Source organism: Tamandua tetradactyla, chromosome 8, assembly GCF_023851605.1.
Source record: "Tamandua tetradactyla isolate mTamTet1 chromosome 8, mTamTet1.pri, whole genome shotgun sequence".
In the NCBI taxonomy this organism is placed as follows: Eukaryota; Metazoa; Chordata; class Mammalia; order Pilosa; family Myrmecophagidae; genus Tamandua; species Tamandua tetradactyla.
In genome coordinates, this window is record NC_135334.1 from 11,940,920 (window position 1) to 12,060,758 (window position 119,839).

A 119,839-nucleotide genomic window follows, 5' to 3' on the forward strand; every position below is an offset into this window, starting at 1 on the left:
TTTATTAAATTGAAGTAATCCAAATTCTCAAATAATGTGGAAGAAAATAAAAAATTATCAGACTTGGAAAAAAAAATTCAGAAAGATCCTATAAAATACAAAGCTCATTGATTAAAAGGGATCATAATGACCCCATAATTGCTAATGAGTAGATCAAAACAGAACAAAACAGAGAACTTCAAAATAAACAAGTATAGTATGTAAGAATTTTTTGAATGGGAAAAGTGGTATTTCAAATCAATTGGTTTGATAGACAGTCTTAGTTGCCTAGCCATCAGCCTTCTACTTTTCTTGCTGATAAGCACGCCACTTTTGTTTTGATGTTGTGTTGACCTTCTTTGGCCTTGTGCTGTACAATAGGGTGCTTCCCTAGTTCCAGAGAGGGTGACTGTTGATTAGGCATAAGTCAGTCATGGGAATTACTTTATCCATGACCATTTAATGACGGTCTGTCTGAGACAAATGAGAAGTTTGAAGAGCTTTGGGGAAATTTTTTGTTGCTCTAAAAAAAAATGGATATAAGATAGGGTTTTGCCCCCTTTCTGCTTCACAGTGAAGTTGTGTGATATAGATGTTTGAAGCAGCAGCCATCTAATGACCACAAAAGGACAAGCATGAAGATGAAAGCCATTACATGGAAGATAGCAGGGTGCACAGATATTAAGTGCCTTATTGTACTGCTGAATGAAAGAAGCCTGGAATTGTTACTTTTGGACTTTTTGTCATATGAGGTAGTAAATTCCTTATATTAAAAAAATATTAAAAAAAAAGATTGGCATATATGAAGGAGAGTTTGGTATGAATTAGTGACAAACACACACACAAAAAAATACAGACATGAAAAAGCAAAGCAATCAACTAAAAATTTGGGCAGGAAAGGAAAAATAGTAACAGAGCACTACATGGCCTAGTTGTGAATAATCATAAGGTAGAAAACGTAATACTGTGCTAACCTACATTGTGATATAACCACAATAGAATTTTAGGAAAACAGTAAGAACATGAGTGTCCAAAAGAGTAGAAGACAGTGAAAGAGCTAAATCCTCAAGTTCCACTCCAGAAAGTCAAGAGATGATGTTTAAAATTGAAAAACCAGGAAATAGCAAAATAAAGCACAATATTTAATGATATGGAAGTAAATAATGTGAAAATTAGCAGAGCTGAAAGTCGATGACTGGTTGCTTTTTAGATTTGATTTTTTTACACAGTGCATTATAACAATGAAAATGAAGAGCAACTTTTCTAAGAAAGATAGTAACAAAATCATAGTAGCACTATAGTGACAAGTTAAAGGATTATCCTATTTATACTACAGAGAAAACGTTATTAAATCCTTAACCGACATGACTCATATTTGTAAATAAAACCCAAAGGAACTTTTCCCACTGGGAATTCTACATATAAATCAAATACTGTATTAACATATAGTAGATCAAATCTTTTATCAAATCTTGATCTCAGCCACAGTTGAAGCACTTGGTATGTAAATTAATTTGAAAGACCATGGTACACTGGGTATGCAGAATACCTGAGACTGCAAAAGCATCATTTTTACTTTTATCTAAAAGACATGTAATTCCTGTCTTCTTATACATTTTCTTAATGACTTAGGATTTATATGCATCAGTGATATAGATATTATGTTGTAAAATACACAGAATGTGCTCCTGTAGTAATGAACATAAGGCTCGTTGTCCTAGCATTCTTGGGAACACTGTGCTTTGAATTAAATTGTTTTATATTTTCTCTTTTCCTTTCTTGCAGTCAGGCTGGTACCACTGTCTAGATACCAGAAATAGCAATCCTTCCCCCTTCTAATTTGCAGCCTACTTGGCAAGGGCTTCAAAACCAAATAATTGAGCTTGTTAAGTGGAATACAATAACAACAAATAATCTGAGATTGAGGGAGAAAGCAGCTCACCATTGAATAATCACAAGACTTTAGTGCACACTCATGGATAAGTGAGAGTACTGAAAAGAGAGTGCTGAAAAGCTGAATGTCAAACAAATGCGTATGATTACATTTAAGCTGATTAAAAAGCATCTACTGACCACCAAGCTCTACACTTGAAGAAGTTTATTCCTCTCTATTATAACTGTAAACAGATTTTACTGTTCACTTTGTCTTCCAAACTGCTGATTCAGTCACACTTGATTTATTCCTAAACATCCCCTGAGAACAACAACAAAAAGACTAGTTCCAGAGAGTATTTAAGAGATCAGGCCCGGCTAGCCACTTTCTATCCCCTGTAAAGTCAAAGAGCCTCTAAAGAGACATTGAGCACAGACATGATGGCAACAAACTGCCTTTCCTGACAAGAAATGGTACTCCCTTGGTCTTAAAAACATTTATTCATTCCACAAAAGTTTACTAACCACCCATTATTGTGCAAGGCATTGTGCTAGATGCTGCAATGCAGAAAGGCTGAAAATAATTGTAGATGCAGGATCTGAGCTAGTACTCAATAGTTTTTATGATTTAAGAGAGAAAGCTCATTTAGGGAGCCGAGAGCAGTGGGTGAAATCTGCTATCTGTCCTTCTCTATCAGCAGAGCATAAACTTCTGCCTTCAATATCATAAGTCAAAACAAATAAGGCACATTAAAAAAAAATGACCCCCTTTAATTGAACAAAGTAAAGCAACAACATTTCATTTGGTAACCTGTTCAGAATTATAAAAATCATTCCATTTGGCCCAGCCCCTACTGCCCAGGGCAAAACTTCCAGATAATTCAAATCCCATCATGCTCTGTTTTTATAAACTGCATATAAAAAAATGTCTTCAGCATCCTAAACAGGATGTGCTCAGTGCGAAGCCTATCAGAGCTGGTGGTAATATTTATGTCCTTGACAAGCCTCGATTATCCAAGTCCTTTACCTGCAACAACAAAAAAAGATGTCAGTTTAATATTTGTATCAATTTTAGGGAGATTTCCTACTAAGTGGGGTTCACCCAGAGGATAAGAGATTATGTTGAATTCTGCTGCCTGGTTTAGCACTGGTTAAAGTCTAGCTACTCTCTGCTTAGCCTTTTGGAGCATCTCTGTGAGGAGCACAGAGATAAAAGATCTCCCCTCCAAAGAGACCAAGGGTTCTCAATCTTTACTTATGTAAAAGATATAACACATTCCTATGTGACTCTCTATAGCATACATTCTTCAATGGGAGAGAAGAAAATGTAGTTTGAAAACAGAAACAAACTTTTTCTTTTCCCCCAAGCCTGATAATCACTGAAACAGACCAAGTCAAGCCCTAATTGAAAAAATATCACAGCAATCATTAAAATGATAGCAGTGCTGTCATTGCTTTATTTTAGTAAATTTAAAATATATATATTTTTACTAAAATAAAATAATGAAATTCTGAATGAGCTGCAAGCTACTTTCCAGGCATAGGTGTCTTTAGCAGTGTCCCCATTGATGAAATATATGGCCCATTCATTAAGCACTAGAACCAATCTACAAATACGACAGCTGCTTTCTTAGACAATGTAGCATCTGCTCACCTTGTATATCCTAACCAGCCAATGTTCTGTGGTATATGCTTCCTCCAGGACATCAAGTTCAAAGTCTTTATTCCCAATCTCAGCATTCCGAACACGGTCAAAGCCTGGGGGACGCTCTAGAAGGGCACAAAAGAGAAGAGACAATTCTTTATAGAGGACTGATTTCTTAAGATGGTAAAACAATTCAGTACAACATCTACTAATTAGATTGTTATTCCTCAGTCAGCAGTTTGGTTAGAGAGAGTAAGACATGGAGAAAAGGATTCAAGTAATAAGGACAAATCAAGTTCTATTCTAACTCATTTTCTCCAAGAGGCTTGGCAGGGTCCACGGAGTGTATCTCTTCTAAGAGTCCCTCTATTCCAGAGGACTGTCATCCAGAGGCTTGTGATATACAAGCAACCCTTTCACGGGTCAGAGAAGAACCTACCAGATAGCAGACGCCAAAGGCCTGCATCCACTTGAGAAATGCTTCAAGTGCAAAACCAAGTCAGAAGAAAAGACTTAACCTGATTAAATTTACTCTTAAGATACTTCTGTGAGGAAATGAAAGGCCCTTTGTCTCATTCCATTTTCCTCCTTCATTCCTTCATCCATTACAATGCCCTTTACTGAGAGGCAACAGAAAGTAGCAGTTAAGAGCACAGAACCTGGAGCCAGACCACCTGAGTTTGAATCCTGACTTTGCCACTAGTTATGTGGCTTTAGGCAGTTACCTAACCTATTTCTACCTCAATTTCCTCACATATAAATTGGGAATAATACTATTATCTACCTTTTGGGTTGTTGTGTGATTAAATGAGCTAATAGATTTAAAGCACTTAGAGCAATGCCTGGCAAATGGAAACATTATTATTCAAGTGTTAGCTATCACTATTATTACTATCATTATTAATGCTATTAGGAGTCACTCACTGGCTTCTGTGTAGACCTGGCCAAAGCGGTAATAACACATCTTGTACATGAGGCAATTGAGCAGCACTGGAGAACCCTCACGGTCCACACGGAACTCTCCAGTTGGAGTGTAGTAGTCGTGCTCTTTGATATGTTTGCCTGTGTCTGTGCTCCCTCCAATCCGGACCATCCACAGAAACTTGTTGATATCTAGGAAGAAGAAAAATGGAACTTCTGCATCACAAAAGCTGCCGGAGCTAAACACCTAATAAAAAGATCACTAGTTCTACAGAAATTCTCCCAAATATATTTTGGATGCGGAATGTACCATTTAACTATAACTTGTAAAAATAGGAAAGAAAAGATATTATACCTCCAGTCCCTAAAATATAAAACATTTCTATTAGATTATTATAATCCTGAAATCTATGCTTCTGGTCCAGACTTAAACTATAACTGAAATTAATCCTAAGTATTGGCTGGAGATGAGCTGTCAATATATATTGTGGCTACTGAACACATGAAATGGGGCTAGTCCAATTTAAGATATGCTATAAGTATAAAATACACACTGGATTTTTAAAATTTCATCTAAAAAAATAGAAAAAGTGGGCAAAATGTCAATAATATTTTAAAATATTGCTTACATGTTAAATAATGGTTTTAGATATATTCAGTTAAATAAAATGATTTAAAAGTTGCTTCTAATGAATCACAGGCTTTGGAGAAATCAGTTGCTACGCATTTCACTGGACAGTTAATATAAAACGTATTGCTGGCCACACAAAAAGATTCCAACTTCAAATGGTTCCAGAAGATATTCCAATGGTTAAGAACACAGAATCTGGATACAAACTGCCTGCGTTTGTATCATGGCACTGCCAATTCTAGCTGGGTGACCTGGGCAAGGTACTTAAGCTCTCAGTGCTTCACTTTCATCATATGTCAAATTAGAAAAATAAAGAGAATCTACAACAATAGAGTTGCTATGGCATTATATGAGTAAGATCATGTAAAGCATGTAATATATTGACTATCACACAGTTATTTTTTACATTTTACGTTCAATAAATATTACTATCCTCATGTAGTGACAGCATTCTTACATTCATCTTACAGATGGAAAAACTGAGGCACAGATTAAGTAACGTGTCCAATTCACACAGCCAGAAACAGAACCAAAACCAAACCCCCAGAGCATCAACTCAGCTATCATATAGCATTGGTATTTAGCTTCCTGGCACATCTGCCTGACACAAAAACCTGGCAAGTTTAAGAATGGGAGAATGAAAAGTAACAAACTGTGCAAAGAACAGTCCACTGCTCAAAAATGATTCTGTCTGAAAAAAAAGGAGAAGTCAAAGAAGGGCAGTATTTTATCAGACTCTCATCTAAAAGAATCTGGACAGTGAACAGATTTAAATATTTAATTGTTGATTTGAGTAAACATTAATCAGAAAATGAATACCATAAAATAAACATAGCTTGTAAAGGGATAAAATCTTGTTCATGACATTAACATCCAAAGGAAGTTTAAATTAAGACCATTCAAGAAACATAATAAGATCTGACCATGAAGTAATGAGACTCCTTAAAAACACAATAGGATTTTTATACCCAAATGTTCATATAACCCACTTAGAAAATACAATATTTGAAGCCTGTATCACTTAGCCTAAAAATGCTCAAAACTTTTTTAGAATTCCTGATTTGGAACTGCCTTCAGAACCCAAGTCATATACTCCCAGGAGTGTAAACTTCCCTGGCAACGTGGGACAGAAATCCTGGGATGAGCTGGAATTCAGCATCAAGAGATTGAGAAAAACTCTCAACCAAAAGGGGGAAGAGAGAAATGAGACAAAATAAAATGTCAGTGGCTGAAAGATTTCAAACAAAGTCGAGAGGTTATCCTGGAAGTTATTCTTATGCATTATATAGATATCACCTTTTTAGTTTATGGTGTATAAGAGTGGCTAGAGGGAAGTATCTGAAACTGTAGAGCTGTGTTCCAATAGCCATGTTTCTTGAAGATGACTGTATAATGATATAGCTTTTACAATGTGACTTGTGATTGTGAAAACTTTGTGTCTGATGCTCCTTTTATCTAGGGTATGGATAGATGAGTAAAAAATATGGATAAAAAATAAACAAATAATAGGAAGAACAAAGATTAAAAGAAACTGAGTAGACTGAAATACTAGTGGTCAATGAGAGGGAAGGGTAAGGGATATGGTATATATGAGTTTTTTCTTTTTTCTTTATTTCTTTTGCTGAAGAGATGAAATGTTAAAAAAATGATCATGGTGATGAATACACAATGATTGTACAGCATGTATAGAATGTTTATATGTCAGGAATGTTTGTATATTAAGGTTTACAATTAAAAAGAACCCAAGTCATATGTTTTTTTAACAGACTTAGGAAAGATACATCGTTATTCTTTAAAACAGATTTAAATATTTTAAATAGCCCGAAGTTATCTATAGTCAATAATAATGACTGGGAAGAATTAGAGGGAGAGAGGAGGAGCAATCAAGGCACTATATAAAATGGTGCAGCCACTGTAGAAATTAGTGTAGAAATTTGGTGGTTCCTCAGAAAGTTGAACATAGAATTACCAATTGACATGGCAATTCCACTTCTTGATATATACCTAAAGAAATGAAGCAGGGACTCAAACAGACACTACACCAATGTTCACAGCATCATTATTCATAACAGTCAAAATGTAGAAGCAATCCAAGTGTCCATCAATAAATGAATGAATAAACAAAATGTGGCAGTACACATAATGGAATATTATTTAGCCATAAAAGGGAATGAAGTTCTAATACCTGCTACAACATTACAACATGGATAAAACCCTGAAGACATCACATTGAGTTAGACTGGCCAGAAACAAAAAGCAAAACACTGTAGGATCTTGGAAATCTATTTGTAACAAATACTAAAGCTGAACACATGCATTCCCTTTAACTTAGCAATTCCACTCCTAGGTATAAATGCTCACCAAAACACATGTACAAGACAACTGCACAGTATGTAACTATATCTCAGTAAAATCACTTTAAAAAAAAACAGAAAAAATCTAACACCAGTTTACAAAAGAAAAACAAACAAAAGAAGCCACATGCACAAAAGTGTTCATAACAGAGATATTCATAACAGTCTCAAACTGGAAACAAGTCAAATATTCACCAACACTAAAATGGTTATTTGTGATTATGAACAAATTACAACTATACATAGCATGAATGAATCTCACAAATATAATATTGACCAAAAAGCTAAAAATGAGAGTTCATACTGTACTACTCCATTTATATAAAGTTCAAAAACAAGTAAAACTTCATAGTGTATACATGTCAAAACTTATCAAAATATACAAGTTAAAAATGTGCAGTGTACTGTATGTCAATTATGTTTCAATTGATCTGTTTTAAAACACAAATGGCCTTAGAGACTAAAATAGCAGTCACCCTTGAGAGACCAAAGTAGATGCTACATGAGATGTGAGGAGGATATTACTGAAGTTCTGTTTATTGATCTGGGTGCCGGTTACATGGATGTGTTCCTTTTGTGAAAATTCATCAAGCTTTGCACGTATAATATCTGCATTTTTTATGTTATACTTCAATACGAGTTTACTTTTAAAATCCATATAATCAAGACCTCTTGACCTTAGCACTATTTCTTTTCATGCTAAGTTACTATGTCAAGTCCTTCTCATGGTGATTTCCTTAATTTCACAAAAAATTATATGTTCCAAATAATGACATTCATTTTTATGCCAACATTAAACATATATTTCTATTCACCACAACAAACTATAAAAGACTGATTACCAAGAGTAGTTAGTTAACAGTCATTTGTTCTAAGATTTCAGGGAACTGTCTCTACCATATATATATGTATACATTAATATATTTAAAAATATGTACATACAAATATGTATATATACATATATATTCACATATACACACACATATACAAACATACAAATACACTTCTGCAGTATTTTAGATATATTATTATTTTAGAGAAAACCTATAAATAAGTACACACACCCAAATAGTACTGGTGCAACTGATTGTGAAGTTCGAGTATGTTGACACATGTCCCTGCTATAATCATTCTTCCTCTGCTTGTACAAGAAACACATGAAAACCAGTCTTATTATGTTATGCTTACACTTTAAATACACTATCTGGACAGACTTGTCAAGGTTGTTGTGGTAGTTAGGGTCAGGTGTCAACTTGGCCAGGTGAAGGTGCCTAGTTCTATTGCTATGGACATAAGCCAATGGCATATGAACCTCATCTGTTCCTGATTACATCTGCAGTGGGCTAGGAGGCGTGCCTGCTGCAATGAATGTTTGATTTAATTGGCTGGTGCTTAAATGAGAGCTCAATGTAGCACAGCCCAAGCAGCTCAGCATACTTCATCTCAGCACTAGCAGCTTAGCCCAGGCCTTTGGAAATGCAGAAAGGAATCACCCACGGAAAAGTGTTGAAACCCAGAGGCCTGGAGAGAAGGTCAGTAGAGATCGCCCTCTGCCTTCCCACATAAGAAAGAACCTCGGTTGAAAGCTAGCTGCCTTTCCTTTGAAAAAATATATGTTAAATCAATAAATCCCCCTTTACTGAAAGCCAATCCATCTCTGGTGTGTTGCATTCTGGTAGCTAGCAAACTAGAACAGTTGTCTATATCAGAAATCAGAGATAATCTAAAATATTATATCTTTAATAAGCAGCCGTATTTCCAAAGAAAAATAAAATGGAATTATTAGTAATCAGTAATTGCAGGAACACAAAATTACTCAAGATAAGAAATGTAACAATGGTGTACTGGTTGGCCCAGCAGAACAATATTTACACAAGCAGGATTTTGAAAACTTTATCTAGATTTAGCCAAAAATTGTAAAAAATTAGTCAAAAATCTACACTGAGTAAGAGAACTGATAGAGGGAAAGGGGAGAGTTATATAAAGAACTAAATTCCTCATCTACTGTTACAAGAACTTGATAGAATATCTAAAACTGAGCAATCAACAAAAAGTAGAATGCATGTATTATTCAGAAGTATGAACATACATACTAGAAGAAAGAGCTGAAGGACCACTTGCCTTGGGGACTAATGCTAAGAGGACTAAGGGTTAACATTATGGACCTACTACTTTTTATTAAAAACCTTCAGAAGTATTTAACTTCTTGAAGTATAAACAGGTATTACTTGGATTTTTAAAGGTTCTTTTAAGGCAGAAAACTATATTTGGATGATTCCTCTAAAAATATCTTTTTGCCAACAATCATTGGGAACATGGTATCATGTGTGCACACATGTACACTTTATGCTGGTAGATGATTGTACGGCTTAGGTCCATTAACAAAATGCTAATTTTTAAGTTCATTTTCACTAACCTTATGTTTTTTGTTTGTTTTACTTGTTTTGGAACTACTCCTAGTTCTTTAGATAGTTATAGCATGCCCTACCTACCTGCAAAGAATTTATATTTACTTTCTAGGATAAAAAAAAAAAGCACCAAACCTTGAAAGTAATGAGCTTCAAGTTGTTAATACTTAGGAACAGCCCAACTAAGAAATTATCTCGATAAAATGTTAGGTAAAAGGCAAGAAAAAAACTCATCTAGTTTTCTTGGAATCCATGCCCTCTAGCAAGAAATATAATCAGGTACTTTACCATCAGAAGAATACCCGGTGAGGCCTCCAAAAATGACCAGCACATAGCTTACATCAAGCTCTCTCATGATCTCATAGGCTTTTTCTTCTGTGGATGCCATTGCCTAGAGAAATAAATGCAAGTCTCTCAGAGCAAAATCCCAGGACATATGATCCCCCCTCATGGAACAATGTTCCCATTAGACTTTATGCACCAAACATTTAAAGAATCCTCCACCTTACCTGCCCAACTCGAGAAATATGGGTATTATTCCATGTGTTATTGTCCACTAAAATTGTCCGATTTGCCATAGCTGTAATCTGATAGCCATAATCCCACCACGACATGACCTTTGCATCCTGAAAGAATGGAAACAGAAATAGTAGGCTTCTCACTGTCTCCAAAAAGCAAATGCCAGAGGAAAGGAAGGGCATCTTTGATTTTTTTCAAAAAATGAGACATGGCCAAGGGTCAGTTTCTTCACAGAATAATGCATACCTAATTGAAAGATAAATCTTGGCACCAGGTCCTGCAGGAAATCTCAGCACAAATACACAATCCAACGTTCCTAATAGTTTCATCTAAACTCAACTCTTATAGGAAGTTGGCTATAGGATTTTTAAAGCTCTTTCAACACCAGGGTCCTAGACATCTAGGACAAATTAGTCCGGACTAATTTGTCCAAACTTTCCAACCATCTTAAAGCATAGGATTCATTATAACACCAAACGTCTCATCCTTCCCTCCCTCACTCAACCCCCTCTTCCCCAGTATTCACCTCTGGAGTATTGTGACGAAGCCAATAGTATGCTTCTCGGAAGTCATCAAAAATGATCCTACTCCCATCCCCACCCCGGGCAGACAGCACAATGGAGGGAGAAGAGTAGGCTTCACTGGTGACCCAGGTTGAATGAAAAGTGTAGGTGATCAGAAAGAAAGCCATAACTAAGATCATACCACTTGCCACCTAAAAGAGAAAGAATTGTGTAATAAACCACTAGTTTCATACAACCCAGGACAGTCAACAATGCACATGAGATGAATCAAATTAAGTCATGGACTATAAGAGTCAATTCTGACTATTTATGACAGCTCGCAACTTTACTCCCTCCCTTCCCGCTCCTCAAAATATACACACACAAAGTCTCACAAGTCTGATTTTTAGCATTGCTTAATTCTCACTTCATTCTTAATAGGGTAGGTAGAATCCTGTTGCTTCTTGTTCTTCTTGTCAGGACGACTTATGTCTAGATTCTTCATATATGTGGATAGCACCTGGGAGACACCAATGCCAGAAAGAATGCACATAACAGGTGCCAACACTAACATGAGACGCACCTGAAAGAGATACGAAGCCAATCACATTCTAATCCATGTTTTACAAATTATAGATTTCAACCTATTAGAACATGTTATCAATGCAAGGCTCTTCAACCATCATGATTTTTCATTGAAAAATAAAAAAGTAGGAGGGAAAATACTTGATTTGTTTTAGTTACATCTATGTATATAATATGTGTGTCCAGAATAATAGTATGATATAAAATTTATTTTTTTAACTATGATGTGAGATCAAAAAGTTTGAGAAACACTGTCTTATTGGGATTATATAAAATCCCTCCTCTCTTAAAATAATCGCATATTAGGTAATCCTCCTAGACTTTCAAGAAAAAAAATCTTTTCCTTTTTTAAGACACCCAGAAAAACAGAGGAAATACAGAATGACATTCAATAAGTACAGCTGTGTCTCTCTAAATAGGATACAAATCCAAGAAATTTGGACCCCACCACAAGAATGTATGTGTGCTTCAGACAGTCCTGGGAAGGACCAACAACAGCTGATAGCTTTGGAAATCAGCCCCTCAAATGCTCAGAGGGAAGCACCTGCATGATGGTCAGTACTTTCTGAATCCTGCAAGATAGGAAAGAAAGGTACCACAAAATTAAGAGTAATGAGGTTTGTGTGGACTGGAAGTATTCCTCACCATTACAGCTGAAAAGTACATGCTGGTCACACCATACATGATGATGAAAATCCGGGCATCAGACAGGTTGCTAAAGCAGTAATAGAGGCCAACTACAAAAGAGGGAAGGAAAAGTAAGAGCTGAGCCCTGTAGGTAGAAACCTACAAGGGAAAGTATCTTCATTTTATGACTGGATGATTCCACACATTTACCCCAGCATTTCCACTGCCAGGAATTTACTCTGAAAAAACAATCATATATATGTGCAAAGATTTAGATACCAAGATGTTTATCACAGCAAAATAGAAAAAAATTAAAAGCAATTTAAATGTCCAAACAAGAAGCCAATTATATTTATGTAATATTTATAAAATTATATTATATTTATAGTGTATAAATATAGTTATAGTACATTTTAAAAATGCAATAGAATACATCAACTGAAATACTGTTGTATAAGATTATGGGCCACTTGTCTTCTTTATACTTCTCTGTTCTTAAAACTGTCAAATAACATATCATAAATACTATTACTATAAGATAATAGTAAACAGAGAAATTATGATGATTCTTTATGAAGGAATAAAATCAGAGAAATAAACTTTACGACCTGGTTTTATTCAATAAATAACTGGATGAGTAGACATCAAAATGTTAATAGTAGGGCGGGCCACGGTGGCTCAGCGCCAAGAATGCTTGCCTGCCATGCCAGAGGACCCGGGTTCGCTTCCCGGTGCCTGCTCATGTAAAAAAATTTAAAAACAATAAAAATATTAAAAAAAAAAATGTTAATAGTAGCTGAAGATAGGTAGTGAGAACTATTGCAATTTTTACCTTTTTCTTTATCTATCTTTTTTTATAACACACAAATTACTGTCATAACAAGAAAAAAAAAGCTTTAAAAGCTATTTTGTAAAAGAAAAAGACCACTGCCATTGGTAAATTCTAAAATATACCTGGATTGGCTACAAGATAACTTATATGAAGAAGCTTTACAATCAGCTATGCCTATCCCTCAACTTCAAGTGTGTCAAGAGGAAAAATGAAGGAAAGAGGACAGAACTCTAGAAATATGAATAACTCTAGAAATACGAATATGAATAAAAATTAGAGGCGAATTTTACCTTATAACACAAATATAACAGAAAACTGAAAACATAATAAAACTATGAGGATCTGAACTTGCCAGTAACTGTAACCACTCAACTTCTGAGCTCTACATTGCTTCAATTATCAAAAAAGTGGACTCACTCCCCACTACATGGGATATGACTCCCAGGGGTATAAATGTCCCTGGCAAAGTAAGACAGAATTCCCAGGATTTCTCGGGACCCGGCACCATAAGAATGCCTTCTTGTCCAAAATGGAGAAGAACAGAAATCAAACCAAATAAAGTTTCAGTGGCTGAGAGATTTCAAACAGAGTTGAGCAGTTATCCTGGAGGTTATTCTTATGCATTATATAGATACGCCTTTTTATTTTGTGGTGTATTGGAGTGGCTGGAGGAAAGTCCCTGAAACTCTTGAGCTGTGTTCCAGTAGCCTTGATTCTTGAAGCTATATCATGATATAATTTTTACAATGTGACTGTGAAAATCATCTTGTGTCTAATGTTCCTTTTATCCAAGGTTATGGACAAATGAGTAAAAAAAAAAGGATAAAAAATAAATAAATAATAAAGGGGATAAGGAGTAAAAAGTAAATTGGGTAGACTCAAATACTACTGCTCAATGAGAGGAAGGGATAAGAAGTATGGAATGTATGTTTTTTCTTTTTTCTTTTTATTTTTTTCTTGGAGTGTTGCAAATGTTCTAGAACTGATGATGGTGATGAATACAAGACTATGTGATGATACTGTGAGGCAATGATTGTACACCTTGTATGGACTTTATGTATGTGAAGATTTGTCAATAAAAATATTTAAAAAAAAATAAAATAAAGGTGAAATTAAAAAAAAAAGTGGGCTTAGCCATCCTTTGCACTGCATAGAGTAAACCGGCAAAAACAAACTATGGATGAAGGTAGTTTACATATTTTGAATCCCATCATGATTATTACAAAGGAAGCCACCTCAGAACACAGGCTGACAGACCTGGAAACATGAAGACGAGGAGCTGTAGGTCAAAATAATATGAGGACCAGGTTGTGGGCTGATGCTCAGACACGGAGGCAATGATAGGGATGTTGTTCTTCGCATAAGAAGGATCCAGCAATGAGTAGAAACGCCCCGTCCAGGGGGATATTTTTCCTATCAACAAAGGGGCAACAAATGTTTCACAAACACACCTAAAGCAAGATAATATCCAATACTAATTAAATATAACTTTACATTTTAATAAGATTCTCAGAGCTAAGATTTTTGTTAAATGCCACCAATATTTTGTAAAGGTCACTCCTCCCTTTCTTTCAAACTTGAGAGTACTTCTGTCAACAGAGCCAGCAGAATAAAGTCTGTATGTAAAACTGAGAGAGAGGATGGAAGGCAAAAATTGAGTCAATCCTAGCCCAACTCTAGAAACTCAGTCAACTATGTCTTCCAGTGCTGCAATGAATTAGTGAACACACAGACTTGATAAAATCAAATTTAGCCTCAGAGAAGCAGAACTGGAGAAAGTATAAAAATATGACATGCCAATCAAACTAAACAGCCAAGTTTTAGTCCATAAAGGATTAGATGAGTGCTACACTGGAAGGGAGGGTAAGCAATATTAATATTTCTCCCATTCTACCAATAGGAAAGAAAAAAAAAAAGAGGAGAAAGATTATCAGTGGGAGATGAGGTCCTTTCACCAAGTGTGATACTTGGAGACCGACAGCAGCTCTGCCCAGACAGTCTCTGAAATGTTGAAGCCTAACACTGGGCTGACAGTGGACTGAATGTGAAGAGTTGGAGTGTGTATGCTTGAAATGAAAAGAGAAATGGGAAGAAAAGCAAGGATATTTCTGTGGTCAGGAAATACTCCAGTCTTTTAGGAGTTTCTTCTAAGTCTGTACCAACTTTGCACTTGATACTAAAAGCTGTAGGACTTTCCTACCTGTTAACATGAGGAGAGCGCCCACGGTGAGAAGGACAAAGCCCACCAGGGAGATGACGCTCCGGAAAAGGACTTCAAATTGCTGTGGATTCAACTTGCTGCGCAGGTAATCCACAAAGGCATGGATCTGGCAAAGACCAAAGACCCCAAAGGCTGCCATGTGCTCTGATGAAAGAACAGGCTGTAGATGAAAACATATATATGGGAATAAGGTTGAAAAAAATGCATGGGTCCAGCCCCAGGCCTGAATTATCACGACCAAGTTCAGACCAAAAGGTCAAATGAGTTCTGACCCTTTGGCCTACCATGGAAACAAGAGGAGGGTCTAATTCACCTGCTACATTTTCCAAAGAATACTACTTGTAGTTCCCCAAAGCATACTATACACACTATCATTATCACCTCTCCAGCCTTGCTCAGGCCATTTCCTTAGCGTGGATTGCAATTTTCTTCTCATTTTCCCAAAATTTCCACTTACTGAAATTCTTGATCCCCAAGGTCCAATGCAAATACCATCTCCTTTTAATCTGCCACACTGGACTGATCACAACCTATGTTCCACAGAACTTTATATCTCTTCTAGCACTTAAACATTCTTTGCCTTATACCAATAATTGTTAAACTCTGGTGGGCATCACAAGCACCCGAGAGGTTGGTGGGGAGTCTGGTAAAACACAGGTGCTGGGCTTTACCCTCAAAGTTTCTGATTCAGCAGATCTGTGGTTAGGCTCAAGCCTCGGTGGGCCATTTTAGACTCTAAAATGTTCCCAGATGCTGATGATACTGCTCATCCAGGAACCACAATTGCAGAATCAGGATACTATAGACTATATACAATAGTTGGCTGCATGTATTTCTTTCCCCCCAACTAAACTATAATTTCCTTAAGGGCCAGAACCATATTTTTACTGTTTTGACAATTCCCAGTTATTAGCAAAGTATATGCAGTAGGTAATCAGTAAAGAAAAACTTGCCGACCTCTGATAAAGGGTTATACTTTCATGAGAATTTTAAATGACAAATCAAACACAGCATATCATCCTCTGCTATAATAGATGTCTGTTAACCCCATGGGATAATTTTTTTAAAAGCATGGTGCTTTGCTTCCTAAAAGACGTATACTTTGGCTTCATTAAGACTTTTAAGAGTCACTACTATTAAATGGGGTTATTAGCATTAGTGGAAATAATTTTGATAATTCACATCACATCAACTTAGATGAACCTATATATCACTCCTCTTTCTCCAAACCTAAGCTAAAGTAAACAAAACTACATGGAGCAAATATCAACACATTCCTGGGAGCACACAAACAGTCCAAGATCAGAGCTGAGAGTAAGTTTTACTCTCTTCATTCAGAAGCTAAGAAAGATCAATCACACTGGAACTGTCTAGGGAAAGTGGAAGAAGCTAGAAACTGGACTCAGTCTAGGGCTCACCTGGAAACCCACAAAGGAGATCTGCATGGAGAGAATGGTGCCCAGGCAGTACACAGTACAGTAGGCCACATAGATCCGGTGGGAGAACCGTCCTGTGAGCATCAGCACAAGCACGTGTAGTGGGATCAAGTTGATCAGGAAAACATACCCTCCCCATGAAGAAACCTGACAGGATAGAAAAGAACAGTTCCTGGAGCACTACCCCCCTCATAAAGAGCATATCTTTACACTTCAATTATTCCGACTGGTTTACAGAGCTTCACTGACTTTTTTTGCAGGAAAATCAAATTCACACTTACACTGCTGTAAGTCAATCCCTACTCCTGGGGCTGCTGATGTCAGAATCAAACAATAAGGAGTCCCAGCCCTCAGAGTTACTCTAGTCACAGTCTAGTCCAAGATCAAATAGAGGATTTGGGGACAACAGGAAAGGTGAGCAAGTGGAAGCAGTTAGGGGAGGAAGTATGGGTATAGGCATAAGAGTGAGCAGGAAAAATATATTAGAAAAGGGAAAGTTAAAGGGGAGTATACCTGAAAAGAAAGTTGGTCAATTTACATGGGCCCACAGGAAATACAGTATTTGGAGAACTTTAAAAATTAAAAACACTGCCTCTATCGTACTATTATATAATGGATATCCATGAATTTCTGACAGTAGACTTTATATGGAGACAAGAGACAGTAAAGACTTCTAGTCTCCAGTCCATGAACTCAAAGTCTAAGTGCTACTTTCAGTTTATATCAGTTGATCCCAACAGGCACTGAAGCCTAGAGAGACTCCTGGAAGAACAGAGTGAAAAGTTACCATGTAGAAATAAGCAAGAGCACACTTGGCCGCCCAATAGATGGAACCAGTCTTTACTGCTTTGATCCACATGTAATAGGTGAGCAGCATGCAAAAGATGGCAATCCCTGCAGAAAGAACATACCAATAATTTAAGGAAAGGCCATGCTACATAATGGTTAAGAACACTGCTCTGAAACCAAAATGCCTGGATTCGATCTCAGAACTATTACCTTCTAACTGTGTTATTTTAGACGAATACTTTAAATCTCATTCTCTCTGTTTCCTGTTATGAAGATAAATTTAATTACTACACATAAAGCACTTAGAACAGGGCCCAGCACAGAATAACTTAGTAAGATTTGGTCATTATTATTGTTCTTTCCTCCCTAATAATAAATTCCTCCATAGCATAATTCCAAAGATATCCCATACTACCATGCACAATCCTGACTCCATGTCTTAATACAGATTGGTCCTTATAACCTTCTCCTTAATGTGCCTAATTAAGTCCCAAGTTCAGGGTCCAGTTCAACCTCAACTACTCCTAAAAAGTCTTTTCTGATCCCCAAATCTGAATGAATCCCTCCTTTTCCTACATTTCCAAAGTATTCTGTTCATGTTTCTATTATGGCACATACTACTATCAAAGTTATTTTTATAGGTACATATTTCTCTTAATAGATTATGAGTCAATAAAACCTTCTTCATTATCTATCTCTGTAATACCTTAAAAGATGGAACCAAAATAATTGTATTCATTACCTAAACCTATATACTTAACACTATGTTTCCAAATAACATTCAATGAATATGTTGACTAAAAAATAAGGCAATAAAGTTATTACAGTTTCAAGGATAAATATTCTCCTTATCTAGGAAAATAAAGCAAGTGTTTATAATGTTAAAATATAGTGCCATTCCAAAATTTATATTTTGACTAGTGCAGTTCCTAATATAACTTATGTGGACAGCTTAATTGAACACCATAAGTACATGGAACCTTGAGTAGGGCATAAAATTTTGTAGGTGTGTCCAGAGTGATGCCCCAATAAATCCCAGAGTGATTTGAACAGTGAGTAAAAAAGTATCTGCAAAGTCCCCTTGAGGGAATGGTGAGAAAGGAGGAAAATTCAACTTTCCCAAGTGGAGAATTCTTGATATTCTCAAAATCAGTGGGGACAACCAAAGCAATAGGCTGAGTCCCCAATATTAGGGTTTGTTCATATGAAACTTAACCCCACAAAGGATAGGTAAAGCCTACTTAAAATTAAGCCTAAGAGTCACCCCCAACGGAACCTCTTTTCTTGCTCAGATGTGGCCTCTCTCTCCAGCCAACACAACAAGCAAACTCACTGCCCTCTCCCTCTCTACGTGGGACACAAGTCCCAGGGATGTGGACCTTCCTGGCAACGTGGAACAGAAATCCTAGAATAAACTGGAACTCAGCATCAAGGGATTGAGAAAACCTTTTCGACCAAAAGGGGGAAGAGCGAAATCAGACAAAATAGAGAGTTAATGGCTGAGAGATTCCAAACAGAGTTGAGAGGTCCTTATTCTTACATATTAAATAGATATCACCTTTTTAGTCAAGATGTAATGGAGAGGCTGGAGGGAACTACCTGAAAATGTAGAGCTATGTTTCAGTAGCCATGTTTTTTGAAGATGATTGTATAATGATAGAGCTCTCACAATGTAACTGTGTGATTGTGAAAATCTTGTGTCTGATGCTCCTTTTATCTACCTTATCAACAGACAAGTAAAACATATGGAATATAAATAAATAATAGAGGAACAAATGTTAAAATAAGTTTAGATTGAAATGCTAGTGATCAATGAAAGTGAGGGATAAGGGGCATGGTATGTATGAATTTTTTTCTGTTGTCTTTTTATTTCTTTTTCTGAATTGATGCAAATATTCTAAGAAATGATCATGATGATGAATATGCAACTATATGATGATATTGTGAACTACTGACTATATATGTAGAATGGAATGATCCTATGTCAAGAATTTTGTGTTTGTTGTTACATATTTTTTAAAAATTTTAAAAATTAATTAAAAAAATATATATATATATAGTGCCACTCAGCACTAAAAATTAACTCAGCTTTTATGAGTCCATAGATGAGCTAAAGGTCTATATGCCAAATAACCACTTTTCTAGAGAGGATGACAAGGAAAGAATATAAATTTTTCTGAGGTCCCTTCCTGCCCATTTCTAATCTCCTCATCCAGATACTATTTTTAGTATTTGTTATTGGTGAGTAACAAATTTGAATCCAGATTCTACTGTACTTCGCAAAACTCTGTTGGATAGTGAGGTGAACAGACCCCTATTTGCATTTTAAAAGGCTTACCTTCATTGTCATAGGAGCCAGCCACAGACCGGGAAATGTACCCAGGAACTACAGCAATCATGGCGGCAGCAAGAAGCCCAGCCCCTGCATCCTGAAAGGAAAGAGGGGTGGGGGTGGGGGTGCAGGAAGTTAGCACCAATAAACTATGAGAGGGGAGAGTAGACGATCCACTAGTCCATTCCATTTATACTGGGCCCAGAGAGAAGACCAACAACTTCCAGGGTAGATGTGAGATGACTGGGAATGCTCACAGCACAAGAAAACTCAAAATCTCACCACCTATTTCCATGATGATATCAAGTCTGAAACTGAGTACACATACGCTGAGGACAATCAAATCAACTGAGCTGTCAAACATAAGACAATGCTCCAAAATGGGCTGTTTGGCTGTCAGTCCCCAGGTACATCAGTCCCTATCCTTGATGATATCTGCACGTCACAGGAACACAGTCATACCTCTAAAAGCCATGCAAGGAAAATCAAAAACAGAGAATTGTTATTATTTAAACTACAAAGCTAACAAAGGCAGGTGAAAATCTACCTAAACTGGAGATACCGGGATCTAAGAATAAAGTTGAAATATCGCCAGGCAATTTGTGAGCTCAGGAGAGAGGAGCAACAAAATATAACTCACATTCCAAAAGGAGGGACTTGTCTGTTGATAAGAGCCAAGCTTGGAACAAGGGCAACAAGGAGAAGGATAAAAAAGGCTTCCGAATTAAATTCAGGTTTCCCAAGGCCTCTTACTACTTTGTTACCTCTCAGGTATCTCCCTGAGAGCCCCCCCACCACGATACCACAGCCACATGGTATCACAAACTAAGAAAGCAGCCAGGGAACCAGGACCAGCAATGCTGAAACCTGGGAAAAGAAAGACAGTATCATGGAAGCCACTATAGAAGCCAATTGGCTTAAGAATTTAAAAATAAGTGCTAAAAATATATATATATATATTATATATATATATATATATAATATATATATATATACAAATCTCTAATTGCTTACTTCTGATGAGAACTAAACCAACTTTGGAAAACTTCTATAGATTTTTTTTTCCCTTCACCTAGATTCTGAGGACTTCAAAATCTAAACATCAAGTTATGCATTTTAAGCATTTTTTTCTGTACGTAATAATTTACATTTGGCCTTCAAATGTTCTCTCATAAGGACAAATAGTTGCTGATGGTAAGAAACCACATATTCTGAGGGGTGGGAGAGAATCCAATAATTCAGCCCAACCAAAGCTATCTTTAGCCTCTGGTTTCCTGCCCTTCTTGAGGCTCCCCACCCCCACCCTTCAGCAGCTATGAGAGAGGTTCAACAACATTCATCCCCAAGCCTCCTGTGACCCCAAATCCTTCACCTTGAGCTCTTTGGTAAGGTGGTACGTGACGATGGTGGTGAAGGAAGAGAAGAGAGGGGCCAGGAACACACAGACATTCCGAATGTCGATGGTGATGTGGAAAAAATGGAGTACATGGTAGATTGCAGCAGAGGTGATCATTAAGCCTGTAACAGGAAAAGAAACTCCATTAGGTTGTCCTAATAAGGTGAAGAACTTAAGAAAGAGAGAAAGGGTGAATTCGAGTATCAATCGAGTGACTACACAGATCTTGACAAAGAACCAGAAATAATAACACAGCAAATGAAGTAGGCCTACAAATTTCTCTCCTGAGGAATCAATCAGATGTCGAGAATGTAGGAAAAAATCATCCATGTCCATTTTCTCATATGTATTCTATACCAATTGCATATCTACATAAGATTCACCTTTAGAAATCTGTAATCAGGATAAAACTACAAGTGCTGCAAATGAAGCTATTAGAAATAAAAGAAACTGTTACACAATATACAATAACTTATTTCTGTTTTTAAAATATACATCCAGTTTCCCTCACCTGGGTAAATTGTTCCTCCAATGATTCGTCCTAAAGGGTACCAGGCCCGGTCATCAAACCAGTTATGGAATTTATAAAACCCCTCCTCAGCAAGGAAACGGGTAGTCCGATAATTAAAGTACCTATAGCAAGAAAGAAAAAAACTGTATCTCCCCCTCTTCATACTCAAATACTTGTACCAATTTAGTGAATTTTGCTCTTCAGGTTACATCACTAAGAGACTTATTTTCCATACGACCAACTTAAATCATTACTCCACTAAAAATGAGTTTAAAAATTATGCCAGTCATGAAAACCATTTTATATTACCATGAGTCTCCACATTTCTAGTTTCAAGTTTGTCTCAATTGAAGCAATGCTTCCCTCATTAGTAAATGAAACAGGATACTTAATGTTACAACAATGCAATCAAGCGGGATACTTCACCAGAATGGCATGTGGTAGGTATTAGAACCAGACAAAGAATTCAAGCACCCAAGACAAGGCAGCTGAGGTGTGTGCACCAATAAATTTTGACCCTTTTCAAGTGACAGACACACACAGAAACACAATTCTACACCATGTGTGAGACACGTAGCTAACTTCAAGTGATGAGCATCTCTAAAGGTGTTGGTCTAACACCACACCCAGGATGAAAAATGTTTTCTTCATGAAAACATAACTTCTTCATGAGTGCTTAAACTCATGAGGTCCACTCACGTTGTTATTTTAAATACTTCTGAACCACCACCACAAATCAGGTAGATAAAAAAATATTTAATAAAATGCTTAGAGCTATTCATGGCAAAAAACAGTTCTTTAGGTCCAAGCTATGTAACCCCTTCTCTTAAATTTCTCATTTAAAAAGTAAAAAAAGGAAGGGAGGGAAGATGGTGGATGGAAGGAAGGCAGGCAAATAATTAAAAAGCAAAGGGTCTCTAAGAATAATTTAATTACTAGAGATAATCATGACTAACCATCCTTCCTGCCTGCCCCCCAACCTTATTTCTTCCTTGATCAGTCAAGTTTTAGCAACTGAAATAAGTAGAAGTAGCAGATGGCAGAAATCTCTGTCCTATTTGTCACTGATGAATGTAAATATTGGTTACTGTTAGAGACAGAAGGGATGAAGGTAGCAGGCAGTCAACATCAGAACTGTGTCCTTCATCTAACAGTAAGAGAAACAGAGTGAGACAAAGAAAGTATAAGTTAGAGAAAATAGGTCTGGAATGGGGTCAAGAAACAGGAAAGCTAGTCCCAGATGTCACCAAATCTTGAGCAACTCATTAACACCCTGGGTCTCAGTTTCTTTCTCTGCAAGATGATATATATACTTTTTTTTTCTTTTTTTTGCAAGGGCAGGCACTGGGAATGCAAGATGATATTTTAAATATATCAATAATACTTCTAGAACCTATAATTCTGGCTCTTCCAAAGTTTCATTAAGTCTTAACTTTAGGAGTCAGACAAACCTTTATTCAAACTTTCACTCTTTCACTTCCTAAATGTATAACCTCAGACAAGTTAATACAGGCCTCAGACTCATCACATGCAAAAAGGGGATAACTGTGCCCTGATAAGGTTATTGTGAGGATTGAAAAGTAATCTATAGAATAGTGCTGGGAACAAAATGAATGCTCAGTAAATGTTAGCTATTAACACTACTGAAGGCTTTCACCTCTATTTTATCTAACAAATGAAATCCTTAAGCGAGCTATGGGTCTTAAATTTCCCTCAATACCTTACAATTTAACGGAAGAGCCCAATTCCTTTCATATAAATCAACACAAATTTTTAAAAAAATAAATAAACGTCATAGATCTCAAGTTCATGACTTGTAATTTTTTTCTGATCCTTGAATCAACACCAGGCCCCTTTCTTTCACTCTGCATCAACTCCTTTTTTTCCACTTTTTATTGTAGTAACAAATATACAACTCAAAACTTCCCATATTAATCACTTTCAAGTGTACAAATCAATGATGTTAATTACATTCACAATATTGTGCTGTCACAAATATCCATTATTCAAACTTTTCCATTATAGAAGCTCTTTACTCATTAAGCAATTACTTGCCATACTCTTTACCCCCTGACCCCTGGTAACCTGTAACCATCTGTATTTATGAATTTACTTATTCTAGGTATTTCATATGAGTAAGACCTTATATCTTTTTGTGTATGGCTCATTACACACAAGATGATATCTTCAAGTTCATCCATGTTGTTGCAGATATCAGAACTTTTATTGTTGAATAATATTCCATTGTATGTATATTTCACATTTTCTTTATCCATTCGTTAATAGATACTTATATTGCTTTCACCTTTGGCTATTGTGAATAATACTACTACAAACACTAGCACACAAATATCTGTTCAAGCCCTGCTTTCAATTCTTTAGGGTATATGCCAAGAAGTATGTTCAACTTTCTAAAAAAAACACCAAATTTATTTTAACAATGGTTGCATCAATTCACACTGCCACCAACAATATCTAAGGATTCCAACTTCTCTGCATCCTCATTAACACTTGTCATTTTCTGTTTTTTTTTAATAACAAACATCCCAGTAGGTGTAAAGTGGTATCTCATCATGTTTTTCATCTGCATTTTCCTGATAACCAAGATGTTGAGCATCTTTTCATGTGCTTATTGACCATTTGTGTATCCTCTTTGGAGAAATTTATATTCTACTCCTTTGCCCATTTTTTAACTGGGTTGTATGTCTTTCTGTTGCTGTGTTGTAGCAGTCCTTTACATCTCCTGGACTGCATCATTAACTCTTGACCAAGCTAAGAAGCAAGCCTTCCCTTACTATACTCACTCACTTTTGAGTGGCAGGCAGGCATACTAGCAAAGGCTCTCACAATTTTTATGACTTTGAGAGCCTCAGTCAACTCCAACAGAAACATTTCAAAAGGAGACAACTATCTCCGTTGGAAAATTTGAGGTTTTTCTCCCCTAAATGTGTTAAAAACACACATCCCATCACTGAAAGGTGACTGGAATTTGAATCTGAAACCCATGAATCTGAATGATTTCCAAAGGAAATAATACCAAGCCAAACAAAGGTACTCACGGGTCAAACTCATGGATAACGCTTTCAAATCGTAGGACAGCAAAGAGACGAGTGGAGAAAGCTGCAAAAAACAGAGAATTAATATTTTAATTGTTATATGCCATAAAAAAGCAATTGTAGAGAGATAATATTACTATGCATAAGGAGGTCACAGGGAATATAAAATGATTTCTGAGTAAAGTATTTATACATCCCTTCACATGCACTTCCCCCAACAATGATATTTACATTTTCTACTTTTACTACTAACACAAGGCCAATAACATTGCATTCATCTACTAACTGTACTCAATCTATACGGTCATCTTTAATAAATGTTTACTCCTCTCCTCCCCACTCCCAAATAACCTTGTCTTGGAACAAACTAATAGGTTAGCAAACAAGGCTATACTTATGACTTATGAAGAGCCAGGAAGTCTAAAAAACAGAATAAGTTCTCAAGAAACTTTCAAAAATACTAAAGCAGGCACCTAAGTTGGAGACAATTGTCCTTTTAAAATTCAGCATCCAAATGTCCCCAGTGCCTCTTTCAGCCTATGAGAAAATAAAATTAGCATAACACGCTTCCCATTCTTTCCCAGATGATCACTAACCCTGACCTTTATATTCCTTATGCTCTTTTCATTTGTTTTCATAAAATTATATAAATGGAGAGCAAGGGGGAAAAAAACTCAATACTCTCCTGAAAATAATAGGGCAAATACAGAAAGATACTCTTGTCAAATTCAAGATCTTCTCCTTTCCATCCCCAAAGAAAGAGAGGTTCAGGTACACACTCACATAACACAGCAGCCATTGACAGAATGAGGAGCTTCAGAAGTGTGTCCTGCTTCTCATAGGACAACCGCAAAAATCCCAGCTTAGTCATCTTGACATCAATATGTGGCAACAGATGACCCTCAAATAGCTAAAAAGGAAAAAGAAAAGTCAAAACCGTAGGATATTGAACAACTTCTAATTTGCCTAATTAGTTTTCAAATTTTACGGTGGAAATAATCAGAAAGGAGACATGAGCTCGCCTGCAGACCAGAGAGGATCTGGACTAATAGTAATCCCCAAGTCCTTTCATAAGTATGACCCACTGGCAAAGAAGAAGGCACTAGTCAGGTTCATGTGTCTAGTCTAAAAAGAAGTGCTCTAAAAATAACACCCATAATTCTCTCCACTCTCAAAGCTATGAGGTATATAAGCATATGGTATAAAAGGAGTAAAGAGAAAGCAGGAATAGAATAAAAGAGGTGGGGGAAGAGATGCAAATAGGAAAAATTAGAAGTAGAGAAAAAATATTGAAATAGAATATTAGGAAAAGGCAGGAATGCATACTAAATTTAATAGTGAATGTAGAAAGGAAACAGAAATCATGATTGAATCAGCACAATTTCTAACCCTAAACTTAAGGTTCAACTGACTGGCTAAAAGCTTCTTTTTTGTTCCAAATCTTAACGGGGTTGCAAGATCAACTAAAGAGCATAACCATTCACTGATGCAGTTAAAATCATGCACTCAAGAAGAAGGAGAGATTCACATACACAGATCACTGTACTTTTAATCCCAAATATCATAACTATAACTACCGTTCACATCTATAACCTCCTCCAATCGGCTGTCGGAAAGCATCTAGGTAACTGACACTGTCGATTTAAGCAACTGATTCCATGACACAGAGACAGCTCATGGTTCCAATAGAAAACGTGAGGGGGGTGGGGAGAAAGGGAGAAAACTAGAATAAAATAAAACGTTCAGGGAAGCAGCCTGTAGTTCTTTCAGTAAGGTAATCACTTGCTCGACTAGAATGATTTATTGTCAGAGGTTAGCTATTTCTGTACAAAAATAGTACTGCCTTTTTAATAAGCTGGTCAAGGGCTGTTAAACAATAAAGAGTAGAACAAAGAAAATGTAGAATTGTTCACGACTGTGCAGAAAAAAATAGGAACGTGTATCCCTCTTGATTCTTACCCCACCTTTTCTGGAGGAAAGGAGAGGAAAAATGGCTTTAGACTAAGTGGAAGGCGTGAAGAACCATATTCACATCTCCAATTCTAAAAAATCAAACATCTTTTCTATAATTAACTGTTCCAGAACAGTAGTTTTACATATGTCTTTTATTATAATCCTTAGAGTAAACCTTATCTTGCAATAAAGAATATACACCTAACTCCAGGAAGTCCATAACCCAGCTAATAATATCCCTCAGGTTTGTAGCTGTTTTTTGGAATGCCTAAAATAGAAAGAAACTTAACAACACTGAGCTGGTATGAGGCACACACCTAGAAAAGTAAGCAGTGGAAAAGAGATCTCTGTGGCCTCTACCTGAAAACTGATAGAGGAGCTGGTAACTTAAGGCAGGACCTCAAGCCAATTTCCACAGCATCCTTTCTGGTAATTTCACACACCCACAAACCAATAATGGCAAAGATACTTTTTGGAGACACTCAACAACCACTCTTCTCCTCAACTGTGCCCTGCAAGCTGTGGCAACCTTTTCCCTCCCTCGTTCTAGCGCCAAGATTGCAATTTCCCCACCCCCATTTTTCGACACGCTTTTCCACGCCCTCTCACGCTTTACTCCCCTTACCCCTTACTTGTGCTTTCTCTTGCAGGTCTCACCTCTTTCTCCCTCCCACTCGCAAGGATCTGACATTTCTGACACCACTGCGGAACACCTTACCATCCCAAGCTCCTTACCTTCTAAGACTATTCGCAGGATCCGATCTTGCCCACACCCTCCGGGCCAACGCGACGCCCCCGACCCATCACCCACCTATCCCACCCTCCCGCTCCAAACCTTTCCATCCTTCCATGCTGGGATGTCTCCACACCACGCCCCACGCCCCTTCCCCTGCAAGGCCCCAAGCTCTGCTCCCTCCCTTCCAAGCCGCCAACTCCTGAACTTCACTCAGTCCCATGAACACTAGGGACTGCACCCACCGCCAATTCTTAAGTTACAGCCTACCGACTCCTCACCTGGCCCGTGTTCCTCGCTAATCCGCTCAACTACCTCTGCCATCCGTTCAGCAACGCAACCAACCCTGACAGCGGCTGTGTCAGTCCCAGGAGACGCTCCCCATTGGTGGGCTCAGCGCCAACACTATACTTCAGGAAAACGATAGGGTGATATGCCTGTCTGTCAGATCCAGAGGCGTGAACAAAGCCGCGCCTCCACTTCTTAACTGGACAATAAAGAAATCACTTAGAGGTGTGGAGGCGGAACCGTGTGCTCCCTGAGGGCTGTCATAAGCCCGCGAGTGAGAGCCGACAGCGCGGAAACGTGCTCCAAGCAGTTTGGTTGAGAGCCGAGGAATGACGTGTCGGTCTGCGGACCGGGAAAGAGTCGCAGTGGAAGGTGGGGGACCGCTGACGGGTCATGTGACCAGTACCGGAATTACCCTGGAGAGTCGCCCGAAACTGCAAGTCCTTGAGAACTGGGCTGCGACGACTTACCTTCCGGTTTTTCAGGTGCTTTTGTTGTTAAGTTAGAAATTTGCCGTTATCTACTGTAAAATTAAAGGAGAGGAGGAAAAAATTTCATACCTGTTCTCAATGAAAACGCTCCTTGATCCAGACAGTTACATCTGGTATAGGACTTGTCTGCTGATTACCTCAAGAGCTGTCTGTTTTGACAGTGCTCCGCTGAACTGCGATGGGCACAGACGCCCTCGCTGATTTCACGGAGCATTTTCCTTTCTTAAATCCTTGACTTTGTGAATGAGCATTGCTAGGCCTAAAGGGATTGTCGGTGTTAAGCTGGAAGAATCTCCACTGCCCGGCAAACAGACAGCCACTACCGCAGAGCAAACGTCCTCCTAAACAGTAGCTAACTTCTTTCGGGAGAACCAGGAGGCATCCCTTCCTAAGATACCTACCAAGAGACAGCTACCTTCCTCACCCCTACTTGCCTCTCCACTCTGCCCTCGCCCCATAGTGTTGTTGACGGGAGAGTTGCGGACAAAATGTCAATGGCCAATTACATCACCTCTCAGACACACACAGATACACCCACACACTCAAGCACTCTCACTTCCTAACACTGCAGTGAGCAAAGACTATGCCAGGGAAAATGGGAGCACCTGGCAAGGTTTAAATTTGGTCCCAGTGCCACTAGTTTCCCACTTACTCTCCCATCCATGCAACAGACTAGATTTATGGAAAGCACATTATTTAAAGTAGAGCTTCAAAATCACATGCATTTTTCCGAAATTCACATGACCAGCCTCACCCCTGCACGCGATGGGTCAATATATCTACTTTTCTGCTTTTTGTTTAAAAATAAGTATACAACCTGGCTGTTCCCTGAAACTTCAATTATTTATGTGACACCTGAGACTCTAAGTTTGAGGACTGAAGCTATGAAAGTCAGCATTACTCCATATAGCAACTGTTTAAAAAGTTGAAAAAGTGATCAGACTTCAGCTAGAGATAGGAATGAAGTGGATTTAGATAGGACTAAGGTAAATCAGAATACAAGGTAAAGGATGATGCATGTTTTAAAACTTCAACTTCTGTGTGAGACCAAAGAAAGGGATGTTTAATTCATGTAAAAGCTTTATTTTGGGTAGTGCATTATCTAATTTAACTTGTATAGTCAGTTTAACACCATAATTACATGGAATCTTGAATAAGACGTAGAATCCTAACGGTTTATACAGGCTGATGTGATACCATAATATATCTCGGAAAAAATTTGGGCAGAGAATAAAAAAATATTTGCAAAGTCCCCTTGAGGGACTGGGGAGAAAGAAGGAAGTACTCAACTTCCCCATCTGGGGGATTCCTGATAATCTCGCAAGCAATGGGGACAACCAGTTCAATAGGCTGAGCCCTAGATCTTGGGGTTTGCCCCTATGAAACTTATTCCTGCAAAGAAGAAACTAAGTCTACTTATAATTATACCTAAAAGTCACCCCCAGAAAACCTCCTATGTTGCTCAGATGTGGCCTCTCTCTCCAAGCCAACTCCGCAGGTGAACTGAATTGTCATTCCCCTTACATGGGATGTGACTCCCAGGGGTTTAAATCTCCTTGGCATCATGGGAAAGGACTCCTGAGATGAGCTGGGACATGGTATCATGGGATTGAGAAAACCTTCTTGACCAAAAGGGGAAAGAGAGAAATGAGACAAAATAAAGTTTCAGTGGCTGAGAGATTTCAAACAGAGCCAAGAGGTTATCCTGGAGGTTGTTCTTATGCATTATATAGATATCCCTTTGTAGTTTATGGTGTATTGGAGTGGCTGGAGGGAAGTACCTGCAAGTGCTGAACTGTGTTTCAGTAACCTTGATTCTTGAAGACGATTATATAACTATATAGCTTTTACAATGTGACTGTGTGCTTGTGAAAACCTTGTATCTGGTGCTCCTTTTATCCAGGGTGTGGACAGATGAGTAAAAGAATAAGGATAAAAAATAAATAATAGGGGGGAAAAATGTTTAAAAATTGGGTAGATTGAAATACTAGTGGTCAGTAAGTGGCAGGGGTATGGGATATGGGATGTATGAGTTTTCTCTTTTTATATATTTTTCTGGAGTGATGCAAATGTTCTAAAAATGATCGTGGTGATGAATACATTACTATGTGATGACATTGTGAGTCATTGATTGTATACCATGTGTGGACTGTATGTGTGTGTGATGATTTCTCAATAAAATAGTTTTTAAAAAAGTAAGTATACAATGTAATTTTCCCTTACTTTAACAGAAGAAAAGTGAAGTCAAGTGAACAGAATTGCTGAACTTCAAGTAAATACCTCTTCAAAGAGAAGTTAATTTTTTGAGATCTAAAATTCTAACGATGTCTTTAAAGTTCAAAAAGCAAGAAAAGAGCACTGTTTTAAGAGAATTAAGAATCCCTTTTTTAAAAAATTACTAAGCATGTTTTTAAAGGAATTGTGTCTAAGTTTCTGGGTCCTAAAATTGTCTACTCAGAAGTAAAAAGTATACAACTAAAGAACAAAATTTAAAATCTAAGCCAGTATTTAGGATGTTTCTTTAATACCAACTAATAAAGAAAGACGTGTCTATAAACAAAATGTTACTTCCAGAAAAACAAGGTCATAGAAAGCACTATTATAGTTATAAACCTAGAGATTGTACATGAATTTGGTAATATCAGCCTTACTCCCTCCAGACCTCTCTGATCATAGTTTTGTCTTGGTTGTTTCTGAAATCATTGTTTTTTACTCTTCCATTATTACTAAAAATAGTGTTATTTTCAAACTTTCTTTCTATGAGCCATGGCTTTCTTCTTTATGTAATTTTATTGAGATATATCCACACACCATAGAAACTATGTAAAGTATACAGTCACTGGCTCACATTATCATCACATGGTTGTGCTTATATCCCCATGAACAAATTTAGAATATTTTAATTACCCCAGAAATTAAATAAAAATAAAAATGAAAACCCAAATCCTCTGATACCCCTTATTCCCCCCTAATATTAACCCATAGTATTGGTGTGGTATGTTTGTAACTGTTGATGGAAGAGTATTAAGGTATTACTGTTTCTTATAGTCCACAGTTCACAATAGGTACATTTTTCCCATATGCCCCTCTTTTATTAACCCATAATAGTGTTGTAAATTTGTTCTAATTCATTAAAGAACTTTTTTATATTTGTATAGTTAATCACAGTCATTGTCTACCACAATGACTATCATTGTCTATCACACTCATGGTCTACCACAAAATTCACTGTGTTATACATTCCCATGTTTTAACCTCCACTTTTCCATCTGGTGACATTCATGACCCTAAACTTCCCCTTTCTACCACATTCATACAACATTTGGTGCTGTTATTAATTGAATCATGACTTTCTAGTACAACTTTTGGTCTTGCCTGGAGTTTCTATTCACCTTTCTTTTATATCAATAATCAAAGGAAATACATACCTTAAACTCATGTGTATCAAACCAGAGTAACAGAGTCTATTTTTCCTTGAAGATGTTCTCCCAAGAGCCTGAATTTCTAGATGTACTGTACTTAGAAATCTAGGATTTCTTCGCAAAATGCTTCTGGATTCCAGTGTTCCATGTTATTTGGTTGGGTTTTTTATGCAATTTTATTGAGATATACATTCACATACATATAATCATCCAAATTATACAATCAGTGGTTCACAATATCATCATGTAACTGTGCATCCATCATCACAATCATCACAATCAATTTTTAAACATTTTCATTACTCTATAAAAAGAGGAATAAAAGTAAAAAAGAATACCCAAAACATCCCACATCCCCTTTCCCCCCTATTGTTTATTTATTATCTTTTTTTCTTACTCACCTGTCCATACACTGGATAAAGGGAGGGTCAGTCAATGTTTTCACAATCACACGATCAACCTTAAAAGCTCTATAGTTATTCAATCAACTTCAAGAATCAAGGTATTGGATTATAGTTCAATGGTTTCAGGTATTCCTTCTAGCTATTCTAATACCCCCAAAACTGAAAAGGGATAGCTATATATTACATAAGAGTAACCTCCAGAATGATCTTTTGACTCTATTTGAAATCTCACAGCCACTGAAACTTTTATTAAATTAATCCATGAAGATGTGACATACCCAATCATGGTATGGCCTTTTGATTAGATTATTCCCATGGAGATTTGAAACACTTTAACTATGCATGTGGCATTTTGATTAGATGGAGATGTGACTCTGCCCATTCAAGGTGGGTCTTCATTAGTTTACTAGAATCCTACAAAAGGGGAAACATTTGGAGAAACTTCAGATATAGACGCTTGGAGAATAGTTACTTCAAAGCTGACAGAGACAAAGATGTATGGAGATACTTAGAGTGCCAACAGAGAGAGCAGACACCCAGACACAGGCAGAGCCCAGCAGATGTCACCGTGTGCCTTCCTGTGTGTGTTAGATTGCAACCTGCCAAAACACAATATACCTGAAATGGAACGGATTTTAAAAAGAGGAATTTAATAAGTTACAAGTTTACAGTTCTAAGGAAGTGAAAGTGTCCAAATTAAGGCACCAACAGGAGGTTACCTTCACTCAAGAAAGGCCAGTGGGTCAGGAACACCTCTGTCACCTGGGTAGTCATGTGGCTAGCATCTGCTAGTCCCTTGTTCCTGGTCTCCACTACTATCAGCCTCTGTTCCTGGGGGGGCTCCTCACTTTGCTTCTTCAGAGCTGGCCTTCATCTCTTGGCTTTCCTTGGCTCTCTCCAGGTCCTGGCTTACCTAACATCTCATGGCGATGTCTGCTGGCTTCCAAGCATCTCCAAACATCTTTGTCTCTGTTTTCTGAATTACCTGTTTTCCTATCATGTACATCTGCTTACTCTGTCACCTCTGAGGCTTATGTTTTTTCTGTCATTTTTGACTCTCACCAAAATGTTTCCTCTTTTAAAGGATTCCAGTAAACTAATCAAGATCCACCTGGAATGGGTAGAGTCACATCTCCGTGTAATAAAAAGGTCACACCTCCAAAATTGGGCATGCCATATCTCTGTAGATAATCTAATCAAATTTCCAACAGATATTATTGAGTCAGGATTAAATGAGATGCATGCCTACACAAGACTGAATGAGGATTAAAACATGGCTTTTCTGGGGTACATAATGTTTTCAAAGCATCACACCATGGGAAGCTAAGCAAGCCATAGTTGTGTTCCAGAGAAGCTAAGTGAAGGCCCACAGATGCATAGAGACGAAACCACTGGTGTCAGTAGCTGGAAGCAACAGAGCTGGGAACAAGGACCAGCAGATGCCAGCCACCTGCCCATGTGACAGAGATTAACATTTCTTGAATCAAGGAATCTTTTATTGGATGCCTTAGTTTAGACATTTTTCTAGCCTTAGAACTGTAAACTTGTAGCATAATAAATTCCCTTTATGAAATCCATTCCTTTTCTGGTGTGTGAGATTCCAGCAACTTTAGCAAACCAGTACACAGCACCAGACTACGGGGTTGCAGGAACATACAGCAATTTCAACCCTAGCCTGCTGTGGAGCCACTGCGCTGCCCTCCAGAGGCTTTTCCACTCTACTTCCATACCAATAGTGAATAGGTACATCTCTCCACATTTGCTCCAGCACTTGTATCGGTCTGTTCATTTTTAAACAGTTTTATTAACATATCATACAATCCAATCTAAGGACAAAAATCACTGGTTCCCATGATAATCACATAGCCATCCCTTCAGCACCACACTCTACATGAGGACATTTCCATTTTTAAAAAAATGTTTTATTAAATTCTTAACATATAATCATTCCATTTGTGGTATATAATCAATAACTCACAATATCATCACATAGCTGTATACTCATCACCATGATCATTTCTTAGAACAAAGAAGAAATAGAAAGAAAAAAATTCATAGAAACCATATCCCTTTCCCCTCCCTCTGACTACCAGTATTTCCATCTACCCAATTTATTTTAGCCTTTGTTTCCCCTATTTTTTTCTATACCCCTTACCACTCCCTTTCATTGATCACTAACATTTCAATCTACTAAATTTATATTAACATTTGTTCCCCCATTATTTATTTATTTTTAATACATATGCTTTACTCATCTGTCCATACTGTAGATAAAAAGAGCATCAGACACAAGGTTTCCACAATCACACAGTCCCATTGCAAAAGCTGTATCATTATACAATCGTCTTTAAGAAACATGGCTACTGGAACACAGCTCTATATTTTTAGGCACTTCCCTCATCCATTATACCTTAACTAAAAAGGTGATATCTATCTAATGCGTAAGAATAACCTCCAGGATAACCTCTTGACTGTTTGGAATCTCTCAGCCATTGACATTTTATTTTGTCTCATTTCTCTCTTCCCCCTTTTGGTTGAGAAGGTTTTCTCAATCCTTTGATGCTGAGTCCCAGCTCATTTTAGGATTTCTGTCCTACGTTGCCAGGAAGGTTTACACCCCTGGGAGTCATGTCTGGTGTAGAGAGGGGGAGGAGAGTGAGTTTGCTTGTCATGTTGGCTGAGAGAGAGAGGCCACATCTGAGCAACAAAAGAAGTTCTCTTGGAGGTCACTCTTAGGCCTGATTTTAAGTAGGCTTAGCCTATCTTTTGCGGGGATAAGTTTCATTTGAACAACCCCAAGACTGAGGGCTTGGCCTATTGCTTTGGTTGTCCCCACTGCTTGTGAGAATATCAGGAATTCTCCTCATATGGGAATGCTGAATTTTCCCCCTTTGTCGCCATTCCCCCAAGGGACTTAGAAATACTTTTTTATTCACTGTTCAAATCACTCTGGGATTTATCAGGGCATCACTCTGGACGAACCTACAAAATCTGATGGCGTACTCAAGGTTCCATGTACATATGGTGTTCAGTTAAACTGTCCACATAAGTTATATAAGGAAGTGCTCTAGTCAAAATGTAAATTTTGTCCTAAATCAACATTTTTTACTTTATTCTCACACATAAGTTAATTTGAAATATGAATTACCACCTATTTTCAACACCCTGCAATACTGACATTACTTTGTTCTTTCTAATGCAAAAACATTTTTTAATTTGTACATTTAGCCACTATCATTGTACACTCTAGGCATTCCTAGATTATACCATCTCAGTCTTTATCATCTATCTTTCCTTCTGATTGTGCCCCCAGCCCTCCTCCCTCTATCATTCAGCCTCATTCAGTGTTCTAACTATTGTATTACAGTTAGGTAGCACTGTGCTATCCATTTATGAATTTTTACAATTGATCCTATTGCACAATCTGTATCCCTTCAATCCAATTACCCAATATCTACCCTATTTCTATCTCCTCATGGTCTCTGTTCTTAACTAAAATTCTCCAAAATTCTTTCACTAATGTTAATTTATATCAATGAGTCCATGCAGTATTTATCCTTTTGTTTCTGGCTAATCTCACTCAGCATAATATTCTCAAGGTCCATCCATGTTCTTACATAATTCATAACTTTATTCTGTCTTACAGCTGCATAATATTCCATCATATATATATATATATACCACAGCTTGTTTAACCACTCATCTGTTGATGGACATTTTGGCTGTTTCCATCTCTTGGCAATTGTAAATAATGCTGCTATAAACATTGGTGTGCAATGTTCATTTGTGTCCTTGCCCTCAGGACATTTCCATTTCTTCCACAAAAAATGGCGTATCCCTCTCCCATATTCCCAACTTACTGATATTAACCTTTGGCACGTTGTCTTTGTTACATTCAGTGGAAGCATATTACACTGTTACTGTTAACTATAGACCCTAATTTGCACTTACTGTATTTTTTTTTTACTCCTATACCATCCCATTCTCTTTTTTTTTGTTTGTTATTGTAAAATATAACAAAAAATCAAAAAAGCAGTAAAATTCAAAGCACACCACAATGATTATTTATTGAACAGATTTCAGAGTTTGGTATGGGTTACTGTTCCTCTATTTTAGGTTTTTCCTTCTGGTTGCTCCAAGACACTGGAGACTAAAAGAAATATCAATATAATGATTCAGCAGTCATTGTCATTTGTTAAATCCTTTCTTCTCTGTTATAACTCCTCCTTCTCCTTTGATCTTTCTCCTAATCTTTAGGGGTATTTGGGCTATGCCCATTCTAACTTTTTCAGTCAAAGGAACAAACCAACAATTCAAATGATATACAGGAGGTGAAACAATTAATTCAGAATGTTCAAACAGACATAGAAAACCTCATCAAAAATCAAATCAGTGAATTGAGGAAGGATATAAACAAGACAAGGAATGAACAAAAAGAAGAAATCAAAAGTCTGAAAAACAAATCACAGAACTGATGGGAATGAAAGGCATGTAGAAGAGATGAAAAAAACAATGGACACCTACAATATCAGATTTTAAGAGGCAGAAGATAGGATTAGTGAACTGGAGGATGGGACATCTAAAATCTGGCAAGAAAAAGAAAATATAGGGAAAAGAATGGAGAAATGTGAGCAGGGACCCAGGGAATTGAATGACAACATGAAGTGCATGAATATACATGCCGTGGGTCTCCCAGAAGGAGAAGAGAAAGGAAAAGGAAGGGAAAAACTAATGGAGGAAGTTATCACTGAAAATTTCCCAACTCCTATAAAAGACTTAAAATTACAGATCCAAGAAGTACAGCAGACCCCAAACAGAATAGATAAAATACTCCAAGACACTTGCTAATCAGAATGTCAGATGTCAAACAGAAAGAGAGAATCTTGAAAGCAACAAGAGAAAAGCAATCCATCACATACAAGGGAAGCTCACTAAGACTATGCATAGATTTCTCAGCAGAAACCATGGAGGCAAGAAGACAGTGGGATGATATATTTAAGTTACTAAAAGAGAAAAACTGCCAACCAAGAATTCTATATCCAGCAAAATTGTCCTTCAAAAATGAGGGGTGTTAATATAACTTATGTAGATAGTTTGACTGAACACCATAAGTACTTGGAGTCTCAGGTAGGACATGAGATTTTGTTGGTTTGTCCAAAGTGATGCCTCAATGAATCCCAGAGTGATTTGATCAATGAGTGGAAAAGTATTTGCAAAGCCCCCTTTGGGGAATGGTGAGAATGGGGAGAAATTCAACTTCCCCAAGCTGAATTCTTGATATTCTTACAAGCAGTGTAGACAACCAAAGCTATAGACTGGGCGCCCAGTCTTAGAGTTTGTTAATATGAAGCTTAATGCCACAAAGGATAGGTCAAGTCCACTTAAAATTTAGGCCTAAGAGTCACCCCAAAGAAAGCCTCTTTTATTGCTCAGATGTGGCCTCTCTTTCCAGCCAATACAACAACCAATCTCACCACCCTCCCCCTGTCTACGTGGAACATGACTCCCAGGAGTATGGAATTTCCTGGCAATGTGGGACAGAAATCCTAGAATGAGCTGAGGCTCAGCATCAAGGGATTGAGAAAAAACCTGGAATGAGCTGAGACTTAGCATCAAGGAATTGAGAAAACCTTCTCGACCAAAAGGGGGAAGAGTGAAATGAGACAAAATAAAATGTCAATAGCTGAGAGATTCCAAACAATCAAGAGGTTATCCTGGAGGTTATTCTTATGCATTAAGTAGATATCACCTTGTTATTCAAGATGTACTGGAGAGGCTGGAGGGAACTGCCTGAAAATGTAGAGCTGTGCTCCAGTAGCCATATTTCTTGAGGATGATTGAATAATGATATAGCTTTCACAATGTGACTGTGTGATTGTGAAAACCTTGTGTCTGATGCTCCTTTTATCTACCTTGTTAACAAACGAGTAGAACATATGGAATAAAAATAAATAATAGGGGGAACAAATGTTAAAATAAATTTAGTTTGAAATGCTAGTGATCAATGAAAGCGAGGGGTAAGGGGTATGGTAGGTATTTTTTTTCTGTTTTCATTTTATTTCTTTTTCTATTGTCTTTTTATTTCTTTTTCTGAATTGATGCAAATGTTCTAAGAAATGATGAATATGCAACTAAGTGATTAGATTGTGAATTACTGATTCATATGTCAATGTTTTATTTGGTTAATTTTTTTTTTTTGATTTATAAATATTTTTTTTTTTAATGAGGGGTGTATTAGTTAGGGTTCTCTAGAGAAACAGAATCAACAGGGAACACTCACAAATATAAAATTTATAAAAGTGTCTTACATGACAATGGGAATGCAGAGTCCAAAATCCCCAGGGCAGGCTGTGAAGCTGACGATTCCGTTGGAGGGTCTGGATGAACTCCACAGGAGAGGCCTGCCCCTGAAGCAGGAAGAGAGCCTGTCTCTTCTGAATCCTCCTTAAAAAAGACTTCCAATGATTAGATTACCCCTGAGGTAGAACAGTGAAAGTATATTGCTGACCTTGCCAGTTGAAAGCAAACTGTTTTTGGTGGTCCTTACTAATAGCTATTGAGAAAAAAGCATTTGCCAGATCAATAGCTGCATACCAGGTACCAGGGGACGTACTGATTTGTTCAAGCAATGATACCACATCTGGAACAGCAGCTGCAATTGTAGTTACAGCCTGGTTGAGCTTATGATAACACTGTCATCCTCCAAGACCCATCTGTTTTCTGAACAGGCCAAATAGGAGAGTTGACTATGGTGTGGTGGGAATCTTCACCCCTGCATCCTTCAAGTCTTTAAGAGTGGTAGTTATCTCTGCAATTCCTCCAGGACTCCAGTATTGCTTCTGATTTACTATATTTCTAGGTAGGGGCAGTTCTAGTGGCTTCCATTTGGCCTTTCCCACCATACTAGCCCTCACTATACAAGTTAGAGAGCCAATGTGGGGATTCTGCCAGTTACTCAGTATGTCTATTCCAATCATACATTCTGGAACTGGGGAAATAACTACAGAATGGGTCTGGGTTCCCACTGGACCCACTGTGAAATGGGCCTGAGCTAAAACTCCATTGATCACCAGGCCTCCATAAGTCCCCACTCTGACTGGTGGGCCAGAGTCACGTTTTGGGTCCCCTGGAATTAATGTCACTTCTGAACCAGTATCTAATAATCCCTGAAATATCTGATCATTTCCTTTTCCCCAATGCACAATTACCCTGGTAAAAGGCCATCGATCTCCTTGGGGAAGGCTTGGAGGAAGATTAACAGTATAAATTTGCAGCAGTGTAACAGAGTTCACCCCCAAAGGAACCTGGACTCCCATTCATTCAAAGGGTTCTGGGTCTGTAAACTGTCTCAAGTCTTGAAATTGATTAAGGGGCTGTGATTCTGTGTTTTTGTAATTCAGGTTAGACTTCCACTCACTTGACCTAGAATGCTTTTTTTTATACAGCTCCAACAAGAATTTAGTAGACTGCCCTTCTATTGTATTTCTACATACAATAGAATGTATTTACTAGCCAATGCCAAAAATCTCTGTGAGTCATATAATTTTGATGCCTACTTTGAGTTTGTTGTCTATTATAATAGCCATGTCTACCCTGTCTTTGGTGATTAAGTGCTGCCACCTGGCTTCTGCCAACTCAGGATCCCATCATCCCCATTGTGTTTAAGGATTCCAGCTCAGTGACAGCAGTCCCTACAGTAATATCTGACCTACAGAGTAGTGCAACCACAGAGCTCTGGAGGGATGATGGTGCTAGTCTCACAAATTTATTTCTCACTGTTCTGGTAAAAGGTGCATCTTCTGGACATTCCTGGGGTGTAAGAGCAGGCTTTGCATGATAAATTCACTCTAACATGCCAATCTCTCTAAGCCTCTGGATCCCCTCATCTACATTATTCCAGGGCAGTTCTGGCATTTCAACCTCAGGTAATGTTGGCCACCTTTTGATCCATGTTTCAACCAACCATTCAAACAAACTGTTAATATCTTTTCTAACCCCTCGAGCTGTAACATTGAATGCAGCATCTCTGCTTAGTGGGCCCATATCAGTAAATTCAGCCTGATCCAGCCTTATATTCCTCCCACCATTATCCCACACTCTTAAAATCCATTGCCACACATATTCCCCTGAATTCTGTCTATATAAATTGGAAAACTCACAGAGTTCTTTTGGAGTATAACATACCTCCTCATGTATGATACTTTGTACCTCACCTTTAGGGGCCTGTTGGGACTTTAGTCTAGTTATAGGTCTGGAAGAAATGAGGGGTGGTGGGGTGGGTCATGAAAAGAATTGGAAATATCTTCCAAGCCATTTGCTTCAGGGCATTCATTTGCAGTTTCATCTGGTGAAACAGGATTAATTATTCTAGGGCTAATCCCTTCAGGAGGAGGTTGGGTGGCCAACTCCTCAAGGCAGGTGGGAGGTGGGGTGGCTATTCCTCAGGGCAGACTATTACAGGGTTATCTAGAGAACAATCAGAATGACCTAGGGTTTCAACCTCACCCAACATCATTATCAATCCATATGTCACTATCCCATTTTTCAGGGTCCCACTCCTTTCCAATCAATGCCCTCACTTTAATGGCAGACACCATGCAACACTGAGATTTCAGTTTATGTTGTAAAACTGCTACCCTGCCAATAAGATTCTGAGTCTGATTTTCAGAGATCTCAAGTCTACAGCTACTGGAAATAAGATTTTCCTTCAGGATACTCATAGAAATTTCTACATCTGTCAGACAGTGCTTAAGTTTCTCGTTTGAAGCCTTAAGCCCATCCCTTTCACTCCTTAATGTATCCAGTGTATCTAATAACAACCAGCCAACATCTCTATACCTCTTATTTCCACAAAACACCATAAAGGTGTCAAAAACATTATCACCCAGAGCCTGGCTTTGTATAAGCAAAGCATTAGGAGAATCGAATGGTGATATTTTGACTATCTCTTTTGCCAACTCACTCCATGGATTGGGAGTGTCATTCTTATTATGGGACTCAGAGTCCTTAGTGCCTTTGAATCCAGACAGAGTAGAAAACCATTCATAAGAACCCATTTTTAAGATTCCGTTTGTTAAGAACCACTTTTGGTACCAAGTTCTATCATTTCAGGTTCTCTAGAGAAACAAAATCAACAGGGAACACTCGTAAATATAAAATTTATAAGTGTCTCATGTGACCATGGGAACACAGAGTCCAAAATGCACAGGGGAGGCTGTGAAGCTGACAATTCCAACTGAGGGTCTGGATGAATTCCACAGGAGAGGCTCACCAGCTGAAGCAAGAAGAGAGTCTGTTTCTTCTGAATCCTCCTTAAAAGGCTTCCAGTGATAAGATTAAGCATCACTCATTGCAGAAGACACTCCCCTTGGCTGATTACAAATGGAATTGGCTGTGGATACAGTTGACATGATCATGATTTAATTCTCTGAAATGTCCTCATTGCAACAGACAGGCCAGCACTTGCCCAACCAGACAAACAGGTACACCAATTGGCCAAGTTGACACATGAACCTGACCATGACATGGAGAAATTAAAACATTTTCAGACTAAAAAATCATTACAAGAATTTGTGACCAAGAGACTGGCTCTGCAAGAAATACCAAAGAGAGCACTAGAGACAAATAGGAAAAGACAGGAGAGAGGTGCAGAGAAGAGTGTAGAAATGAAGACTGTCACTAAAGGTAAAAAGAAGTAAAATTAGATATGACATATAAAATCCAAAAGGAAAAATGGTAGAGGAAAGCACTGCCTGTACAGTAATAACATTAAATGTTAATGGATTAAACTCCCCAATCAAAAGACATAGACTGGCAGAATGGATTAAAAAACAGGACCCAACTAAATGCAGTCTACAGGAAATGCATCTTAGACCCAAGATAGACATAGGTTGAAAGTGAAAGATTGGGAAAAGATATTTCATGCAAATAACAACCAGAAAAGAGCAGGAGTAGCTATACTAATATCCAACAAATCAGACTTCAACTGTAAAACAGTTAAAAGAGACAAAGAAGGACATGATATATTTTAAAAAGGAACAATTCAGTAAGAAGACATAACAATCATAAATATTTATGCATCAAGCCAGAATGCTCCAAAATACATGAGGCAAACACTGAAAAGAGAAATAGATGCATCTACCATAATAGTTGGAGACTTCAATTCCACACTCTCATCAATGGACAGAACATCTAGACAGAGGATCAATAAAGAAAAAGAGAATTTGAATAATACAATAAATGAGTTAGACGTAAGAGACATTTATCAAACACTACACCCCACAACAGCAGGATGTATCTTTTTCTCAAGTGCTCATGGATCATTCTCAAGGATAGACCATATGCTGGGTCACAAAGCAAGTCCCAATAAATTTAAAAAGACTGAAATCATACACAACACTATCTCAGATCATAAAGAATGAAGTTTGAAATCAATAATAGGCAGAGTGCCAGAAAATTCACAATTATATGGAGACTCAACAACACACTCTTAAACAACCAGTGGGTCAAGGAAGAAATTACAAGAGAAATCAGTAAATATCTGAAGGCAAATGAAAATGAAAACATGACATATCAAAATTTATGGGATGCAGCAAAGGCAGTGCTAAGAGGGAAATTTATTGCCTTAAATGACTATATCAAAAAAGAAGAAAGAGCAAAAATTGAGGAATTAACTGTCCATTTGGAAGACATAGAGAAAGAACACAAACTACCACCAAAGCAAGCAAAAGGAAAGAAATAATGAAAATTAGAGCAAAAATAAATGAAATTGAGAAAATAAAAACCCATAAGTCAGTTCTATGAGAAAATCAATAAGATTGATGGGCCCTTAGTGAGATTGACAAAAAGAAGAGGACAGAGGTTGCATATAAATAAAATCAGAAATGGAAGAGGAGGCATAGCCACTGACTCTGCAGAAATAAAGAAGGTAATGAGAGGATACTATGAACAACTTTATGCTAATAAATTAGACAACGTAGAAGAAATGGACAACTTACTAGAAAGACATGAACAACCAACATTGACTCAAGAAGAAATAGACGGGGCAGGCCACGGTGGCTCAGCAGGCAAGAATGCTTGCCTGCCATGCCAGAGGACCTGGGTTCAGTTCCCGGTGCCTGCCCATGTTAAAAAAATAAAACAGATGCATCTAAAAGAAGAAATAGACAACCTCAACAAACCAATCAGTAAAGAAATTGAATCAGTCATTAAGAAGCTCCCCCAAAAGAAAAGTCCAGGACCAGATGGCTTCACATATGAATTCTATCAAACATTCCAGAAAGAATTAGTAGCAATCCTGCTCAAACTCTTCAAAGAAATTGAAGAGGAGGGAAAGCTACCTAACTCATTCTATGAAGCCAACATCACCGTCATACCAAAGCCAGACAAAGATGTTACAAGAAAAGAAAATTACAGACCAATCTCTCTTATGACTATAGATGTAAAAATCCTCAAAAAAAAAATCTTGCAAATCGAATCCAGTAACACATTAAAATAATTATACTCCATGACCAACTAGGATTCATCCCAGGTATGCAAGTGTGGTTCAACGTAAGAAATTCAATTAATGTGATACACCATATCAACAAATCAAAGCAGAAAAACCACATAATTATCTCGATTGATGCAGAAAAGGCATTTGACAAAATTCTACATCCTTTCTTGTTGAAAACACTTCAAAGGACAGGCATAGATGGGAATTTCCTCAACATGATAAAGGGAATATATGAAAAACCCACAGCTAACATCACCCTCAATGGGGAAAAACTGAAAACTTTCCCCTAAAATCAGGGACAAGACTGTTGTGGGGTGCACCAAAAGAGATACCACATAATTCAAAACTGCAAGCCAATTTGGAGTCTTTATTAGCCGGCCGGCGACTGCCTCAGAAACTTCCAAGAAGGAAGATTCAGAGAGCAGCCCCTAGAGGTTTTCAGGGTGTGCTTATAAAGGCTAAAATTATGTTGTGGTTTTGCAGTTGCTAGCAAGCAAGTGTATCATAGAAGAAGAAAAATGCCGTTAGCTGTTGCCAAAACATATCCCGTTCTCTGTTTCCTAACATTGGTTATTGTTTACCTCTTGAGGACATTCCGCCCCAATGTTGTGGGGACTTTCCCTGCTTGGGCCTGATTGATTGCTTCTGGCCCTCCACATTCCCCACTGGTTTTATGAGAGAATCAAATCATTGTTTCTTTACTTTGATTATAAATTTGCTGATATTGGGTTCCAAGGACTAATAATTTAACAGTTTGTATTTTTCTTTGCATGTATGAGGTTAGACAATTGATTATACAGGGTTCAAACATTAAACTTAATAATATGAGAATTAGGGGCCCTTCTATGGCAGACAAGAGTGTGATCTGCCATGGGGACCAGGAAAATAAGTTTTCATATCACTGGCATGGGTCCTGTCCACCGGGTCTCCAAGGTGGCTGGCTGAAGCTTCTTTATCTAGATTAGGTCTCCAGGCTGAACCTGAAATAGATCTTTTTTAGGGGCAGGATTTGTTGGTCCCAGATGGGCTGCCTTCACCAGTTCCTGAGTTTGCTGGGTGGTAGATTGCAGGGCCTATAATGATTTTAGAAGAGAATGGTTATTTAATTCAGCTATCTTTTTTTCTCCCCTATTTAGGGATTAGTGAAGGTGGTTGTTTAAACATGATTTCATATAGGGTAATTCCCTTAACATAGGGAGTACATTTAGTTTTTAGGAGGGCAAATGGAAGGAGACTCACCCAGTTTTCACCAGTCTCGAGCTTTAGTTTATTTAAAGTTTCCTTTATTGTTTTATTCATTCTTTTAACTTGCCCTGAACTCTGTGGCCTATAAATACAATGTAATTTCCATTTTATATTTAATATTTAATATTTTTCTAACAATTGAGTAACTTGGGTGATGAATGCCGGCTCATTGTCAGACCCCATTGCAGATGGGAGGCCAAATCGGGGGACAATTTCAGAAATTAGTTTTTTTTATTATTATTATTATTTGTGCTGTCTCGGTTCTGGTAGGAAATGCCTCAGTCCATCTGGAGGTGTCAGTGAAGACTAATAGGTATTTGTATCCATATGGGCCAGGTAATATTTCCATAAAGTTTATTTCCCACTGTTCCCTTTGGGCTTATCCCCTCAGCCTAGTTCCTTGGGGCATTTCTTTCCCTTGGCCAAAATTTACCTGAGCGCAGATGTGGCATCTGGACGATACCTGCCGGGCTTGTTGTTGCAATCGGGGAATGTAGTGATCTCTCTGTAAGAGGTGAGTTAGTTTCATACTGCTAAGGTGTGTACTTTGGTAACCTAGTTAACCAAAATTTTCCCCAGGTGCTCTGGTACTAGGATTCTCCCGTCCGGGAGAATTTTCCAAATGCCCGGATCTGTTTTAGTGCCTAAAGTTTTGCCCATTTTAATTTCTTCCCCAGTATATTTTGGAGGGCTTGGCAGCACTCGCCCCTGTAAAACAGGAAGTATCTGCAGCATCCCCACTGGATTTTGGGCAACCTCTTTTGCCATTTTATAAGCCAGGGCATTTCCTCTGGCAATATGAGTTTCGGCAGTCTGATGTCCTTTGCAATTATAACAGCTGCTCTTTTTGGCAAACAGATAGCCTCTAGCAAGGCAAGTATTTTTGGTATATTTTTATTTCCTTTCCTCCCAATGTCAAAATCCCCATTCCTGATATAGTGCCCCATGGACATGCACAGTTGCGAAGGTGTATTTGCTGTCCGTACACATGTTGACAACCTCCCCTTTTCCCCACCTTAGAACCTGGGTCAGAGCTATCAGTTCATCCTTTTTGACTGAGACCTGACAGCCTAACTGGGCTAGTTTCTGTAACAAGTTTTCGGTTGCCTTTTTGCAGTCTGACAGGTTATTAGCTGCCAGTAAGAGGTCATCCACATATTGCAGGAGGGTTATCTCTGGATGCTGTTGTCTAAAATGAGCCAAATCCTGGCTTAAGGCCTCATTGAACAGGGTGGGAGAATTTTTGAAACCCTGCAGCAACCAAGTCTAGGTTAGTTGTTCAGAGAACCCCCCACTCTGGGTCAGTCATTCAAAAGCAAAGATGGGTTGACTAACCATGGCCAGGGGAAGCAAAAAGAAGGCATCCTTTAAGTCCAGAACAGTGTAGACCTGCTGGCTGGGAGGTAACAGGCTCAAGAGTATATATAGGTTAGGCACAGTGGGGTGAATGGTTTCAATTCTTTTGTTCACCTCTCAGAGATCTTGAACTGGCTGGAAATCGTCGGTCCCGGGTTTTTGGACCAGGAGAAGGGGGGTGGTCCAGGCCGAATGGCAGGGGACTAGAATACCTGCCTCCAGGAGTCTTTTGATATGGACTGCAATGCCTTTTTTAGCCTTTAAGCTTATTGGGTATTGTCAGGCTTTGATTGGGTGGTGGTGCTAGTCAGCTGGACAACAATGGGGGGCTGGTGGGTGGCTAACCCTGGTAGGTTAGTTTCTGCCCATATGCCTGGTATTTTTTTTTAATTCCCACAAATATGGGCCTGGGCTGACTGCACCACTTCTGCAGTAAGTAAATACTCTTCCAATAAGGGGCAAGTGAGGAGGATTGCCGAGGGGTTTGTATTGAAGGAGAGCTTGGTCGAATCATTTTTGAAAGAGATGGTGGCTTGTAATTTCTGAGGAAGGTCTCTCCCCAAAAGGGAGTATGGATGCTCTGGCATTATAAGAAATGAGTGGATGACAGTTCCTTCCCCAAGGTTAGTGATCTTAGTCTTAGTTCATGGGTAAGACTTTGTCTTTCCCAATGCTCCCTGTATGGGGATTTTTTTCTTAGATATGGGCCCTTCTGCCTGCTGGAGGATGGAGAAAGTCGCCCCAGTATCCACAAGAAATTTTATAGGCTTGCCCCCGATTTCTAAGGTGACCCTGGGCTCCCAGGGGCTCAACAGAATGGAGCCCCAGACCCGTCAATTCACCTCTTCAACTAGAATGAGGGCCAGTTTCAGTCCTTTAAGTTCTCTTTTAGGGCATTCATTTTTCCAATGTCCATTTTTTTATTTGTTTGTTTATTTGTTTTTTGCAGTAGGCGCATTGGTTTGCACCTAGGCCCAACCTTTTTCCTTGGTTTCCCTTTCTTTTTTCAACGGTTTTCCTTTTTTTTTGTTTGTTTTGTTTGTTTTTTTTGTTTTTCCTGTTCAGCCATTGCAGATATTAAAATTTTGGCTATTTTTTGGACTGTGTGGTCCTGGGGTTATCTCTGTTATTAAAAGTCTTTTGGGCAATATCTATCAGTTTAGACAGCACTTTACCCTTAAATCCTTCTAATTTCTGTAATTTTTTTCTTATATCTGGGGCCGACTGGGTGAAAAATGCTATATTTATGGCTCGCCTATTTTCACACACCTTTGGATTTATAGGGGTGTACAAGCGGTTTGCCTCCATGAGGCACTCAAGGAAAGTGGCAGAGATTCATCCAGCTTTTGTATGGTTTTGCCTACCTGAGACAAGTTGTTGGCTTCTTGACCACCGCTTGCATTCCCTGGGGCAGAGTCTGGTGATACCGATCGAGAACCTCCTTACCTTTATCAGTGTTGGGGTCCTGTCCGGGATGGGTGGAGGGGAACACAGCCTCTAATTGGGTTGGTTCAGTAGTAGGTTGTCCATCAGGTCCAAGAATTAACTTCCTCACCTCTCTCCTGACTTGGTCTCATTCCTTGGAGGTAAAGAGGGCCTGGAGCTGTTGGCAGTCGTCCCAGGTGGGCTGGTGGGTGAAAAAGACAGTCTCTAAGAGGGAGATGAGCACTTGGGACTTTTCAGAGAAAGAGGGATTCTGGTTTTTCCAATTATATAGATTGCCAGAGGAAAAGGGGATATAGATCATGAAGGTGGGCTGTCATCCCCTGGGGCAGGGCCAACCTGCCTCAAGGGCAAAATTGGAGCTCTAGAAGAATCTGGTGATTGTGCACCAGAAGAAGGGTGTTTAGCAGAGCCACTTCTGGTATGGGGGGGACTGAAGGTCACCTCTCGGCTATCAGAGAGGCTGGTTGCGTTTTTCCCCTCTGGTCTTAGAGGTGGCAGAGGGGCTGTTGGGTATGGGGGAGGGTCCATCAAGATAGCCCTTTCTTTTTGAGAGGTGTTTATTAAGAGGGCCATTTTTGCTCTGGGGGGGTCTTTCCTTTTGGGACTCCAGGCAAGACCATAACCTCTTGGGTTTTTCTGTTAAAATTTCAATCCAAATTAGTATATAGGGGATTTGGTCAGGGTGGCCTGGATTACCAAAAATTGTTCTTTGGACTTTATAAGCCACAGATAGATCTGTGATTCCCTCAGGAGGACACCCAGGACCAAAAATTGGCCACTTCCGTGAGCAGAATTTTTTCAAATTGAAGGCATTGACAGGGGCTTCGTAGTCTCTGGCCTTCTGCTGAAATTCCTGGAAAATTTTCAAAAAACATTGAAGGGGAGTATAGACAGATAAGCTTGACTGATCCATGGCAATTATGACAAGAATGACACAGAATGTGACGAGACCAACAGATGAGAGAAGGGACAAACTAAACCAAGACACACAAAAGCATTATCCTTAATTGATTCCTAACCAGAAGCCCTGGCAAAGTCTTGCTCTGGGACCTGACCTTGGAAGTAATGCTGCATCCAGCCTTCCAGAGGTCCCTGACCTGGATCCAGTAACAGGCCTGTACTCACTAGCGAGGTTCCCAGAAACAGATGACTCCACCAGATTTTGTATAATTTTGGAGGGTCCTATAGGACCGGCTCAGTTCCTGGTCCTTGCCTGGGGTGGAAGAATGTCTCTCCGAGGCCTTCCCCTAGGCTGGACCTCAGTTCTGGGGGCGGTCCCCAGGACCTGTGGTCACCAGTGTCCCATTAGGGATGATCTCGCTGGGGCCTCCAAATGTTGTAGGATGCACTGAAAGATAGACCACATAATTCAAAACTGCGAGCCAATTTGGAGTCTTTGTTAGCTGGCCAGCGACTGCCTCAGAAACTTCCAAGAGGGAAGATTCAGAGAGCAGCCCCTAGAGATTTTCAAGGTGTGCTTATAAAGGCTAAAATTATGTTGTGGTTTTGCAGTTGCTAGCAAGCAAGTGTATCATAGAAGCAGAAAAATGCTGTTAGCTGTTGCCAAAACATATCCCGTTCTCTCAGTTTCCTAACATTGGTTATTGTTTAACTCTTGGGGATATTCTGCCCCAATGTTGTGGGGACTTTCCCTGCTTGGGCCTGATTGATTGCTCCTGCTTGGGCCTGATTGATTGTTCTGGCCCTCCACAAAGACAAGGATGTCCACTATCACATTGTTATTCAACATTGTGTTGGATGTTCTAGCCAGAGCAATTAGACAAGAAAAAGAAATAGAATGCATCAAAATTGGAAAGGAAGAAGTAAAACTCTCACTGTTTGCAGATGATATGATACTATATATTGAAAACCCCAAAATATCCACAGCGAAACTACTAGAGCCAATAAATAAGTACAGCAAAGTGGCAGGTTACAAGATGAACAATCAAAAACCTGTAGTGTTTCTATACACTAGTAATGAACAATCTGAGGGGGAAATCAAGGAATAAAATTCCATTTACAATTGCAACCAAAAGAATAAAATATTTAAGAATAAATTTAACTAAAGAGACAAAAGACCTATACAAAGAAAATATGAGAAATAGTTAAAAGAATCCCAGAAGACCTAAATAAATGGAAGGGCATTCAGTATTCATGGATTGGAAGACTAAATATAGTTAAGATGTCAGTTCTACCTAAATTGATCAACAGATTCAATGTAATACAATTAAAATCCCCCAAAAACTTACTTTTAGAAATAGAAAAACCAATAAACAAATTTATCTGGAAGGACAAGAAGCCCAGAATAGCTAAAAATATCCTGAGAATGAAAAATGAAGTCGGAGGTCTCATGCTATCTGATTTTATGATATATTACAAAGCTACAGTGGTCAAAACAGCATGGCACTGGCATAAAGATAGATATACTGACCAATAGAATCAAATAGAGTGTTCAGATATAGACCCTCTCATCTATGGACAATTGATCTTTGATAAGGCAGTCAAGCCAATTCACCTGGAACAGAATAGTCTCTTCAGTAAATGGTGCCTAGAGAACTGGATATGCACACGCAAAAGAATGAAAGAGGATCCATATCTCACACCCTATACAAAAATTAACTCAAAATGGATCAAAGACCTAAATATTAGATCTAAGACCATAAAACTTTTAGAAGAAAATGTAGGGAAATATAAATCTTATACTAGGAGGTGGTTTCCTAGACCTTACACCTAAAGCACAAGCATTGAAATAAGAAACAGATACGTGGGAACTCCTCAAAATTAAACACTTTTGTACATCAAAGAACTTCTTCAAGAAAGTAAAAGGCAACCTACACAATGGGAGAAAATATTTGGAAATGATATATCTGTTAAAGGTCAGGTATCCAGAATATATAAAGAGATTGTTCAACTGAACAACAAAAAGACAGACAACCCATTTACAAAATGGGCAAAAGACTTGAACAGACACTTCTCAGAAGGGGAAATACAAATGGTCAAAAGGCACATGAAAAGATGCTCAACTTCCCTGGCTATTAGGGAAATGCAAATCAAAACCACAATGAGATATCATCTCACACCCACCAGAATGGCCATTATCAATAAAACAGAAAATGACAAGTGCTGGAGAGGATGTGGACAAACAGGCACACTTATTCCAACCACTGTTGGTTGGAATGTCAAATGGTACAACCACTGTGGAAGGCAGTTTGGTGGGTCCTCAGGAAGCTAAGTATAGAATTGCCATACGACCCGGAAATACCATTGCTAGGTATCTACTCAGAAGACATGATGGCAAGGACACAAATGGACATTTGCACACCAATCTTTATAGCAGCTTATTTACAATTGCCAAGAGATGGAAAAGCCAAAATGTCCATCAACAGATGAGTGGCTAAACAAGCTGTGGTATTTACATATGATGGAACATTATGCAGCTCCAAGACAGAATAAAGTTATGAAGTATGAAACAACATGGATGGACCTTAAGGACATTATGCTGAGTGAGATTATCCAGAAACAAAAGGACAAATACTGTATGGTCTCACTGATATGAACTAACATTAGTGAAAGAACTTGGAGAATTTCAGTTAAGAACAAAGACCATGAGGAGACAGAAGTAGTGTAGATATTTGGTAATTGGAGTTGAAGGGATACATATTATGCAATGAGACTGGTTGTAAAAATTCAGAAATGAATAGCTCCTGATTGTAGCACAATAATGTTAGAATACTGAATGAAGCTGAATGTGAGAATGATAGAGGGAGGAGGACTGGGGGGCAGAAATGAAATCAGAAGGAAAGATAGACGATAAAGACTGAGATGGCATAATCTAGGAATGCCTAGAGTGTATAATGATAGTGACTAAATGTACAAATTTAAAAATGTTTTTGCATGAGGAAGAACAAAGGAATATCAATACTGCAGTGTTGAAAATAGATGATAACTAATATTTTAAAATTTTAACTTATGTGTAGGACTAAAGCAAAAATGTTTATTTGGTACAAAATTTATATATTGACTAGTGCAGTTCCTAATATAACTTATGTGGACAATTTGAATGAAAACCATAAGTTCATGGAACCTTGAGTAGGGCATGAGATTTTGTAGGTTTATCCAGAGTGATGCCCCAATAAATCCCAGAGTAATATGAACAGTGAATAAAAAAGTATTTGCAAAGCCCCCTTGAGAGAATGATGAAAAGGGGGGAGAACTCAACTTCCCCAAGTGGAGAATTCTTGACATTCTCACAAGCAGTAGGGACAACCAAAGCAATAGGTTGAGACCCCATTCTTGGGGTTTGTTCAAATGAAACTTAACCCCACAAAGGATAGGCTAAGCCTACTTAAAATTAGGCCTATGAGTCACCCCCAGAGAACCTCTTTTATTGCTCAGATGTGGCCTCTCTCTCTCAGCAAACACAACAAACAAACTTATGCCCTCCCCCTCTCTATGTGGGACATGACTCCCAGGGGTGTGGACCTTCTTGGCAATGTGGGACAGAAATTATAGTATGTGCTGGGACTCAGCATCCAGGAATTGAGGAAAACCTTCTTGACCAAAAGGGGGAAGAGAGAAATGATCAGAATAAAGTGTCAGTGGCTGAGAGATTCCAAACAGTCGAGAGGTTATCCTGGAGGGTATTCTTATGCATTATATAGATATCACCTTTTTAGTTAAGGTATAATGGAGAGGCTGGAGGGAAATGCCTGAAAATATAGAGCTGTCATCCAGTAGTCTTGTTTCTTGAAGATGATTGTATAATGATATAGCTTTTGCAATGAGACTGTGTGATAGTGGAAACCTGCGTCTGATGCTCCTTTTATCTACCTTATCAACAGATGAGTAAAACATATGGATTAAAAATAAATAAATAAATAACAGGGGGAACAAATGTTAAAATAAATATAGTAGATTGGAATGCTAGTGATCAATGAAAGGGAGGGGCAAGGGGCATGGTATGTATGAATTTTTTTCTGTTTTCTTTATTTCTTTTTCTGAATTGATGCAAATATTCTAAGAAATGATCATGATGATGAATGTACAACTATGAGATGACATTATGAATTATTGATTATATATAAAGAATGGAATGATCATATGGTAAAAATAATTTTTAGATGGTAATATTTTGATTTGCAAAAATGCTATTTGGAAGGGAAATTTGGTCTTCATTCTGCTGATTTGTTCAATTTATTACATTATAGAAGGAGACCATGTTAAAATAATTTGTGGAAGATTATTTGGTGCCCCTGAGAATCAATTTTGTGAATATTTCTGAGATGTTGGGATATGAAATACATTTATCAAACCTACAGTTTCTTAAAAAAAAAAATAATAACAACGCCTAGCTGAAGCTTGTATAAGAGTAGAGTAGCCTCCAGAACAGCCTCTTGAATCTATTGGAACTTTCTCAGTCACTGATACCTTATTTTGTTGCAATTCTTTTCCCCCTTTTGGTCAGGAAGGCATTGTTGAAACTGTGGTGCCAGGGCCAGGTTCATCCCTGGGAGTCATATCCCACATTGCCAGGAAGACTTTCACCCCTGGATGTTATGTCCCATGTAGGGTAAAGGATAATGATTTTACTTGAAGAGTTGGGCTTCAAGAGAGAGAACCCATATCTGAGCAACAAAACAGGTCCTCTGGATGTAACTTTTCAGCATAAGAGCAAGCCTTAAAGGTCAAGACCTTGGCCTATTTACTACTGACTTGGGAGTCCCTAATGCTAGAGACAGTATCAAGATTTCCCTGGTGGTGAAGTTTAATAGTTCCATATTTTTTCTCCCATCCCTCAAGGGACTCTGACTATACTTTTTAATTGTCTGCTTAACATACTCTAGGATGTATCTGAGCATTATATTAAGCTATACAGAATTACAAGCCCTCATTCCCATTCTGGGCTCCCTGTGTTTGGGATGTTTAAGTGTTAGTGATCTATCTTTAGCACTTATAGATTAAGTGCTAAAGAAAATATAGGTTTTGGACAAAATAAACCTCTCTTTCTTTGGTCCCATAGACTAGGTGAAGTCCTAAAACATAGACAATGTCTTCCTTATCCTGTATTCTGATTTACCTTTGTCCCGACCTGATTGGCTTCATTCTTAGGTATAATTGAAGCCTGATCTCTTTTTCAGTTTATTTAACAGTTGTTTTATGTAGCATTACTGACCTTCAGAACTTCAGATCTCCTACTCTGACTCTTACATGTCACACAGGTACCTAAAGCTCCAGGGAAATAACAGGTTATACATATATAGCACAGCCTCTCAAAATCTAGAAATAACTATTACAGCTTTGGACTAAATGTGACTGCTATAAGAGTTTACAACCTAGGTCCCAATTTTCTTATAAGTATTTTCTAAATGTGACCATACATTATTTGCTCTTTGTTTCTGGCTTACTTTTGCATCACATAGTGTCCCACAACTTCATTCACAATGTTGCATGCCTCAAAACTTTGTTTCTTTCTGTAGCAGCACAATATTTGATCATATGTTCACTATTCTACTTCTCTGTCAGTATATCCTTCAGCAACCTCCATGCATTGGACATCATGCATAATGTCCAAAGTCAAAAGCCATGTCTCACATTACCCTCACTTAGTGATATAATCATCAACACTCTCAATTTTAGACAATTTTCATTATTCTGAAGAGAAAAATAACTGATAAACATACCCTTACCAAATAGAAAATCCAAGCCTTTCCTTAATTTTTGTCCCTCCCCAGCTCCCATTATATACCCTAGGTATTGCTGTGGTACTGTTGATGACTTGCTGTTAAACATATCCCATAGCATGCAATAGTAGTTTCCCCCCTATACTCTGTGTGCTAGTTTGAATCCTAGAAAAGCCTAGTTTTTCCCTAGATCTAGTTATGTACCCTAGAAAAGCCATGATTTAATCCTAGATCCAATCTTTTTAGGGCATCTGTTTCTTTTAATCTTGATTCAATGCAGTAGGGTTGGAACTTTGATTAGATTATCTGATGGAGATGTTACATGCCAATTGTGGATGTGACATTTTGATTAGATGGAGAAGTGACTCCACCCATTCAAGGTGGGTCTTCATTAGTTTACTGGAATCCTTAAAAAAGGTGAGACATTTTCAAGAAACCTCAAAGCTGATGCAGATGCTTGGAGAGCAGAAGTTATAGAGCCTGCACAGCCAGAGACCTTTGGAGATGCCGGAGGAAACCACCCCCAGAGAAGCCCTATGAAATGAGAAGCAGAGAGAGAAAGCTAGCAGACATTGCCATGTGACTTCCCAGCTGACAGAGGTGTTCCAGATGGCATCAGCCTTTCTTGAGTGAAGGTAACCTCTTGTTGTTGCCTTAATTTGTACATTTTTCACAACCTTAGAACTGCAAACTTGTAACTTATTAAATTCCCTTAGAAGTCATTCCTTTTCTGGTATATTGCATTCTGGCAGCTTAACAGACTAAAACACACTGATATTATAAACTCTTTGTACAAGATTCATACCTTTGAAGTAGTTCATGTAAGAACTTATTTATATTTGTAGTGTTAATTGATGAGATACATGGCTCTATACAACCCCTTTAAATCAATTCACCTTCAATATGGCAATATTATTATAGACTGACTAATGAACTGCCTTCACTTCTATCCATTCCCTTACATTTTAATTCAACCTCATTAGCTAACCATTCACCCATATTTAGCATCCATGTATCTCTAGGTCCCTTGTATTCTATATTATAAGCCTTTGAGTTTACCTTTACCAGGGTCATAAAAGCGAAGTCATACAGTAGTTATCCTTTTGTGTCTGGTTTATTTCACTGAGCATTATGTCCTCAAGGTTCATCCATCTTGTCATATGCTTCAGGACATCATTTCATCTTACTGCTGCATAGTATTCAATGCATGTATATATCACATTTTGTTTATCTGCTCACCTATTGATGGGAAATTGGAATGTTTCCACCTTTTGGCAGTTGTGAATAATGTTGTTATGAACATCAGTATACAAATATTTATTTGTGTCACTGCTTTCAGCTCTTCTGGGTATATATCAAGTAGTGGCATTACCAGGTCATAGGGCAACTTGATATTTACCCTTGCAAGGAACCAAACAGTCTTCCAAAGTGGCTGTACCATTATACATTCCCACCAGCAGTAAATAAGTGCTCCAATTTCTTCACATACTCTCCAACATTTGTAGTTTCCTCTTTGTTTAATAGCAGCCATTCTTATAGGTGTAAGGTGGTAACCATTGTAGTCTTGATCTGCATTTCCCTTATAGCTAATTAAAATGGGCATCTTTCATGTGTTTTTTTTTTTTAGGAAGGGCATTCATGATCCAGGAATTGAATCCAAGTCTTCCACATGGAAGGTGAGCATTCTACCACTGAACCACCTGTGCATAAAAAGATGGCTTTTTAGCCATCTGAATTTGATCTTTGGGAAGTGTCTATTCATATCTTTAGTTCTGTTTGTTAAGGTGCCAGAATACAACATACCAAATATGGAACAGCTTAAAAAGGAGAATTTATTAAGTTTAAAATTTACAGTTGTAAGAAGAAAATGTTATTTGATGCATAAAAGTGTTTAATTTTGAGGAGTTTCCATTTATTCATTTATTTATTCAATGCTCTTGCTTTGGATGTAAGCTCTAGGAAACTGCCTCCTAGTATAAGATTTATAAGATATTTCCCTACATTTTCTTCTTAAAGTTTTGTGTTCTTAGATCTAATGTTTAGGTCTTTGACCCATTTTGAGTTAATTTTTGTATAGGGTGTGAGATATGGATCCTCTTTCATTCTTTTGCATGTGGGTATCCAGTTCTCTAGGCACCATTTATTGAAGAGACTGTTCTGTCCCAGGTGAGTTGGCTTGACTGCTTTATCAAAGATCAACTGTCCATAGATGAGAGGGTCTATATCTGAACACTCTATTTGATTCTATTGGTCAGTATATCTATCTTTATTCCAGTGCCATGCTGTTTTGACCACTGTAGCTTTGTAATATGTCATAAAATCAGGTAGCGTGAGACTTCTGACTTCATTTTTCTTCTCAAGATATTTTTAGCTATTCGGGGCAACCTGCTCTTCCAGATAAATTTGGTTATTGGTTTTTCTATTTCAGAAAAGTAAGTTTTGGGGATTTTAATTGGTGTTGCATTGACTCTGTAAATCAATATAGGTAGAATTGACATCTTAATTAAATATAATCTCCCAACCTATGAGCATGGTATGCTCTTCCATCTATTTAGGTTTTCTGTGATTTCTTTTTAACAATTTCATGTTTTCTTTGTATAGGTCTTTTGTCTCTTTAGTTAAATTTATTGCTAAATATTTTATTCTTTTGGTTGCAATTGTAAATGGAATTTTTTTCTTGATTTCCCCCTCAGATTGTTCATTACTAGTGTATAGAAACACTACAGATTTTTGAGTGTTGATCTTGTAACCTGCCACTTTGATGTCCTCATTTATTAGCTGTAGTAGTTTTGCTGTGGATTTTTTGGGTTTTCAACATATAGTATCATATCATCTGTAAACAGTGAGAATTTTACTTCTTCCTTTCCAATTCTGATGCCTTCTATTTCTTATTCTTGTCAAATTGCTCTGCTAGAACTTCCAACACAATGTTGAATAACAATGGTAATAGTGGACATTCTTGTCTTGTTCTTTTTTTTTTTTTTTTTTACATGGGCAGGCACTGGGAATCAAACCCGGGTCCTCTGGCATTGCAGGCAAGCATTCCTGCCTGCTGAACCACCGTGGCCCACCCCTTTGTCTTGTTCTTGATCTTAGGGGGAAAGTTTTCAGCTTTTCCCTATTGAAGATGATATTAGCTGTGGGTTTGTCATATATTCCCTTTATGATTTTAAGGAAGTTCCCTTCTATTCCTATCCTTTGAAGTGTTTTCAACAGGAAAGGAATGTTGAATTTTGCAAATGCTTTGTCTGCATCAATCGAGATGATCATGTGGTTTTTCTGCTTTGATATGTTGATATGGTGTATTACATTAATTGATTTTCTTATGTTGAACCATCTTTGCATATCTGGGATGAATCCTACTTGGTCATGATATATAATTCTTTTAAGGTGTTGCTGGATTCGATTTGCTATAATTTTGTTGAGGATTTTGCATCTATATTCATTAGAGAGATTGGTCTGTAGTTTTCTTTTTTTGTAATATCTTTGGCTTTGGTTTGAGGGTGATGTTTGCTTCATAGAATGAGTTAGGTAGCGTTCCCTCTTCAATTTTTTTGAAGAGTTTGAGCAGGATTGGAACTAATTCTCTTTGGAATGTTCGGTATAATTCACATGTGAAGCCATCTGGCCTGGACTTTTCTTTTTGGGGAGCTTCTTAATGATTGATTCAATTTCTTTACTTGTGATTGGTTTGTTGAGGTCATCTATTTCTTCTCAAGTCAAAGTTGGTTATTCATGTCTTTCTAGAAAGTTACCCATTTCATCTATATTGTCATATTTATTATCATTATGTTGTTCATAGTATCCAGTCATTACTTCCTTTATTTCTGTGGGGTCAGTGGGTATGTCTCCTCTTCTATTTCTGATTTTATTTATTTGCATCCTCTCTCTTCTTCTTTTTGTCAGTCTTGCTAAGGGTCCATCAATCTTATTGATTTTCTCATAGAACCAGCTTCTGGTTTTGTTGATTTTTTCAATTGTTTTCATGTCCTCAATTTCATTTATTTCTGCTCTAATCTTCATTATTTCTTTACTTTTGCTTGCTTTGGGGTTAGTTTGCTGTTCTTTCTCTACTTCTTCCAAGTGGCCAGTTAATTCCTCAATTTTTGCCCTTTCTTCTTTTTTGATATAGGTATTTAGGGCAATAAATTTCCTCTTAGCACTGCCTTTGCTGCATCTCATAGTTTTGATATGTTGTGTTTTAATTTTCATTTGCCTCAAGATATTTACTGATTTCTCTTGTAATTTCTTCCTTGACCCACTGTTTGTTTAAGAGTGTGTTGTTGAGCCTCCACATATTTGTGAATTTTCTGGCACTCTGACTATTAGTGATTTCAAACTTCATTCCTTTATGATCTGAGAAAGTATTTTTGTATGATTTCAATCTTTTTAAATGTATTGAGACTTGCTTTATGACTCAGCATATGGTCTATCCTTGAGAATGATCCATGAGCACTTGAGATAAAGTGTATCCTGCTGTTATAGGGTGTAATGTTCGATAAATGTCTGTTACATCTAGCTCATTCGTTGTATTATTCAAATTCTCTGTATCTTTATTGATCCTCTGTCTAGATATTCTGTCCATTGATGAGAGTGTGGAATTGAAGTCTCCAACTATTATGGTAGATGTGTCTATTTCTCTTTTCAGTGTATTCAGTGTTTGCCTCATGTATTTTGGAGCATTCTGGCTCAGTGCATAAATATTTATGATTGCTATGTTTTCTTGTTGAGTTGTTCCTTTTATTAATATATAGTGTCCTTCTTTGTCTCTTTTAACTGTTTTACATTTGAAGTCTAATTTGTTGGATATTAGTATAGCTACTCCTGCTCTTTTCTGATTCTAATTTGCATGAAATATCTTTTCCCAATCTTTCACTTTCAGCCTATGTTTATCCTTTGGTCTAAGATGTGTTTCCTGTAGACAACATATAGATGGGTCCTGTTTTTTAAATACATTTTGCCAGTCTATGTCTATGGGAGTTTAATCCATTAACATTTCGTGTTATTACTGTATGGGTAGAACTTTCTTCTACCATTTTGCCTTTTGGATTTTGTATGTCATATCTAATTTTTCTTCCTTTTACTTTTACTGATAGTTTTCCTTTCTACATTCTTCTCCACACCTCTCTCTCCTGTCTTTTCATGTCTGCCTCTAGTGCTCTCTTTAGTATTTCCTGCAGAGCCAGTCTCTTGGTCACGAATTCTCTCAGTGAATTTTCTGTCTGAAAACATTTTAATTTCCCTTCATTTTTGAAGGACAATTTTGTTGGATATAGAATTCTTGGTTGGCAGTTTTTCTCTTTTAGTAATTTAAATATATCATCCCACTATCTTCTCGCCTCCATGGTTTCTGCTGAGAAATCTATGCATAGTCTTATTGGGCTTCCCTTGTATGTGATGGATTGCTTTTCTCTTCCTGCTTTCAAGAGTCTCTCTTTATCTTTGACCTCTGACATTCTGATTAGTAAGTGCCTTGGAGTACATCTATTTGGATCTATTCTCTTTGGGGTATGTTGCACTTCTTGAATCTGTAATTTTAAGTCTTTCCGAATTTCCTCCATTAGTTTTTCTCCTCCTTTTCCCTTCTTTTATCCTTCTGGGATACCCACAATATGTATATTCATGTGCTTCATATTGTCATTCAATTCCTGAGTCACTGCTTATATTTTTCCCTATATTTTCTTTTACTTGTCAGATTTCAGATGTTCTGTCCTCCAGTTCACTAATCCTATCTTATGCCTCTTGAAATTTAACATTGTAGGTTTCCATTCTTTTTTTTTTATCTCTTCTACTGTGCCTTTCATTCCCATAAGTTCTGTGATTTGTTTTTTCAGACTTGAATTTTCTTCTTTTTGTTCATTCCTTGACTTCTTTATATCCTCCCTCAACATTGATTTGGTCTTTGATGAGGTTTTCCATGTCTGTTCATATATTCTGAATTAATTTTTTCAACTCCTGTATCTCATTTGAATTGTTGGTTTGTTCCTTTGAATGGGCCATATCCTCAATTTTCCTAGTATGATTTGTTATTTTTTGCTGGTGTCTAGGCATTTAATTACCTTAATTAGTTTATTCTGGAGATTGTTTTCACGTCTTTTACTTAGGGTTTTCTTGCTGGATGAATTTGTTGTCTGTCTGCTCTTTCACATTCAGTTCAGCTTTTTCTGGACCACTAGCTCAGGTTTTAACAGAGGAGAATTTTTCAGTTCTTGTTTTCTTGTTTCTTGCCCTGCCTGTATGGTGCCTTTTCCCCCCATGCTTAGAAGGGTCTACTTAGGTATTATAGACCCCAGCTGGATTTTCTCAGACAAAACTGGCCTCCTGTCAGGAGAAAAGAGTCACCTCCATCAGTTTTCCCTGAGGGTCAGACCCAGCAGGTTGAAAAGAAACACAACCACAAAAACCTCTGTTTTCTTTTATTTCATTTCCCATCAGCCCTGCCCCCTTGGCACCTGGGCAAAAATAAGCTACCTCTGCTTTGACCAGGGTCACCTGAGCTGGGAGCCTATTTTTAGTAGTCAGAATTTGTAAATTAATTCCATACTTGAAGCTTAGTTGTGCTCAGCCCCTGCCTCTGGTAAAGTCTCTTTCCTTTCCCCTCTGGGAAGCAGCCTGTGGGGGAGGGGCACCAGCTGCCATGGCTGGGGGTAGTCACGGTTCTGGGGGGGCTTGCAGCCCATCCAGTTGATCCAGACTGGGGTATGCTGTGTGTCCGGTCACTGATGTGGCCCCAGGAGCTGTTCTGTACTGTTCCTGGTTATTTAGTAGCTGTTCTGGAGGATGAACTAAATCCTACACCTTGCTAAGCTGCCGTCTTGGCACCTCCCCGTCACACACCCCTGGGAGTCATGTTCCACATAAAGAGGGAGAGGGCAGTGAGTTTACTTGTTGTGTTGGCTGATAGAGAGAGGCCACATCTTAGCAACAAAAGAGGTTCTCTTGGGGGTGACTCTTAAGCCTAATTTTAAGTAGGCTTACCCTATCCTTTGTAGGGTTAAGTTTCATATGAACAAACCCCAAGACTAGGGGCTCAGGCTATTGCTTTGGTTGTCCCCACTGCTTGTGAGAATATCAAGAATTCTCCACTTGAGGGAGTTGAATTTTCCCCCTTTCTCGCCATTCCCCCAAGAGGACTTTGCAAATACTTTTTTATTCACTGTTCAAAACAATCTGCCACCCAGCAATATTGAACGCGGATTAAAGAATGTGGATTTTCTAGGGTACATAACAGCTTCAAAGTGGTAGAAGCCCATTTTATAATTGGGCTGTTTGTTCTTTTGTGTTGAGCTGTATGACTTCTTTGTGTACACAGGATATCAAACCTTTATCCAATACACGATTTCCAAATATTTTCTCCCACTGAGTTGGCTGCCTCTTCATCTTTTTGACAAAGTCTTTTGAGGTACAAAAGCATTTGATTTTAAGAGTGTCCATTTATCTATTTTTTATTTCATTGCTTGTGCTTTGGGTATAAAGTTTAGGAAGCTGCCTCCTACTACTAAGTCTTGAAGATGTTTCCCTATATTTTCTTCTAGTAGTTTTATGGTACTGCTTCTTACATTTAGGTCTTTGATCCACTTTGAGTTAATTTTTGTATAAGGTGTAACATAAGGGTCCTTTTTCATTCTTTTGGCTATTGATGTCTAGTTCTTCTATGCCCATTTATTGAAAGAATGGTTTTGTCCCAGTTCAGTGGATTTGGAGGTCTTGTGGAAGATCAGCTGGCCATAGATTTGGTGGTTTATTTCTGCACTCTCAATTTGATTCCATTGGTCAATAATTCCATCTTCATGCCAATACCATGTTGTTTTGACTACTGAGGCTTTATAATAAAATTAAAAATCAGGAAGTGTTATTCCCTCCACTCAGTCCTTCTGTTTTATGATATTATCAGCTATTTAACATCTCTTTCCCTTCCAAATGAAGACTAACTTTTCCTAGTCTTCAAAGTAGATTTTTAGAATTTTGATTGCTATTATGTTTGAATCTATAGATCAATTTGAGTATAATAGACATCTTAGCTACATTTAACCTTCCTCTCCATCATGAGCAGGGACTGTATTTCCACCTAATTAGATCTTTGAATTCTTTTAGGAATGTTCTCTAGCTTTCTATGTACTGGTCCTTTACATCCCTCATTAAGTTTATTCCTATATACTTGATTCTTCTAGTTACTATTTTGAATGGGATTTTTCCTTGTCTCCTCAGTTAGATCATTGCTTTGGTATAGAAACACTACTGATGTGTGCACATTAATCTTAAATTCCACTAATTTTCTGAATTTGTTTATTAGCTCAAGAAGCTTTATTGTAGATTTCTTAGGATTTTCCAAGTATAGTATCATGTCATCTGCATATAATGAAAGTTTTACTTCTTCTGTTCTGATTTATTTGCCTTTTGCTTCTTTTTCCTACATGATTTCTCTAGCTAGAACTTCTAGTAAAATGTTGAGGAATAGTGGTGACATAAGGCATCCTTGTTTCATTCCTCATCTTAGGTGGAAGACTTTCAGTCTTTCACCATTGAGTATGATGCTGGCTATGAGTTCTTCATATATGCCCTTTATCATATTGAGGCAATTTCCTTTGATTTCTACCTTTTTTTTTCTTTTTTACATGGGCAGGCACCAGGAATCAAACTTGGGTCCTCGGGCATGGCAGGCAAGCATTCTTGCCTGCTGAGCCACAGTGGCCCACCCCAATTCCTACCTTTTGAAGTGTTGTTATCAGAAAAGAATGTTGAATTTTTTCAAATGCTTTTTCAGCATCAATTAAGATGATCATGTAATTTTTTCCCTTTTGATTAGCTAATGTCTGTATTATATATATATATATCTTCTTTTCTTTTTTACTGATATATATTATATATTCACATACCATGTAATCATCCAAAGTATAAAATAAATGGTTCACAATATCATCATATAGCTGTGCATTTCTCATCACAGTTGACTCTTTTCTTCTTTTTTGTGAAAAAAATAACATTTATACAAAAAGCAATAAATTTCAAAGCACATTGCAACAATAAGTTGCAGAACAGATTTCAGAGTTTGGTATGGGTTACAATTCCACAATTTTAGGTTTTCACTTCTAGCAAATGTGCTATTTTATATTGATTGATTTTCTTGTGTTGACCCACCCTTGTATTCCTGGTATAAACCCCACTTGGTTGTGGTGTATATTATTATTATTATTATTATTATTATTATTATTATTATTATTATTATTTGCTTAAACAACAGGAATTTGTTGGCTTATGGTTTTGAGGCTGGGAGAAGTCCAAAGTTGAAGTATTGGCAAGGCAATACTTTCTCCTAGAAGACTGTGGTGTTCTGGGATGGCCTCAGATCCTAGGCTTTTCCATCACCTAGCAATGCACATGGCAGCATCTTCTTTCTCTTCTGGGTTCTGTTGACTTCCAGCTCCTGGATACTTTCCTAGGCTCCTCTCTATCTGACCATCACTCTGCTTATGAAGGACTCCAGTAATCCAGATTAAAGCCCAACCTGATTCAGTGGGGTCACCCCTTAACTGAAGGAACACCTTAGAAAGATCCTATTTATAATGAGTTCCCACCCCCCAGAATGCAGACCAAGAACATGTACAAACTGGGGTAGACTTGTCAGTCCATTTTGCCTTCATTTTTTGAAAGATAATTTAACTTGCTATAGAATTTTATTTATAATTTTTTTCTTTCAATAATTTGAAATGTAATTACACTACCTTTTGGCATCTGTTATTCATAGTATTGTTTCCCTGTAGGTAGTGAGCCATTTTTCTTTTTTTATTTTTAATTTTCAAAACACTCTTCAACAGTAGCTACAGGACAGATCCCAGAATTTGTCATGGACTACCATACCATCGCCTCAAATTTTACTTCTAGCTGCTCCAGAACATAGCAGCCTAGAAGGAATAAATATTTTTTATCATCACAATTGACTTTTTTTCTTTTTTGTAAAAAATACCATATGTACAAAAAAGCAATAACTTTCATAGCACAGCACAACAATTAGTTGTAGAACAGATTTCACAGTTTGGTATGTGTTACAATTCCACAATTTTAGGTTTTTACTTCTAGCTGTTCTAAGATACTGGAGACTAAAAAGAAATATCAATTTAATGATTCAGCAATCATATTCGTTTGTTAAGTCCTATCTTCTCTGTATTACTCTACCATCACCTTTGGTCTTTCTGTCCCACTCTTTAGGGGTATTTGGGCTATGTCCATTCTAACATTTTTTATGTTGGAAAGGGTTGTCAATAATATGTGTTAGGGAGATGGAAATAGCTGGTTTCTGGAGAGGCTGGCCCCTCTAGGTTTCAGGACTTATCTGATCTAGGGACCCATCTGGAGGTTGTAGGTTCCTGGAAAGTATCCTAGTGCATGGAACCTTTGTAGAGTCTTATATATCACACAACTGTCTTTGCTGAAATGATTTTGGTTGGGGTTTGGCAAGTTATGATAAGTAGCAATGTGTAGCTACATAAGATTGTAGTTGCATAAGATTGATCTCCAGAGTAGCCTCTCAATTCTATTTGAACTTTCTCAGCCACTGATACTCTATTAGTTACACTTCTTTCCCCCCTTTTATTCCAGATGGAATTGTTGATCCCACAGTGCCAAGGCCAGACTCATCCCTGGGAGTCATCTCCCCTGCTGTCAGGGAGACTTTCACCCCTGGATGTCATGTCCTATGTAGGGGGAAGGGCAAAGATTTCACTTGCAGTTGGACTTCGGCCACATCTGGGCAACAAAAGAGGTCCTCCAGAAGTAACTCTTAGGCATACCTATAGATAGACTAAGCTTCTCTACTACATACATACACTTCAAAAGAGTAAGCCTCAAGATCAAGAACTTGGCCTATTGATTTGAGTGTCCCTAATGTTTGACACAGTATCAGTGTGGTAAAGTTTAATAGTTCCATATTTTTTCTCCCATCCCTCAAGGGGTTTTGCCAATGACCCTTTGGTTTTTATTTCTCAGATCTATATATACTTATTCCCCTTTCTCTTTTTATCCCTTAAGTTACCCTTACTGGTGCTCTTCAATTCTGTGCCCTCCTCCTAACCTCCCTCTCCTGTCTTTTGTTTTTTTCAGCCAACAAAACTCCCCTTTGTATTTCATGTAGCACTGGTCTCTTGTTGGCAATTTATCTCAGCCTTTGTCTGTGAAAATTTTAGCCTTTCCCTTGCTTTTTTTTGAAGGACAGTTTAGCTGGGTACAGAATTCTTGGCTAGAAGTCTTTCCCATTCAGGATCTTAAATATATCATACCAATGTCTTTCTGACCTTCATGATGCCTGTTGAGTAGTCTGAACTCAGTCTTATGTGGTTTCCCTTGTATGTAGTAGATCACTTTTCTCTTGAGGCTTTCAGGATTTTCTGCACCTCTTCAACATTTGACATATTGATTAGTATGTGTCTTATAGTAGGCATAATTGGATTTATTCTATTTGGGGTTCATTGGGCTTTTTTGATTTGCATATTTATGTCTTTTACAAGATTTGGGAAGTTTCTTCCATTATCTCCTTAACTAATCCTCCTAGCCCTTTACTCATCTCTTCTCCTTCTAGGATACCAATCATTCTTGTATTTGTGCACTTCATGTTGTCCATCCATTTCCAAGTGCCAATTCAAAATTTTCCATCTTTTTGCCATTTGTTCTTTTGTGCATTCAAAATCAGTTGTCCTAGTTCACTTATTCTTTCTTCTGCCTCTTCAAATATGCTGTTGTGTGTTGCTAGTATATTTTTTATTTGGTCTACAGTCATTAGCTTGCACTATATCTGTCTGCAAATTCATATGCTCTGTAATTTTCTGTTGACTTCAGGCCATTTAATTATCTTGAGACGGTTAATTTGGAAGTTGATTTCCCTCAGTTGTTTAAATTTTTGTATTTGAAGGACAGGAATCGTACAGGGCAGAGCGCAAGGCTAGGCGTGGAGGGGCAGAGCTGCTACACTGATGCCCAGGAGTGTGGGTCCAGCACAGAGGTGGGGTGGGGTGCAAACAGGCCTGAAAGCACAGGGCAGGTCATGGTATGAGGGCACTGAAACAGGTCACAGGGGATGGTGGATTGCAGGGGCTCTCAGGGTGCATGGGATACAGGTCTGGGGATAGGGAGTGGGGACCACGTGTGCAGGGCCCATGGGTTCATGGGGATGGGGCATGACATCTTTGCACAGGGGTTGCAATGCAGAGTGTAGTGTTGCTGGGGTCGGGGCACAGAGGCAAGAGATGTGAGAGGGAATGGTGCATGGGGTTGGCAGAATATAGATATGCATGTGTGCATGTGCCGGGTGTGGAGTGCATGGGGAAGGATGTTGGTGTCAGAGCACAGGGTGTGGGTGGCTAGATTGTGGAGGAGCAGAGCGAGAGTACTTGAGGTGCTGGGGTGTGGGTCTCAGGTGTGTAGGGTGCTGCAAGAGTGAGTCACGAGTCGTGGGTGGGGGGCGGTGCATGTGGGCATGGCACATTCAAAGGGTGCAGCTTGTCTTACTTCCACATTCCCACTTCCCTCTCTGTGCACTCCTGAGGGTTCCAGGTCTCCATTTGGAAATGGACACATTAGACTCTTTACAATAGCTGGATGGTCTCTATAGCAGGGAAAGCTCATTTACTGGCTTGCAGGTTCCCCAAAGGAGTTCTGGGCTGAGGAGCTGAGGGGGCTGGTATCTCAAGCTAGCTGTGGTGGCAAGCATTTCCAGGGCACAGCCTCTTGCCCCTGGGGAGTCTTGATGGAGTCCATTTGCCCAGTTCTCTGCATCTCAATTCCTCATCTTTTTCACCCAGGAAATCCCTATGTAGTGTAGAAAACTCTCTCTGGTCATTTGCATCCTGGAACTGCTGTTCCAGCCATATTTGTGTCACTTTTTTACCTGTTCCTTGAAGTAGGTGTGAAATCAGCCTAACCTATTTCACCATCTTCTTATCATCCCATTTTCAATAACTTGCAATGTCAATATTCATTTGTTCTCCCTCATACAAAAACATTCTTATATTTGTACATATAATCATATCGTTGTCCACTGTAAGCATCACTAAGTTATGCCATCCCAGTCTTTATCCTGTTTTTCCTTCTGGATCATACATGACTTGAGCCCTCCTCCCCCAACATACTCACACTCAGCTCCATTCAATGTACTTACAATATCGTGCTACGATCAGATAGTATTGTGCTATCCATTTCTGAATTTTTACAATCAGTCCTTGTGCCAGTTTGTACACATTATGTGTCCCAGAAAAGCTATGTTTTAATCCTGATCCAATCTTGTGGAGGCAGCTGTTTATTTTAATCTTAATTCAATATCACAGGTTGGAAACTTCTGATTAGATTATCTTCACAAAGATGTGACACGTCCAATTGTGGCTGTCACCTTTAATTAGTTTACGATGTGACTCCACCTATTCCGGGTGGGTCTGATTAGCTTACAAGAATCCTTTGAAAGAGGAAGCATTTTGGAGAGAGCTGGCAGAAATGACACAAGCCTCAGGGGCAACAGGAACTTCTCAGCAGATCTGACACAGATGCAGACATGTAGAGAACAGAGACACAGATGTTTGAAGATACTTGGAGCACAGCAGACATTGCCATGAGATGTTAAGCAAGCCAGAACCTGGAGAGAGCCAATAGAAGCCAAGAGATGAAAGCCAGACCTGGAGAAGTAAAATGAGGTACTCCTATAGGAACAGAGGCTGAAAACATACAGCCCAGGAGCAAGGGACCAGCAGATGCCAGCCACGTGACTACCCAGATGATAGAGGTGTTTCTGACCCATCGACCTTTTTAGAGTGAAGGTAATCTCTTGTTGGTGCCTTAATTTGGATCATTTCACTTCCTTAGAATTGTAAACTTGTAACTTATTAAATCCTCCTTTATAAAAAAAAACTCCATTTCTGGTATATTACATTCCAGCAGCTTTCAAACTAACACAGTCCTGTTGTACACTCTGTACTCCATCAGCATCAAATGCCTAATCCTTCTTTCTATCTCCTGATTACCTGTGTTTTTAACTTTAACTCTCAAAGTTCATTCATTAATGTTCGTTCCTATTAGTGAGATCATACAGTATTTGTCCTTTTGTTTCTGGCTAATTTAACTTAGTATGGCATCCTAAAATTTTATCCATGTTGTTTCATGCTTCATAACTTTATTCTGTCTTACAGCTGCATAGCATTCTATCATATGTATATACCACAGTTTGTTTAGCGATTTGTCCTTTGATGGACATTGGGCTGACTCCATCTCTTTGCAATCATGAATAATGTCACTATACACAAAGGTACACAAATATCTGCCTGTATCCTTGCCTTCAGTTCCTCTGCATACTGTTGGATAAAATGGCAATTCTTTACTTAGATTCCAGTGGAACTGCCAAACTGCCTTCAAGATCAGGTACACCACTCTATATCCCCACCAACAGACCAACAGAGGATAAGTGTGTCTCTTTCTCCACATCCTCTTCAGCACTGAATACTTTTTTTTTTTTTTTTTTAGTAATGGCCATTCTAGTAGCTCTGAGAAGATTTCTCATTATGGTTTTGATTTGCATTTCCCTAATAGTCAGTCATGTTGAGCATCTTTTCATATGTTTTTGATCCATTTGTATTTTCAGTTCTGTAAAATGTCTGTCCATGTCTTTGCCCTTTTTTTTATTAACTAATGGAAAAAAAGAAATTGACCCAACATTTAGAAATCATACCATTCTACATATGCAATCAGTAATTCTTAACATCATCACATAGATGCATGACCATCATTTCTTAGTACATTTGCATCAGTTTAGAAGAACTAGCAACACAACAGAAAAAGATGTAGAATGTTAATATAGAGAAAAAAAATAAAATTAATAATAATAGTAAAAAAAAAAAAACACCTATAGCTCAGATGCAGCTTCATTCAGTGTTTTAACATGATTACTTTACAATTAGGTATTATTGTGCTGTCCATTTTTGAGTTTTGTATCTAGTCCTGTTGCACAGTCTGTATCCCTTCAGCTCCAATTACCCATTATCTTACCCTGTTTCTAACTCCTGCTGGACTCTGTTACCAATGACATATTCCAAGTATATTCTCGAATGTCGGTTCACATCAGTGGGACCATACAGTATTTGTCCTTTAGTTTTTGGCTAGACTCACTCAGCATAATGTTCTCTAGGTCCATCCATGTTATTACATGCTTCATAAGTTTATCCTGTCTTAAAGCTGCATAATATTCCATCGTATGTATATACCACAGTTTGTTTAGCCACTCTTCTGTTGATGGACATTTTGGCTGTTTCCATCTCTTTGCAATTGTAAATAACGCTGCTATAAACATTGGTGTGCAAATGTCCGTTTGTGTCTTTGCCCTTAACTCCTTTGAGTAGATACCCAGCAATGGTATTGCTGGGTCGTATGGCAATTCTATATTCAGCTTTTTGAGGAACCGCCAAACTGCCTTCCACAGTGGTTGCACCATTTGACATTCCCACCAGCAGTGGATAAGTGTGCCTCTTTCTCCGCATCCTCTCCAGCACTTGTCATTTTCTGTTTTGTTGATAATGGCCATTCTGGTGGGTGTGAGATGATATCTCATTGTGGTTTTGATTTGCATTTCTCTAATGGCCAGGGACATTGAGCATCTCTTCATGTGCCTTTTGGCCATTTGTATTTCCTCCTCTGAGAGGTGTCTGTTCAAGTCTTTTTCCCATTTTGTAATTGGGTTGGCTGTCTTTTTGTTGTTGAGTTGAACAATCTCTTTGTAAATTCTGGATACTAGACTTTATCTGATATGTCATTTCCAAATATTGTCTCCCATTGTGTAGGCTATCTTTCTACTTTCTTGATGTTCTTTGATGCACAAAAGTGTTTAATTTTGAGGAGCTCCCATTTATTTATTTCCTTCTTCAGTGCTCTTGCTTTAGGTTTAAGGTCCATAAAACCACCTCCAATTGTAAGATTCATAAGATATCTCCCTACATTTTCCTCTAACTGTTTTATGGTCTTAGACCTAATGTTTAGATCTTTGATCAATTTTGAGTTAACTTTTGTATAGGGTGTGAGATATGGGTCTTCTTTCATTCTTTTGCATATGGATATCCAGTTCTCTAGGCACCATTTATTGAAGAGACTGTTCTGTCCCAGGTGACTTGGCTTGACTGCCTTATCAAAGATCAAATGTCCATAGATGAGAGGGTCTATATCTGAGCACTCTATTCGATTCCATTGGTCGATATATCTATCTTTATGCCAATACCATGCTGTTTTGACCACTGTGGCTTCATAATATGCCTTAAAGTCAGGCAGTGCGAGACCTCCAGCTTCGTTTTTTTTCCCTCAAGATGTTTTTAGCAATTCGGGGCACCCTGCCCTTCCAGATAAATTTGCTTATTGGTTTTTCTATTTCTGAAAAATAAGTTGTTGGGATTTTGATTGGTATTGCATTGAATCTGTAAATCAATTTAGGTAGGATTGACATCTTAACTATACTTAGTCTTCCAATCCATGAACACGGTATGCCCTTCCATCTATTTAGGTCTTCTGTGATTTCTTTTAAGTTTTTTGTAGTTTTCTTTATATAGGTTTTTTCTCTCTTTAGTTAAATTTATTCCTCGGTATTTTATTCTTTTAGTTGCAATTGTAAATGGGATTCATTTCTTGATTTCCCCCTCAGCTTGTTCATTACTAGTGTATAGAAATGCTACAGATTTTTGAATGTTGATCTTGTAACCGGCTACTTTGCTGTACTCATTTATTAGCTCTAGTAGTTTTGTTGTGGATTTTTCCGGGTTTTCGATGTATAGTATCATATCGTCTGCAAACAGTGATAGTTTTACTTCTTCCTTTCCAATTTTGATGCCTTGTATTTCTTTTTCTTGTCTAATTGCTCTGGCTAGAACCTCCAACACAATGTTGAATAATAGTGGTGATAGTGGACATCCTTGTCTTGTTCCTAATCTTAGGGGGAAAGTTTTCAATTTTTCCCCATTGAGGATGATATTAGCTGTGGGTTTTTCATATATTCCCTCTATCATTTTAAGGAAGTTCCCTTGTATTCCTATCTATTCCTATCTTTTGAAGTGTTTTCAACAGGAAAGGATGTTGAATCTTGTAAATGCCTTCTCTGCATCAATTGAGATGATCATGTGATTTTTCTGCTTTTATTTGTTGATATGGTGTATTACATTAATTGATTTTCTTATGTTGAACCATCCTTGCATACCTGGGATGAATCCTACTTGGTCATGATGTATAATTCTTTTAATGTGTTGTTGGATACGATTTGCTAGAATTTTATTGAGGATTTTTGCATCTATATTCATTAGAGAGATTGGTCTGTAGTTTTCTTTTTTTTGTAATATCTTTGCCTGGTTTTGGTATGAGGGTGATGTTGACTTCATAGAATGAATTAGGTAGTTTTCCCTCCACTTCGATTTTTTTGAAGAGTTTGAGGAGAGTTGGTACTAATTCTTTCTGGAATGTTTGATAGAATTCACATGTGAAGCCGTCTGGTCCTGGACTTTTCTTTTTAGGAAGCTTTTGAATGACTAATTCAATTTCTTTACTTGTGATTGGTTTGTTGAGGTCATCTATTTCTTCTTGAGTCAAAGTTGGTTGTTCATGTCTTTCCAGGAACCTGTCCATTTCATCTAAATTGTTGTATTTATTAGCGTAAAGTTGTTCATAGTATCCTGTTATTACCTCCTTTATTTCTGAGAGGTCGGTAGTTATGTCTCCTCTTCCATTTCTGATCTTATTTATTTGCATCCTCTCTCTTCTTCTTTTTGTCAATCTTGCTAAGGGGCCATCAATCTTATTGATTTTCTCATAAAACCAACTTCTGGTCTTATTGATTTTCTCTATTGTTTTCATGTGTTCAATTTCATTTATTTCTGCTCTAATCTTTGTTACTTCTTTCCTTTTGCTTGCTTTGGGATTAGTTTCCTGTTCTTTCTCCAGTTCTTCCAAGTGGACAGTTAATTCCTGCATTTTTGCCTTTTCTTCTTTTCTGATATAGGCATTTAGGGCAATAAATTTCCCTCTTAGCACTGCCTTTGCTGCGTCCCATAGGTTTGATATGCTGTGTTTTCATTTTCATTCGCCTCGAGGTATTTACTAATTTCTCTTGCAATTTCTTCTTTGACCCACTTGTTGTTTAAGAGTGTGTTGTTGAGCCTCCACGTGTTTGTGAATTTTCTGGCGCTCCGTCTATTATTGATTTCCAACTTCATTCCTTTATGATCCGAGAAAGTGTTGTGTATGATTTCAATCTTTTTAAATTTGTTAAGACTTGCTTTGTGACCCAGCATATGGTCTATCTTTGAGAATGATCCATGAGCACTTGAGAAAAAGGTGTATCCTGCTGTTGTGGGATGTAATGTCCTATAAATGTCTGTTAAGTCTAGCTCATTTATAGTAATATTCAGATTCTCTATTTCTTTATTGATCCTCTGTCTAGATGTTCTGTCCATTGATGAGAGTGGTGAATTGAAGTCTCCAACTATTATGGTATATGTGTCTATTTCCCTTTTCAGTGTTTGCAGTGTATTCCTCATGTATTTTGGGGCATTCTGGTTCGGTGCATAAATATTTATGATTGTTATGTCTTCTTGTTTAATTGTTCCTTTTATTAGTAGATAGTGTCCTTCTTTGTCTCTTTTAACTGTTTTACATTTGAAGTCTAATTTGTTGGATATTAGTATAGCCACTCCTGCTCTTTTCTGGTTGTTATTTGCATGAAATATCTTTTCCCAACCTTTCACTTTCAACCTATGTTTATCTTTGGGTCTAAGATGTGTTTCCTGTAGACAGCATATAGAAGGATCCTGTTTTTTAATCCATTCTGCCAGTCTATGTCTTTTGATTGGAGAATTCAGTCCATTAACATTTAGTGTTATTACTGTTTGGATAATATTTTCCTCTACCATTTTGCCTTTTGTATTATATATATCATATCTGACTTTCCTTCTTTCTACACTCTTCTCCATACCTCTCTCTTCTGTCTTTTCGTATCTGACTCTAGTACTCCCTTTAGTATTTCTTGCAGAGCTGGTCTCTTGGTCACAAATTCTCTCGTGACTTTTTGTCTGAGAATGTTTTAATTTCTCCCTCATTTTTGAAGGATAATTTTGCTGGATATAGGAGTCTTGGTTGGCAGTTTTTCTCTTTTAGTAATTTAAATATATCATCCCACTGTCTTCTAGCTTCCATGGTTTCTGCTGAGAAATCTACATATAGTCTTATTGGGTTTCCCTTGTATGTGATGGATTGTTTTTCTCTTGCTGCTTTCAAGATCCTCTCTTTCTCTTTGACCTCTGACATTCTAACTAGTAAGTGTCTTGGAGAACGCCTATTTGGGTCTAATCTCTTTGGGGTGTGCTGCACTTCTTGGATCTGTAATTTTAGGTCTTTCATAAGAGTTGGGAAATTTTCAGTGATAATTTCTTCCATTAGTTTTTCTCCTCCTTTTCCCTTCTCTTCTCCTTCTGGGATACCCACAACACGTATATTTGTGCAGTTCATATTGTCCTTGAGTTCCCTGATACCCTGTTCAAATTTTTCCATTCTTTTCCCGATAGTTTCTGTTTCTTTTTGGAATTCAGATGTTCCATCCTCCAAATCACTAATTCTATCTTCTGTCTCTTTAAATCTATCATTGTAGGTATCCATTGTTTTTTCCATCTTTTCTATTTTATCCTTCACTTCCATAAGTTCTGTGATTTGTTTTTTCAGTTTTTCTATTTCTTCTCTTTGTTCAGCCCATGTCTTCTTCATGTCCTCCCTCAATTAATCGATTTTGATTTTGAAGAGGTTTTCCATTTCTGTTCATATATTCAGCATTAGTTGTCTCAGCTCCTGTATCTCATTTGAACTATTGGTTTGTTCCTTTGACTGGGCCATATTTTCAATTTTCTGAGCGTGATCCATTATCTTCTGCTGGTGTCTGGGCATTTAGTCAGATTTCCCTGGGTGTTGGACCCAACAGGTTGAAAGATTTTTCTGTGAAATCTCTGGGTTCTGTTTTTCTTATCCTGCCCAGTAGGTGGTGCTCGTGGCACACGTTTGTCTGCGGGTCCCACCAGTAAAAGGTGCTATGGGTCCTTTAACTTTGGAAAACTCTCACTGTGGGGGAGGTTTGCCAGCCGAAGGGGCTTGGAAGAGTGCCAGCCAGCCCGGGGGTCCGAACGCGGGGAGGGCCGCTGGCCGCCGCAGCCTGGGAGAGCGCCCATCCGAATTTCCTAGTTGGCCCGGGGTGCCAAGCGTGGCGGGAGGGTGCCAGCCGCCACGGCCCAGGAGAGTGCACTGTTCCCAGCCGGACCGGGGAGTCACGTGTTTGGAAGGGACCCCCCTGGTCACCGTTCTCCGTGGCCTGGGGATTTCCGATCCAATTCTCTCAGTTGGTCCTGGGGGCCGCGTGTGGTGGGGGCGCCAGCCGCCATGGCTTGAGGGGACCGCCTGCCCAATTCTGCCAACTGGCCCGGGAAGGAGGAGGGGAGGGAGTCTGGCCGCTTGCCACCCCGCCCAGGGAAGCCCGCGCCCCTCGGCGATCTCACCAGAGCGGGTTCTCCCAGCCAGTCAGCCGTTCCAGGATGGGGTACGCTGTCTTTTTTATGTCTGTCATGGCTCCGGGAGCTGTTCTGTACCGTTTCTACTCCCCTAGTAGCTGTTCTGGAGGATGAAAGGTGAGAATGGCAAGGCTGTCGAGGATGGTGGCGGAGGAGCCGTTGAAGGCGGAAGAGGGCACGGTGGTGGTTGGAGAGCCGCTGGAGTAGGAGGAGAAAGGGAAGGATAAGATGGCGGATGGAGTGCCCCCGGAGCAGAAGGGGAAAGAGAAGGGCAAGATGGCGGCGGGAGCGCCGCCGGCGGAGAAAGATGAAGAGGAGGGCTAGATGGCGGTGGGAGCGCCGGCGGAGAAAGGGGAAGAGGAGGGCTAGATGGCGGCGGGAGCGCTGGCGGAGAAGGGGGAAGAGGAGGGCTAGACGGTGGCGGGAGCACCAGCGGAGAAGGGGGAAGAAGAGGTCTAGATGGCGGCAGGAGCGCCACCGGCGGAGAAAGAGGAAGAGGAGGGCTAGATGGCGGTGGTAATGCCGGCGGAGGAAGAGAAAGAGGAGGGCTAGATGGCGGCCTGCCCATTTTTTTAAATTGGGTAGTTTGCTGTAGTTGTAGGATCTCTTTATATATTCAGGGTATTAAACCCTTATCTGACATATAGTTTCCAAATATTGTCTCCCATTGCATAGGCTGCGTTTTTACTTTCCTGACAAAGTTCTTTGATGTATAAAAGTGTTTAAATTTGAGGAGATCCCATTTATCGATTTCTTTTTTCATTGCTTGTGCTTTTGGTGTAAGATCTAAGAAACCAACCCCTATCATAAGATTTATAAGATATTTCCCTACATTTTCTTCTAAAAGTTTAATGGTCTTAATTATAATGTTCAGGTCTTTGATCCATTTTGTTTGTTTGCTTGTTCAATTTTATTGAGATACATTCACATATCACAAAAACCATCCAAAGTATAAAATCACTAGCTCACATTTCTCTAATAGCTATGATGTTAAGCATCTTTTTATGTGCTTTTAGCCATTTGATTTTCCTCTTTTGAGAAATGCCTGTTCAAATTTTTTGTCCATTTTTAATTGGGTTCTTTGTCTTTTTATTGTTGAGCTATAGGATTTCTTTATCTATCTTGGATAGTAAATTCTTATCAGATATGTGGTTCTTTTAATATTTTCTCCCATTAAGTAAGTTGTCTTTTCACTTTCCAGACAAAATCCTTTGTAGCATGAAAGTTTACAATTTTGAGGAGATCCCATTTATCTTATGTCATTACTTGTGCTTTGTGCAAAGAAACCATTGTCTACCACAGAATCTTGGCTATATTTCTCTACAATTGTTGTGGTCTTGGCACCTACATGTAGGTCTTTGATCCATTTTGATTTAATTTTTGTACAAGATGTGAGAAACAGGTTCACTTTTATTCTTTTGGATAGGGATATCCAGTTCTCCAAACACCATTTATTGAAGAGGCTGCTGTCCCAGTTGCATTGGATTGACTGCTTTATCAAACATCAACTGTCTGTAGTTGAGACAGTCTGTTTCTGAACATTCAATTCAATTCCTTTGGTCAATATACCTATCTTTATATTAATAGTATGCTGTTTTGACCACTGTAGTTTTGTAATATGCTTTAAAGTCAGGTAGTGTAAGACATCCCACTTCCTTCCTCTTTCTCAAGGTATTTTTAGCTATTTGGGGCACTCTGCCCTTCCAAGTAAATTTGGTTATTGGTTTTTCTATTTCTGAAAGTTAGTTGTTGGGATTTTAATTGGTATTGCATTGAATCTATAAATCAATTTAGGTAGAATTGACATCTTAACTATATTTAGTCTTCCAATCCATGAACATGATAAGTCCTTCCATTTATTTAGGTCTTTGATTTCTTTTAGCAATTTCTTGTAGTTTTATGTGTATAGGTCTTTTGTGGCCTTGGTTAAATTTATTCCTAAATATTTTATTCTTTTGGTTGCTATCATAAATGCATTTCTTTTTCTTATTTCCTCCTCAGATTGCTCATTACTAATGTACAGAAACACTACTGATTTTTTGGTGTTGCTCTTGTACCTTGCCACTTTGCTATATTCCTTTATTAGCTTTAGTAGCTTTGTTGTAGTTTTTTGGATTTTCAGCATACAGTATCATGTTATCTGCAAACAATGAAAGTTTTACTTCTTCCTTTCCAATTCAGGTCCATTTTATTTCCATTTTTCCCCCTAATTGTTCTAGCTAGTACTGCCAGCATAATGTTGAATAGTACTGGTGACAGTGGGCATCCTGGTCTTGTTCCTGATCTCACAGGGAAAGCATTCAGTCTTTCTCCATTGAAGATAATGTTAGCTGTGGGTTTTTCATATATACCCTTTATCATGTTGAGGAAATTTCCTTCTGCTCCTATCATTTGAAGTGTTTTCATTAAGAATGAATGTGAATTTTGTCAAATATTTTTCTGCATCAATTGAGATTATCATGTGCTTTTTCTGCTTTGATTTATTGATTACATTAATTGATTTTTTGTTGTTGAACCAGCCTTGCATACCTGGAATAAATCCTACCTGACCATGGTGTATAATGCTTTTCATGGGCTGCTGGATTTGATTTGCAAGTATTTTATTGGGAGGATTTTTGCATTTATATTCATTAAAGAGATTGGTCTCTAATTTTTGTTTCTTGTAGTATCTTTGTCTGGCTTTGGTATGAGGGTGATGTTGGCTACATAGAATGAGTTAGGTAGCTTTCCCTCCTCTTCAAGTTTTCTTAAGTGTTTGAGGAGGACTGGTACTAATTTTTTCTTGAATGCTTGGGGAATTCTTGATGTTTTGATCTCTTGTAATTGGTTTGTTGAGGTTATGTATTTCTTCTTGAGTCAATGTTGGTTGTTAATGCTTTTCTGGGAAGCTGTCCATTTCATCAATGCTGTCTACTTTATTAGCATACAGTTGCTCATAGTATCCATTCATTACCCCCTTTATTTCTTCAGTATCAGTAATTACGACCTCTCTCCCATTTCTAATTTTTTAATTTGCCCCCTCTCTTCTCCTCCCTTCCCCTCCTCTCCTCTTCTCCTTTCCTCTCTCTCTATCATCTTAGCTAAGGTCCATTAATTTTCTCAAAGGACAATCTTCCAGTTTTGTTGCTTCTCTCTGTTGTTTTCATTTTCTCAATTTCATTTATTTTTGCTCTAATCTTTATCATATCTTTCCTTCTGTTTGCTTCAGGATTAGTTTGCACTTCTTTCTCTAGTTCCTCCACGTGAACAGTCAATTCCTTGATTTCTATTTTTATTCCTCCTCCTCCTCCCCTCCCCCCCTCTGCCTGTCTACTTTTTTAAATATAGACATTTAAGGCAGTAAATTTCTCTCCCAGCACCGCCTTTGTTGTATTCCATAAGTTTTAATATGTTGTGTTTTCATTTTCATTTGCCTTGAAATATTTACTGTTTTCTCTGGTAATTTCCTCCTTGACCCACTGGTTATCTAAGACTGTATTGTTTATCCTCCATATATTTGTGATATAGAGGCTTCTGTACCACAGCCTTCTGCCTGTTATTGATTTCCAACTTCATTCCATTATGACGTGAGAAAGTGTTTTGTATAATTTCAATCCTTTTAAATTTACTGAAACTTACCTTGTGACCCAACATGTGGTCTATCCAGAGAATGATCACTTGATAAAAATATGTATCCTTCTATTGTGGAGTATAATGTTCTGCAGATGTCAGTTAACTCTAGCATATTATTCGAAATCTCTGTTTGCTTAATGATCCTCTGTCTCAAAGTCCAATCCACTGATAAAAGCTGTGAATTGAAGTCTCCAGATATTATTGTAGAGGTGTCCACTTCTCTCTTCAGTGCTGTCAGTGTGTGTCTCATATGTTTTGGAGCACTCTAGCTTGGTGCAAAAATATTTATGATTGTTGTCTTCTTGATGAATTGTTCCTTTTATTAATAAATAGTGTCTTGCTTTGTATCATTTAATTGTTTTACATTTTATGTCTAAGTTGTCCAATATTAGTATAGCTACCTGTTTTAGTTTATTAAAGATGCCAGAATGCAATATATCAGAAATGGAATGCCTTATAAAAGGGGGGATTTATTAAGCTGCAAGTTTACAGTTCTAAGTCCATGAAAATATCTGAAGTAAGGTATCCAGGGAAAGATGCCATGATTTAAGAAAGGCCTCTGTCAGCTGGGAAGGCACATGACAGCATCTGCTAGCTTTCTCTCCTCCTTTCATAAGGCTTCACTGGGGGAATTTTCTTTCTACATCTCCAAAGATCTCTGGCTGTGTGGACTATACCTTGCACTGTCGGCTCTTTCCAAAATGGTTCCATCTTATATAACTCCAGTGAGCAACCCCATCTTGAATGGGTAGAGACACAGCTCCATGGAAACCACACAAGCAAATTTACCACCCACAACTGGGTGGGCCACATCTCCATGGAGACAATTTAAAAGATCCCACCCAGAAATACTGAATGAGGATTGTGTCAGTTTGAATCTGTTATGTACCCCCAGAAAAGCCATGCCCTTTAAACCTCAATCAGTACTGCTAGGTGGTATCTTTTTTTACTGTTTCCATGGAAATCTGAACCACACAACTGTGGGTGGTAACTTTCAGTTAGATGGCATCCATGGAGATGTGTCTCCCCCCATTCCAGGCAGGGTTACTGGAGCCCTTTAAGAGGGAACCATTTTGGAGCCATTGATTGTATAGCATTTTGCTGGTTTGAATCTATGGTGGACCCCATAAAAGCCATGTCCTTTAATCCTCATTCAATATTGCTGGATGGAAGTATTTTGATTGTTCCCATGGAGATGTGACCCACCCAATTGTGGGCAGTAACTTTTAATTTGATTTCCATGGAGGTGTGTCTCTACCCATTAAAGGTGGAGTTACTTACTAGAATCCTTTTAAAAGAGAAAACATTTTGGAGACAGTCCTTTTTGTAGAGCCATGGGAAAGCCAGCAGGCACTGCCATGTTCACCATGTGCCCTTCCAGCTGAGAGAGAAACATTGCATTTCATGGGTGGGCCTTCTTAAACCAAGGTATCTTTCCCTGGATGCCTTAAATTGGACATTTCTATAGACGTGTTTTAACTGGGACATCTTCTCAGCCTTAGGACTGTAAACTTTTAACTTATTTAATTCTCCTTTTAAAAAGCCATTCCATTTCTAGTATATTGCATTCTGGCAGCTAGCAAACTAGAACAACCAGGCATGGAATGTTGGTAGGTTAAGGATGTTTGTATGTGTTTATGATAAGAATTATCAATAAAAATTAAAAAATGAAATGATGTAGAAACAAACAAAAAGGAGGGAACCATTTTGGAAAAAGCTACAGAGCCACCAGAACCAATAGAATCAATAGAATCCATGCAGCCAGAGAATTTGGAGATGAAGAAGGAAAATGCCCACTGGGGGAGCTTCAAGAAGCTGGGAGAGAAAGTTAGCAGACTTTACCATGTACCCTCCCAGCTGACAGAGAAATCCTGAACTTCATCGGCCTTTCTTAAGTGAAGGTAACCTCTCGTTGGTGCCTTAATTTGGACATTTTCACAGCCCTAGAACTGTAAACTTGCAACTTAATAAATACCACTTTTTGAAAGCCATTCTGTTTCGGGTATATCGCATTCCAGCAGCTTGCAAACTAAAACAAAAATTAAAGAACATTGCTTTTCTGGGGTACAAAACAAATTCAAACCAGCACATTCCATGCTCTGGACCCCAAAAGATATATTATTTCCAAATGCAAAATACATTCATTCTATCACAATATCACAAAGCCTTAAACCATTTCAGTAACAATACAAATACAATACAGCATCAAAACCATTACAAAATGGGACTTCCAAGAAGATGGCTGAATAGAGTAGCTCCATGGAAAAGTTAGAAAAGAGACAGGAGGGCGACTGAGGTGGCGATTTAGGAGTGTGGCTAACATCAGAGAGCCTTCTGCACCACATGGGGTGGCCCTGGTTGTGGGGACTGAGGAACTGACAGGCAGAAAGCTCGAGACTGGCGTGGAGGTGCAAGCCTATGGGAGTGCCCAGACAGGAGCTGGGGACTAGGAAGTAAGCCACGCCACATTCACTGGATGTGCTTCCCTCACCAGCACAGCCCCGTGACCAGCAATTCAACCCACACCCCACACACCCAAACCCTGTCACCTGCTTACATTCCCTGTGCTCCAGGCACCCCCACCCCACCAGCCCCAAGTGCACAAACAAGCCCCATACCCCCATCCCAAGTGCAGCCCAACCCACCTCTCCTGCACCCCTCCTGAGCAATACCTCCCCCTCCCTGTTTGTGGCAAGCTGTTGACAGTACATAAAGGCTGCAGGCACTAACCTCCAAACCCAGGCTACCCCTGCCCCCCTGCCCATAGAATTGCACAGCCTCACCACGACCCCCCCCCCCAAGCTCTGTGCAGCACTTTATGGCACTCCTAGACCCACACATGTACATGGGCCCCAAATCACATCATTCAGCTCTATAAACTTCAGTTTACATCAGTCCTACAGCCACACTTCCCAGCTCTGAGGAAGTGCTGACCTGCACAGCCAGGTCACATATGCCCCCTGATCAATGAAGGCATAACACTGACCTGCTGCCACAGCTCGATACATGTACACAAAGAGCCCTAGGTCTTAGACCAGCGCACACCAGGGTAGCACCCCAGACCAGTGCACCTGCACAGCCATAACCTGCCTGACCCTGGGCACCTGTGTTCACAAGCATAGTATAACATCTCCAAATCTGAAACAAATCACCACATGGAGTACCCCATCCTGTACCTTGCTCCCTGCTGTACAATGATCCTACAAACACAAGGCCTTAGACTACCAAAAGAAACAAACTCCCAAGGTAAATCAATCAAGATATTTACATGTCATGAAGATAGCAGATGATCACTAAACATGTCACAATGCAAGCAGATGTAACCCTGTCTAATGACCAAATTAAACCCCAGAGGAGATATGGATGTTGGAACAACTAATCCAAGATGGTCATACAACTCTACTTAATAAAATAAGTGGTATAGCAAATGACATAAAGGAGATCAAGAAGACAGTAGAAGCCGAGATGGCAGCTTACCAAGGTGTGGGATTTAGTTTGTCCTCCAGAGCAGCTAATAAATAGCTAGGAACAGTACAGAACAACTGCTGGGGCCACATCACTGACTGGACACACAGTATACACCATTCTGGACCAGCTGGACTGGCTGCAAACCCACCCAAAACCGTGATTTCCCCAAGCCATCATGGCCAGGGCCCCTTCCCCACAGGCTGCTTCCCAGAGGGGAAAGGAAAGGGACTTGACCAGCAACAGGGGCTGAGCACAACCAAACTCCAATTGTGGAATTAATTAACAAATTCTGACTACTAAAAATAGGCCCCCAGCTCAACTGAACTCCATGTAAAAGTTGAGGTAGCTGGCTTTTGCCCTGATGCAGAGGGGGCAGGGCTATCTGAAAGAGAATATTTAAAAAAAAAAATACGGTTTTTTGGACTTGAAAAGGTCTGGGCCCTGAGGGCAGGGAGGGGGCACATAGGACCTGGAGATCCACAGAGCAACGTACAAACTTAAGCTCTTGTTTGGAAAACCTGAGGAATGGGGATCCTGCTCTGAAAATGATTATTCCCTTTTGTTTTGGTGGCTGTGTTTATATGGCTTGACTGCTCTTTGGATACAGCTGCAAGGCTTCTTGGGTTCCACTGCCTCAGGCATAGGAAGAATTAAGGCTGTTTGAGTGTTTATCTGGAGCCTGTGCCTTCCCCATGAGAGGGGTGGGGCCCGCTCAGGTGGAATCCCTCCCTCAAGGAGTTCAAACTCTAGGATCTGGGAAACTGAAGCAATTAAAACCAGATGACAACCTCTCCTCTGTCTCCACCACGCCCCCAGCAGGGAGAGTCTGCTGAACTTAAAGGTACCACATGACCTTATGCTGCTGGAACCTGCAGGCAGAAAAGCACCACATACTGGGCAGGACAGGAAAAACAGAGAGTGAAGAGGCTTCATAGGAAAGCCTTTCAATCTGCTTGGTCTCACACCCAGGGCAAACTGATGTAGGTGACCTTTTCCTCCTGACAGGAGACCAGTTTGGTCAGGGAAAATCTGGCTGGGGTCTATAATACCTAAGTAGACCCTCCTAAGGGGGGAAATATAAGGCACCATACAGGCAGGACAAGAAACAAGAACTGAAAAATTCTGATCTGTTAAATAAAACCTAAGCTAGAGGTCTAGATTAAGGTGAACTGAATGTCAAAGAACAGATAGACAAAAAAGTCATCCAGCAAGAAAATCCTAGGGAAAAGAAAAAGTAAAAGCAATCTCAAGAATAAACTAATTAAGGTAACTAAATGCCTAGATGCCAGCAAAAAATAAGGAATCATACTAGGAAAATTGAAGATATGTCCCAGTCAAAGCAACAAACCAACAATTCAAATGAGATACAGGAGGTGAAACAATGAATTCAGAATATTCAAACAGACATGGAAAACCTCATCAAAATCAAATCAGTAAATTGAAGGAGGATATTAAGAAGTAAGGAATGAACAAAAAGAAGAAATCTAAAGTCTGAAAAAACAAATCACAGAACTTATGGGAATGAAAGGCACTGTAGAGAGATTAAAAAAAAAAAAGGAAACCCACAATGTCAGATTTCAAGAGGCAGAAGATACGATTAGTGAACTGCAGGATGGGACATCTGAAATCCAACAAGCAAAAGAAAATATAGGTAAAAGAATGGAAAAACATGATCAGTGACTCAGGGAATTGAATGACAACATGAAGCGCATGAATATACATGTTTTGGGTATCCCAGAAGGAGAAGACAAAGGAAAAGGAGGTGAAAAACTAATGGAGGAAATTATAACTGAAAATTACCCAACTCTTATGAAAGACTTAAAATTACAGATCCAAGAGATGCAGCATACCCCAAACAGAATAGATCAAAATAGATGTACTCTAAGACACTAATCAGAATGTCAGATGTCAAAGAGAAAGACAGAATCTTGAAAGCAGCAAGAGAAAAGTGATCCATTATATACAAGGGAAGCCCAATAAGACTGTGTGCAGATTTCTCAGCAGAAATCATGGAGGTGAGAAGACAGTGGGATGATATATTTAAATTACTAAAAGAGAAAAACTGTCAACCAAGAATTCTATATCCAGCAAAATTGTCCTTTAAATTAGGGAGAAATTAAAACATTTTCAGACAAAAAAATCACCGAGAGAATTTGTAACCAAGAGACCAGCTCTGCAAGAAATACTAAAGGGAGAACTAGAGATAGATAGGAAAAGACAGGAGAGAGAGGTGTAGAGAAGAGTGTAGAAATGAAGACTATCAGTAAAGGAAAAAAGAAGGAAAATTAGATATGACATATAAAACTGAAAAGGCAAAATGGTAGCAGAAATTACTGCCTGTGCAGAAATAACACAAAATGTTAATAGATTAAACTCCCCAATCAAAAGACATAGACTGGCATAATGGATTAAAAAACAGGACCCATCTATATGCCGTCTACAGGAAACGCATCTTAAACCCAAGGATAAACATAGCTTGAAAGTGAAAGGTTGGGAAAAGATATTCCATGCAAATAACAATCGGAAAACAGTAGCCATACTAATATCCAACAAATTATATTTGAAATGTAAAACAGTTAAAAGAGACAAAGAAGGATACTATGTATTAATAAAAGGAACTCAATAAGAAGACATAACAATCATAAATATTCATGCACCAAGCCAGAATACTCTAAAATACATGAGGCAAACACTGAAAAGATAAATAGACACAACTACCATAATAGTTGGAGACTTCAATTCCACACTCTCATCAATGGACAGAACATCTAGACAGAGGATCAATAAAGAAAAAGAGAATTTGAATAATACAATAAATGAGCTAGACTTAGACATTTATAGAACACTACAACCCACAACAGCAGGATGTATATTTTTCTCAAATGCTCATGGATCATTCTCAAGGATAGACTATATGCTGGGTCACAGTGAAAGTCTCAACAAAATCAAAAAGACTGAAATCATACAAAATACTTTCTCAGATCATAAAAGAATGAAGTTGGAAAGCAATAAAAGGCAGAGTGACAGAAAATTCACAAATATGTGGAGGCTCAACAACACACTCTTAAACAACCAGTGGGTCAAGGAAGAAATTACAAGAGAAATCAGTAAATATCTTGAGGCAAATGAAAATGAAAGCACAACATATCAAAATTTATGGGATGTAGCAAAGGCAGTAAGAGGGAAATTTATTGCCTTAAATGCCTATATCAAAAAAGAAGAAAGAGTAAAAATCAAGGAATTAACTGGCCACTTGGACGGACTAGAAAAGAACTGCAAACTAACCCAAAAGCAAGCAAAAGGGAAGAAATAATGAAAATTAGAGCAGAAATAAATGAAATTGAGAACATGAAAGCAACTGAGAAAATCAACAAAACCAGAAGTTGGTTCTATGAGAAAATCAATAAGATTGATGGACCCTTGGTGAGGCTGACAAAAAGAAGGAGAGAGGATGAAAATAAATAAAATCAGAAATGGAAGAGGAGACATAACCACTGACCCCACAGAAACAAAGGAAGTAATGAGAGGATACTATGAACAACTTAATGCTAATAAACTCGACAATGTAGATGAAATGGACAACTTTCTAGAAAGACATGAACAAGCAACATTTACTCAAGAAGAAATAGATGACCTCAACAAACCAATCACAAGTAAAGGAATTGAATGAGTCATTAAGAAGCTCCCCAAAAAGAAAAGTCCAGGACCAGATGGATTCACACATGAATTCTACCAAACATTCAAGAAAGAAATTAGCACCAATCCTGCTGAAACTCTTTTAAAAAAATTGAAGAGGAGAGAAAGCTACCCAACTCATTCTACAAAGCCAACATTACCCTCATACCAAAGCCAAAGATATTACAAAAAAAAGAAAACTACAAACCAATCTCTCTTATGAATATAGATGCAAAAATCCTCAACAAAATTCTTGCAAATTGAATCCAGCAGCTTATTAAAAGAATGATACACCATGACCAAGTAGGATTCATCCCAGGTATGCAAGGATGGTTTAAATCAATTAATGTAATACACAATATCAACATATCAAAGCGGAAAAACCACATGATCATCTCGATTGATACAGACAAAGCATTTGACAAAATTCAACATCTTTTCCTGTTGAAAACACTTCAAAGGATAGGAATAGAAGGAAACTTCCTCAAAATGATAAAGGGAATATATGAAAAATCCATGGCTAACATCATCCTCAATGGGGAAAAATGGAAAACTTTTCCCCTAAGATCAGGAACAAGACAAGGATGACCACTATCACCACTGTTATTCAACATTGTGTTGGAAGTTCTAGCCAGAGCAATTAGACAAGAAATAGAAATACAAGGCATCAAAATTGGAAAGAAAGAATTAAACTCTCACTGTTTGCAGATGATATGACACTATAGGTCAAAAGCTCTGAAAAATCCACAGAAAAACTACTAGAGCTTGTAAATGAACACAGCAAAGTGGTAGGTTACAAGATCAACACTCAAAAATCTGTAGTGTTTCTACACACTAGTAATGAACAATCTCGGTAAAGTCCTGAAAAAAATTCCATTTACAATTGCAACCAAAAGAATAAAATATGTAGGAATAAATTTAACTAAAGAGACAAAAGTCCTATACAGAAAAAACTATAAGAAACTGTTAAAAGAAATCACAAAAGATCTAAATAAATGGAAGGGCATACTGTGTTCATGGATTGGAAGACTAAATATAATTAAGATGTCAATTCTACCTATACTGATTTACAGATTCAGTGCAATACCAATTAAAATCCCCAAAACGTACTTTTCAGAAATAGAAAAACCAATAACAAAATTTATCTGGAAGGGTAGGGTGTGCCAAATAGCTAAAAGTATCCTGAGAAAGAAAAATGATTCAAAGGTCTCACACTACCTGACTTTAAGGCGTATTATGAAGCTACAGTGGTCAAAACAGCATGGTACTGGCATAAAGGTAGATATACTGATCAATGGAATCAAATAGATGTTCAAATATAGACTCTCTCTTCTATGGAAAATTGATCTTTGATAAGGCAGTCAAACCAACTCACCTGGGACAGAAGAGTCTCTTCAATAAATGGTACCTAGAGAACTGGATATGCACATGCAAAAGAATGAAAGAGGATCCATATCTCACACCCTATACAAAAATTAACTCAAAATGTATCAAAGACCTAAACAGTAGATCTAAGAGCATAAAACTGTTAGAAGAAAATGTAGGAAAATATCTTATAAATCTTATACTAGGAACCAGTTTTCTAGACCTTACACCCAAAGCACAAGCCTTTAAGAAATAAACAAATGAGAACTCCTCAAAATTAAACACTTTTGTGCATCAAAGAACTTCATCAAGAAAGTAAAAAGACAGCCTACATAAAGGGAGACAATATGTGGAAATGATATATCAGATAAAGGTCTAGTATCAGATAAAAGTCTAGTATCCAGAATGTATAAAGAGATTGCTCAACTCAACAGCAAAAAGACAGACAACCCAATTACAAAATGGGCAAAAGACTTGAACAGACACTTCTCAGAAGAGGAAATACAAATGGCAAAAAGGCACATGAAAAGATGCTCAACTTCCCTGGCTATTAGGGAAATGCAAATCAAAACCACAATGAGATATCATCTCACACCCACCAGAATGGCCATTATCAATAAAATAGAAAATGACAAGTGCTGGAGAGGATATGGAGAAAGAGGCACACTTATCCAGTGTTGGTGGGAATGTCAAATATTACAACCGCTGTGGAAGGCAGTTTGGCAGTTCCTCGGGAAGCTAAATATAGAATTGCCATACGACCCAGCAATATCATTGCTAGGTTATCTACTCAGAGGACATGAGGGCAAAGACACAATGGACATTTGCACATCAATGTTTATAGAAGCTTTAATTACAGTTGTCAAGAGATGGAAATAGCCAAAATGTCCATCAACAGATGAGTGGTTAACAAGCTATGGTATATACATACGATGGAATATTATGTAACTCTAAGACAGAATAAAGTTATGAAGTATGTAAGAACATGAATGGACCTTAAGGACATTATGCTGAGTGTGGTTAGCCAGAAACAAGAGGAGAAATACTGTATGGTCTCACTGAAATGAACTAACATTAAGGAATGAACTTGGATAATTTCAATTAAGAACAGAGGTCATCAGGAGATAGAAACAGGGTAGATATTGGGTAATTGGAACTGAAGGGATACAGATTGTGCAACGGGACTGATTGTAAAAATTCAGGAATAGATAGCACACAATATTACCTGACTGTAGCACAATAATGTTAGAACACTGAATGAAGCTGAATGTGAGAATGATAGAGGGAGGAGGCCTGGGGGCAGAAATGAAATATGAAGGAAATATATATGATAACGACTGAGATGGTATAATATAGGAATGCCTAGAGTGTAAATGATAGTGACTAAATGTACAAACTTAAAAATGTTTTTGTATGAGCAAGAACAAAGGAATGTCAATACGGCAGGGTGTTGAAAATAGATGGTAATTAATATTTAAATTTTTTAACTCATGTGTGAGACTAAAGCAAAAAATGTTTATTTGGTACAAAATTTGTATTTTGACTAGTGCATTTTCTAATATAACTTATGTAGACAGATTAATTGAACACCATAATACTTGGAACCTTGATTAGGGCATAGATTTTGTAGGTTTGTCCAGGTGCCCTAATAAACCCCAGAGTGATTTAAACAGTGAACAAAAAGTATTTGCAAAAGTCCCCTTGGGGGAATAGTGAGAAAGGGGGAAAATTCAACTTCTCCAAGTGGAGAATTCTTGATATTCTCACAAGCAGTGTGGACAACCAAAGCAATAGGCTGAGCACCTAATCTTGGGGTTTGTTCATAAGAAACTTAACCCCACAAAGGATAGGCTAAGCCTACTTAATATTAGGCCTAAGAGTCACCCCGAAGGGAACCTCTTTTGTTGCTCAGATGTGGCCTCTCTCTCTCTCAGAGAACATGACAAGCAAACTCACTGCCCGCCCCTCTCTACGTGGGACATGACTCCCAGGGGTGTGGACCTTCCTGGCAATGTGGGACAGAAATTCTAGAATGAGCTGGAACTCAACATCATGGGATTGAGAAAACCTTCTCAACCAAAAAGGGGAAGAGAGAAATGAGACAAAATAAAGTATCAAGGCTGAGAGATTCCAAACAGAGTTGTGAGGTTATCTGAGAGGCTATTCTTATGCATTAAATAGGTATCACCTGTTTAGCTAAGGTGTAATGGAGAGGTTGGTATGAACTGCCTGAAAATATAGCGCTGTGCTCCAGTAACCAAGTTTCTTGAAGATGATTGTATAATGATACAGCTTTTACAATGTGACTGTCTTTGTGAAAACCTTGTGTCTGATACTGTTTTTATCTACCTTATCGACAAAAAAGTAGAACATATTGATTAAAAATAAATTAATAGGGGGAGTAAATGTTAAAATAAATTTAGTACATTGAAATGCTAGTGACTAATGAAAGGGAGGGGTAAGGGGTATGTTATGTATGAGGGTTTTTAAAATTTTTTTCTAAATGATGCAAATGTTCTGAGAAATGATCATGATGATGAATATACAATTATGTGATGATTTCTGAGTTATTGATTATATAACAAGAATGGAATGATCATATGGTAAGAATGTTTGTGTTTGTATGTGGTCAGGTTTCATTAAAAAAAATGATTATGGTGAATATACAGCTATGTCATGATATTGTGAGCCACTGATTGTATACCATGTGTAGAGTGTATGTGAAAATTTGTCAATAAAAATATTTTAAGAAAGAAGACAGTAGAAGAGCATAAATAGGAATTTGAAAGAATAAATAGAAAAATAGTGGATATCACAGAGATTAATGACTCTATTGACCAAATAAAAAATCATACTAGAGGCACACAACACGAGATTTGAAGAGACAGAAGAATAAGTGATATTGAGGACAGGATAACTGACTTGGAGGACTCAAACTGGCAAATGGAAAAAAAAGATGAAAAAGTGTGAATTGGATCTCAGGGAAATGATAGACAAAACAAAGTGCACAAATATGAGAATCATTGGTGTCCCAGAAGGAGAAGAGAGGAGTAAAGGGCTAGGAAGAGTAGTTGAGGATATAATGGGGGAAAACTTCCCAACCCTCATAAAGGACATAAATATAGAAGTCAAAGAAGTGCAATGAAGTCCAAACAGAATAAATCCAAATAGTCCTTCTGCAATACACATACTAATTTGTCTGTCAAATGTTGATAAGCAGCAGAAAATCCTGAAAGTGGCAAAAGAAAAAAAATCTACTACATACAAAGGAAATCAAATAAGACTGAGCTCAGACTACTCAGCACCCTGGAGGTGAAAAGGCAATGAATGGTATGACATAGTCAAGATCCTGAAAGAGAAAGACCTCTGGCCAAGAATTCTGTACACAGCCAAACTGTCCTTCAAAACTGAGGGAGAGATTAAAGTTTTCACAGATGAACAAATCCTGAAAGAATTTGTAAACAAGAGACCAGCCCTATAAGAAATACCTTTTAAAAGGAGTTCTGCCAGCTGGAAAAAACAAAAACAATAAAATAATAAAACCAGGAGAGGGAGGTCTAGAGGATGGCACAGAATTGAAGAGTACTACTAAGGGTAATTTAAAGAACACAAAGAGAAAGAGGGAAAAGAATATATAGGTCTCACAAATAAAATAAAATGATAAGATGTTGGATTTGAGAAAGGTCTCTTCAGTGATAACTGAATGTTAAAGGACTAAACTTACCAATTAAAAGATACAGATTGGCAAAATAGATTAAGAAACATAATACAGCTATATGCTGCTTACAAGGGACTCATCTTAGACCCAAGGATGCAAATAGATTGAAAGCAAAAGGATGGAAAAAGATTTTCCATGCAAGCTGTAATCAAAAGAAAGCAAGAGAAGCTATACTAATACTGGACAAATAGATTTTAAATGTAAAGACATCATAAGAGACAAAGAAGGACACTACATACTAATTAAAGGGTCAATCCTCCAAGAAGACATAACAACCATTAATGTTAATGCTCCCAATCAAGGAGCTCCAAAGTATGAGACAGACATTGGCAAAACTGAAGGGAGTGATAGATGTTTCAACAATAATAGTAGGAGACTTCAATACACCACTCTCCTCTACAGATAGACCAACATGGAAATAGAGAAGTTAAGTAACTTGATAAATGAATTAGACCTAACAGACATGTATAGGTCATTGCACCCCAAAGCACAAGGTTATACATTCCTCTCTAGTGCTCATGCAATTTTCTCCAGGAAAGATTATATGCTAGGACAGAAAAACACTGAAATTATGCAAAGCACTTTCTCTGATCACAATGGGATGAAGCTGGATCTCAACAACCACCAAGAATGAGAGTATTCACAAATATATGGAGATAAACACACTCTTAAACAACCAATGGATCAAAGAAGAAATTGCTAGAGAAATCAGAAGCTATCTGGAGATGAATGAAAATAAGAATACAACTTATCAGAACTTATGGGATGCAGCAAAGTCTGTGCTGAGAGGAAAACTTACTGCCTTAAATGCCTATATTAAAAAAACAAGAAAGAACAAAATCAAGGACTTAACAGCACACCTGGAGGAACTTGAAAAAGAACAGCAAACTAACCCAAAAGCAAGTAGAAGAAGAGAAACAACAAAGATTAAAGCAGAGATAAATGAATGGGAGAACAAAAGAACAACAGAAAGAATCAATAAAACCAAAAGTTAGTTCTTTGAGAAAATCAATAAAATTGATGGGCCACTCATGTCCCAGATACCCCTAAAGAGTGGAATAGGAAGATTGGAGTTGATGGTGGAGTTGTACAGAGAAAGTAGGGTATAGCAAATGAGTATGATTGCTGAATCATTATATTGATGTTTCTTCTAGTCTCCAGTGTCTTAGGGCAGCTAGAAGTAAATATCTAAAATTGTAGAACTGTAACCCATACCAAACTTTGAAATCTGTTTGACAACTAATTGTTGCAATGTGCTTTGAAATGTATTGCTTTTTTGTACATATATTATTTTTCACATGCAAAAAAAGTTGATTATGATAAAAAAAATATTCTTTCTAGCCTCCATTGTTCTGGAGCAGCTAGAAAGAAAAATCTGAAATGATGGTACTATAGCCCATGACAAACTCTGGGATCTGACCTGTAACTACCTGTTGAACAGAGCTTTGAAAACAACGGCTTCTTCCTTTCTTTGATTCGTATATATGTTATATTATACAATAAAAACGTTAAAAAAATTGAAAGGCCACACACAAGAATGACAAAGAAAAAAAGAGAGAGGATGCAAATAAACAAAACCAGAAGTGAGAAGGAGTGTGTTACCACAGACCCTGAAGAAATAAGAGGATATACTATGAACAACTAAATGCCAAAAAACTAGACAACTTAGATTAAATGGACAAATTCCTGGAGACACACAAACAATTTACACTGACTCAGGAAGAAATAGAAGGTCTCAACAAATCAATCACAAGTAAACAGCTCAATCAGTCATCAAAATCTTCCTACAAAGAAAAGCCCAGGACCAGATGGCTTCATAGGAGAATTTTATCAAACATTCTAAAAAGAACTAACACCAATCCTACTCAAACTTTTCCAAAAAGTTGAGGATAAAGGAACTCTACCTAACACATTTCATCAAGCTAATATCATTTTAATACAAAAACCAGGTAAAGATGGTATAAGAAAGGAAAACTACAGGCCAATCTCTGTAATGAGATTTTTACACAGATGTAAAAATTCTCAATAAAATATTAGCAAATCAAATCCAACAACACATTAAAAGAATTATACACCATGATCAAGTGGGTTTATACCAGGAATGCAAGGATGGTTCAACACAAGAAAATCAATTAATGTAATACAGCACATTAACAAATCGAAAGGGAAAAATCACATGATCATCTCGATTGGTGCTGAGAAACCATGTGACAAGATTCAGCATACTTTTCTGATTAAAACACTCCAAAAGATAGGAATCAAAGGTAACTACCTCAATATGATAAAGGGAATATATGAAAAATCAATAGCCAGCATGTACTCAATGGAGAGGGACTTAAGCTTTCCCCCTAAGATCAGGAATGAGACAAGGATGCCTACTGTCACCATTATTATTCAACACTGTGCTAGAATGTAGCTAGAGCAGTCAGGCAAGACAAAGAAATAAAAGGCATCCAAATTGGAAAGGAAAGTAAAATCCTCATTATTTGTCGATAATATGATTCTATACTTGGAAGATCCTGAGAAATCTACAGCAAAGTTACTTGAGCTAATAAACAAATTCAACAAGGTGGCAGGATATAAAATTAATATGCAAAAACCAGTAACGTTTCTATACACAAGCAATGACCTAGCTGAGGAGTCAGTTAAAGAAAAAAATCCATTCAAAATAACAACAAAAAGAATCAAGTACTTAAGAATGAATTTAACTAGGGATGTAAAGGACTTGTACACAGAAAGCTACATAACACTGCTAAAAGAAATCAAAGGAGATCTAAAATATGTGGAAAGACATTCCCTGCTCATGGATAGGAAGGCTAAATATAATTAAGATGTCAATTCTCCCAAAAATTGATCCACAGATTCAACACAGTACCAATCAAAATTCCAGCAACCTACTTTAAAGATTTGGAAAAGCTAATTACCAAATTCATTTGGAAGAGAAACAGACTCCAAAGAGCTAAAAGCATCCTAAAAGAGAAGAACAAAGTGGGAGGATTAACACTCCCTGACTCTAAAACCTATTATAAAGCCACAGTGGACAAAACCACATTGTACTGGCACAAAGATAGAAGCATTGACCAATAGAATCGAATCAAGAGTGCAGAAATTGAGCACCAAATCTATGGTCAAATGATTTTTGAAAAAGCCCCTAAGTCCTCTGAACTTGGACAAAAATCTTTTCAATAATTGGGCATGGAAGAACTGGTTATCAATAGTCAAAAGAATGAAAGAGGGCCCCTATCTTACACCCTACACAAAAATTAACTCAAAGTGGATCAGACATCTAAATATAAGAACTAGTACTATAAAGCATCTAGAAGAAAATGTAGGGAAACATCTTCAAGACCTCATAATAGGAGGTAGCTTCCTAAACATTACACCCAAGCACAAGCTACAAAAGAAAAAATAGATAAACGGGAACTCCTCAAAATCAAATGCTTCCGCACCTCAAAAGACTTTGTTAAAAAGGTGAAGAGGCAGCCAACTCAGTGGGAGAAAATATTTGGAAATCATATATTGGACAAAGGTTTGATTTCCCGTATATACGGAAAAATCATACAACTCAACAACAAAAGAACAAACAACTCAATTATAAAATGGGCTAAAGATATGAATAGGCATTTTTCTGAAGAGCAAATACAGATGGCTCAAAAGCACATAAAGAGATGCTCATTTTCATTGGGTAAAAGGGAAATGCAGATCAAGACTACCATTAGAAACCACCTCACACCTATAAGAATGGCTGCTATTAAACAAACAGGAAACTATAAATGTTGGAGAGGATGTGGAGAAACTGGGACACTAATGCACTGCTGGTGGGAATGTATAATGCAGCCACTACGAATACTGTTTGGCCGTTCCTTAGGAAACTAAATATTGAGTTGCCCTATGACCCAGCAATAGCACTACTTGGTATATACCCAAAAGAGCTGAAAGCAATGACACATACAGACATTTTCACACCGATGTTCATAGCAGCATTATTCACAGTGGCCAAAAGATGGAAGCAAACCAAATGCCCATCAACAGACGAGTGGATCAACAAAATGTGGTAGATATGTACGATGGAATATTATGCATCAGTAAGACAAAATTATGTCCTGAAGCACATGACAAGATGGATGAGACTTGAAGACATAATGCTTAGTCCAGACCCAAAAGGATCAATACTATACAATTCCACTTTTTATGACCAGCATAAAGGTATAATCAGAGGCTTATAATAATAGAGGACTTAGAGATACATAGAAGCTAGAGATGGGTGAACCATTAGCTAATAAGGTTGAATTCCAATGTAAGGTAATAGATAAGAGTGAAAGTGATTCTCTAGTGGGTCTATAAGTAATATTACCATATTGAAGATGAACAAGATTGAAAGGGGTTGTATAGACCTAGTGTTCCACTGATTAACACCAGAAATATGAATTAGTTCTCGCAAGAATTACTTCAAAGATATGATTCTTTTACAAAGAGTGTTTAAGTCCAGGGTACAGGGAGGAAAACTGCTATTCCATGCTATAAGCTATGTTCAAAAGGAAACCATCAGCACTACCACAGCAGAGGTAAATAATGGGAGAGACAAGACTTAAGAGGAGGTTTAGATTTCCTATTTGGCAAGGGTGTGTTTATTGTCTCTTAGGAACAATGAAATTATCTAAAATTGAGAATGTTGATGGACTGTGGACTTCGAGTCCTATACATGAAGCCCAATGAATGCAGGTGGCTGAAGGATGCACTGATGGAGAAGTAGATTGGTGAATGATGGCGTATACTTATGAACGAAGGTTGTGCTGCTACAAAAAGGAAAAAAGCCGGAGAACCGGGTTCGATTCCTGGTGCCTGCCCATGCAAAACAAACAAACAAACAAAAGGAACAAAGTCGCAAGGCATGCAACGATGTGAATGAACATATGGGATATTTGATGAAGCAAAATAAGGCAGAAACAAAAGAACAAGAACAGCATGGTCACCTTTAGAAAATGCTTATAAGAAAACAGGGGCCTAGACTGTAAGCTTTTAGAGGACACACATTATGTCCGGAGTGGTGATTATTATTTCTGGATTTTGAGAGGCTGTTATATATAACCTGATATTTAGAGGTAAGAATGAAGCCAAACAGGTTGGGGTTAATGTAATTAAGAACATAAGGGTTAAGAAGACAATGTCTATATTTTAGAACCACACATACTCTTTGAGACCAAAGGAAGAAAGGTTTATTTGGTCTGGAACTGAAATTTTCTGTAGTACATAATCTAATTCAACCTATCTGTATAGCTCATTTGAATAATCGAAACACAGGGAGCACAGAATATGAGGTCCTGTAATCCTGTATAGGTTATGGTAATGCCTGGATACATCCTAGAGTATATTAAGCAGATAATTTAAAAATATTGGAAAAGTCACCTGAGGGATGGGAGAAAGAATTTAAACCTTACCATCAGGGAATCCCCTGATACTGTGTCAAATTTTAGGGACACAGCAATAAGCCATGCCTTTGATCAGGAGGCTTACTTTTGTGAAGCTTATGTAGGTAGTAGAGAAGCTTAGACTACTATAGGCATGCCTAAGTGTTAGTTCTGGAGGACTCTGTTGTTGCTCAGCTGTGGTCTCACTCTCTCTAAGCCCAACTCTGCAAGTGAAATCACTGCCCTCCCCACCCCATGGGCGACATGACATCCAGGGGCAAAAATCTCCCTGACGACATAGGAGAGGACTCCCAGGGATGAATTCAGACCTAGGACCGTGGGATCAACACTTCCATCCTGATCAAAACGGGGAAAAGAAGTGAAACTAATAAATTCTCTCTACCAGATAGAGTTCAAATAGTCAAGAGGCTACACTGGAGGTTGTTCTCATGCAAGCTTCAGTTAGGCCTTTTACCTATCATAACCTGCCAACTCCCCAACTAGGACCATTCTAGCCAATCCCAAAGAACACCTAGGGCAATGTATGGGATTCCACAGGGTTCTATGCACTAGAGTAACTTGCCAGAAACCTACAACCTCCAGATGGGTCCCTGGTCCAGATAAGTCCTGAAACCTAGCCCAGCCTCTCCAGAACACCAGATAGTTCCATCTTCCTACCCCATATTAGTGACAGACCCTTCCAATATGAAAAGTTTAGAATTACCATAGCCCAAACACCCCTAAAGAGAAGCATGAAAAGATCAAAGGTGATGGTGGAGTTATACAGAGAAGACAGGATTTAACAAATGAATATGAATTCTGAATCATTAAATTGGTATTTTAGTTTCCTGTATTTTAGAGCAGCTAGAAGTATAAACCTAAAATTATGGAATTGTAACCCATGTCAAACTCTGAAATATGTTCTACAAATAATTGTGGAACTGTGTTTTGAAATTTATAGCTTTTTTTGTATATATGTTATTTTTCACAAAATAAAAAAGGAAAAAAGTAGATTGTGATGATAAAATAATATTTAAGCCCTCTAGCCTCCTATATTCTGGAGCAGCTAGAAGGAAAAATCTGAGAGGATCATATGGTAGCCCATGACAAACTGAGATCTGTCCTGTAACTACTTGTTGAAGAGTGCTTTGAAAACTATTGCTGTTTTCATTTCTTTGCTTTGTATATATGTTATGCTATACAATAGAAAAAGTTAAAATAAAAATAATAATAATAAAACAATGGACTAGTGGGTGTCAGTGGTATTTCATCAAAGGCTTGATTTGCATTTCCTTAATGACTAATTATGTTGAACATCTTCTTATACACTTTTTGGTTAATTTATATCTTTAAAAAATTTCCATTTAAGTACTTTGTCCAATTTTTAATTGGGAGTTTGTCTCCTGTTGTTCTTTATATATTCTGGATATTAAACTCTTACCAGATAAATGAAAAAAAAATGAATGGGTTATCTAAATGACCAAATGGTCACTATTTTTCTATAGGTCTCAAAGCACTATAAACATCTAAACTAGTAATCAGAGTATCTTGAGTCCAAAGCAGGGGAATGGTGGGCCACAGTGGCTCAGCAGGCAGAGTTCTCGCCTACCATGCCAGAGACTCAGGATCGTTTCTTGGTGCCTGCCCATGTAAAAAAAAAAAAAAAGTGGGGGAAGCTGAAGTGGATGACCTAATCCTTCATCTTACTCAGGGATTCCCTGAATTGCATCTTATCCAGCTTTGAGACTTATGAATAAACAGTACCTACTGATCATAAAACCTTTTAAAAGCTTGCTTGTTCACCTGCTTGTTAATCTACCCCACTGGACTATCTGTGGGTCATATACTGTAGAAAGAATATAATGGGGCGGGGGAGAACACTGCTAAACTAAATGTCCACTCCACCCCACTACTGTTGAACTGATAACCTGTGCTAGATTAGTCTCAATGAAATGGAGGTAAACCACTTAGGACCTGAGTTAATGTGCTTTTATAATCAGAAAAGTACAAACAGTAGCTAGAAAATGAGTAGACCATGAACAGATAACCATAGTTAACATTTGCTGGGAGAAAAGGATAGCTTTTTAAGATGGCTTATAGTCTTTAACCATTACTTGTTCTCTTCTGGGTTTATTCCAGTTTGTCACATTTCCTCTTTAACTTTCTTAGCTAATATTAAATGCAGAACAATTATACAAGCTAGTACATGAATCTGTTTTAAAAGTTCCAGCAGACAATGTACTCCAATCCAAAGTATCAACTTTCTAATTCTTTGAGTGTTGCTATAATGGGCAATTTAGTTCTAAAGAAAGGATAAAAAGGGTACTGCTTTGAATCACATATACCTAAGTCATGATATCCATCTATGAATACAGCTGAGAAAATTCCTACAGTTGAATGATTAATACCCAAGTTCTCTAATTTCCATTTTCAGTAATCTTGTCTCCCTTATTTTCAGTTACTAATTATTAGCCTACCTCAAACGGCCATTCTAAACTTGGCAAAAACAAGAGTTTAGTCTCACTACGATCGCAATTTCTTAATCACTGCCTTCAGGGCCAATACCGTAGTGAAAAGGCAGGAGTATTTCACCTTGCTTTTGTGCATACATCTCATTTGAATTTGTTACCAAATTTCTATGATTGTAAACAGGCCTAATCTAGCATTTGTATAGGACGAGTCTCTCAACTACACTAACAGAATGCTGAAGAATCCTCACTTCTAGTCAATTAAACTTTAAATATTTGCTCTAGCCAAGCACTACTACACTGGAGATAATCACATGCTTTCACCCACTCATCTTCCCATTTCCTTCTCTAAACTAAGGTGAGAAGTTTCTAGTTAGTACAAATATAAATTTCAACCAGCAAAGATGTTGTGCCTAAATAACTAAGCTTATTTTAAAAATTCAGTTTAAAAACTGAAACTTAAATAAGGCTATCACTGACAAGCTGATGTAATACTCATTCAAACCATCCCCACGGCAACCTGGAAGTAGTTCTCAGCAATACTACTCTCAATGACCAAGGACATCCCAGAGGAATACTGTAAGTAATCTTATTTTCAACTATGTCTTTCATAACTCTTTGTGCACAAACTGAAATTACTTCCAAGATGTCCACCATTTTAAAAACACTTAACTGCTTAAGCACTTCAAAACAGCTTTCAGCAAGTTTTTAATTTCTTATTTTGTCTTGTACATAGTAAAGGCTTCTATTAACCAAATGTCTAATCTCTTTTACCTTGCCAAATGAGAATTTCATTACACTGAAAGCTAGAAGGCTCTTTCTCCCTTCATGAATACACAGTAGAAATGTACATATAAACTTCAAGACATTAATTCAACAATTTCAAATTCTTTTACAGCATATAAACATGATATAATCCAAGGGAATACTGTTTCAGGACTGATCTCCGAAACTATGTCCAAATTATCCAAGACAAAGCCTGTATTCCACAAATACCTTTCTAGTTATGATTTCTAAATTCAACAATCACACACTTTATGGGAAACCAGCTCATGTTTAATTGTGATATTTTAAAATTGTACAGTTCTTTCGATACCCTGCCCACCCCATCCCCTACATTTAGTCTCTTAAAATGACAGAAAAAAGCCAAATAATCACAGGTATAATGTGTTTTACCCCGTCAGTTCCTATTCGCAGCACCCAATATTCCTCTGAAATACCAGACAGATGTGGCAGTGGCCAACAGTACATTTCAGACCTCTCAGAGTTTAAAAGTTTAGGTTCTCTGACCATTCTGTATTGTAGTGGCACTTGTCCAGAACTGGTACCTCCCCACACTTGGGGAATTAAATGTACCAATTAAAAAAGCTTTTTCCCCTTCAAGGGGAAGAAAGAAAATCATTCCTCAAAACCCAGCATTATGTGGCTGGGAGGTCTTTCTCTGTCCCATGTCTTCAGGCTCATTTTTTTGTTTGTTGTTTTTTGCAGTGGCGCAAGAGACCAAAACCTAACCTGAGTTACAAGAAACAAGACAGTGATGGCTATAAAGGAAGTGATGGGGAACAATTCTTTTACCCCCACATCTGATGTATGTGCTTCACAGAAAAAAACAAAAATAACAAATCCACAAATTACAACAGCTAAATTTACAAATCCATTCATCCGAGGGTGGTGGAAGGTAGGAAGAGGAGGTAGGAGGGTAAATGGCACAGGAAGAAAAACAAAGTATTCAAATCAATCCAGACACAGGGGCTGGCAAACGCTAGAAAATAGCTGCAGAAAAACCTGTGGTCCTTTCAGACTCACGGTGGTTTTAAAAATCCACATACTGGTGTCAGGAGAGTCTGGCTTACGTGCACCAGAGACAAAAATTCCAATTCCTCAGAGAGAAGAGGATATGCAGAAGGCCCTTGGCAGAGTGGGTCCCACCCTCCCTCATTAGGGGAAGTGAACAGGAAAAAGATCTGCCACAGCCTCCTCCTAATCCCACCCACCCCCTTTGGATGGCAAGAGATTCAGTGGCCTGAGGCAGCCTTCAATTTGGCAGGCGATGGATGTGGTGAAGAGACCTTCTCTGCAGAGGTTGAGCTACTCAGGGCAGACTGCAGATAGACCGTCTTGTGGAAGAGTCTGTTGCTTAAGAAGACCACCAAGGAGAAGAGGCGCAACTGGAAAAGGCTAAATGACAAGAGATCCAACTTGTTAGCTTCCCAGTTGATCAAAATTGTTTCCTAGTTACGTAAAAAACTATTTGACTTCAGGGTGGGCCATGGTGGCTCAGCAGGCAGAGTTCTTGCCTGCCATGCTGGAGACCCGGGTTCGATTCCCAGTGCTTGCCCATGCAAAAAACAAAACAAAACAAAGCAAAAAACTATTTTACTTCATTAAATATAAAACCATACAGGGTAAGGGATTGAGGAAAACCCTAAAATGAGCTGAGACTCAGCATTGAGGGACTGAGAAAACCTTCTCGACCAAAAGGGGGAAGAGTGAAATGAGACAAAGGGTCAATGGCTGAGAGATTCCAAACAGAGGCGACAGGCTCTCTTGGAGGTTATTCTTATGCATTAAGTAGATATCACCTTGATATTCAAGATGTAATGGAGCACTGTAACCCATACCAAACTTTAAAATCTGTTCTATAACTACTTGTTAATATGTACATGGAAACTTACTGTTTTTGCATATATAATTCATAATAAAAAAGTTTACGTATATATCAAAAAAAAAAAAAAGATATAATGGAGCGGCTGGAGGGAATTGCCCGAAAATGTAGAGCTGTGTTCCAGTAGCCATGTTTCTTAGTGATGACTGTATAATGATATAGCTTTCACAATGTGACTGTGTGATTGTGAAAACCTTGTGTCTGATGCTCCTTTTATCTACCTTGTCAACAGATGAGTAGAACATATGGAATAAAAATAAATTATAGGGGGAACAAATGTTAAAATAAATTTAGTTTGAAATGCTAATGATCAATGAAAGGGAGGGGTAAGGGGTATGGTATGTATAATTTTTCTTCTGTTTTCATTTTATTTCTTTTTATGTTATCTTTTATTTCTTTTTCTGAATTGATGCAAATGTTCTAAGAAATGATCATGATGATGAATATGCAACTATGTGATGACATTGTGAATTACTGATTATATATGTAGAATGGAATGATTATATATTAGGAATGTTTGTGTTTCTTTGTTGTCATTTTTTTAATTTAAAATTAATAATAAAAAAAACCATACAGGGAAAAACAAGAAAACTGAAATTTGATCAAGGAAATGCAGATATTCAGATATAGACAGAAACTAAAGAACGTGCTGGGCCCTGTCACTGTTGTGGGTGAAATGGAATCAACAGTTTTAAAGAATTGGATCTCTTAGAGGAAAAAAAGTTATACTTTAGAAGAATAATTCTGATTAGGGAAATACTTTCCTTTGGCTGATTTCCGGATAAAAACTTTAACCATCTATGAAGATATCATATACTACATGTGGTTTAGTTTCAAGAGAGTTAAGAGAGGGTGTGCATGGATAGTTCAGTGGTAGAATTCTCTCCTGCCATGTCAAAGACCTGGGTTCAATTCCCAGCCCATGTACCACCCCTACACCACTGAAAAAAAGAGTTGTGAACAAAATTCTCTATGATATAAATATCACCTATCTGCCTGTATGTGTATATGCATAGATATAGAAATAAATATATGTAGGGAGACATTAAAAAAGAGTTAAGAGAAGATCAATTATGTGTAAATATACTGTACAAAGTTGAGTGTGAGTATGGTTGAGTGAGGAAGACTAGGGTCATGTATGACACCAGAAGATAGAGGATGAAAACCAAAAGTGGACAATGATGGTGTTTAAATGAACAAATAAAAGAAAGTTTTTACATGAAGGAGAACAAATGTGAGCATCACAAGATGTTTATGGCCGCAATATTCACAATTTACAATGGATGGAGGTGGCCTACATTGACTGATGAAAGGAAAAAAGATGAACTGCAATGTATACATATAATGGACTCCTGAGCAGCTGCCAAGGAGGAATAAAGTTGTGAGGCATGCAACTAGGTGAATGAACCATGAGGATATTATGTTGATTGAAATAAGCCAGGAACAAAAAGACAAATATTGTAAGGCCCCATTTATTAATGACTAACTGTAATAGAATTATAATACGAACTAACTATAATGTGCAAACTCTTGAGAACTGAATTTGAGAGCATAGGTTATTAGGTGAAAGAACTGTGGGCAGAGACTGGGCAACTGACGATTAAGGAGTACAGACTGTACAGTGAAGTTTATTCCTAGATTGTAAGCTCTGACAACAGTCACATCTATTCCTGAGTTATAACTGTTATTTCTAAATTCTGAGATGCTGAGCTCCTTGTGTATAACTTGGTCTTTCCCTGGAACTTTGGGTATTTGTGTAACACCTGAGACTCAGAGTTCTGCAGCTCCAAAAGTCAGCACTACCCCACACAGCAACTGTTAAGGAAGTGGCACATTAGTTAATTTAACCTGTATGATCAGTTTATTCAAACCACATAGTCATATGGAATCTTGAATAGGGAATGAGATCTTGTTATGTTGTACAGGTTAATCTAATACCCTGATATATCCCAGAGTAATGTGGGCAGAAAATAAAACATATGCAAAGTCCTTTTGAGGCACTGGCAGAAAAAGAAATATTAAATTGCCCCACTTGGGAAATTCCCAATATTCTTGCAAGCTTTAGGAACTACCAACTTAATAAACCAAGCCCTCAATCTTGGGGCTTACCCTTATGAAATGTATAGCTGCAAAGAAAAAGCTAAGCCTACATATAATTATGACTAAGAGTCATTCCCAGAGAACATCTTGTTGCTCAGATATGGCCTCTCTCTCAAAGCCAACTCTGCAAATAAGTTCAACCCCCTTCCCCTTACATGGGACATGACTCCCAGGGATGTAATTCTCCCTGGCAACATGGGCCATGACTCCCAAGGACAAGTCTGGCCCTGGCATCATGGAATGGAGAAAACCTTCTTGACCAAAAGGGGGGAAAGAAAGGAAACAAAATTTTAGTGGCAAAGAGATTTCAAATAGAGTCGAGAGGTCATTCTGGAGGTTGTTCTTATGCATTATACGGACACTACTTTTTAGTTTCTAGTGTATTAGAATAGCTGGAAGGAAGTACCTGAAATTGTTGAACTGCAATCCAGTAACCTGGATTTTTGATGATGAGTGCATAACTGTATGGCTTTTACAGTGTTGACCATGTGACTGTGAAAATCTTATGACTGACACACCCTTTATCCAGTGTATGGGTAGATGAATACAAAATAAAGACAATAAATAAACAGTAGGGGGGGATAAGGGGTATGTGAGGTTTTGGATGGTTTTATTATTTTTTTTTTTGGAGTAACGAAAATCTTCTAAATTGATTGTGGTGATGAATGCACAACTACATGATATTGTGAGCCACAGATTGTATACTTTGGATGAATACATGGCATGTGAATATATCTCAATAAAACTGCATTAAAAAAAAGAGAGAGAGAGTCGATTATGCCTACCCTATGATACTCAATGAGCACTGCTGAATAGAAGGGTATGGTAAAACTCAGAACAGATTTGAAATTTCTAATACAAGTATCCACACTGGCTTAATCAAAATTATCAGATTACCAGTAGCCATATATGCCTGAACTTTTATGTGATTAAGCTTTTGTAATGCTAGTGGTGTTATTGCTAAAAACCATTCTAAAATCCTATATTTTAAGATCATTAACAATAAGCCTATATGGCCAGATCATATAGCCCACTTCTGTTTAAAAAACTTGGCCATTTTAATGAAAATGCACTTAATTCTAAGTATTCATAAATGCCTCTTATATTCAATATATTGTTACAAATTTAAGACATGTAAAATAGGATTTTTGAAGTATGTATTATATGCTTATTTATGTGCACATATGCATGGGGTAAAGTTTGCAATACATTCCAGATGTGTTTTTCTCTTTACATAGTATGTTAAAGAGTTTTCCCTCATAGTCACATAATTGATGTTATAGTCTAGTCCTTTACACAACAAAAACTTCATCACTGGCTAATACTTACTATGCTTTGCCAGGGGTCTTTGCTTCATTGGCGCTGATAATGAATAAAGGAAAGAAGATAGAGAAGAGACAGCCACTGTAAAAAGAACAAAAAATTAGTCACCTTTATAATAGCCATGACTTTAGAGAAGATATTAGTAAGTCTAGAGCAAGCATCATGGCTTGATGAAACCAAAATCCAATGCGCCTACTGAAAAGAACAAAGGATTTTTTTTAAAAGAACTGGCTATGTTTAACACTGTGTAAGGAGATAATATAGAGGGAAAAAATATCAGATATAGGATCATGCAGAATAGATTTTAGTGCTAAGTGGCGAATGTGACTATCTGCTAAGAAGAAAAATCCTACAGACTTTCTGATCAAATAAGAGTGCAGAATGCATAGTATAGAGGCAAACATATAGAACGCATTGAATGTACAGATTTATTTTTACTAGTTCTGTCAAATTCTGCTAGGTGAGTTACCTGATAATGTATGAGGACTGCATTGCTGTGAGAAAGGCCAGGGGCAAACCAAATCCAAAGTAGTAAGGCCAGTTCCTTTCTATATTTGACAAACGCTGGTGCATTTCAATTCCTAAAACAAGAAAGCCAATACAATTAGAATGCATATTTCCTTTGAGTCAAATGACTAAATGGCTAGGGTAGACAACCTTTGAGGCTTGAGTTTTCAAACACGGAAGCTACAGTGCATAAATAAGAACTGTACAAATCTGATAAAAAGCTTGTAACCAAAGTTTTAACAAATCAATAATCACAATTATAAAGCTGGCAGGCTAAATGAATTATGAACTGTAGCACCTGCATCCTTTGCCAGGATAAGTCTTGAATAAAGCTAGATATCAAATTAAAAGGTAGCTATCCTATAGAAATCAGCTAATCTCTTTCAAATCACATACCCAGACAATATGCCAAGGGATTTAAAAATATCCCCAAAATAAATCTGAATGCATAGAAGTCAATTTATCTAACTCAGAACGCTCATTTATGCCATCTTACAGCCTAATCAGAGCTGAATTGATTATGCATCAAAAAGATAATGCTGTGTTGCTATATCCCCCATCCTCAAAGTTAAGGGTTTTAAGCAGAATGTAAGCTACCTCTGGCCAGTTAGGCTACTTCTTTCAAAGATGGTTTGTCAAGGCCTAAGTATTGAATAGTTTAAGAAGTCTGCTTAGCAGTAGCATTTTCAAACTGGCCTGCTAATTTCAAACTGGCCCGCTAATTTCTCTTAGAAAGATGGACTTACCTTTATTGAACCAGCGATATTCGAAGCAGTAAAGAGAGTAGAGAAGGGACATATGCAAGAGACTAACCAGCTGGCCAATGAGATGGATGGGAAAGAGACTCACAAACATCCCCTAAAGAACAAATATGAAAAGATCTCAATTCCAAAGCTTCAGAGACCTAATACTAGTCACCTGTCGCTCTCTGAACCACAAACAAACTCATAGTTGCTTTAAGTTCCTGAACAGCAAGAAAACAGACAATGTCCAGGGTGACAGGCTGATAAATTCCTATTTCTTACAATTGTATGACTTACAGATTTTCTAGTTGTTTCTGTGAAAAGAATTATTTTTAAATTTTACCAGGTCAAACTGACGTTCCAGGACAATGTGCTAACTTTATCCTATGGCTTCACATGCCTTCCCCAAAGGCTATACCTTATCCCTACCATCCTCCAGTGAAACTCATTTTTTTAATTTGCCTGTGTGCCTGGAAGGTTGGTCTTACCTGGATGAGGAAAAGAGCTTGCAGCAAAAGGTTGAAGAGCATGTCAGCAATTATTTTGCTGACACTAGGGAATGGATGAGGCTTCCTCCCTGATACTTCAAATGCCAGATCAGCTATATCCTATAACAGAGAAAATAGCTCACCAATGCATGACTTAAATGGCCTTGACAGCCATCCCCAAAGCTAAGGTCACTGGTATACCACTATTCCTACCACGCGAAGAAAAAAAATCCAGTATCAGCAATGCTTCAGGACGTCAAGAAAGTAATCCCATTTTCAAGAGCACAGTGACACCCATCAGCTGCTTGGCCAAGAAAGGTTAAGGCTAAGAAAAGACTCCCTATGTGACCACTGACTTCATAGGCTGAAACCCGACACCTGACAACCCACAGTGCTATAGGACTCCATTCTGCCCTGGACCTACCTGAAACCAAATGGCATTGACAACTTTGCTAAGCACAAACAGGGGGAGCACCCAAAGAGCACTGAAAATTGACGTAAGAAAGAATTCCAGCCACGACCAAACATCTCCATGTAATGATGGATCACCTAAAAAAAGGGAAAAAGACTTATGGTTCAATGGAGACATGCAAAACCAAATATATATGAAACCCCAATTTTTGTGACTATTCTTTTTTCCCTATATGTTTCTTGCCAAAATAATTCTATGCCCTAGTTCAGATAGTCCTATTCTTACAAGATACACCAAATTCTGGTCACAACTGCAGAGTAATTATAGATATGTACTGCTTACCTTGCACTAAATTTGCTTATATGCCAGTGACTGAGATGTCACAATGATTAAGAGTGCATAATTTTCAGGAAACCAACTGGGTTTAAATCCCAATGGTGCCACTTACTAATGGTTAACACTAGTTTCCAGTTCCTCACTCTTAAAATGAATATAATAATAGTACCTTATCTCTAAGGGTTGTTGAGAGGTTTGAGTTAAAAACATCTAGAGCTCCTGGCACATAGGAAAGTGTTGATGAACCAAGGAAGACTGGAAACATTATTTCCCATGTACATATCCAGCAAATGGCAAGGCACAATACATACACTTACCAATAATTTGTGCTGTTACTGACTGAAGCACAGGAATAAACACTCGATAAAACAAGAAGAGACTGAACTAAAGGAAAGAAGAAATAAAGCAACCATTAAGACCTTCTTTAAAACAATAGTTCCAAGTTTCAGCATATTTTCCAGGCAGTAGTGTCTTTTATGAACTGCGAGGCCTGAAAAAAGTACTAAAATTTGATCCATTTCTATTTCCTGATACTCCAGCCAAGAGATACAAATCCGAAGCTGCCCATAACAAAGTGAAACTTTTGGGAGCTTAGAACATTCCAAATATCAGTGGGAGGAACAGCCAAGGAAGATCACGGAGAAGATCTCCATGGACTCACTCCTCCAAAAACAGTTAGTGGAGAGATAAGAACTGTCTGAACAACTGTTTGGGGGCTCCGGAGGCCAGTGGAGCACTATAGAGCATTCAGGAAAGAGCAGGAGGATGAGGCCAAGAAACTGTAGTAAAGAACTGTGAGTAGCTTGTTTCACAGTGACTGCCAGAGCCCATGATTTAAAAAAATTATGAAAAGGAAAGAAACCAGACACAAATCATTCCATTTATATAAAATGTAAACATAAGTAAATATATAGAGAAAGAAATAGATTAGTAGTTATGCAGGGTTAACGAAGGGCAGAAGGTTTGAGAGGTGACTGCTAAAGAGTATGAGGTTTTTCTTTTTGCGTAACGAAAATGTTCTAAAATTGATTGTAGTGATAAATGCACGACTCTGCTTATACTAAGCCATCAATTTCACACTTTGGATAGACTGTATGGTATGTGAATATATGTCAATAAAACTGCTTAAAAATAAATAAATAAAACTGCTTAAAATAAAATTGAAGAGGAGAGAACACTACCTAACTCATTCTATGAGGCCAACATCATCCTAATACCAAAGCCACTATAAAAGAAGAAAATTATAGACCACTCTCTCTTATGAATATAGATGAAAAAATCCTCAACAAAATACTTCAAATCAAATCTAGCACTACATAAAAGAATTATACACCATGATTAAGAGAATTTTATCCCAGATGTGCAACGGTGGTTCAATGCAAGATAATCATTACTGTAACACACCACATTAACAAATGAAGGAGAAAAACAACATTATTATCTTGATCAATGCAGAAAAGGCATATGACAAATTCCAGCATTCTTTCTTGCTAAAAACACCTCAAAAGACAGGAATAGAAGGAAACCTCCTCAACATGATAAAGAGCATATACGAAAAACCCACAGCTAACATCATACTCAATGGTGAAAGACTGAAAGCTTTCCCTCTAAGGTCGGGAACAAGACAAGGATGCCCACTGTCACCACTGCTATTTCAATACTGTGCTAGAAGCTCTAGCTAGAAATAAAGGCATCCCAATTGGAAAGGAAGATGCATAACTTTCATTATTTGCAGATGATATGATCCTATATTTACAAAGTCCTGGAAAAAAAAACAAAAAACGGCAAAACTAGTAGAGCTAACAAATGAGTTCAGCAGTGCTGGGATATAAGATAAACAATTAAAAATCAGTACTGTTTCTATACACTAGCAATACGCAATCAGAAGAGGAAATCAAGAAAATTCCATTTACAATAGTAAATAAAAGAGTCAAATACCCAGAAATAAATTTAACCAAGGATGTAAAGGACGTGTACACAGAAAACCTCAAAACACTGCTAAAAGAAATGAGACTACCTAAAAATTTGGAAGGACATTCCACACTCACGGACTGAAAGACTAAATATCATTAAGATGTAATTCTACCCGATTTACATATAATGCAATCCCAATTAAAATTCCAAAAGCATACTTTGCAGATATAGAACAGCCAATTACCAAATTTATTTGGAAGGGTAAGGAGCCCCAAAAAGCCAAAAACATCTTGAAAAACAAGGAAATTGGAGGGCTCACATTTCCTGACTTTAAAGCATATTATAATATAACAGTGGTCAAAACAGCATGTTTTTGCATATAGATAGATAGATTGACCAATGTAACTGAATTGAGAGTTCAGAAATAGACCCTCACATCTATGGCCAAATGATTTTTTTTAAGATCTTTTATTTTGTTTATTCTTTTTTTTTGTATGCTGTACGGTGGGGGTCACATTTTATTATTTTTCCATGTAAGTATCCCATTATTGCAGCACCATTTATTAAATTTTCTTTTAAGTGCACGGGCCAAGAATTGAACGCAGGTCTCCCCTGCGTGGCAGGTGAGAACTGAACTACCCTTGCACCCCCAAACTGATTTTTGATACAGCTGTCAAGTACACTCAACTAGGAAAGAATAGTCTCTTCAACAAATGGTGCTGGGAGAACTGGATATCCATATGCAAGAGAATGAAAGAGGACCCCAATCTCATACCATATACAAAAATTAACTCAAAATGGATCAAAGACCTAAATGTTAAGAACCAAGACCACAAAACTCCTGGCAGAAAATGTAGGAAAGTATATTCAAGATTCTGTGGTAGACAATGGTTTCTTTGCACAAAGCACAAGCAATGAAAGAAAAAATAGGAAATGGGACCTCCTAAAAATGAAAAACTTTAATGCTTCAGAAGACTTTGCCGAGAAAGTGAAAAGACAACCTACTCAATGGGAGAAAATATTTGAAAACCACATATTCAATAAGGATTTAATATCCAAAATAGATAAAGAAATCCTATAACAGCAATAAAAAGACAAAGTACCCAATTAAAAATGGGCAAAAGACTTGAACAGACATTTCTCCAAAGAGGAAAATCAAATGGCTAAAAAGCACATGAACAGATGCTCAACATCATAGCTATCAGGGCAATGCAAATCAAAACCACAATGAGGCATCTTTATACACCTACTATAATGGCCACTATTCAAAAAAAAAAACGGAAAATTAACAAGTGTTGGAAAGGATGTGGAGAAATAGGAACACTCACAGCTGGTGGGAATCTAAAATAGTGCAGCCGTTGTGGAAGACAGCTTGATGGTTCCTCAAGAAGCTAAGTATGAAACTGCCATATTATACGGCAATCCTGCTACTGGGTACATACCCAGAAGAACTGAAAGCAGGGATGCAAACAGATATTTGCACGCCAATGTTCACAGTGGCATTATTCACAATGGCCAAAAAATGAAAGCAAATGAAGTGTCCATCAACCAATGAACGGGTAAACAAAATGTAGTATATATACATATGATGGACTATTATTCAGCTGTAAGAAGGAATAAAGTCCTGATGAATGTAACAACATGGATAAACCTTGAGGACATAATGCTGAGTGAAATAAGCCATACACAAGAGGACAAATATTGTATGATCTCACTGATAAGAACTATCATAATAAGCAAACCCAGAGTTAGAATCTAGGATATAGGTTATCAAGGGATAGAATGGTGATAGAATATTGGGAGCTTTTGCTTAATTTCTATTTAGGCTGATTAAAGATTAAATGGAAATAGATAGTGGTGATAGCACATTTTGTGCTATATGGATAGTGGTGATAGCACATTTTGTGAGTATAATCAACAGTGCTGAATAATGTTTGTGAATGCGGTTGAAAAGGGAACTTTTGGTATATATGTTACTAGAAAGAAATTAGAAAGAAACTTTTAGAAGTTAAAACACGGGACTATACAACACAGTGAACCCTGCTGTGGACCATGACTGTGGTTAAAAGTACAAATAAAAGGATGTTCTGTCATGAATTATAATAAATGTATATCACTACTTTAAGGTGTTTCTAATAGGGTGGTAAAATAGGAAAAAATACACCTAATGCAAACTATGGACTACAGTTCACAGTAATAGTTTAATATTCTTCAATCAACTGTAACAAAGATAACACACCAATGCAGTGTCAACAAAAACAGGGTGTATGGAAAATTATTTTTTTACATGACTTTTATGTAAATCTACAACTTCTATAATTAAATAAAAAACAACACATTTTAAAAATGATGCTAGGTGAAAGAAATCAGATATAAATGATTCCATTTAAAACGTACACATAAATCTAGAGACAGAAACATAGTGGTTAGGTAGGTTGGAGAGGGTAGAGGGATTCAGAGGTGACTGCTAAGGGATATGGGGCGTTTCTTTTCAGAGTAATGAAAATGTTCTAAAATTCAGTGTACAACTCTGTGAATATACTAAAACCCACTGACTGTACACTTTGGATTGATGGTATGGTATGTGAATATATCTCAATAAAGCTGCCTTTAAAAATAAAAGTTAAAATGTGTGAATTATATATATGCTGAATTTCAAGTCAAAGAAAATATTTAACTACCTGTTCTTTTAAAGTATCCAAATTTCACAAAAGCCTGTATTGATTCTCAATTTTAGATATTCTTTATGGATATGGGTTTCCATAGTAACCAATTTTAGTAAACAGCTATGATCAGATGCAGGAAGAACCTTGTACTTGTCCAGCCACATCTGCCTACCCCCTCAATTCCCCCTGGGGATCCCCAGTTGTTCGGTGTCAGAACATTCAGATGTCATGAGAAGGTGTTACCTGGAACAGCAGTAAAGCCCGTGAATGAGTATACCCCATAAAAGTATACATTTAGGGCTGACATAAGTGATCTTTCACAATGGGGAATAAAAATCACAGCAAGTGCAAAAAATCCTGATTAATATTCTTAAGTATATATGAGCACATGAAAGCTACTTACCTCAATATTTCAAGGGAGATGAAAAAATTGAGAACCATTATTCACAGAACAATCTGAACAACACTTTTAAGTCCAAAGGCAACCACAGTCACCTGGAAGTGAGGGAAAAAATAACTTACCCAGAATACTCCTCCATTCCAAGCACAGCATTGGAAAATTCTACTAACAATACGTGGTTCACTGAAAAAGACCACACATATTTAATTTATAAGACATATAGGCTTATTCTCATTTAGTAGCTATTTTATACCTTTTGTTAATACCTTATTCTTTTTCAGTGCCTAATTTCTCCCAACAGTCTGCTAATGTCAGTGAGAAAAGGGTAAGAAATATTTCTGGGGAACCAGCTTTTCTTCAGAGGGGGAAAAAAAAATCAATCAGGTTGGTGATAGAGAGAGGAAGTGAGAGGAAGTCGGGGGTTCTTCTATCAATAAATAATCCATATATGCTCTCCTAGAAGCATTCATCAATCCAAATATGAACGATTGTGGTCTTTGCACCCCCTCCTTTTTTTTCTTTAAACACCATGCCATTTCTAGCAAGGAATACTATTAGACCCTAATTCAATCAATCCATCCATGAGATTTTTCTGGGAGAAGACAAAGAAAACAAATAATGGAATACTGTAATGCCAAGTCACTTTGTAGGGTCTTAATCCTAAGAATTTGTCACTTCCTGAAGCACCCCTCCTTGGATCAGCCTGTACCCCTCACCTCTCCTGCTTCCGCTCTGTGCTCTGGGCTCTTCGCTGGGCCAAGACACTACTTGCTCTTCGCCGCCGCTGCTCCTCTCTCTTTTGCTGGATTCGAGCATCTAGCTTTGAGATGGTACAAATGCCCCAGATAGAGTCTTTGATTCCCTACGCACAAGGGTGTTAAGAATAACAGTTATCAGAGGACTTAAGGGCAAAGAAACAAATGGACACTTGCACACCAATGTTTATAGCAGCATTATTTACAATTGCAAAGAGATGGAAACAGCCAAAATGTCCATCAACAGACGAGTGGCTAAACAAACTGCAGTAAATACATACGATGGAATATTATGCAGCTTTAAGACAGAATAAACTTATGAAGCATGTAACAACATGGATGGACCTTGAGAACATTATGCTGAGTGAGACTAGCCAAAAACTAAAGGACAAATACTGTATGGTCTCACTGATATGAACTGACATTAGTGAATAAACTTGGAATATGTCGTTGGTAACAGAGATCATCAGGAAATAGAAATAGGGTAAGATATTGGGTAATTGGAGCTGAAGGGATACAGATTACGCAATAGGACTGGATACAAAAACTCAGAAATGGACAGCACAATACTACCTAACTGCAATGTAATTATGTTAAAACACTGACTGAAGTTGCATGTGAGAATGATAGAGGGAGGAGGGCTGGGAACATAAATGAAATCAGAAAGAAAGATAGATGTTAAAGATTGAGATGGTATAATCTAGGAATGTCTAGAGTGTATAACAATAGTGAAATGTACAATGTACAAATTTTTTAAATGTTTTTGCATGAGAAAGAATAAAAGAATGTCAGTATCGCAGGGTGCCGAAAATAGATGGTAATTAATATTTTAAAATGTCACCTTCTGTGTGAGACTAAAGCAAAAAATGTTTATTTGTTACAAAATTTATATTTTGACTAGGGCATTTCCTAATATAACTTATGTAGATAGTTTGATTGAACATCGTTAAGTACTTGGAATCTCAGGTAGGACATGAGATTTTGTTGGTTTGTCCAGAGTGATGCCCCGATGAATCCCAGAGTGATTTGATCAGTGAGTGGAAAAGTTATTTGCAAGCCCCCTTCGGGGAATGGTGAGAACGGGGAGAAATTCAACTTCCCCAAGTCGAATTCTTGATATTCTCACAAGCAGTGTGGACAACCAAAGCTATAGGCTGAGCCCCCAGTCTTGGGGTTTGTTCATATGAATCTTAACCCCACAAAGGATAGGTCAAGTCTACTTAAATTTTAGGCCTAAGAGTCACCCCCAAGAGAGCCTCTTTTGTTGCTCAGATGTGGCCTCTCTCTCCAGCCAACATGACGAGCAGTCGCACCACCCTCCCCCTCTCTGCATGGGACATGACTCCCAGGGGTGTGGACCTTCCTGGCAATGTGGGACAGAGATCCTGGAATGAGCTGAGACTCAGCATCAAGGGGCTGAGAAAAACCCTAGAATGAGCTGAGAATTAACATCAAGGGATTGAGAGAACCTTCTCGACCAAAAGGGGGAAGAGTGAAATGAGACTAAGTATCAATGGCGGAGAGATTCCAAACAGAGTTGAGAGGTTATCCTGGAGTTTATTCTTACGCATTAAGTAGATATCACCTTGTTGTTCAAGATGTAATGGAAAGGCTGGAGGGAACTGCCTGAAAATGTAGAGCTGTTTTCCAGTAGCCATGTTTCTTGATGATGATTGAACAATGATATAACTTTCACAATGTGACTCTGTAAATGTGAAAACCTTGTGTCTGATGCTCCTTTTATCTACCATATCAACAAAAGAGTAGAACATAGGGAATAAAAATAAATAATAGGGGGAACAAATGTTAAAATAAATTTAGTTTGAAATGCTAGTGGTAAATGAAAGCGAGGGGTAAGGGGTATGGTATGTATAACTTTTTTTTCTCTATTATCGTTTTATTTCTTTTTCTGTTGTCTTTTTATTTCTTTTTCTAAATCGATGCAAATGTTCTAAGAAATGATGAATATTCAACTATGTGATGATATTAAGAATTACTGATTATATATGTAGAATGGAATGATATCTTACTATTTTGTTTGTTAATTTTTTTAATTAATAAAAAATTTAAAAAAGAAGAATAAGTTATTTTTTAAAGAGGGAAGATTACTGAACAAAGAACTTTCCAAAACTACCTATGGTAAAGTGAAATAAGAGTGAAAATCATTGTACTTATTTTGCTACAAGGCTTAAAGGAACTTGGCTTTAAACAAATAAAAAATTTTTTAATTTAAAAATAATTCCCAGCTTACAGAACTGCTGTAAGAATGGAGAACTCCCAAATACCTTTTGTCTAGATTAACCAATTTAATATTTTGCCACATATTAATATATACATATACACAAACACTTTTCCTGAATCATTAAAGGGTAGGTTGTGACATCATATCCCTTTACTTTTAATTCCTCAGATTGAATTTCTATGAACAAAGATAACCTTTTAAATAATTATAGTAAAGTTGTCAATTCAGGAAATTTTAAACTGAAGAACTTTAAGCTACAGTCCATATTCAGATTTTTCTGGTTGTCCCAATAATGTCATTTATGGCATTTATACCTTCTCTAGTATAAGAAATCAGTCCGGAATCGCATATTACAATTAATTGTCATGTTTCTTTCATTAGGAACAGTTCTAAACCTTCTTCTTTTTAAAGAATAGAGACCAGTCATTTTACAGAATTCCCTCAATGCAGGTTTGCTTCCACATGATTAGACCCAGGTAAAGCATTTTTGGGAGGAATACTGCAGAAGTTATACCATGCCATTCTGGGTATCCCTTCCAGAGTCTATCCTTAATTTCACATACCCAGTAAAGGTGCTGTCGAGTTCCTCAACTGCAAGGCTATAAATTTTTCCTCTTACAACCAATAAGCAATCTGTGAAGAAATACTTCTGAGACCATGCAAATATTCTACTCAACTAATTCTCTTTCCTAGATATAACTTTCACTGGCAATTCCTGCCCAAACCAAGCTTGAATAACATAGTTGCAAAATAGTCCTTTTTGGGGTGGAACATCGTGGCTCAGCTGACAGAGTTCTTGCCTGCCATGCCGGAGACCCGGGTTCAGTTCCCGGTGCCTGCCCATGCAAAAAATAATAATAATAATAATAAGTCACTTTCCATTCCCCCCACACTCATCAATACTATGAAGCCAACTGATTGCCCTCCTTTACTCTTTCAGTATCAATTAAATGCCTATAGTACACCCTATATTCTGTATAAGAATAACACTGGGTAGGCCCACAGTTGGACCAAGGGTGGGGAAAACACATAAAAAAAATAATTACTGTAAAACACGAAAGCTCTATGATAAGAGCACATAGGAGGAATAAAAGAAAAGGCTCTGCAGCCTGGTTAAGCTGGATTCCTACACTAGACAGGATTTCCAATTTTCTGCAAGATGCAGGATAATATCTAGCTCTTCAATATTATGAATTAAAATGAAAGTCTGTATGTAGGGTGGGCCACGGTGGCTCAGCAGGTAAGAATACTTGCCTGCCAAGCCCGAGGACCCAGGTTTGATTCCTGGTGCCTACCCATGTAAAAAAAAGAAAGTCTGTATGTAACAGTCCCAACAAATAGGATAAAAATGCCAAAAACACCTAAAGGATCTATTAATCGGTTCCGTCATCATAAAAAAAAAAAAGTGAACAGATGACTTCCTAGAAAGAGGTACTCACCCTGCCAAGGTCCCACAGAAAGGTTTTGACACTGTCAGCCATCTCTTCACCATCCAAATTACCAACAACACAGAGGGAGAACCCCAAAATCTCTCATCATGAAGGACCTGCAAACAGATGGATCATAATGGAAAAAAATGATCCGAAAGTTGCTTTAAGTATATATCTACGTGACGACATTTTCCACATACTTGCAGTGCAGTGATTCCAATCTAGTAAGGAGTCCTGGACATTCGAGCCCAGGAGATTCCAGCACTTCAGTAGATACTAGCACAGCGAAATAAATGAGGCTATCCTTGTTAACTGCTGAAACCCAAAATCTTTTTTTTTTGATCGCTCACTCATACGGCCCTCGTAACAGTAGTTTTCCTCCAAACCTTGATTTCCCTAACTATTTTTCCTACACACTCTAGGTATTTTCAGGATTGGGAGATGGATGATAACTACATTTCAACTTCCTCTTAAACGATATTCATGCTTAATTCATAATCTCAAACAGCTGAATGAAAATACAAGATGATAAAAGTTCTTACAAAAATTACTAAATATATACTTAAATTGCACACAGGAAAGTTTAAAGCATGATATGACATTGCACCTCTAAACAGGCCTTCCTATGTTTTCTAACTTTAAATAAAAACCTATGTACAATTTTATTAACCCTGCAAGGAACTAGGACCAAAAAAAAGTTGACAGGTATAAATGTTCTTTAAAACACTAACACTTTCATTTTCCATCTCAGGTGAATGAGAAATGCATTTTCAAAAATTAAGAACTTGAGAGTATGTGTGTATAAATATTCTTAATAAACTCATTTAATTTCTAATGAATGGAAATCCACTTTCATAAATTTAAGAGCTTGAGAGTCTAAAGTTCTCAATCCCTACTAAACTAAGCTAGGGAATTAATTTAAGAGGTATGGCCATAATATAATAGGAGAGAATTTCATAAGCAGCTTGTATAAACCTCACATTTCAAGCTTAAGCACAAGCTGATCTGTGCTCCCTGACATTTACACACTTCAAGTGTACCTTACTGACACAATTGGACTAAAAGCCACTCAGAGAAGGGGACCTGCACAACACGTATGTACCATCTGCTCCTCAAGTGAAATCTTACACAGATGTACTCACTTCAGATATACAAGTTTCTAGAGTAAGAAACTTCTGTTTCATACTTCCACTTTTTTCCTCTTAAACAACGAAAGCCAAGCCCAAACAAAAACTTCAGAGTTACAATCACAAAGATGCCGTCCAGAAGGTTGTGTAATGCCAACCACTAGTTTGTAAAGACTATCAGGGGACTGACCTCTTGACCAGCTAGTTCTCCATTTATAAATTAAATCTTCATAGGTTTTCTGAGTATAAAGTGCAAAAAAACCCCATGAAAAACCTACATTCTATGTAAACAGAATGCCCATAAAGAATGAAACAGCATGGGAGTTTAAGGAAGCCAACTATTTAGTCCCCGTTTCCCACAAGGAGCAGACAGAAAGCTTAGGATATTATGATTGTTTCAGTCCAGAAGAACAACAGTGTTAGCTGAACCTTGGTCAGTTCACACCTGGTTTCTGCATTTATGGAGTACCAGTGAGAGACAAAAACACTTCCGTTTTATACTGAGATCTAATACCTATCTTACAGGAATAATTACTCAGTTTGAGAAACAGCTGAAGCAGGTATTAAAGTAACTTGCCACACAATTTATTTACACACAGACTGAATGCATGATCCAAGCAGAACCATATCATTCAGCGAGGATGCACTAAGATGCATTTGGTTCACATCATTTTACAAATGGGGAAACTGAGTCCCAGTAAGTAAATGGTTTGTCTAAGATCACAGCAAGGGAAAGGCAGCTACGGCAAACTTAAGAACACTAGTGTTAACCCTCAGTAGGGACCTTTCTTCAAGTTCTGCAATGAGGATTTTTGTATAATTCGAGCAACCCATGGTCAAATAACTTCTACTAAAACCTTGAAATACAGCTGGCCATTAAATTCCTAACAGTCCTAAGAACTTCTTAAGCATTTCCTGGGGCACAACTCTGCAACTTAATTTCTAAGCAACTAAACCCAATTTCCGGAAAGCAGAGAGCCGTGTCATTTTCCACTCTAGGTGCAGGAAAGTTAAGCCTCCTCACTACTCATGGGATTCATAGGAATGCCACTGAGCCCACAGGTCCACTCGGATCGCACCTTCCTCGTCAGTGTCGCCCCAGTAGCTCCTAGGGAATTTCACCTGAGAGCTGGAGTCTCCATCCCCCAACCACGGCTGTGCACGAGGTGCTGCCAAGCCTCACCTACGGTCACACAGAGACCTAAAGATAGCCGCGTCGCACCTGGGGCAGCGTCTCGCCCAGAGCTGTGCCCGGCGCCCCATCCCCTTGCCTCACTCCCTTCGGCCCATTCCTGCACGGTGTCCTCGCCCACAGCCCCGGCCCGGAACCTGACAAACCCATGGTCGGGCCCAGCGTGTCCCCCCACCGCCCTCACGGCCCTCGCCGTCCAGGCAGGACTGCGCGGCGACCCCCAGGCCTGGCTCTCTGGGACCCGGGCCTACCCGGTAGCTCCACCGCCCCGGACTCCGGCCCCGGCCCGGCCCCTCGCCCGTCGCGGGCTCGCTCGGCTTCTCAGCGACCGGCCACCCGCTCCCGCGGGGCTGTCCCAGGGCCGGGGCCGCTGCGCCCGCACTGGGCATGCCCGGGCCGCACGGGGCCGCTGGGAAGTCTGGCGGGCGCCGAGCCGAGGCCGGGGCCGCGGGGGGCGGAGCCAGGGCCCGCCTTCGGGGGCGGGGCCTGAGGGACAGGGTCTCCTGCCTCATCTCAGATCCGGTCCTTCCTGACCTTAAAAACAACGGAGAGCTATACCTGAGATTAACGCCAGAAGCGCCGTTGTGAAACCCGGATCCAGTTCTCCAGGCTGATTGTCGTTCTGAACTTCTTTGAAGTCTTTTAACAGAAGGACGCTAAAAAACATGGGTCACCTTGGTTTATTTAGTTGGAAATGGGTGTGATCAAAGGTGACTAAGCAGAGTCGGGTTTAAGTCAAGCGCCCCTCAAAATGATTCAGAATAGGACAAGCCCCCACCCATTTCGGCTGCATTGGGTGTGTACTCCGACAACAAAGGAGACTGGGATTGGAAACAGTAAAGTAAATGGGGAATTCTCTTTTCACTGCCGTTCCTACCAGTCCATTTCCACAGCAGGGACGGCAGTTTTTTGGCATGGACTCAACAGGCCTCACTTATAACCTTCTTTCCGCCTATTCTAAAGCTTTCATATCTCTCACACCCTATTTCTTTTTACTTCCTATTTCCGTTCACTTCTAGCTGTGCTTAGAGCTGCCAGGGCCACCTCTAGAGTTCGAGTTTTACAGCTCGCTATATAGTGCAGCCTCCTCTTTTAGGGGAACTGACACCATCATTCCGAAAAAAAAATAAGAAGAAAAAAAAAAAAACTC

General features: G+C 38.1%; 2 protein-coding genes and 1 long non-coding RNA gene across 8 annotated transcripts; 1 reads left to right on the forward strand and 2 right to left on the reverse strand.

Annotated features, from left to right (window-relative positions):
• Nucleotides 1-2,603: 2,603 nt before the first annotated feature.
• Nucleotides 2,604-27,712, reverse strand: STT3A (STT3 oligosaccharyltransferase complex catalytic subunit A). The gene is made up of 18 exons (XM_077112526.1): nucleotides 27,585-27,712; nucleotides 25,401-25,527; nucleotides 24,621-24,681; nucleotides 21,562-21,683; nucleotides 21,027-21,172; nucleotides 19,661-19,751; nucleotides 17,321-17,427; nucleotides 16,516-16,680; nucleotides 15,077-15,257; nucleotides 14,134-14,289; nucleotides 12,063-12,154; nucleotides 11,260-11,415; nucleotides 10,856-11,044; nucleotides 10,320-10,436; nucleotides 10,099-10,201; nucleotides 4,421-4,609; nucleotides 3,506-3,621; nucleotides 2,604-2,878 (listed from the first exon to the last, which is right to left on the reverse strand). The coding sequence occupies exons 2-18, from the start codon at nucleotides 25,486-25,488 to the stop codon at nucleotides 2,840-2,842; spliced, it is 2,118 nt and encodes a 705-aa protein (XP_076968641.1). The 5' UTR covers nucleotides 25,489-25,527; nucleotides 27,585-27,712; the 3' UTR covers nucleotides 2,604-2,839.
• A 102-nt stretch (nucleotides 27,713-27,814) lies between these two features.
• On the forward strand, nucleotides 27,815-68,360 carry LOC143644061 (uncharacterized). 3 transcript variants are annotated; one of them, XR_013156493.1, is made up of 4 exons: nucleotides 27,815-28,076; nucleotides 54,547-54,764; nucleotides 55,757-55,805; nucleotides 67,443-68,360. It is a non-coding gene; the product is annotated as an uncharacterized LOC143644061 (long non-coding RNA). The 3 variants fall into 3 exon arrangements; XR_013156491.1 differs by lacking the exon at nucleotides 54,547-54,764; XR_013156492.1 differs by lacking the exon at nucleotides 67,443-68,360 and having other exon boundaries at nucleotides 55,757-55,975.
• Nucleotides 41,057-119,068, reverse strand: EI24 (EI24 autophagy associated transmembrane protein). 4 transcript variants are annotated; one of them, XR_013156489.1, is made up of 12 exons: nucleotides 118,941-119,068; nucleotides 116,380-116,486; nucleotides 112,660-112,805; nucleotides 112,066-112,126; nucleotides 107,281-107,347; nucleotides 106,640-106,764; nucleotides 106,216-106,335; nucleotides 105,731-105,842; nucleotides 104,947-105,058; nucleotides 104,484-104,558; nucleotides 47,450-47,630; nucleotides 41,057-41,299 (listed from the first exon to the last, which is right to left on the reverse strand). XR_013156489.1 is itself a non-coding variant. In XM_077112529.1 (11 exons), the coding sequence occupies exons 2-11, from the start codon at nucleotides 116,419-116,421 to the stop codon at nucleotides 47,555-47,557; spliced, it is 936 nt and encodes a 311-aa protein (XP_076968644.1). In that variant the 5' UTR covers nucleotides 116,422-116,486; nucleotides 118,941-119,068; the 3' UTR covers nucleotides 46,857-47,554. The 4 variants fall into 4 exon arrangements, 2 of the variants coding, with proteins under 2 accessions (XP_076968644.1, XP_076968642.1); XR_013156490.1 differs by lacking the exon at nucleotides 41,057-41,299 and adding an exon at nucleotides 43,561-44,475; XM_077112529.1 differs by lacking the exon at nucleotides 41,057-41,299 and having other exon boundaries at nucleotides 46,857-47,630.
• Between the last annotated feature and the right edge of the window lie 771 nt (nucleotides 119,069-119,839).

Coding starts and splice junctions, on each gene's coding strand:
- EI24 (XM_077112527.1), bottom strand. CDS start 116,421: ATGGCTGACAGTGTCAAAACCTTTCTGTGGGACCTTGGCAGG. Junction 105,059..105,730: donor ATATCGCTGGTTCAATAAAG/GTAAGTCCATCT, acceptor TTCTTGTTTTAG/GAATTGAAATGCACCAGCGT. Junction 104,559..104,946: donor CAGTCCTCATACATTATCAG/GTAACTCACCTA, acceptor TTCTTTTTACAG/TGGCTGTCTCTTCTCTATCT.
- STT3A (XM_077112526.1), bottom strand. CDS start 25,488: ATGACTAAGCTGGGATTTTTGCGGTTGTCCTATGAGAAGCAGGACACA. Junction 16,681..17,320: donor CTCTTGCTTATTTCTACATG/GTAACTTTTCAC, acceptor CTATCCTGTCAG/GTTTCTTCATGGGGAGGGTA. Junction 11,045..11,259: donor CCTACCCTATTAAGAATGAA/GTGAGAATTAAG, acceptor TTTCTCTTTTAG/GTGGCAAGTGGTATGATCTT.